At 42.3% G+C, this 121665-nt stretch overlaps 1 protein-coding gene and 1 long non-coding RNA gene across 2 annotated transcripts; both read right to left on the bottom strand.

Moving 5' to 3' along the window:
- Positions 1–35107: 35107 nt before the first annotated feature.
- On the bottom strand, positions 35108–103609 carry LOC126101150 (RISC-loading complex subunit tarbp2-like). The gene is made up of 3 exons (XM_049911843.1): positions 103357–103609; positions 79923–80072; positions 35108–36486 (listed from the first exon to the last, which is right to left on the bottom strand). Exons 2-3 carry the CDS (start codon positions 79956–79958, stop codon positions 35371–35373), a joined length of 1152 nt encoding a protein of 383 aa, XP_049767800.1. The 5' UTR covers positions 79959–80072; positions 103357–103609; the 3' UTR covers positions 35108–35370.
- A 1742-nt stretch (positions 103610–105351) lies between these two features.
- LOC126101154 (uncharacterized) lies at positions 105352–106150 on the bottom strand. Its single transcript, XR_007522279.1, has 3 exons — positions 105996–106150; positions 105727–105837; positions 105352–105546 (listed from the first exon to the last, which is right to left on the bottom strand). It is a non-coding gene; the product is annotated as an uncharacterized LOC126101154 (long non-coding RNA).
- Positions 106151–121665: the final 15515 nt, after the last annotated feature.

Below are 121665 nucleotides of genomic sequence, written 5' to 3'. Positions count from 1 at the left end.
ATTTGCAGAGACTTGTAGCTCTTACATCATGCAAAGGCAAATGGTCAGTGGAATCAAACTGTATCTCTGTAGCTGGTCGTAATTCTCTTTTGCTTGGTATGACTCTCATGTCTGAAGCCAGTCCTTCATCATACAGACACCCCCTCTTCTTTCCAATCACTTTCTTTGGGCACAGTATCAATCCATCTGCTACCCTGATACGAAAGGAAAGAAGGTCCATTTGCTTCTTCTTTGGGATAGACATGTTGTCTGTATTTCAACCAACTTTGCACGACGGCAAAGTCAACAGCGTGAAAAATTATACGCAAAGGCCATTTTCGAGATCTGATGAAAACTTTGTAGTAGCTTATCAATTGATCAAATAGATCCACACCATCCATTGCACGATTATATCTTCTCACTATTTCAGGTATTTCTACTTTCACATATTTATGGTGCTTTTTGTCCCAATGCTCGACTTCATCCACTGAGCCTTTACCAACAAATGGTTCAAATGGCTCTGAGCACTATGGGACTTTAACATCTTAGGTCATCAGTCCCCTAGAACTTAGAACTACTTAAACTTAGCTAACCTAAGGACATCACACACATCCATGCCCGAGGCAGGATTCGAACCTGTGACCGTAGCAGTCCCGCGGTTCCGGACTGCAGCGCCTAGAACCGCATGGCCAACAAAGTTTGAACACAGTACAACTGGCCTATTGTCTAACCACTCACACATGGTAATGTCATCAGCACTAGTGATTTCTTCACAGTAACCTCTGGTTTGTTTCATATTGTTTTATCATCTGAAAAAGGCAAGTTCTTTCCAAATCTGTTTTGACGGACAGTACCTGCTGCATTGATGCCTTGCGATTTCTGAACTTGAAACAGATGATAAGATGAAAAGAAGTTGTCAAAGTATAATTTATGACCTTTACCTTTTGAGAGTGGAACAGAAAATCCTAAAACAACAGCAAGACCTAACCAAATTTTTTTACAGCATCTGGTATTTAGTTCCTTGATACAAAAGGAAATCATGCACTATTCCACTCTTTCCACACAACATGAAGACTTTGATTCCCCATGGACTTGGTTTCCCCTTGTCATCCTGCTTTGCAGAAAACTTCCCAGTGAAAGGAATAATTCCTTCGTCCACACAAACATTCTCCTCTATAGGAAGTTCACTGCTGCGTTTTCGAATAGGTGTGTAAACTGGCCTGACTTTGTAAAATTTATCTTTATTTTCAGGTGGCTTCTCCAGATTGTTCACCAAGTGTAAATTTGTTCGTAATTCTAAAAATCTGTCTCGTGACATGTTTTTCCAAAACACATTTACCTTCAGGCTTGTATCCCAATACATTCATAATCTGGGAAATTTCAAAGCGCCAGTAGATATATGAAAACTAAATAGCACCTCCAGTTCTTGAGTTGTTGTCTGCTTGAATGAGGATTTGCCTTTTTGTAATGCATAAATATTAGTATGTGCTGCCATGCTAGTGAATAAATCATCTGGTATATATCTTTTGAAGTATTGTATTGGAGAACACAAGACAGATTCTTCAAAATTTGGAGCTTTGTATGTTTCTGCCATGGTACTTAGAGGCTTGCGTTTCCATTTTATGGATTCTTAGGTGTCACCATTATGTTTTCTCACAGGTTATTTAATTCTGGGTTGTTTTCATTGCATAAAAAGTTCATTTCAGCATCCACCACGTCTCCGTCATCTTCATCTTCAGATATGGTGTTTCTACACACATCATTCACGCCCACTTTATCTGCTCCAACATGTTTCACTATTTTTGGAGCTTGCCTTTCAATAAGTGGTACACTGTCATCCTCATCTGCACTCAAACTAATGTCAGAAACGTCACCATTTTCGGTTATGCCCATAATCAAGTCCCTATCTTTCTCCACAGAAAGATATTCCTTATCCATATTTGTAAGTCAAAAGCCAAAAATATAAAATAAAATCATGTGCACTGGTCAGTTCTTCCCCTCCTTGCTGCTGGTACTGAAATTATTGAAAAAATACCACACATAACTACCATCGCTATGCAGATACATCTGAGACAAATTTTAGGTTATGTTTCCTATTTTACACCATTAAGGACCTGTTGTACACAAATGTGTACATTTAATTTACCTGATACATAACACAAATATGAACTGAATGAAATTGCTGAAAATTCCACTGAAAGGATGTGTAATGTTTCCAAAAGAAGGAAACCATACAAAACATTCATTAACAATAAAGTCAACGAGTAATGGCTTCCCACAGAGAGACAACACCAAAGAGGATATTTTACTACATAGTTCACAGACTGCTCACAAGAGAGCAGCAACTGCTGGAGCATGGCTTAAATAAGCCTACACAAATGTGCACAGTGAGTTTTGATGCACGTGACATTTCTTGTCAGAGAAATGTTAGTGAACAAACTTTATGTACACAATTGTGACCACCAGGTCTGAAAGGGTTAATAAAGGAAATAATATTTTGAACTTTTGCTTTTGTTGCGGTTTTGCCACTGCTTGTTTCACTATGGCGAGTTGCCAATTACTTGTGTCCAGTTACTTATGTCCAATTTCTTATGTCTAATTACTTGTGCCCAGTTACTTATGTCCATGTATTATTTTTACCGTTGTTCATTTTGTCCATGTCTTATTTATCCTATTATCAAATGTGTAGAGAGTTTTAGTTAGAGCCTGCCAGCACCAGTAATTTAGTATTTGTATCAACATAGTGTTTACATGCGTCACTGTGTTACTAGACTGATGGGGATAATTATTTTTGTGGGATTTCAAGTATGCTAGAATAAGTTCCCAAGTATTGCCAATTATTTACGTGCTTAGTAATACTGATGCCTTAGATAAGAAATTATTTTGGAATGGTAATTTAAGAGGTAACAATGTTTTATTTCATTTGTACTTGAAAGTTTATCTGGAGGGACATACCACGTGCCTACCTCCGTGACAAGTAACATAAACAGAGTGAATCACGCCCACAGAACGAGCAAGCTTTGGCCATATACCTAGTCTGTTGGATGAACAAGAGAACCACATTCGCAAGGGCACTTCTTACCTCACGTGACGCGGCTGGTGCCTGTGCGGCCCCTTAGCTGTCTGTGCCATTTCTTCACTTTTCAGTTATGCGGCATAGTCCATCCTACCCACTTTCATCTGTCAACTTGCAACAGAACAGCGCATCTTGGAGTTTATTACCTGGGCGTATTCCAACACGAAACTATTCAGTTCATGTGGACTAACACAGTTAGACCTTACTCTTCCATGTCGAAGAAGAATTCACAAAAACAGTGTTCCGTGCTCTATGACGACAGCTGATCAGGCACCATCAGACGTGAATCGCATCTAGCGCGCACCTAAACCGCCAGTAAGCGGAAATCTCCGTTCGAAACTTGAGCCTTCTTTGACACTGTTTTTCCATTGTATTTTCGGAAGGAATACCGATTACTGTAGTAGCACTTAACTGTATGACGTGTCTCAGGACACTGTGATATAACCAAGGATAGATGGAGTTGTAAGCAACTAGCTGGGCCCAATGAGGCCAGCACCATGGAGTTGTAGAGACGGCGAGTTTAGTCGCAAATGGTGAGAGAATGAAGACGGCGAATTTGGTCGCACAGTGAAGTTTCTTTTAAATTTTTTTTATGAGAGCTGTTGAGTTTTAGGAAGAAGTAAGTAGCTGCTATCTTGCAATCGCAGCCTTGTCGTATACACAGTTAAATAGGCGATACCGTCGTGTCAACAATGTGCTGTGCACTATACTTTCATAAAGGAAAAGTCCTTCAGAAATTACGCTCAGTTTAGTCTTTTCTAATTCAACTCCTTACGCTTTCCATTTCCACTATGAAAGTGTCTAGATTCTCGTCGAGTTTTGTTGTTCTCTGCACGAAACTGGTGCCATTTTTCTTTGTCAATCTCACTTTATGGTGTTCAGCAAATATATTTATGCACGAGAAACTACTTCTCACTATGTGAATGTTATTACACTTGGACGGTCAGCTCAAAGAGGCATTTAACTTTGTTTAGTTATTGATGTAGCATATGCAGCAATTTAATATGATATTTGTGTATTTCATTTTTATATTTTGTCCGCAGCTCGTGGTCGTGTGGTAGCGTTCTAGCTTCCCGAGCTCGGGTTCCCGGGTTCGATTCCCGGCGGGGTCAGGGATTTTCTCTGCCTCGTGATGACTGGGTGTTGTGTGATGTCCTTAGGTTAGTTAGGTTTAAGTAGTTCCAAGTTCTAGGGGACTGATGACCATAGATGTTAAGTCCCATAGTGCTCAGAGCCATTTTTTATATTTTCATGTTTATTTAACAATTATGTTTGGGCTAAAATGGATTTTATATGAACTTTGTTATGGGATAGTGACGTATTTGTCACTTATGAACCAATTTACTAATGCATAATTTAATTTTAAACAGAACCCGCTGTAACCACGCATCTTTCGTGATATCACGCGTAATCCCACTTCTGTTTTGTTGGTCATAGTTGAATAAGCCATATCAATTACGCACATCTGTGCCCTTTATTCAGTAATGCTATACCCCTTTTTGTGACATTTGCATTCATGTGCTCATTCTGCATCTTATGAATCACTACTCCAGTCCAGAAGTTCTACTGCGAGCTGCTGCGGCATTTGACAGTTGCTTCGGCTTCGCTCCTCAGCTGCCACGTGCAGCTCTGACGCCGCCCTGGCCTTTGAAGTTATCTGCCGCGCGCCTTTCTGACGTAGCCTTGCAGCCAGCTGCCGCTCTGGCGTAGCTTCCGCGCGCCGCCCTGACTAAAGGCTGCGGCCACACCAGCGTTTTTTCCACGCGCGTTTCTGCCAGAATTCACGCAACACGCGCGGCCACATGGCCGCCTCTCTCACGCGGCGTGAAGCCCAGCGAAACGCCAGTAGTGCTTTGGTGCAAGCTGTGACAACATCTACTGTGTGCAGTTTAGTATCAAATATGAGCGGAAATACATTAAACAAGAACGCGGTTCTTGCAGTATGTGCTGCGTTAGTTGTACATAGGCGTCGGAAACGACGACAGGAAAAAAAAAATACTGGATTCATCCCATATTAAGCGACAGATCAACTAAAGGGAAGTTCGTGCTTCTACACAACAAACTGAAGGTAAATCCAGACAAGTTCTTTGAATACATGTCGGTTAACTCATTTGAAATGCTTCTGAATATGATTGGAGAGAAAATTTCTAAAAGGAACACGAAAATGAGAGAATGTATCAGTGCAGAAGAAAAACTCGAGTAACCTTAAGGTACGTTTTATTTTTTTAATTCTTTCTCTGTTTAGACATTGATATTAATTAAAAATGTTTATGCCAAGGAAAAAAATCTAGATTTGAAAGACCCAACATAGTTTTTAATTACAAGTCAAAAAGTGTCACAAAAGCATCTTCTCTTTCTTCTGTGGACTGTGGCGAATAGCTTTCGTAATGATGTACAAAAGACTGATTAATTGCGCTGCCACTTGGTGAAGATGGTGAAGGTGAAGACGTCGGAATTGTGTAAGACCTTAAAAGTTGAAGGAATTTCATTTGAAAATCTAATTTGTCCTCCGTTTTAAGCTTCCTAATAACAGGAAGTTGCGACATGAGGAACATTTCATCCGCATCAGGCACGTGACGTGCAGGTTGTTCCAAATACCCTTTAAGACTTTCCCAATTTCGTCCTCGAACGTATCTTGTTTCCGCTTTTTTGGTTTTGGCCTTGAAATATTTTCTGCACTTCGAGGTTCTGATGCTAGTACGCTCTCTATTCTGTCGTCATTCTCAATGACTTTCATATTCCCAGCAGTTCTGAAAAAATAACTTTTTTTATAATTTAAAACAGTATCCTTAGATATTAAACCTACTGAAACAGCTACTATGTTCAACAAGTTACCTTTTAATCCACAGACAGTAAGGGGTAACTGTCACTTACGTCTTTTGTTGCAGCACTCCTTCAAGGTTATAACTAATGATCGACGTTTTTGCAGACTTTCACCATTAACTACACTCCTGGAAATTGAAATAAGAACACCGTGAATTCATTGTCCCAGGAAGGGGAAACTTTATTGACACATTCCTGGGGTCAGATACATCACATGATCACACTGACAGAACCACAGGCACATAGACACAGGCAACAGAGCATGCACAATGTCGGCACTAGTACAGTGTATATCCACCTTTCGCAGCAATGCAGGCTGCTATTCTCCCATGGAGATGATCGTAGAGATGCTGGATGTAGTCCTGTGGAACGGCTTGCCATGCCATTTCCACCTGACGCCTCAGTTGGACCAGCGTTCGTGCTGGACGTGCAGACCGCGTGAGACGACGCTTCATCCAGTCCCAAACATGCTCAATGGGGGACAGATCCGGAGATCTTGCTGGCCAGGGTAGTTGACTTACACCTTCTAGAGCACGTTGGGTGGCACGGGATACATGCGGACGTGCATTGTCCTGTTGGAACAGCAAGTTCCCTTGCCGGTCTAGGAATGGTAGAACGATGGGTTCGATGACGGTTTGGATGTACCGTGCACTATTCAGTGTCCCCTCGACGATCACCAGTGGTGTACGGCCAGTGTAGGAGATCGCTCCCCACACCATGATGCCGGGTGTTGACCCTGTGTGCCTCGGTCGTATGCAGTCCTGATTGTGGCGCTCACCTGCACGGCGCCAAACACGCATACGACCATCATTGGCACCAAGGCAGAAGCGACTCTCATCGCTGAAGACGACACGTCTCCATTCGTCCCTCCATTCACGCCTGTCGCGACACCACTGGAGGCGGGCTGCACGATGTTGGGGCGTGAGCGGAAGACGGCCTAACGGTGTGCGGGACCGTAGCCCAGCTTCATGGAGACGGTTGCGAATGGTCCTCGCCGATACCCCAGGAGTAACAGTGTCCCTAATTTGCTGGGAAGTGGCGGTGCGGTCCCCTACGGCACTGCGTAGGATCCTACGGTCTTGGCGTGCATCCGTGCGTCGCTGAGGTCCGGTCCCAGGTCGACGGGCACGTGCACCTTCCGCCGACCACTGGCGACAACATCGATGTACTGTGGAGACCTCACGCCCCACGTGTTGAGCAATTCGGCTGTACGTCCACCCGGCCTCCCGCATGCCCACTATACGCCCTCGCTCAAAGTCCGTCAACTGCACATACGGTTCACGTCCACGCTGTCGCGGCATGCTACCAGTGTTAAAGACTGCGATGGAGCTCCGTATGCCACGGCAAACTGGCTGACACTGACGGCGGCAGTGCACAAATGCTGCGCAGCTAGCGCCATTCGACGGCCAACACCGCGGTTCCTGGTGTGTCCGCTGTGCCGTGCGTGTGATCATTGCTTGTACAACCCTCTCGCAGTGTCCGGAGCAAGTATGGTGGGTCTGACACACCGGTGTCAATGTGTTCTTTTTTCCATTTCCAGGAGTGTATGTATAAAGACAGACAATTATTTCAATATTCTTCTTGGTTTTATATATTACAATGAAGACAACAGGACAACGGAGCACCTTACACATGGAAAAAATCACGATAAAGTAGCATAGCGCACAAAAATACGTTTGGCAGTGATAACCATTTCCTGAAACATAAATAAAGAGAAAATCCATTGGCTCTCCCCAACCATTTCTAACTGATCAAATCAAATTTTACAGGCATCTGTGGACTGGAAATTCGATGCGTTCTCTGCATTTTGAGTTTCTTGTCGGTCGATACACAATTGCTGATATTATTAGAGATACTTGCACTTCCATATGGGAGATGCTGAAAGTGGAGTATATGAAACCCCCGACTACAGAAGAGTGGAAGAATATCAGCGACCAGTATGAGAAGACAGCAGACTTTCCTCATTGTGTGGGATCCATAGATGGAAAACACGTTAGAATCGTTAAACCATGGACATCAGGCAGCGAATTTTATAACTACAAAAAGTATTTTTTCTATTGTATTGATGGCCATAGTAGACAGCAAATATTGTTTCAGATTCTTAGATGTAGTGGCCTTTGGTCATCAAGGAGACTCCAATATGTTCAAAGCAACTGAATTGGGTAAAACACTTTACCAACAAGCCTTGAATTTGCCAGAAGCTGCGCCACTTCCGAATGATCCTTGTGGACTGAAAATTCCTTGTGTGTTTGTGGCTGATGAGGCTTTTGCGATGAGTGACCATTTAATGAGACCATATCCCGCAAAAAACCTTACGAATAAACAAAAAGTATTTAACTACAGACTGTCACGAGCACGACGTTATGTGGAATGTGCTTTTGGCATTTTATGCAATAAATGGAGATATTTCCATCGTCCAATCGATGTTAACGTGGATACTATTGTTCAAGCATGTTGTGTACTTCACAATTTTGTGAGACATGATGGTTACAATTTTGAAGACACACTGACTTGCGCAATGGAAAGTATTTCGGCACATGGGACAAAAGGAACGGTCAGTGGCAAAAGTATCAGAGATCATTTTGCTGATTACTTCTGTTCCCCTCAAAGATCTGTACCATGGCAAGATCATTACGCAAACTTCTTCGGATGAAGACTAATTTTTGTATTGGCTTGTTAACATTTTATTCATGTATAAATTTCATTGTACACTGTTTATTGCGATTAATAAAATATTTACTGTCTGTAATTGCCTGGATCTGATTTTTGCTTGTTATCCATTCCATCCCATTTTTCTCCCAGAACGGCCGCTGTAACTGCTCGCCACGATTCTCTTTTTCTTTCTCTAATTTTGTATTCCGGATCCCTTGTACAGCCACGAATGTTTCTGCACTTCCATAATAGTGATTTCATTGTCCAGACGCTCCATTCTGGTACTTTATAAAATACAAGAAGACTGCTACAATGTCAACGAAGCGAGGACGCCAAAGTCCGAAAACTGAACAGCGAGCTGCCGAGCAGGGTTGCCAACCATAGAACTTTTTTCCTCGTACATAAACAACTAAAATCTTGTACTTTGGCTTTCAAACCACGTACATTTATCATGCATTTGACATGTTATAAAACCAAAAATATTTCGTGTGGCTACTTCATAATAAAATACTTACTTTTTATAATATCGCACCACACATTGTTAGACTGCATATGTTCTTTATTATGAAATACCTATTGAAATAATACCGCTCCACGCATTGTTGCATAAGTTGGCATTGCTACGATTTCAGTTCGGTAAGCGTCGGAGGAAAGGGCTGAGGTTCCGGACTCAGCCGCAGCGTGTCTCCCGCCCGTATGGCCAGCGCCCAGCGTGAAAAACACGCAGAACGAATGCACCCGAGAGCGTTCGCTCAGCGTGAACGCCGAAGTTTGCGGGCCCGCGGCGTGCGAAAACGCCTCGTGTGGCCAGCCCCATTCAACACACAGTGGTCTATAATGTCGGCGTGAACGCCGGCAGAAACGCGCGTGAAAAAAACGCTCGTGTGGCCGTAGCCTAAAGTGTAGCCTTGAAGTCATCTGTAGCGTGCTGCTTTGTCGTACCTGCTGCACTCCCACCCCCCTTATTAATGCTACCACGACGTTACCCTTTAGCCTTACCTTGTTCCAAGGAGTTCTTACTGCAGTGTTATTCCGCCGCTAATAACTTTTCACGCCACTATTGCTTACTCACATGGTATTCGCACTCCTTTACTTGTGTTTTTTATACCTGAAAGCTTATTCGTGGTTCCCTTGTCAACTGATTTGCCTGCTTTATCTAATAAATCAAATGATCACCTCTTAGCGTCAATTGATGACCTGTTAAAACATGTAAAAGGACAAATTTCTTGTGATCGCCTATTAGCACACTTAAATGAAAGGCAAACGGCCATTAAACTACATACAACCATTGTACCCAGCGCCACGATAATCCCGGTCACTATTATTCTTATTGTTGTACTGATATGGACCTAAAAAAAAAGAGAAAACAAGAACCTATCAGGCATGTGCCCTCCCTTATTTTATGAGTGCAAGTGTGATATCAACTAATGTGGAAACACTAGTGTAGCGTAGTGAAGTGTTCTCTTAGTGATAACTCCCTTTCTAAATGTGTTAGAAATGTGTGGTCCTCCCCTCACACCCCACTGCGCTGATTTCCAGGCACGGGCTTGGCCACGGCCCTAAGGAGAACACACCATGCCGCCTCACGCCACTCGCCGCTGCAGTGACTCACCAGTGATGATACGTATCTCTGAATCTCATTCAAAACGGAAAAACAAAAACTTTTTTTGCATAAATGCTACATTCAAACTACAATGAAATGTACACCCTTAGCTGCTTACAGGTGTTGACATTTATCAACGGGGACAGATGAAAATGTGTGCCCCGACCGGGACTCGAACCCGGATCTCTTGCTTACATGGCAGACACTCTATCCATCTGAGCCACCGAGGACAGAGGATAGCGCGACTGCAAGGATTTATCTCTGGCACCGCCTCCCGCGAAACCCACATTCTCAACGTATTGTCACGTACAACATTCGTCGTGCCCCCGCCCATTGTACTCATTACTCGCGGCGCGTTGCCGATTCCCGTAAGAGTTCGGGCACTGTTGTGACCATGCAGCTTGTTAGAATGAAATTACAATGAAATGAACACCCTTAGCTGCTTACAGGCGTTGACATATGTCAACGGGGACAGATAAAAATGTGTGCCCCGACCGGGACTCGAACCCGGGATCTCCTGCTTACATACCATCTTAGTATATATTCATTCAAACTATTATTATTGTACAATGCATTTCTCACTTTTAACGTCAGTGGTGAATTCTGCATATCTCTGAATATACTTAAAGACACTTGTTTAATTCCATTTCTTCACACTCAAAGACACTTGTTTCAAGTTCACGCTAATGTGATGCTTTGTAACGTTCATTTACTTTGAAATATTCATACCATGTTCTTTGCGTTTTTGTTACACTTGTTGACACTTATAATTTTGTTTTGATGTTTCTTAATATTTGTTCTTGTTTTGATAACATATAATATTGTTGACGTGTGTAAGTCCCTTTGCGATCCCTAGAAGGACTTTAGAGTCTCCACACCCTCCCAATAGGTTAAGACCCCTGCCATCTTCCGTGAGGGCCATTCTTGATCAAGTGATGTTTACTTTGCTTTGCACACTAAAATTGTTCGCATTTAAATAATAATTACATTGAGCGAATTCACATACGTTCTCTGCTCCCATGGAAGGGGGAGGAGTGTAAAGGATGAGCCAGACAGTAGGGGATTTTACTTTATTGTATGAGCTTCCAAACGTAACTTCATTTTTCCATTGCGGCCAAGCCACGGCCGGCAGTGTTAGCTGCCTGTAAATAGGATGTGATGTCTGAAGTGTGTTTGCATTCGCAACAGTCTCGTGAGGCATGCTTTATGAGGACTTTATTAAGATCTAAAGTGTCTTGGCACGTGCTCTTATATCCCATCTCTATTGGCAACTATCTAACAGGCAGCGGTATGTAGGTTGATCACCTTATTTACATGAATAGGATGCATGATGCATGTGAATATATTTCGAAACAGAAAGAGTTCTTTGCACTGAATATTACAACTGTTTGATCATTTTGTGTAAAGTGCAACCAATACTGCAGTAAAAACAGCTAAGCTGGCGGAGATAATGTGATGCTAGTCCTCCTTAAGAAGAGCTGCAGACAATGAAAAAGTTATGAATTTGTATCATATTGTAAAGGAAGATAAAAAAAAAATTGTCACTTTGAAACAGCATGGAATGTTACATGTCTAATTGGAAAGGGGATTTTACTAAAACCCTGCTGAAACCCGTTACATAACTTCAGAATCCCCTCTGCTATCTAATTCCCTACTTTCAACTATCATTTTCAGTAATTCTGCTTACCTGTCTGTATCTCCTCTGCATACCCATCATCAAGGCCTATTTGATTTTGTTTCACTTTTACATATTATTATTCAGTTTGTCAGGTGTTACAGGCCTTTCTTTGTTGTAATATTGAGATATGGGCACACAAATCTGTTCGGTTGTGGTGTGTGTGGTCTTCATTTTAATCCTGGGAAAATCACTTGATCACTGCATTATTAGTATTAATTTTGTTACCTACCTTTTCTAAGCATAACAGTGCCTTTGACTGAAGTTACCCTATAACCACTTGACAAGAAAATATCTGTTATCTTTTTCATTTCAGTAATAACTAGCAAACATTCAAACTTGTAACATATTGCACACTTGAATTTTACACCATTTTCCATCAACCAAATTTGCTCCATTCGAAAATTGCCAACTAGAGATCTGAACAGGATGTTAGTTTACCTTCAGCGATCATCATGAGACAAATTTTACAAAACAGTATGCCCTAGCGATGCTTTTTGTGTTTTTGAATATGATTGTTTCTAAGGAGATAAAAATGCCTATACCATTGATCACTTTTCATTTTTCCATCTTTAGGGGCAATTTCCACCTTCATAGACAAAGACTAAACACAAGACCACAGAAACATATCTAGTTCACATTTAATGATATTCAAAGCAAGCCTTAAAATAAAACACTGTAAGAGACTTGGAACTAGTTATTTTTTGAAATAACGATGGTGTTCTTATATGAACAGGATGACAATTGTGATTATTTAGTCTACCACTGTGTAAGAAAACTGGTCACCTTTTGATTCTGTAAAGTGAGTTTTAGATTCAAAATGGGTTCTGCAGTCATCAATGGTTTCTGAAGATAGACACACTGAACAGTGATGATTAATGAAAAGAATGACACGATATATTACCTGCATCTTCCAGTCAGTTTTGGGTCACAGGCTGAGTGCAGTTTAGTTTGATAACTGAATCAAAAAATATAATTCTCTCTTAGCATCCAATATGTTGTGGTGCAGACATTACCATGATGCTGAGGGATTTTGGGATACAGTGATCCACTTACTGCTGCAAAGGAAAGCGGTTGATGACACAGCCGACCTGCAAACTCCGCCATTAGTTACATCTACATGTGGCAAGATTCCAGTAACGATGCAGCATTGCGTGAAATGGCTTTGCAAGCCACTGCCACCAGGCAAATATCTTGATACGGGTGCTACAAAAAGCGGAATATCAGCAGCAAACGTGCTAGTGAAGAGTTCAGCGACATGAGTGCAGTGGTCCTGTGTGTCAAGTTGCACAGCCTCCACAAGCCATACTCGTTGGCGTCAGGTTCAACATAGCCCATGTAATACAGCATAGCTTTCGCCTAGTCGTCACAGGCTGTGCTAACAAGGGAAGGAACACAGCCAATCAATTTGTTGCATTTTTGACAGGCCGCTTGTTTACAAACAAAAAAGAAAGGACTGTAAGATATTTTGGCTCACTACCTCCCAGATTTTGAGAAAACCTCCCTTAAACTTCATGACACTAAACTGACTCGAAATGAACTTGATTAATAGATAATTGTAAATGAGCATTTTTCATCATCATGTATCTTGTCCAAAAACGTATTTTGCAAGAAATCGAGAAAAGAAACTTTTACAACTGTCGCTTATACACGCATGAAGGTAAAAATGTTTCAGCAAAAATGGCCCTAGCAGAGTGACCGAGACACCTTGTTCATGAGCAGAGATTCCATGTTACACACTGCAAAGGGACATCCTCCTGTAGCATTACTTTTCCTCAACAGTAGTTGTCGATACAGGTTAGTATTATCTCAGTTGCTTTCCTGAAAACTTTCATATAATTTTATACACAGTATGTTATATTTCAAGCTAACATTAATGAAAAGGAATTACTTTATAAAATATTTTAGTTTTGAAGTTATAATTGTAAGTACTAGTTCTGAATGTACAGTAAAAATTATTTTTTTTAGAAACATCTGAAATTACAAATTACTGAACACTTAAAATTTCTATTATTAATTACACAACCCTGTACTGTTTACTACCTTTATTTCCGGATTCATTTATGAAATAATAATTGAAATTAATAATGTAACAGAAACTAGTAGAAATTCATTCGTTAAGAAAAATTGTAACTCCTTTGGAATATGGTTATTTCCGCAGAGTGTTGGAATCTTAATTTGCCTCTGATGTTATCGGACATATTTTTGTATAATAGGTGTGAGCAATGTAATTTCGGCTTTGTCAATGTGAAAAATCAGAAGACTGTATGATATACTAAAATGTGAGAAAACATATTTATCTAAAAAAAAATCTGCCAACAACAATCTTCAAATTTATTTAGTTCAAACCAACCATGAGGACCTGATGTGAGATTTTCAGCTTCAATAATCAGAACCCTAGACAAGAAGAACTGGAGCCATTTCAACATGACAGGCTAAGTAATTGGAAATTTGTGGTAAGGTCTTATGGGACCATACTACTTAGGTCATCGGTCCCTAAGCCTACACACTACTTAATCTAACTTTAGCTTATTCTGTGGCCAACACACACATACCCATGCCCGAGGGAGGACTCAAACCTCCGATGGGGGGGGGGGGCACAGACCATGACAAGGTGCCTCAGACTACGCGGTTACCACATGTGGCAACTAATAGGGAATAATAACAAGGTAGGTGAATCAATTATCTCAAGCGGTTGCAATAGTGCATAGTGTAGAAGTAACGTTTTCAGTCTTTTTGTATGAAAACAGGTCCAAAAAGGACTGCTCTGAATTCTTCATGAGGAACTACAGCAACCACGGAACACTTTGTTTGTATCAAGGTGTGGCACAGAGTACATGCAGATACAAGTACCCACATATGTTACACCCGTGTTTCCTGTTTGTCACTGATTGGGAGTAGTTAACTTTTGAGAAGTGAGAATTTCTACAAGGAAAGAGTTGCTTTCCAGGGTAAGTCTGTCAAAAGTCTTGAGCATACTCGCAGTGAATTACTGTTGCATACCACGGAATACAATACTTTTTGTGAAATAATAGAGTGATTATTGGTAATAAATCCCATGTAGCATTATGTGGAAAATGGAAATGAAGTCCCATGCTTCTTTACAGAGCGTAGGGGAACGATGCGGGAGACCCGCACCGCCTTACTAGGCAAGGTCCTAATGGAGGTGGTTTGCCGTTGCCTTCCTCCGACCGTAATGGGGATGAATGATGATGATGAAGATGACACAACAACACCCAGTCATCTCGAGGCAGTAAAAATCCCTGACCCCGCCGGGAATCGAACCCGGGACCCCGCGCTGGGGAAGTGAGAACGCTACTGCGAGACCACGAGGGGCGGACGTAGCATTATGTAGTAACATCATAATTTTTTACCATAATTTGGCAGCTGCACAGTTGTAATAATGGATGATGCACTGCCTTTGACCAGCACTGAAATGTGTATTTGTGAGCCTGTCACAAAAGAAGACAAGTGGAAAGTGACTGACAATATCTTTTGGTTTCTGCAAGAATTACAAGACAGATATAACATCAGTGAATTGAGTATCTCAACGTTCCAAATTGAATGAAGTTTCTGTTGTCAAGCAATTTTTGGAGCTGCAGAACTAAATGGCTTTTGTCAATGTTGAAGAACCGTATCACAAAGCTGAAAGAGATGAAATCAAATGTATTTAAACTTGAGATACTGCAGCTGTTCATGAGAATTCAGGAATATTCAAGTTACAGTCAGGCTGTTCTTCATCAATTCTGGATGAGAATTATGAGGCGGAAACTAAACGGTTGAACTACAGAACAATACCCTTTGCAGTTAAAATAAAAGTAATAATGTTGGCCAAGGAACATCCAAATTGGAACCTGCAGACTTTGCAAAAGCAACAATGGCCCTGAAAAGAAAGAAGGATTTGACTTTGTGGGAAAGAGACAACATTAAAAAGAGAGACAAGATACAACAAATACAAGTTGATATATAAATGGACATTTGACCAATTTGTTGAATCTTGTTATCATTACGAGTCACAGTGAGGATGCTCCAACAGTGGGTTACTGGTGACTAACAAGTATTTTACATCTGAGGCACGTTTATCTTGGGCAAAGAATTTTAAATCAGAGTATAAGATTCATCAAAAAAAGGCACATCATGACATACATCTCAAACATGGAGCTAGAAACTACCGAAGATATACAGAAACTGGCAGCACTTTTCAGTATGCAGACTGCATCATTTATTACTAGTTTAATGGTGATTATGTGATCAGCAACGAACAGACACGAGAGGGTATCAGACGAACATTTGATGCATGTTGCCACATAAGGGAGAAAAATGAACCCTTGTAGCAGTCTGTGAAGTATACATAAAACCATGCATTTGTACATGGCACAGTATTCCCTTACCACATCTTGCAAATTGTTGCCTACAGTTTTCCTGTGTTTACAAGAATGTTGGTATGCATCAAAATTAATTCCTGATAATGAAATATATTTAAATGTTAACCAAGTCTGTTTTCCACCAAATCTTGCGAAGGAACATGGTAGTTACCCGGAAATTGCTTCCATTAGATATGCTTGGTGCAAGGAATATATGTGAATCAAATGTTTGTATGCCAAGTACAACTCAAAGAACTGTGAGGATATGTAACAGTGAGTGTAAGAACATTTGCAAAACAGTTAGTATGGGAATTCTAATTATTCAATACTCAAAGTGATACCAATATTATTTATCTGTTGCACTTCCTACTAATTTATTTACCTTATGAACACTCTGATACCAACCAATTCTGAAACAGAGAAAGTTAACATTTACAAAAACAAAACAAAAATGCAGTGTCCTTCTAGGAGTCAAACGTGGAATCTCCGCTCATGAGCCAGGTGTGTGTGTCACTCTGATATTGCCACTTTCGGTGAAGCACATTTACCTTCATGCATGAATAAGTGGCAGTCGTGAAAGTTTCTTTTGTTGATTTCTCACAAAATATGCGTTTTTGAACATACATGATAATGAAAAATGCTCAGTTAATTGAGTTGTTTTAGTGTTATGAATTTAAAGGGCAGTTTTCTCATAATCTGGGAGGTAGAGAGTCAAAAAATGTTACATTCCTTACTTTTCATTCATACACAAACGATGTGTCAAAAATGAACCAAATGCGTTGGCCATGTCTGAGGTTCTTCCCTCGGCCTCCCAGCAGCATGCATTCTTTTTTCCTTTTCACCACTGAAATACACCATACGTAGTACATAAGAAATAGATGCAGTTGTAGTTCCAGGGAAGGCTCCGAGGAATGAACCTATGAAACATGTCATTTGTTCTCAGTGTAACTTATCAGGTCATGTGGTATGCTGAACATGCCGATTACCAGGACATTACACCATACAATGTTAGCAAAGTGCTTGGCTGAGACGTGTCAAACATAGGATACTGGGGAAATATAGACGAGTGTAAACAGGATTCAAATAAGTTATAAACATTAAAGAGTCCTCCGGGGATCCACACTAGTAGATATGTAGGTTAATGTCAATATACTACCTGAGTCATGTGTGGGGCTTTTCTCTTCCTACCTGTTTTTATGCCACTCTCTTTTTGCTTCTATCTGTGATCTATTTCCATAGTTAGGTAAGGGTCACGATACAGCATAGGCCACTGTCCCAACAGATGCTGTTGGGTTGCAACAGTCTCTTATGGTAAGATTTTTTTTTTGTCCCTTCATCATGGAACATCTGACTCCAAAGAGTAGTGTGGTGCCCAGATGCCACAAAGATGCGAGATGTGCCATCATCACTATACCACTCTTGATATCTCAAAGCTCAGCCGGCACAACAGCAAAGAATTTACCTGTTTTTGTAAGAACCATTGTTGGGAATTATGGTGAAACATTAAGGCTGTCACAATTGAAGAATGGGTGAAATGTTATGAGACAGTGCTAGGTGTGAAATTGAGGCTGAAACAAGCTAGCACAAGTTGGAGTTGATTAAGAGCCTGTGACTACTTGTGGAATAGGAGCAAAATAAAATCGCATAAGTTGAAGCTGGTAGTACACCTGTGTCTAATCATGTATGTCAGTGATATCGCAGAGCTAATGGAGCACGATATGTTGAGCAGTTTTCTCTTAGAAGAAAGTTCAAGTTTTGAAATTTGGGTGATAATTCTCTAAGCATTATTACTGGTATGTGAATGTTGAGACTGTATCAGAGATTCTTCTTGTGAATATGTTCAAGTCCTTCTGACCAAATTCTTGTCCTTGTGCTTGTGCTTTAAGTAGCAGATTTTACTACACAATGTTAAGATGCAGTTAGTTAATAGGATGATTTATAATACAGGGAATGTGACAAATATATTCCTGATGTGTGATATTTTGTTGACTACAGGTATAGACACAAATGAGAACACTTCAGAGTTGTGATTAAGTATATCATTTTGTAATTTTAAATACATCAAGTAGGTATGTTATAGGTGTGATGGAATGCAATTCATGTTCTACGGCACTAAACGATGATATACTTGACGCTCTTGCATGAAATAAAGATGGAGGTTGGGAAAATTTATTAACCAAGTGCCATCTCCTTGGTTGTCTTCTCTGCCATGACCACCATATATGCATTGAGTTGGCTTTGCCATATCCCTCCAAAGGGAAGAGGAATACTGTGTATGGCTGATGCCCGATGATTTGGCTCATCTGCCACTCAGCATTGCCCTGTGAGTTGCCACCCAGCCAGACACCTGCCCAACATCACTGCTCCATCCTGTTGCAAGGAGGGTGCCACAATCACCTGGCACGTCCATGAAGTTGTGTGACACCAGCCGCTTCTCAGTATCTGTGCGCTGGGCGCCTTTACAGGACCGCTGCCTGCAGCCATCCAGTCAGTCTAATGTTGAGCCTGTTGCGGAGAGAGATTCAGAGTAAATGATGTGTCCACAATGCAGTGGTGCCAGACAAAGACAACACCAGTGTACCACCAATTGTGACCACAACCTTGCAGAGTAACTCATGGTGACAGACTGTGTACTTTCTCTCACACCTTTGTAGAACTGTATTTACTGCATAACAATTAGGACATCAGGACAATCTTTTGTGTTCTTCCGTAAAGAATTAGTATTTCGTTGTCCATGTTTTCTTGCTGCTTCCTTAAATAAATAAATTTTTACTGTTCAATCCTACTTGGGCATCTCCTCCTTTTGTATGTATAGCATCCACAATGGGATACTTCAACAAGCTATATCAACAAACACACATTTAAAACATGAGATTTTTACTAGTCCATCCATAAAATTTAGATAGTGAACAGCAGAGTAACTAGATACAATACAGTTTAAAATACCAGTACAGAAACCTTCAAAGTGGGCCCAGATTATTGTTGCCGGAAGATTACTTAGAAGTAACGGGTGATCAAACCATTGTGCGATTATGCTAAAATCACACACCTAATATTTTGGAAAGGCATCTTGACATCACAGAAAAGCTTAAACCACACTCACCCCATTATCTGTTAAAATAGAGGGCTATGGAGATCCAGGTCTGCCTTCAGGTCATACACTCCTGGAAATGGAAAAAAGAACACATTGACACTGGTGTGTCAGACCCACCATACTTGCTCCGGACACTGCGAGAGGGCTGTACAAGCAATGATCACACGCACGGCACAGCGGACACACCAGGAACCGCGGTGTTGGCCGTCTAATGGCGCTAGCTGCGCAGCATTTGTGCACTGCCGCCGTCAGTGTCAGCCAGTTTGCCGTGGCATACGGAGCTCCATCGCAGTCTTTAACACTGGTAGCATGCCGCGACAGTGTGGACGTGAACCATATGTGCAGTTGACGGACTTTGAGCGATGGCATATAGTGGCCATGCAGGAGGCCGGGTGGACGTACCGCCGAATTGCTCAACACGTGGAGCGTGAGGTCTCCACAGTACATCGATGTTGTTGCCAGTGGTCGGCGGAAGGTGCACGTGCCCGTCGACCTGGGACCGGACCGCAGCGATGCACGGATGCACGCCAAGACCGTAGGATCCTACGCAGTGCCGTAGGGGACCGCACCGCCACTTCCCAGCAAATTAGGGACACTGTTGCTCCTGGGGTATCGGCGAGGACCATTCGCAACCGTCTCCATGAAGCTGGGCTACGGTCCCGCATACCGTTAGACCGTCTTCCGCTCACGCCCCAACATCGTGCAGCCCGCCTCCAGTGGTGTCGCGACAGGCGTGAATGGAGGGACGAATGGAGACGTGTCGTCTTCAGCGATGAGAGTCGCTTCTGCCTTGGTGCCAATGATGGTCGTATGCGTGTTTGGCGCCGTGCAGGTGAGCGCTACAATCAGGACTGCATACGACCGAGGCACACAGGGCCAACACCCGGCATCATGGTGTGGGGAGCGATCTCCTACACTGGCCGTACACCACTGGTGATCGTCGAGGGGACACTGAATAGTGCACGGTACATCCAAACCGTCATCGAACCCATCGTTCTACCATTCCTAGACCGGCATGGGAACTTGCTGTTCCAACAGGACAATGCACGTCTGCATGTATCCCGTGCCACCCAACGTGCTCTAGAAGGTGTAAGTCAACTACCCTGGCCAGCAAGATCTCCGGATCTGTCCCCCATTGAGCATGTTTGGGACTGGATGAAGCGTCGTCTCACGCGGTCTGCACGTCCAGCACGAACGCTGGTCCAACTGAGGCGCCAGGTGGAAATGGCATGGCAAGCCGTTCCACAGGACTACATCCAGCATCTCTACGATCGTCTCCATGGGAGAATAGCAGCCTGCATTGCTGCGAAAGGTGGATATACACTGTACTAGTGCCGACATTGTGCATGCTCTGTTGCCTGTGTCTATGTGCCTGTGGTTCTGTCAGTGTGATCATGTGATGTATCTGACCCCAGGAATGTGTCAATAAAGTTTCCCCTTCCTGGGACAATGAATTCACGGTGTTCTTATTTCAATTTCCAGGAGTGTATAAAACACATTCAATTAAAATATGTCTTATCAACAGATATGTTTCACATGGTTGGCTCCTCCCGACAAAATAGAAAGCTGTGTGTCAATGGTCAGTGTGTCACTCTCAGCCTGGTGAGTGTTGCTTTTTCAGCTCGTCGTGGTTAGGAGGAGGTGAAACAGTCACACTGCACGTTTCATTGTCTGCAGCTTATTGCTCCGAATTGACAGCTGCTGGTATTGCCCACAATTTTTGGTAGATATATGAAACTGTTCTTTTGAAATTGTAGAACATAATTTTACTTTCACTGTGTGAAGAAGTCTTACTAGTTATTGAGCTTCCATAATGTCCAGTCTCTCTCTTTCACTGTGCAAGTATAGTTGGCACAAAGGAGAAGTCTGATCACACTGGACAGGGGAGAGAGGGGAAGGGTGGCGCTGTGATTGGACTAACAAGATTTACGATGTGAAAAAATAGTGCTGTTTCTTCACATCGTCATTTTTCAAAAACAGTTGCTGAAAATTATGAACAAAAATCTAAATGACAAGATTGGTCTTTACAGTGGGTGGAGAGGTGTGAGGGGAAATGCTGATGTAATTGGTGCTCACTGTTATCAACAGAAACTGCAATGTCTAACTTCACCACTAAAACTTATAGTTCAGTGGAGCTTGCAGAAATTAAGTGTTCCGGACAGATCCGATATGTGCTGAAACTGAACGATGGACCCATCGCACATCTTTTATTGTGCCACTTAAATGCAGTTACCACTGTTAGCAAAGCGGTTATCACCTAGTGTGAACATGCATAGTTTTCCTTTCAGTTCTTGCTCAAAAGGTGGGATAAGAAGGCTGCAAATTTGTTGACACACAAAATATCTAAAAATAAATCAGTACTTAAATATACAGCTCTAAACTGGCAGTATATTTACAATGTGCAGCCGATACTTTTATAGGCCAGTATGTTGATATATCAATGCTTTGTTTCGATATATCGAGGGCCGGTAATGATATTCTCTTAAATACTGATATATCGTAATCCCAATATTTTTAAAAATATCAACAGTCCTAGTATCAGCTTGTAGAGGGGCTGAACAGCAAGCAGGAGATGGAAGAGAGCAAACCGCCTTGGCAACTACATCAGCAAATTGATTTCTCCAGATACCTATGTGCCCACTGTCATCCTCACAGGTTACATTTGACCAAAAGGAAGTAGTGAACTTTGGAAACCTGAGCAGATGAGGAATTTCTTTCTACAGTGATGTCTTATCTGTTCAAGTGCCCTCAGGATAGCAAACAGTGATGATAAACTGGAAACTGCTCTTTGACATCCATATCCTAAGGACAAAGTTAGGGAACATGACAGAGCAGCCAATAAAATGCACCTTGTAATCTTACACTCCCACACATCACTATTAAAATTCTGTGTCTATAAAAGTTTCGAAAGCTTCAAGAGGCATAATATATACAAAAGAAAAAGTTTTACTTATTTTCATTCCCTTGTTGTTGTTGGCTCCAAGTCTAGCATTTAGGGTACATTCTTGAGGCTGTAATTTTTATAATGTGACAGGTTCTTGTTGAACTGAATAACTGATGAAGGTTTGCCTGTTGTTATGAATATTTATTTATTTTATCCCATTCTTTCATATCACACTGACTTTACAATTCCACTTCAGAACATGACTCCACACTGTTGTTGACAAGATTAGAAATTCATCCACTTCCATCAGAGACATGCCCACTACTACTACATTCTGCAGCACTCTCAATATTCCAAAAAGTTTACAAACATTCTCGACAAAAGAAGGATTTCTGCTAAAAGATATGTTGTAAATAAATCCAGAAATAAATTTAGTAATTAGTTAGATTGTGCAATTAATAATATGAATTTTAAGTATGCCAGATATTTCGTAATACCAAATATTTTTAAAAGAAGAGTAATTTTAACTATTAGTGCATACTGATTGTAACAAATTAATTTCTTTTTACATATTTTAGCCCAAAACATAACACAGTGTATACAAAAATCATATGAAGTTCATTCAGTTAAACAGCTGAGATAATGTTCACCTATACAGAAATCAATAGTACACATGGTATCGGTTATTTCTAAAAAAAACTCCAACCCTGGCTTTGGACCATACTGTCCTCCACCTGCAGTAATTTGAGGCTATCTCTTGCTCAGATCCCAAATAGCCTTGTTGCCAGTGAATGGTTATGGAACAGACATGCCAGTGGCAGCCAGGCAATGGAAATGGATGCTGGCAATTTTGGAACATACAGAGCCCTGTATGCAGAGCATACCATGAGGAGAACACAGAATAGACAGTGGAGGCTCACCAACCTCTGCACACAGGCTGGAAACAGGACTTCTTCGATAAGTCGCGGAGATGCTGAGTCGCAGATAAGGACAACAAAAAGACTGTCAGAAAATAAGCTTTTTGCCAACATGCCCTTTGTCAAATATAGATCCCCCTCCCCCCAACACACACACACACACACACACACACACACACACACACACACAAAAGACCACAGTCTGTGGTAGCTGAAGCCACACTACTTCAGCTGCCAGAGACTGTGTGTGTGTGTGTGTGTGTGTGTGTGTGTGTGTGTGTGTGTGTGTGTGTGAGAGAGAGAGAGAGAGAGAGAGAGAGAGAGAGAGAGAGAGAGAGAGAGAGATTTCTGACATAGCATCTCCACTATAATATGGTGAGTGGCAACTATCCTTTTCATAATATTGCTACTTTATAAAATTGGAGGAGAGGAGACATGGCCTTTCTGCTCCCCAAAACCTATGACTGATGCATTTAAGAATGTTTAAAATTTTGAGGCCTCTTAATTTCAGTTCCTTAGGATTCGGCAGCCACGTTAGCCTCATCAAAAGTGAGAACAGTACACCCCAATTTAAAAACAGATAATTTTAAAAGAGAGCGAGAGCAGTTTAAATCAACACAAACAGAACCCTTGGTGGTTGCCCATTCCTGCAACCAACCAATTGTAAAATAAAATTGCTGAATAGCCATTGCAAGAATGGAGAATATACAGAAGGTGGAGATGTCATCCATGGTTAACGAACACTGTACAAGACTCCACGCCATGGACATAACACTGTTTATCCCAAATGGTGAATGCCATTAAACTTTTAACACTCCCTTGAGGGATACCATTTTTCTGCTTAAAACCACTAGACAGGGCATTCTCGACCCTGTATCTGAAATACTTTTCGGTGAGGAAGGACTGTATGACAGTGGGGAGATGTCTAGAAAAACCCTAGCTGAAAAGCTTGGAAAGCAGCAACATGGGACAACCTTTGACAAAAACTGTGATTCTGACTATATTAAAGTACCTAATACAACCTTGCTATATTCACATGAAGTAGTACAAATACAGGAGCATGCATTGTAACACTATAAATTAAGTATGTTGATGTGATTAGAATACCTGAAATACAATCATGATGAAATGTAATAAAAATGTAACAAAACACAGCAACTATCCATAAATAGGTGCAACAAATGTTAAAACTTATACTTATAAAATTTGTGAATAGAAACTTGATTGTAATTATTGTTCAGCTAAGTGTAATGAGGGAAGCTTTATGTTCGTATCAAAATCAAAAGAGTATTTAAAAAGTTATTAAGATTTCTAAATCAAACATTGTTGGAAGGTAGTTCATTTAATATGGTGGGGATAACTTTAATATTTTTGCATTCTGGAAAGATTGTAACAAACTGTAAACTGAAAAGTGAGAAGTTTACTGTTTACAAGATACGGGGGGTCCAATTTGTGGCGTGTCAGAAAAGTTAAGGGAAGAATAACTCACTCCAGATTTTGTTGACTTGCCTGTGCTAGGAATTAAGATTAGAAAAACAACAGGAAGATATAGTAAAGTTGCAAACAAGCAAATATTACTGCCATATAGAATTAATAATGTACCTTTCATCCAGTGATGCTTTGTGATACCTGATCTGAATGAGGAAATTTTTTGCGCACGAATCGGATAGTGAAAGCCACAGCAGGATTTGGTTGGACAATTAACGAATTAAGTTTTACTGGGCAAGGAAGTGGTATTTATTCTCAAATTGATACTGTAAATGGAAGCAGCAGTCATCAAAGCAGGGACGTAAATGATGGAGAGAGAATGAAGAAGAGAAAAATAGTTTAAATGAGAGGTTTGCCTGGCCGTGGTAAAAATTAGCCATAGCAAAATTTCCTGCTCCAAAGTCAAAGAAAGAGTTAAAATAATTTTTTTGGGTAGCTGGTTTTTACAGAAAATAAATAAGAAATCAGACTTTGAATGCACTGTGTTTGAATAATCTCTTAAGGAAAAATGTAATATGGGAATGGAGTAGGGAATACCAGCAAGCTTTTGATGAAATAAAAACATAGTTATGCTATAGCAAAAGTTTACACAGACCAGATTTGACATTACCGTACTGCCTCATGACTGATAGTAGTGAGAGAGGAGTGGCAGCTCACTCATTTCCAGAGAAAGTAGTGAAAGGGAAGCTAGACCATCATTCTGTAGCATTTGCAAGCAGAACATTACAGAAACATGAGAATTACACTATAAAACAAAATAAAAGTTGCTAGCTCTACACTGGGCTTAACTAAGTTTAGAAAACTATTTACTGTGACATAAAACTACATTATATTCAGATTCCAAGACTTTAAGCTATCTGCAGTAGTGCAGGTCATATCACAGTAGACTTACAAGGTGGACACTTTTTTTGGAACAATTTGATTATTAAATAAAATACATAAAATGAAAGGAAAATGTAATTCCAGATGCACTGTCTGGATTATCAATTGGGTGTGAATGAGTAGAGAGTAGGAATCAAGAAGAAAGTGATTTTAGAAGGGCAGTAAGTCTGAAAGGGAAGTTAGGAAGATTTGTAATGAGATAAGAAGAAACCAAAACCACGATGAAAACTGGAAACTTGTAAAGAGTGTTACAGGAAATAAAGGTAATGAAAAATGGTAAAAATGCTATAAAGTTTACTAGCTGTACCCGGCGAACTTCGTTCCACCTCTGAAAATCTTTACGTGTTGTAGCTGACCCGTCAAACGTTGTTTTGCCATATAAATTCTCTCTGGTCCATAAGAATAATGTATACATGTAACAATAGCCATTGTTGGCGGGAGCTTGTGACACAAACAATAATAATGGCCGAAAATTGTGTAGGGAGTGAGAAAAGGCTTAGGGGAAAGTCCGGCAGTATTGGCCACTATTAGTTCTAGCGTTTCTACGGTAGATCATGCAGATTTAACAATTGCAGCTGATATACTGCTCATCCATGAGCATACAAACATAGCAGCAATTTCATGTTGAAATGTGTTCACCAGCTTTATGAATATGGCCAAGCGCACACGCATCAATTTTTATCGTACTTAAAAATATTGTACGATTAAATTCTTTTAGAGGAACAAAGGCGAGCATAGGAACTTCTTTTTTCCACTAAAAGAATTTGATCGTACGGTATATTTCCGTACGATAAAAATCGATGCGTGTGTGCTAGGCCTAAATGTCGGTTTGGCGCATGACTAGTGCTACCTAGTTAAACTCTCGGTCTAGTTACGTCGATTCAAAGAGGGATATTCGAGTCGTTGCTTTAGGTACATTTTCTTCTATTACCTATCTACTGAATAGTGAAAGACTATAACTGGTAGACACATGGCAGGGATAACAGACCAAGCGATAATTGATCAGTTATTGACCGGGGTTGAAGGTTATTAAATTACTGAAATTGCTATTAAAAATAGGGGTTGGTGGTAGCAGGGTGAAAATTTAGGGTTGTGTGTATTTTTTAATGCCACATCATAAAAAAATAAAAATAAAAAGTTCTTTCCAAAAAATAAGAAATTTTTTTTGGGGTGGACCACCCTGATCACTTAGGGGTATGAAAAATAGATTACAACCGATTCTCAGACCTACCGAATATACATGTAAAATTTCATCAGAATCGATCGAGCCGTTTCAGAGGAGTATGGCAACTAACACTGTGACACGAGAATTTTATATATAAGGAGGATAAGGTCATTTTATTTAGGGGAAATAGTCCAGACAGTGACAGGTGGAAGTTGTGTTGGCGAGAACTATATATAGGTAGTCTTAGTAAGTACCCGTATGTGCATGAAAGTTATGGTCTTTGTGGAACTTTGTAGTAAATCCAAAAAGATTAAAGAAAATTTGTATTTTTATAACTTAACTGGAGACATCGGAAGACTTTTAGCCCTTGTGACAAATGTCAGTGTAAAAGTTAGCTACCAAACTAGTAGAGGAGACATGCAAAACACTACTGCAAATCAGAAGAGGGACTGGTAGGAATTTATTTATTTATTTGGGCAATTACCAAAGTGAAAGAGGGGTACACTTACATCTTTGATAGGGTGGAACTATTTTCAAAATTCATAAAATTACACCCTATAAAGAAAGCAACCACTGAAAGCTTAATAGAAACTACTATAAAAGGTGATTTCTAAAACGTAGGAATCTGAAAAGTTTTAAAGAGGAAGAAAATATAAAGCACATAATATCAGTATATTACCTGTCAAGATACACCACTGATTAGCCATAACATTATGACCACTGGCAGTCATCGTAAGGAAGATACGGACCACAAATGTGGAATTCCACTGACGTAATCAGTTTTGACAAAGGGCACACTGTTGTGACACTGCAGCTGAAACAAGGATTTCTGAAATGGCAAAGTTGGCTGCGTGTTTTCATACTACTGTTGTGAACACCTGCAGAAAGTGGTTGAACGATGGTGGAATAACATGTAGGCAATATGGCACTGGATGTCCATGTCTCATCACAAAACGAAGAGGTTGGAGGATCCACCACTGCATAATCCAATAGGCAGCAATCTGTGGCAGATATGATGACAGAGTACAATGCTGGTCCAGGCACAAGTGTTTTGGAGCACACCATTCAAAGGCCATAGTAAAACATGGGGCTCCACATCATATGATCTACGTGTGTTCATATGTTGACCCAACGACACTGTCAGTTCCGATTGCAGTGGGCTCAGCCTCACTAAGTTTTCACTCTGGATCAAAAGGAAAGTGTTGCCTGTTGAATGAACACCATTTCTTGTCACACCAGGTTGATGGCTTGGTCCTTACATGTCGTCATGCTGGCGAATGGCTGCTTCAAACCTGCACCGCACCATAGATGCAGGCTGGTGAGAGCAGAATTATGCTGTGGGGTACATTGAGTTGGGCTTCGATGTGACCTATGGTAATACTTGAAGACCCCTTGACAGCAGTGAACATTATTGTGGACCACCTGCATCTCTTCACGGCTAAAGTTTTCTCTGATGGTGATGACATCATCTAGCAGGATAACACTCACCAACACAACGCTAGAATTGTGCTACCAGTGGTTTGAATAGCATGATAATCAACTCGCACTGATGTCTTAGCCAGTAAATGGCCCTGATCATTATCCATTGGAATGCGTAACAGGCACCAACTGCATGCCCGCAAACCACCGTCCTCTAATTTGAGGGAATCTAGTGACCTGTGAGTTGACATCTGGTGCCACATACTTCTAGAAACCTTGTAGAAAACTTGTAGAATCCATGCTAAGCAGAATTGCGGCTTTACTGTGTTTGGAAAGTGGACCAACACACTATTAAACCAGTGGTCATAATGTTTTGGCTCATCGGTGTATGAAGGAAATTTGTACACTATTTAGGATCTATTGCAGTAAAGAGCACACAAGTTGGTTTGAACAAATAAGTACTTTTGAGGATATACTAAATAGTTTACAACCTTCAACCACTAGTTTTTCACAACATGGGATAGTGTACAACAAGAAACTTTGTAATTTACTAAATGAAACGATAGAAATCCCTGAATGCAAAAGTCTGCTGCATATGAAAGAGAGGAGATAATCAAGAAGAATGTAGATGAACAGTGTCATATTAGGAAGAAATGACATGATAGCAGGGTAAAAGTAACACAGTTTATGGTAGGGGATCTGTTTCTTGTGAAAACAAATGAAAATTCAAGGTCAATTAGTGAAGAAATTAAGAAAATTTTGACCTTTATATTAGACCATTAATCCAAGCCTAGAAAGTTATTTGGATTAAGAAATATTGTACAGCTGAAGCCATACCCACATGTAACTAAAACCGGTAATTTACTTGTCATTACAAAAAAGTAGTAACATAATGTAATGAGTGTAAGAAATTTTGTATGTCCTTGTAAAAATTACTGTAGACTCTCAGGTGGTTGCATTTTTTTTATGCATAAAGTATACGGCATACATTAGGTCCCTAGACACCTGATTTTTTTCTTCAAAATTTTCAGTCTCCAGAGTCACATTATTCTTTATTCTGTCCTATAAAACATGAATGATAACACACACCTAAAATAAAAACCAAGCTATGAAAGTATAGTTGCTGAGATCAGAACATTTCAGGCCATTTAGAGTCAGATGCTTACATTTCAAACTACATACATGGAGCCATTCTAGTCAATCTTAGATTATCTAGAGCTGCTTATGATGTTGAATTTGTGCACTATGAAAAGTTCTGTTGAACACATATATAGATTATCATTTGTATTGAAATACTTGTGCACAAGAAAAGATGTCAAGAATTAATGAGACTCTCATTCACATATTACTTTATTACTTGTAAACACATCTAGTAAGAAATGCTCAGTATTGATTGATAACATTTTGACACATATGATCATACACCTACACAAGTTATTCATGAACTGAATAATGAGATTGCTATGCTCATATGAAATCATGACAGTCATTACAGTTATTACTAATGCTACAAACATTATACAGTTTGGAACTACTATACCAATGATACAATGTGAAAATACATTGCTATCTTATTGGATTAGAATTTGTATGAGGATGTATTTGTGCTAAATGGAGAGGAATTGTAAAATTACGCTCTACACATGATGATGATGATGATGTTTGGTTTGTGGGGCGCTCAACAGCGTGGTTATCAGCGCCCGTACAATTACCCAATCTTTGCTCAGTCCAATTGCGCCACTTTCCTGGATGATGATGAAATGATGAGGACAACACAAACACCCAGTCATCTCGAGGCAGGTGAAAATCCCTGACCCCGCCGGGAATCGAACCCGGGACCCCGTGCTCGGGAAGCGTGAACGCTACCGCGAGACCACGAGCGGCGGACACGCTCTACACAGTAAGAACAAACATATATATGACTTTTCTTTATATACATAATGGTACATAAACTTCGACAATTTCTGAAGGGGCTAACCTCATTATATCTGTCCTTCCTGATTGTTCCTACATTATGAAAAATGCACCACATTGTAGAGCATCTCAAAGAACTTATTTATTCATCATCAATACACCTCTACATGTGAACCATTTGTAGCATGAAGAATATTGAGTCTATATTCAATTTCTTGCAAAGTTCTTTGTAATATTTCCTCTATTATTGTTGCAATTGCATTAGTGATAAAATATCACAATGTACGAATATAATCTACTTTGGTAACATACACGCGGTCCTTCCCGAATCCTCACGTGAAGAAATCAAGCGGTGTATTGTTGGGTGAACATGGTGGCTAGGCAATAGGTCCTCTGCATCCAATTCATCGATTGGGAAATTTTGTATCCAGGAACTTGCAAACAGTCGTTGACCAATGTGGCGGAGCTCCATTTTGTTGAAAGATGATGTTGGGTTACAAGCCTTGTATCTGAGGCTACACAAACTGATCCAATATGTCCAGACACACTGACGCATTCACTGTTTGTTCCGCAAAGAAGAATGGTCCAACAATTCTGTTGTGCATTATCTCGCAGCAGACGTTTAGTTTAGGGCTATCACAAACATGTTCAATGACAACGTGTGGATTTTGTGAACCCCAAATCTGAACATTATGCCTATTAACCCTTCCTGATAGATGAAATGTCGCCTCATCTGAGAATAAACATCTTTCCAGGAAGCTGGCGTTCATATCAATACTCTGCAGGATATCTGCAGCAAATTGTTGTCGGCTTGGTTTGTCGTTTGGTGTCAGATGTTACAGAATTTACACTTTCTAAGCACACATACGAGGATGCTGGTGAACTACACGATGCAATGTTGATCGTGGTACATCAAGTTGTCTAGATGCTTGACAAATTGACCTACATGGATTTCTGAGAAACATTTGTCTGATGTCCTCCCCTGTCTCTTCTGAAACTCCGTAATGTGCACCACCAGAATGTTTCAGAACACTCCCTGTTGCCACAAACTTCCTATACCATTCCTTAATTGTTTTCACATCATGTGGATCACATTCATACACATGACAATAATTTCTTTGCACAGTAATTGGCGATTTTTTCTGCAAACCACACTACTGCTTGCAAGCGCTGCTGTGGAGTCACCGTTTTCACTTCATGTGACGATGCTGCACTCTGATAATGATACTTGGCACTTCTGACATAGGAATATAAATTTTTTTGAAATGCTCTACAATGTGGTGCATTTTTCATTGTCGCTGTGGTTTCTCTCTCCTGGGTCCTTGAAATCAGGGAGGTTTGAGTGGTACACCCTGCAATATCATAAGGCTAACAAATACTCATTTTACTAATTGTCAAACTTACTATATGAAATGAAAAATATCCACTTTAAAATAAAATACATTGATCTGCAAATGAAAATTAACACACTCATATGTATGAAGATTCTCTGGAAGTTTTTCCCTCTTTAGCTCTCCCCCACCCTTGCTAATTCCAATGTGAACAAATGAAAGAAATATGAAACACTCTAAACTTAGATACAACTTTTATTACACTTGAGGAGAAATACCATTATAATTATTGATCTATACTTTATGACAGCAGCACTTAGATAAGTTCACTATGAGATGAAGATCATATGACAAGACCATACTTCAATAAGCTATAAAACTTACAAACATTGAAAGTTATACACTGTTACTTATCTAATATGAAGTACCACCTTTGAAGAATATTTGAAGAACTAAACTTTTTACACTCAAATCTTTTCTGATGACAAAATAGTTATTATAATTTCAAATGTATGATTTTCCTGATGATGGCTTGTAAGTGGGAGGTATTAACATCTCATCTACAAAAAATGGTTCAAATGGCTCTGAGCACTATGGGACTTAACATCTGAGGTCATCAGTCCCTTAAAACTTAGAACTACTTAAACCTAACTAATCTAAGGACATCACACACATCCAGGCAGGATTCGAACCTGCAACCGGAGCGGTCGCGCGGTTCCAGACTGAAGTGCCTAGAACTGCTCGGTCACATCGGCCGGCATCTCATCTACAAACTAATTACATATCAAGATAGAACTTTAAACAGTGCATTGCTCATTTGTAACCTTATGAGCTTTCTGAAGTAGTGTTCTGTCTGGACTATAGCTGGTAGAGACCGTGTTTTTTCAGAGCAGAACAAAACATTTGAAGTGTGTCGAGAAGTGAGATGCATTCTGACAACTTGTTGAATAAGAGGTCCCATTGTGCTAATGATACTATGGAAAAGAGAAAGGATATGCAGGAAACAAATTTGTAAAATGAAGTAACCTTTAATAATTTATATAATCTGCTTAGTTGATAGTAGTTACCAAGACATCAAAATTATTGTATAACATACCCCTCATCTGATAGATGCATACTACTGCTAACTCTCATATGAAGAGTGTGTGTGTGTGTGTGTGTTTGGGGGGGGGGGGGGGCATTATTTATGCGAAGCAGTACAAATACACGAGCATGCATTTTAACATTATAAATCCAATATATTGATATGATTAAAAGACCTAGAATGTAACTATGACAAAATATAATAAAAATGCAACAAAATATAGCCAGTATTTGAAAATATGTGCAACAAATGTAAACAAATGTTAAAACCAGTACTTAACAAAATTTCATACACAGAAACTTGATTTTAATTTTTGTTCAGTTAAGTGCAATGATGTAGGATTCATGTTAATATCAAAATAAAACGTGTTTAAAATGTTATTAAGATTTCTAAAGCAAACATTATTGTGGAAAGGTATTTCACGTAATTCGCTGACTAGAATTGTAATATTTCAGCATGTTAATTATTTTGGAAAGTTTGTAACAAATTGTGAATCTAAATTATGTAACTTATATTAGTAAACCAATACTTTTTAATTATAAACTTCAACGCTACTGTTGAAAACAATGAATGCTTTCATATTTCAAGTGTTACAACATACAAGGACCAGTGTCAACAGCCATGATATGGCTAGTATTGCCTCAGATCTTGTAAGGTCAGTGATTTGGCATATTTGTGATGTGAATAAACAAGTTCTTAAGTACATTTCCATTTTGGCCCCATATTTACTAGATTTGATTAAACTGATTCGTCGATCCTGATGTTAGGAAGAGCCCAAACTTACTTTCATGTAGAGACACACTTCAATTATGAACTTCAAGAAACATTAAGTTTGGTATCGAGTGCTAGAAGCCACAAAAGATGACTGTATTTTACGCTGCACAAAATATTATATTGTATCACAGACTCTTTCCAAATTGAAGAATATACACACAAGGTTTGCTTATGTAAGAAAGCTCACTGAATTGCTGCTTTTAGCAGGCTCAGGTTACGAGTGTGTAGTGATACCTCCTCAATCCACACTGGGGCCAATTTAGAAGGTAGCTGGAAGTTCAGAGGCATTGTCTTCTTTGTGGCTTCTCCGTAGTCAGTGTTAAAGCATTGGTTGTATCTGGTGTTATAGCTACCTGGGGTGCTGTATCCTTACTCTGTTTGCCTTGGCAGGTATAGGTGTTGGTGATATGTACTGTTTAGCTGGGCATCACTTGTGTCGAAATTTCTACCCTGATGATAGGTTTTTTCATTAAGAGAGTGTAGGAAGGGGCAAAAATGGGCAGCTTTATTGGCTTATATTCTTTATCGAATATTGGGCAATCTCAACTCCAGACTACATGGCTCCCAGAGCAGTTGATGCATATTGCTGGAGATTGGCAGTAAGTGCCATATTCGCATGTTGCCTTCCCATATTTCCTGGAAGTCGCTTAGCATCTGACGCTATGTTGTTAGGCCAAATTGCTAGAATTTTTATCACCTCACAGTGTTAGGTATGTAAAGTTCAACCTCCAAGTCTGCAGAACCCTGCCATGATGCACTCGGGTAGTCATGGCAAACTGAAGGTCATTATGAAACTGGCGGTCTCCTCTATCTCCCTATTATTACTACACATTCTTTGTACCAACATTGACTGCTCCCCGTGACACCCAAACTTGTTTCAATTCTGAGATATCCATGTTCATAATATCTCAGCATGTGATCACACTCTCGCTGGAGTTAGAGCTGTGAATTTTAAAAACTATACCATATTCACTCAGTTGCTTAGAGTTCCTTAAAAGCTCCAACTGCTTTGATTTGTTAGTTTCAACCAGCAAGCCCTTCCAAGCCTTTAATACAGAAAGGGGTCACATTTTCACAAATCCCTTCCTTCCTCACTAGAAACAGATTCGGATTTATGACTTCTTGAGTCCTGTTACTAAATACAATCAGATCATCAGGAGGATTAACCTCACTCAGTCTTTTGGAAGAGAAAGTGTGTGAACACTCCCAGGCAGTACACCTATTGTGCTGGGAGTGATTTTGTGTAATTTTTATGCTGTGGCATTCCTACAAGCAGCGAGGGATATGAAGGTCCATCCAGACAGAGCCCTGCTTGCCAGTCTTTTACAACTGAGTTGAGGCAGGTTCCCTAGAGGTTGCCTGCTAATGACTACTGTGTCTCAACTGCCACTCATCTTATCACCACATAGCACATCTTGAGATTATTTTAAAAAACCACATAGGTTTGTATCATACTCTTGATACGAGTGGTTAAGCCACAATTCCCAATCCTCCTGACAATGTTCCACCACTGCACTGCACGATGGTAGTTAAAGCATGCCCAGGGCATATAGTTAAAGAGGACTGGCGGCACTCACCAGTCCCCATTTCAGGAAACCCGATATTGCCAAACTGGTAACGCGTATCCAGTAAATCAATAATGAGCTCCCCGAAGTGCCCGCATGCTACAGATGTGGCAAGTATTAGCAGGGGGCCTAGGTCAGAGAGAGGGAAATTGTAGCATACTTACCTAAGTTTCAAAACCTTATCCACATGAGCTGGTTAACACTGCTGCAGATTATATGAGAATTTCATGGAGTGTTTCCGTAAGTGTTACCCAACACTTTTAGATTTACTTTTCTAGTTACTGCTTGAAATTCAAATTTTACAAGATCTGGTATTCCTTTTCTTAAAGGAAATTACTAGAAAATCATGTCACTGGTAAATATGAACAGTACACTAAAGCATAATAAAATTACAAAAAATAATAGTACACAAAGCCTGTACAAAAACAGCACTTTATTTGAATAACAATTCCAAAAATACATACACTCTCACAATATAATACACTTGCACTGTGCAACCAGGTACTCTGGCATGTTCAAAGCAAGTTTGTCTTGAAACTGACAAAAAAAACTTCAAACAGCATAATTTTTTGTGCAATTTATAGACCAGCATTTACTATCAATCACAGACAAACTGATTCCCAGGTAGAAAAGTTAGTATCACAGAATCTAATACACATTGTTTATTTTATAATGCACTTCTTACTTTTGATATACTATCTTTAGGTATTCAAATGCACACCGAGCTGCAGAAGATTTTGCCTTATTTTCAGATTTAGCGGATCCATAGCACACTATAGGGGGATCCTTATAGAGGTGGACCACACACTGGGCTAAATCGTTGCTTGTACGATGCGGTAAAATTTCATATTTAACTTCAAAGTTCATTTTTGATGCGATTGACTGCACAAGAAATACATATTGTTTGTTACCTGTCGGTTTCAGAGAAAATTCTGGAAGTGGATAGCGTGAGCCTCTGTCAGACTCCTGCTGAAGCTGGTCTCTCTGGCAGTGCTCAAACCCTTCAAGATTCAAATTACTTCCCTGAAGATATGGTGCTTTATATTTATTGTGTGTCCCATCCTGCAAACCTTTCTGATCCTCCTCTTTAACAACATTATATTGAAATGAATGTGCAAAACCATAATCATTTTCAGAGAGGGAATCATCATCTAGATGTAAATTTTTAAGCATTTTGATAGCTGCCTCTTCCCTTGCTTCATTCTGTGAATTACCATGCCCTGTTTCAACATAATCCAAAAATTCACAAACTGCAACAAAACCTTTTCCAGTTACTTTTCTTGATACCAGAGAATATGATGGGGGCGGAAACTTATTGTGCTTGGACACTTCTTCCAGTTTGTTTACAGGACTGTCTGTCAGAGAGTGTGCACTTGGCTTTTTATTTTTCAGAAAGTATGTGGAAGTTGAAGCAAGTGATCCTGCTTGTCTGTGACTGTTTGCAGTCATTGAAATGGAAGAATTATAAGGATCACTAAATGAAGGAAAAATCTCATCTGCAGCGTCATATGTAGAAACGGACATATTATCTGGGTCTGTAAGATAGCAACAAGTTCTGGACAGGATATCCATCACATTTTTTGTCGCTTGAGTCTGCTGACAAGCCACATTTTCTTCGCCCTCAACTTCATCATCATGATGTTCATATTTGAAATGAGTATTTACTGGTGTATTTGAGCCACCAGTGCTGTCCTTGTAATGCCTCCAAGGCTCCATTGTAAGGCCAAAAGGATCTTTAATATCAGTATTCTGACACTGCAGATCTACTGCATGTTTATTATTCCTCCAACTTCTGCCCTGTAACAAAACATTTTATTTGTAGTACATAGTTCAGTTACTCTACTGTCTGATTTAAAATAATTTAAGTATAGTGGAACTTTTGTGCAACTGTTCATGAAATAAATACTTAAAATAAATGCAACAATCATCATCAGAGATGATAACTGACAGAATGTCTTTTTAAATGTGTTAGATTTACCCTCAATTTTAACAAGTATCTGTAAGATTTACATCTTTGTGTTCGAAAAAACTGATTTGTGTTTTCTTTTTTTAATATAAATAAATATAAATGTGTTGTATTGCTTTATTATTATTACGAGGGCAGTTCAATAATTAATGCAACACATTTTTTTTCTCAGCCAATTTTGGTTGAAAAAACCGGAAATTTCTTGTGGAATATTTTCAAACATTCCCGCTTCGTCTCGTATAGTTTCATTGACTTCCGACAGGTGGCAGCGCTGTACGGAGCTGTTAAAATGGCGTCTGTAACGGATGTGCGTTGCAAACAACGGGCAGTGATCGAGTTTCTCTTGGCGGAAAACCAGGGCATCTCAGATATTCATAGGCGCTTGCAGAATGTCTACGGTGATCTGGCAGTGGACAAAAGCACGGTGAGTCGTTGGGCAAAGCGTGTGTCATCATCGCCGCAAGGTCAAGCAAGACTGTCTGATCTCCCGCGTGCGGGCCGGCCGTGCACAGCTGTGACTCCTGCAATGGCGGAGCGTGCGAACACACTCATTCGAGATGATCGACGCAACTCTGAAGTGTATTGTGCTACTCTTCAGAAATTGAAGAAACGACTTCAGCGTGTTCGTAGGCACAAAAATCTGAACGAACTTCTCCTTCTTCATGACAACGCAAGACCTCACACAAGTCTTCGCACCCGAGAGGAGCTCACAAAACTTCACTGGACTGTTCTTCCTCATGCACCCTACAGCCCCGATCTCGCACCGTCGGATTTCCATATGTTTGGCCTAATGAAGGACGCAATCCATGGGAGGCACTACGCGGATGATGAAGAAGTTATTGATGCAGTACGACGTTGGCTCCGACATCGACCAGTGGAATGGTACCGTGCAGGCATACAGGCCCTCATTTCAAGGTGGCGTAAGGCCGTAGCATTGAATGGAGATTACGTTGAAAAATAGTGTTGTGTAGCTAAAAGATTGGGGAATAACCTGGTGTATTTCAATGCTGAATAAAACAACCCGTTTCAGAAAAAAAATGTGTTGCATTACTTATTGAACTGCCCTCGTATTATTATTATTATTATTATTATTATTATTATTATTTTTTGTTTATTATTAAAAAATGAGTGTCATAAAAAGAGAGGAGTAGGTAACAGCCTTAATTATTTGCTTGTGTTTACTTGGCACCCTATCAGATTATACCTCCTTCAAAAGCAACAAGTGCTGAAGCTAAAACAGTTTCATTATTGTTCTACATTTTTCTTTCTTTCAGTTTTCATTCTGATATCATGCAAGACAGCTAGTACCATTCCGAAATTAAGTGATCCTTTATGCTGTAAACAAAAAAGCCTTCTTTTTTACTGACAGTAAAATATTTCAGTGCAAAATATGAGAGTAGTTAGTGAACCAGAAAATATAACCAAATACAAAAATGCACTTTTGAAAGCCATTGGGAACAAGATTTCTTTGTTTCCAATGGCAGCTGCAACATTGAGTCGAAAAATCACAATTTGCGTTTGACTTGTGATTAAGCAATGAAAATCATTGAACATGAATTTAAAAAATAAAAGGATCTGAATTTTAACTGACTAGTCACCTGAACCTACAGGTTGTTTTATTGTCAATGTCACTGGTGGACCATTAGAGCCTTCAGAAAGTGAATCACAAAGCACTGCTGCTTACAACAGTGTCTGGAGGAAAAAAAAAATCTGTGGTGCTACTGTTGCACAGTTATTTGCAAATTCATTACAGTTTCTGTGGCTTGAAGAAATTCAAAACAACAATAGATTACTTTTCATCTTAGACACTGCACCACATGCGAAAAAGGCTGTGAGAACTTCAACAGTACTATATCCAAACACTGTTTCACATGGCCTCCGAGTTTTTTATAGGGCTTCAAAAGAGAGAAGACTTGTTTCCGGATATCAACAATATTAAGAATCTCATTGTGGAAGCCTCATTAAGTATTCAGGCATTTAAAGACAGTGCAACAAATATACCTCTGCCCCCGTCAGCCTGTTATAACTAGATGGGGGACATGGATTTCAGCAGTAGTGTACCATATTTCAAATTACCTGAGCATAACTAAGGCAGTCGTCACTCTGGAGGATGAAGCATCTTCAACTGTAGCAGTAAAGAAATATCTTTAATCTCTGGAAGTGAGAAATTACTTTACTTCCATGTGGCAGAGTTTTTTTTCTGTCATAAGTGGTCTGCCAGCTTCAAGAAACAAGACATCCTCCAATGATGTCAGTGAAAATTGTAGATTATGCAGTGTAAATATTAGAGACTGTGCCAGGGAAATGGCTTCCTTTAGTTAGAGAAAAGTGTAGAACTGTTTTCAAAAAATCCTTATCTTGATAACTAAGAACATTTCAAAAATTCAACGTGGTAACAAGCCTATTGCAGTAGAAATAGACGTTACAACAGTTCAGTGTTTCAGATTTGCTTCAATTATGTTGAGAGGTAAATTTCTCAGATGAAAAATTATTTGGTGGGAGACTCAACATTACTCCAGAAAATCTGAAAAATTATTTGGCTGTCAAGTACAACCAGTAAGCCGATGAGGCACTGTAATTTTTATTTTTCTGTCAAGTACAATTAGCATTTTGTTTGAAACTTCAACATTGCTTTAAAAATTTAATACAACTTCATGTCAACATAAATACGTTGATTGTATAATTGATTGAATAATGTTATCAAGTATATAAAAGGGCATAATGTAAGCGTTTTCTATATTATCACCTATTTTAGCTATTTGTAGAGACTTTTGGCCTGCCTGTTTCAATGATTATAATGCTTGAACTTCCACTCTCTGGCCACTATGCTTCCACTTCTTTGAAAAAAGAGAGACTATTTCATTTATTATTTAAATATATAAATAATTCATGAAAGAAATTTAGCAGTAAAATAAACAACTGAACCAAAAAAGTCATTGACAGGCATGCACACAAGACTGATGACTAAGCTTTTGAACAGATGGATGTGGACGTGGGACACAGAGCTTGCAGCAACTGAGGCCAGCAGAATTACAAGAAGAAAGATTGTTGCACAGACCATCCACATCTGTGAAATTCAAAGAAGCTGGTGTTGAGGGTGTTGGATCCAGATGGCATGGGCTAAGAAGCATCCACCCAGCACATCTTATTCTCCCAGCAGATGCAGGGCCACCTGTTAAAGCAGTCTTTTATACACCTGCTCTGCTGCAATTTCTGCGCAGTCTTTTTTATGTGGGCATGATCACCAACTAGCTGTCCACCCTAATGAATGGCCACTGCCAAACTGTGGCCAAGAACAGAATTGTCCCACCAGTGCCATAACGCACTGTTGAGTACAACACCCTTTTTTTCAAAGGCTTCACAACTGGTACTTTATTCTGGATTCTACATAATATATCACCAAACTTAACATGTGTGTACGGCAAACATTTCATTCAAGTATACATGAAACATATTTGTACATTGTGGAGCCTTCAAAAAAATTGTAATCTTTTCATCTGAAAAAAATTGTTTCTTCATTAGAAATGAATTTCTCTCTTTTGAGGCACTAGACACAAAATTACATGTAAGTACAGAATTATTCTGCAAAAAGTACATAATAAAACAGCTATGGGGAACCTGTGTAATTTTTTTTTCTTTTCTTTTCTTTACTGTATGTAAAAATGCTTAGTTACAAGTATGTTTAAACCATAGATTTTTGATGGATGGATAACAATCTTTGTAACAGGAGCTTGGAGAGAATATTAGCCACCTCATGTAGAAAATGTGCTTTGATGTGCTTCACAATTTCCATTGCTTTTAGTGAAATATACTAACACAAAAGTGTTATCTTTGGTATACTAGCGTGGACCGTATCATGAGACCATTGTCTCAGATGAATTGCTATGGAAACCTAGATCCTACAGGTAATTATATTAAAACTCTTGTATGTCCATGATATATTGTGTATTTTCATGTGCTACAGCATCAGTTGTAATCTACATTTGGTCTTTAAACAATTTTAACATTAATATAGTCATTCAACAAAAATTGTTTCCCTTAAATTTCAATGTGTATCTACATGAATAAATTAAATTTGAGACTGTTTGGCAGTTATGATTGTCATGGATAACAATTTTGTAGGAAATCAGTGTTCGAGAGTTAATGGTACTGTACCATATATTGTGATCGTCATATGGTTTTTGGGGATTGGCAGATGGAAAAAGTCAGTAAGGCAGCACACGAGTAGGATAAGGGGTTGACAAGTGGGTTCCCTGGGGGTAGGCGAGGTGTTGGTGGTTAGTGGCACCCCAAGGCAGGAATAAGATGTCAATAAATTTGTTTGATGCGCTGTCTTGAGTGCTCTTCCTGGTGTTTGAGGGCAAGGGTTTAGGATAATAATACAAAAATAGTGATACTCCTAAACCTACAAGAAACTTTTCTTTTGCACTATAATTATAACTACTTACCATATTATCAATACACGATGGATAAGTTAGTGTTACTCCTGTAAGTCACACTTAGACCATTTGTGGCTATCACATTCTTTAATAGCAAAGCAAATTTATCATAAGCCCTTACATCTGTGTTGAAATCAGCACATATAAACATTACCTTATACAGTCTTTCTGTTTTTCATTTATGTAAAAATGTTTCAAATTTAGCTAGGAATGCAGAGCTAATATGGTACCCTAGGATGTGTTTTATGATGGTTACTAACATGTTATATTCTAAATTCAACGCACCAACTTTCACATGTACATTCTTCATTTGAATGCCTAAAATTCTGCCTGACATCACTGTTTATTTTGGAATACAGGATGAAAAGTTGGTAACCTGTAAGTTTACTGAGAAGGTAAATATTTTCCATTTTAAGCCAATGTTCATTTAGTCATATTAACTTTACTGATTTTTTTCATACTTTCTAATAGAACTTGCTTACGACAAAGTCTGCTGATTACTTCCTCAGACAGACCTCTGTTGTTGAAATGCGTAATGAAATTACTACTGAGAAATTTATCAGGTACAGCATTTTTTAAACTAGTTTGATCACACGGTAAAGGAACTTTGAACCATATATTGAATCTTGTTTTGGATCGGTAATATTCAACAAAATCTGGTTGGAACTTGTTTCTTTCACTAGTTTCCCCTGTTTATACTTGGTAACAGTCTCTTCCCAGCAGAGTGATTTAAGTGTTGTCCACACATTGTGAAACTAGCTTCCCCATAATTGTTGACACAAAGTCGTCTTATAGTCTTATTTAAAATAGTTGGCACTTGACATTTAATGTCCAAAGTTGCAGCATCGGCACCTCAAGTACTGTTTACAGGCAGCCACAACAGCACATTGCTGTCAACAGCCTTAGAAAATCTCTGTGAAGCCTGTATCTCCCACAAAAAAATCAAGTAAAAGATCTCAAATACATGTAATATAGATACCTATTGCATCTCTCTCTCTCTCTCTCTCTCTCTCTCTCTCTCTCTCTCTCTCTCTCTCTCTCTCAGCATGGCAGAAATTTGTTCTTAATTTAAATTAGTGCAAGGACTACTTCAAATTTTTTTTTAACAGACTGAATTTTTCCTTTCATAAACAGCCTCAAACTTATCACATCATATCTCACAAACTACTGACTATTCAGCAATAATTTTTTTCCTTCTTACCAAAATATCTGTCTCCGCAATGAATATTTTAAATTTTCATACAGTGTTTTGTTTCTGAAAATGGTGATTTTATGCAATTGTGTCAATATTTAATTTGTAAAAGCTAAGTTGAATGTCTTATGCTAAGGAAAGTTGCTACGCATCATGGAGCGAAGATTGCTCTCAGTAGTATCTCTAAACCTATCAAGAATCTTTTCTTCATTTTAATTAGGGGTGAGTGACAAAGCAAGATTGGATCTTTTTACTTCCTCTTTTGTTTTGCCATCTGCCTCCTTAAATTTATTTTAGTTTCATTTTTGCCTAATTACCAACATAAATGAGTATAATCTGCATTTCCATAAAAGAGAAAGGTTGGCCCTCAGTCTTTAAGGAAAATATCACCATGTCTTAATTTTGTGTTTAGTTTTAAGTATGTAATTAATTTCATAATTTATTTTGACTATTCCAGTTAATACCTTTATTGTAGGGTGAAATTAGAAATTGTTTCGTGACTTAGATTCTATTGTTGACTTATAAACAAATATAAACATTTGGAAGAAGAACTACTAGGGTTCAAGTATTTATTTGTCTCTGTTCGAAAACATTAGCAAAGCCAGTGCTTAATTAATTCCAAAATAATTACCAGGTTTGTAAAAAGTATTGTTTGTATAACTATATCTCTTAATTTCATTATTTAAACAAATACTTCGGCCTAGCCTTTGTGGTAGAAGAAACTATTAAACAGGGGGAATTTTTCGATGTATTCAGTTAATTGAACGAGTTATGTTTTAATTGTCCGCAGCTCGTGGTCTTGCGGTAGCGTTCTCACTTCCCGCGCACAGGGTCCCGGGTTCGATTCCCGGCGGAGTCAGGAATTTTCTCTGCCTCAAGATGACTTGGTGTCATTATCATCACTGTCGTTCATCCCCATTACGGTCGGAGGAAGGCAATGGCAAACCGCCTCTGCTAGGACCTTGCCTAGTACAGCAGTGTGGGTCTCCCGCATTGTCCCCTACGCTCTATCAAGGAGTATGGGACTCCATGATCATCATGTTTTAATTGTAATTTCTGTTACTTAAACATCGAACAATGCATAGTTTCAGTGCCTCTTATTGTGAGGATATATGAAAGATGGATTTTTTGTCCCTACTGTGTCAGTCCATGGACGATTTTCAGAGGGGAATTATGTACTGTTTGAAGTGACAACAGTGCATCACCTTAACAGTAGAATAACACAAATAGGCTGTGTGTTAAAACGACAGTGTCTGTTTAGATTATTTGAGAAAGATTCACACATACCGTATTATTCTGCAAGAACTGTGAACTGTGTCGTTAAGTTTTTACTGCTCATAGATGTTCAATGACAAACTATTATAGCAGTATGCTGATGTTTGCCTGCAACCTATTAATAAGGCTTATCAACATTCACCAATAGTGAACTGGCCATATAACTGTAATATTGGGGGCCGTGAACAGTGAAAGTAAAGAACTGTGAAAGCAACTGTGCAACTGTTGGCTACATCATTTACAGTAGTCAGTGTTGAACTTCCAACCCCCATTTTTCAGGCAGTATAACAATGCAGTATGTCAACACAAAGGACTATTAATGAAGAAATAAAGCAGGCGAACATCACAGGCGTTACACTGGGTATAGAAATAGGAGAAAATTTTGTATCCGGAAAAGTTTCCTTCTTATCACATGTCTTGAAAACTATTACACACATGAAATAATATCTTGATGTCTACACAAAATGAAATACACTGAAGAGCCAAAGAAACTGGTACACTTGCATAAAATCTAGCAGGGCCCCCGCAAGCATGCAGAAGTGCCACAACACGATGTGGCGTGGACTCAACTAATGTCTGAAGTAGTGCCGGAGGGAAGTGACACCATGAGTCCTGTAGGGCTGTCCATAAATCCGTAAGAGTATGAGGGGGTGGAGATCTCTTCTGAATGGCATGTTGCTAGGCATCCCAGATAAGCTCAATGAAGTTCATGTCTGGGGAGTTTGGTGGCCAGTGAAAGTGTTTAAATGCAGAAGAGTGTTCCTGGAGCCACTCTGTAGCAATTCTGAACCTGTTGGGTGTCACATTGTCCTGCTGGAATTGCCCAAGTCTGTCAGAGTGCACAATGGGCATGAACTGGTGCAGAAATAAGACAGGATGCTTACGTACATGGTACCTGTCAGTCGTATCTACATATATCAGGGGTCCCATATCAATCCAAATGCACACACCCCTCGTCATTACAGAGCCTCCACCAGCTCGAACAGTCCCCTGCTGGTGTGCAGGGTCCATGGATTCACGAGGTTGTCTCTATACCTGTACAGTCCATCTGCTCAATACGTTTGAAACGAGTCTTGTCTGAACAGGCAACATGTTTCCAGTCATCTACAGTCCAATGATGGTGTTGAGGGCCCAAGTGAGGCGTAAAGCTTTGTGTCGTGCAGTCGTCAAGAGTACACAAATGTGCCTCTTGTTTCAAAAGCCCGTATCGATGATGTTTCATTGAATGGTTTACAAGCCATCACTTTTTGAGGCCCCAGCATTGAAATCTGCAGCTACTTGCGGAAGGGTTGCACTTCTATCATGTTGAATGATTCTCCTCAATCATTGTTGGTCCTGTTCTTGCAGGATATTTTGCTGGACGCAGCGATGTCAGAGTGTTAATGTTTTACCGATTTCCTGACATTCACGGTACACTCTTGAGATGTTCATATGGGAAAGTCCCCTTTTCATTGCTACCTTGGAGGTGCCGTGGCCCATCGCTCATGCACCAACTCCCTTAAATCTTGATAACACGCCATTGTAGCAGCAGTAACCAATCTAACAACTGAGCCAGACACTTGTTGTCGTACATAGGCATTGGCGACCACAGCGCCGTATTCACCTGTTTACATATCTCTGTATTTGAATAAGCATGCCCACGCCAGTTTCTTTGGTGCTTCAGTGTATAATTAAAATGCAATCTAACTTACCATAAGGAAATGATGGGAGTTCATTGAACTGAATAAAGATCGAAATAAATTCATTAACTCAAGATTTGACGGAAGTAAGAGGTTCATTGAAGTACCTCATACACTAATCTGACAATGTGAAGACACCATGTAATTCAGAATCAGGATCCGTGGAACTATTTGTGTCGATGATTGTAATGACAGACATTATCTTGTCTGGATTTTCCATTGTTACGTATTATCAAGTCTTTAACATATTGTTGTAACAACCTTTATTATAACATACTTCCTGTGTCACTCATTCCACCTGATTCACTGCCTTTTGTCAGCTTTCTTGTGTCCCCCCTACAAAAGGAGTTCTGCTTCAGTAAATGAATTTTGTTTATTTATTTTCTGTAGCAATATGATGTTTAACCTGAGTCCAAATCAGTTCTATTTTAATCAAATGGCAATGGTAGGGAGGCAATCTGAGCACTTTATGCTTACATTTTGTTGCTATTTCACCCATAATGTCAACAGGGTTCTATGACTTTTACTGTGACAAGTTCTAACAATTCTGCCCTTGTAAATTGCTATCAAGCAGTATCTTATGTTTCCCTAGCCAGCAAACAATGTCTTTTCTTCATTGTCTTTGTGGGCATCTAGTCTTCAACAACAGAATGATGTGGAGCATTATCTACATTAATTATGGGAGGATTTAGGTTTTGAAGCACATAATCTTCAAACCTTTTCACATAAGTATTATATTTCGTCTCTTCGTGGTAGTTGCATGTCTTGTTTGAACATAATACCAGCAGACAATAAGTAATGAAACCTTTTGAATTTTCAGCATGTGCTAAAATTATTCTTTTTCCTCTATCAATCAGAGCTACCATACAACTGTTGATGGTATCGTCTGTCCTGTCTTTTTTAACTGTGTCCTGCATTCCAGACAATATCACCAAAACTTATTACTACAACTTCCCTAAGAAAGCAGCATCACCAGGCTGCACTATCTTTGTGTTCCAGTAATAACTTGCAGCCAGAAATAGACTTATAACAGAAGCCCAACTTTGTCATGACTCGTATCAAGGACAATTTATATCCTGAAATGGATGCTGCTAGAAAGGTAGCATGTAGGTGTTTGAGTGTCAGATACTCCATCCTTGAACATCACATGTATATTTGACAATGCATCGCATCTTCCTGGAAAGAGTATTTTGGTGACCCTCTTCTTGAGGTACCTCTTCTTCCCACGTGTCACAAATTTAGATGACTCACCTGATTCTTCATTCGTGCATTTCTCCTTGCCGACTTATCGCTGATCATTCACTGTTTTATAGGGCAGCTGCAGTTCACTCCACCACTTCATCTAACAGAACAAGAGGTGCTCCTTTAACACCCCCCCCCCTCTCAAAGTATTGCCTCAAACAATACATGAATTCACACAACTGACTGCCTATAATAATGTCATGTCCAGTACTTTTTAAAAGCCTCTTAGGAGTATGCAGCCTCCATTTGCCCCCTCTTTTGACTACTTTCATTAAACATCGTAAGGCAGCAAAATCACCAAACCTCTCACTAAAATGGCTCAATGACGACTGGCTGGCACCATGTTTTAGGCAGCAAAGTGCAGTGGAAGTTGCAATGCAGTAGCTGACAGGGCTACACACTGATTGGTGTAGAGGTGGCGGGTGTTGTGCAGCCTGCTACCTGTCAAGTTACAACCAGTTTAAATAAAACAATAAGTTTGTAAACTCCAAACAGAAGTGTATTAACTTTGATTTGTTAGTCTAATTCACTATTCACACAGGACTGACCTCCAAATCAACACAGTCACTTTCAGCAGAATTGGCAAATTCTTTTTCTATACTATTGATCACATTTCCAAACTGCATCCCAGGCTTAACAACAATGGACACACTTGTCTCCTTTTTAGCAGATTTTGACATAAAGCTATCTCCGAATATTTTCGCTTTGTATATTTTGAGTTAGTTTTGAGAATTCATTTTTACATGTTATTTTTAACACGGTAGTGCTATCTTCTTCAATGTCAAACACAAACTTCTTACTGTTTACATTTTGGGTATGTACTAGCACTGATCTTCCATCTACAAAGAGCGTTCAAAAAGTTTTGCACAGTCGTCTCTAAGTTTTTTATTTTTTGTAGGAGGAGAATGAAACTTTTTATGAACATACTTGGAATATTTAGCTATAAGTCGATGTATAAAAGTATTTTCTTTTATTTACAGGTCAACGATAATGGACCGTGAAGTAGATGTCACATTGCAACAATGGTCAGTGTTGGAGTTCCTCTTCAAGACCGGCGATGACTCTGCCACATTGATTCACAGGAAGTTGCTCCCTGTTTACGGGAAGGACACAGTGGATCGCAGCAGTATCTAGCGGTGGTTGCAGATGTTTAAAGAAGGTGATTTCTCTCTACTGGACAAAGTAATTTTCATTGACTTTTTAGAAGCTGGTTCCACAATTCACTGGGACCGTTACTGTTTGTCATAGGACACGTCGGTGCCATCAAGACCCACAGACCACAGCTTCAGGATCAGCTCATCAGACTACACCATGACAATGTCAAACCCCATACAGCCCTTATGACGCAGGAGAAAATGGGAAAATTGGTTGGAAAATAGTTCCTCATCCTCCCTCCAGTCCGGACTTGGCTCCAGCTGATTTTTACCTCTTTGGTCATCTGAAGTCCCACCTGTGTGGTAAAACATTTCATAGTGAGCAAGACCTTATTTCCTGTGTCGAGCGATGGTGTAAAAGTAAATCCCCAAAATTTTACCAAAGCGCATTTACATCATGAAAAGATGTGTCACAGCTGATGGAGGCAACATTGAATAGGCTCAAGGTGTAGCTAAATGTTCCAAGTATGATCACAAAAAATTTCATTCTCCTCCTGCAAAAAAATAAAAATCAGAGACAACTGTGCAAAACTTTTTGAACGCCCTTTGTACTATACTTACACTTTTTTCTAAATTGATGTTTCCTATTTTTCCAGTTATTACATATGAGCTAAATATTATGAAACACTTACCCATCCACTTTTGAAGTATTTCTTTCTCCTAGAAGTTTTACAACATTTACACTGGATTCCTTTGACTTTTTTGTAATATAATTTACCATTATTACTAATCTGATCCATGCCATCACTTAGATTGACTGTGTCTTTACAGACATAACAAATGCAATTGAGACTACATCAACCAATACATAGCATAACCCAAAAGCCACATTCCAAGGGAGTGGTTCTTACGGAAACAGTGTGTTGGCTTGCACACTCAAGTCAAGCGAGGGCAGCATAGTTTAACATTTCTTCAAAATTTGGTCATTTCTCTTGAAACTAATTTATTCAGTGCACAGCAAGAGAAGCATTGCCTCCAAGCAAACATATCACCCATAATGTTTCTTGACACCAAGGACAAATTCTGTAAAAAGCTTCAACAGTATTTCATTCTTTTTTTATATAAATCAATGAATTTTTTGTGTTCCTGTTTTTGAGTTTCATTAGCCTTTGAACTTCCCTCTAAACGTGGGAATACTTCTCTTTAACTTATATTGGGTGTAGCTCTAAAAATATTAACAAGGAGAGGTCCCCAGCTACGCGATCGACTTTTTGAAATTATCCCAGTTATCGCACACTGCAGCCATTCATCATGGTGGGCCCTCATCTGCGAATAATTGAGCAAAAAAATTCACAATTTTGTGTGACTCAATAGCATTAAAAAAGTTGCTTTAGAAAGTATGGTATAATGAATAGAACAACAGCGTCACATGCAGGAGGTTGTGTGTTGGAATCTTGTCAGGTGCACTGACTTTTAAATTTTTAAAACTTTATCGAAATTACTCTGAGAATTATTTTTATTCAATTAATTAGTTTCAAGGCGTTTTTTTTTATTTCTATTTCTTTGTCATCATCATTTTAATCATTGTATGAACTCTTTCATTGTTTCATTTTTTCTTCACATTTTTTCCAACTGGAATTTTTGTTAATATGAATTTAATTATATTTATCTGTTAAAATATTCAATTATTTGAAAATTCTGATCAGTTAAAAAACAAAAGATGAAATAATCTATTTATATCCGTGCAGTGGTGTGAAAAAATTATTTTTATTGCCAGATGTGCAATTTTTTCCATGGTAATCATCATACAATTATTTAAAATATAACAAATACCTACTGCACTATGGGCAAAAATAATTCAGATAAAAATGTAAATGAAAGACTGCTTTATAAGTAAAACGAAACTCAAGTAAAATGAGAAATAGATATAATGAATACAATAATGTGGATGAAGATCAGGGTGATAAAAGAAATTAAATTAATACATAAAATTAATGAAAAACACATGAATAAGATTTCAAGCAGATAAAGAATTATAGGGAGAAAAATGAGAGCAAATGAAGTTAATATTATTATTAAAAATTATCTGACAAGGAATGGCATTAAAAATTACTTTTTAGTTAGGGTGTCCATTTCATTTTCATTGGAAAAGGGGACATTTAAAATAAATTAGAGAAAAACCTGGCACAATGAAGAAAAAAAAAATGGGACATAAATATTGTATTGAATAAATTTAATACACATACAAGTTTACCTTTACAACGTGCACTCAGAGATGTACTTTATCAAGAAGTGCATTTTCGTTTGAAATTTTATCACAAAAGTCAGTACACGATACACCATTAAAGTGTGCTTTTTAATGAGCTAGGCCCTCACTGTTTCAACTTTCATTCTTTTTTTTCTTCTGACCACAAAGACTTCACTAACGAAAACACACGTTCCACAGCAGCATTTGACCCAGTAATTTCCAGACAAAACTCCACCAAATCAATCATGTTTTTCATGTTAATGTTTTTACTTTTGAAATAAGCAAATATTTTACACCACGTTGCACTAACACTTTCTTTATCTCCTCCTTCACTTTTTATGATGTTCTGTGCACATGAAAATTCATCGAACAGTTTGTCTTCATCAACAGGAATATTTGGTACAATACTTTTAACAACAGTCCTGAATACCCTTCCACTGTAGCTGCTCCTTTTCAGTATTAACCCAGTCAAACGCTTTAAAAGGTGTGTGAAATGGTAAACATCATTCTTTAATATACTCAATGCAAGAGTCAGAGAAGATGTCAGCATAAATATGAAATTGTTCTACAGTAATTTCACCCTCTTCTTCCAGTTTTCTTAGAGTCTAGTGTACAAGGATGTGAGAAATCTTTCAGATTTTCTACATTGTAATTTGCCCAATAATTTGTTTATTTCTTGATAAACTTCCACTATTGTGATTTCTTATTTCTCAATACATTTAATTGTTGTGGAGAAAGGCTGGCTCACAAGAAAATAGCAAATTTTGATCTGCACAACGTACATTCTACAGTTTCTCCACTACCAGTGATAAAAAGGAAACTCGCTTTTTATATTGCTGTTAAAATTACACTTTCATTTTGGCATAATGGAACAGTGATTGCACAGTGCAAAACATTAACAGTGTGGTGACGAAAGCCAGACAGCAAGAATCAGTGGTGTAGAGTATCTTTGGACCGAAAGGATGGATTAAGTGGGTCGATTTAGAAGAGAGGAATCTTTGTTGTTATTTGTAACCTATAGTGCGTTTAAAATTACTTGCAATTTTTGACAGTTCGGTACATCTTTGGGGTATGCTGAAATTCATCACATGCTTCCTAGCGTAAATAATTGTGCAGTTAATAGCAAGTCAAACAACCAGTAGCGTAAAATACTCTACCCAAGTGGAATTATAAAGAAACGGGACATTTGAGCATACCCAAAAAAACTTTCGGGACAGCGGGACATTTTGGTAAAAAACAGGACTATCCCGGGGAAAACGGGACGAATGGACACCCTAATTTAAGTCAATTAATTGAATAAAAATTCTGATAAAAGTAATTTTGTTCAAGATTTGAAAATTAAAAAATACTTCCACTACTGACAAGATTCGAGCCCACAACCTCCTTCATGTCAAGCTGTTATCCTATCCATCACACCACACAACCATACTAAGTTTTTTTTTTTGTGGTTTTAGGGCGCACAACTTCAATGGTCATTAGCGCCCAGACTATGTTAGGAATGCACCGCGAGGCACAAGTTTAAAACAGCAACTAAAAGGGAAAACACGATAAAAGACAAACTGACAGGCATAGGATTAAATAAACACAGCATAATCAAAGGTCCTTAGAGAGGTTGGTCAAGTTGATAAAACGAAGAACGCGAGCAGCTGCTCGTGAGTCATCCGCTAAAATGGCATCTAGACTACATGGCAGGCCAAGATCAAGACGCAGTGTGTTAAAATCTGGACAGGACGTTAAAATGTGGCGGACCGTCAGCAATTGCCCACATGGGCAGAACGGCGCCGGCGCAGCCGTCAGCAGATGGCGATGGCTGAACCGGCAGTGTCCAATTCGTAACCGGGCCAAAACTACCTCCTCCCGCCGAGAAGGGCGTGAAGAGGTCATCCAAGACGTGGGGAGAGGTTTCAAGGCCCGAAGCTTGTTGTCCGTAAGTGCAGCCCAATTGGCATGCCACAGCGATAAATTGCGCCGACAAATGACCCTGCTACAATCTGATGAAGGGACACAACAAGAAGCTGTCCGAGGCTGGAGGACCACAGCTTTGGCAGCGGCATCTGCAGCTTTGTTCCCAGGGATACCGACATGGCCAGGAACCCACATAAAGCTAACCGGAGAACCGTCGCCCACCAGCTCCTGAAGAGAGCGTTGGATCCGGTGCACGACAGGGTGAACCGGACGACAGGGTGAACCGGATACGGATCACTGAGGCTCTGGATGGCGCTCCGGGAATCGGAGCAGATGACATAAGCAGAATGTCGGTGGCGGCAGATGTAAAGAACAGCCTGGTAGAGGGCAAAGAGCTCAGCTGTGAAGACCGAACAATGGCCATGGAGCCGGTATTTGAAACTTTGTGCCCCGACAATAAAAGAACACCTGCCTCCGTCATTGGTCTTAGAGCCATCTGTATAAAAGAAAGTCATGTTGATGAACTTCGAACGAAGTTCGACAAAACGGGAGTGGTATACCGAACCGGGGGTAACCTCCTTTGGGAGTGAGCTGAGGTCAAGGTGAACGCGAACCTGAGCCTGGAGCCAAGGTGGCGTGTGGCTCTCGCCCACTCTAAAGGTTGCAGGGAGTGAAAAATTAAGGTGTTGAAGGAGGCGACGAAAGCGAACTCCAGGGGGTAGCAGGGCAGAGACATACAACCCGTATTGACGGTCGAGAGTCGTCACAAAAGGAACGATAAGATGGGTGGTTGGGCATTGACAGTAGCCGACAGGCATACCGACAAAGCAGTATATCGCGCCGGTAGGTGAGTGGCAATTCACCAGCGTCAGCATGAAGACTCTCGAAGGGACTAGTATAAAACGCTCCGTTCGCAAGACGTAAACCCCGATGTTGTATGGAGGTGAGGCGGCGTAAGATGGATGGCCGTGCAGAGGAGTATACGAAGCTCCCACAATCCAGCTTGGAGCGGCCGATCGACCGATATAGGCGAAGTAGGACAGTTCGATCCGCTCCCCCACGACATACCACTGAGAACACGGAGGGCATTTAGAGAACGGGTACAACGGGCAGCCAAATATGACACATGTGGAGACCAGCTAAGTTTCCTGTCAAATGTAAGACCTAAAAATTTTGTTGTCTCCACGAATGGGAGAGCAACGGGACCGAGTCGTAAGGACGGTGGGAGAAACTCTTTGTAGCGCCAGAAGTTAATCGAGACCGTCTTCTCGGCAGAAAAACAGAAGCCATTGGCGACACTCCAGGAGTAAAGACGGTCAAGAGAATGCTGAAGACAGCGCTCCAGGAAACATGTACGCTGCGCGCTGCAATAGATGGTAAAATCGTCCACGAAAAGGGAGCCTGATAAATCAGCTGGGAGGCAATCCATTATTGGATTGATCGCTATGGCGAAGAGAGCGACGCTCAATACTGAGCCCTGTGGCACCCCATTCTCCTGGCGAAAGGTGTCTGACAGGACAGAACCCACACGTACCCTGAACTGTCGATCCATTAAAAAGGAACGAATAAAAAGAGGGAGGTGACCGCGAAGGCCCCATGTATGCATGGTGCGGAGAATGCCCGCCCTCCAACAGGTGTCTTAAGCCTTCTCCAAATCAAAGAACACAGCAGCGGTCGGGCGCTTCCGCAAGAAGTTATTCATAATGAAGGTCGACAAGGTTCCAGATGGTCAACAGCAGAGCGGCACCTACGAAATCCACATTGTACATTGGTAAGAAGGCATCGATCGAGCAGCCAAACTAAACGAGAGTTAACCATTTGCTCCATCACCTTACAGAGACAGCTGGTAAGCGAGATGGGTCGATAACTGGAAGGCAAGTGCTTGTCCTTCCCCGGCTTAGGAATCGGTACAACAATAGACTCGCACCAGCATGCGGGAACATGTCCCTCAATCCAGATGCGGTTATAAGTACGAAGAAGAAAACCTTTACCCGCAGCAGAAAGGTTCTTCAGCATCTGAATATGAATAGAATCAGGCCCTGGAGCGGAGAACCGTGACCGGGCAAGTGCATTTTCGAGTTCCCGCATGGTGAATGGGGCTTTTAACTTTCACGATTCGAGGAGCGGAAGTTAGGTGGTCTAGCCTCCTCTGCCTGTTTTCGGGGGAGGAAGGCAGGATGGTAATGAGCGGAGCTCGAAACCTCTGCGAAAAAGCGGCCGAAGGCATTGGAGACATCCTCAGAGGCCACAAGGACGTCATTCGCGACCGTCAAGCCAGAAACTGGTGAGTGAACCTTAGTGCCAAATAGCCGGCGCAGGCTACCCCAGACAACAGAAGAAGGAGTAAAACTGTTGAAGGTGCTTGTGAAAGCAGTCCAGCTGGCTTTCTTGCTTTCTTTAATAATACGACGACACTGCGCACGTAATTGTTTATAACTGATACAATTCGCCACTGTAGGTGGCGTTTAAATGTGCGTAAAGCACGTCGGCGAGCACGTAAAGCGTCTCTACATGCTGCGGTCCACCAGGGGACCAGTACGTGACGTGGAGAAGAAGTAGTGTGAGTGATGGAATATTCAGCAGCAGTGAGAATTACTTCCGTGAGGTGTGCGACTTGACTATCGCAGCTTGTGAAGGTTTGATCCTGAAAGGTCGCCCTGGAAGAGAAGAGCCCCCAGTCTGCATTGGAGATGTTCCAACTAGTTGAGCACGAAGAGGGGTATGATGCAGGAGATGGATAACACATGGGAAGTGGTCGCTCGAATATGTATCAGAAAGTGCATACCACTCAAACCGGCGTGCAAGTTGGGTAGTACATATAGAGAGGTCTAAATGGGAATAGGTGTGAGATGTGTCCGAAAGAAAAGTAGGGGCGCCAGTATTGAGGCAGACAAGATTGAGCTGGTTGAAAAGGTCTGCTAACAGGGAGCCCCTCGGGCAGGATGCTGGAGAGCCCCAAAGGGGATGGTGGGCATTGAAGTCTCCAGTTAACAAAAATGGTGCAGGGAGCTGAGCTATAATTTGCATCATGTCTCCCCTGGTAACGGCAGACGACGATGGAGTGTAAACGGTACAAATGGAAAATGTGAAAGTGGGGAGAGTAATTCGGATGGCAACTGCCTGCAGGCCGGTGTGCAACGTGATGGGATCGTAGTAAATATCATCCCGGACCAGCAACATAACCCCTCCATGAGCTGGAATACCTACCACAGGGGGTAGGTCAAAACGCACAGAGGTGTAGTGTGCCAAAGCAATTTGATTGCATGGGCGTAGCTTCGTTTCTTGAAGGGCTACGACGAGCGGACGGTGCAAGCGGAGCAGCAACTTCAAGTCCTCTCGGTTGGAGCGAATGCTGCGAATATTCCAGTGAATAAGTGCCATCGTGAGAAGAAAAGGAAGATGAAAGAAGGGGTCACCTCGAAGGCCGCTAAGGGTATGGCTTCGAGCGAGCACTGCCGCCGCTATCAGTAGCGGACAGTCATGGTCCATTGGTTCTATAGGTTCATCGGCCATCTTGTTAAGATAGCCGGGAGGGGGAGCTTCCTCTGCAGGTGAACGGCCAGATGTTCGGCTACCAGCGGTGCGGCCAGGCGAAACTGATGACGGTCTGGGGCGGCAACCGCTGGGTGGCGCAGGAGAAGAAATGCACCGTGGCGGAGAAGGAGAACTGTGCTTCCTATGAGCCTTCTTGGAAGGTCGTTTAGTGGAAGTACTGGTCGATGGCTGGGAGTTCGAGGTACGTAGGAAGTCTGCACGGGACGGTTCCTTCTTGAAGGCCCGTGCATCTGACTTCTACGTCTTCGTCTTGGCAGAAGCTGATGAAGGTCTGAGGGGTGACGGGAGGAAGAGGAGACGTCGACCGCACGATCTAAGCACTGGCCGAACGGACGACCGTGGTGCTAAAGGTCAGATCGCACGTCTGTGTCGCCGCCTCCCTGGTAGTCCGAGGAGAGGCGAGGACAGTACTGTATTTCCCCGCTGGGAGCAGCGTGGGCTTCCTACTAGCAAATAGCTTGCGAGCAGCCGAGGTGGACACTTTCTCTTTGACCCGAATTTCTTGGATACAGCGTTCTTCCTTGTAGATGGGACAGTCGTGGGAGGATGCGGCAGGGTCACCCTGACAGTTCACACAACGAGGAGTCGGAGGTGGACAGTCACCCTCATGGGCATCCCTGCCACAAGTGACACATTTAGCCGCATTGGAACAAGACTGGCGAGTGTGATTAAAACGCTGACACTGGTAGCAGCGCGTAGGTGTCGGGACATAGGGGCGAACAGAAATAACCTCGTAGCCCACTTTGATGCGCGACGACAGCTGAACACTATCAAAGGTAAAGAAAAGTGTCCGGGTCGGTACAAGGTCATTGTTGACCTTTTTCATGACCCTATGGACAGCCGTCACGCCCTGCTCAGCGAGGAAAGACTGAATCTCCTTGTCAGTCAATCCATCGAGTGATCTAGTATATACCACACCACGAGACGAATTCAGAGTGCGGTGAGCCTCCACCCGGACAGGGAACGTGTACAGGAGTGTGGCCCGAAGCAGTTTTTGTGCCTGAAAGGTGCTCTCAGTTTCTAGTAACAAGGTACCATTACGCAACCTGGTACACGACTTGACATATCCGGCTATGGCATCTACCCCTTCTGGATAACGAAGGGGTTGACAGAGGAAAAATCCTTTCCGTCCTCAGATCGAGAAACTACGAGGAACTGTGGGGCAGGTGGTAGTACTTTTGTCACTGGTGGCTGGTCAAGTTTCCGTTTGTGGGCAGAAGTCGAGAGAGAAGAAGAAGAGAAATCCATTGCGGAGGAATCCCACACGATTGCCAGCGTCTCCGATGGCGCGCTCCTTCCTTGTGGGGACCCTCTCAGAGGGTACTCCCGCCTCAGGTGAATGTTTACACCTCAGGTCACACCTCCCGAGAAACAGACGGAGGGACCAATCGGCATGGTCAGAAGGTATCAGCTCAGGCAATCACCCCTCCCTGGGCCTGGCCTTTACCAGGAGGTACATGCATGCCTTACTTGTCTACCCAGGGCGGGGAATTACACGTTACCCCGTCACCGGCTACGCGTGCGAACGCGTGGGTCGGCCTTCAGGCGCGCACAGGGAGGAAGGAAGAAGAGGAAAAAGAAGAGAGAGAGCGAGAGAGAGGACAGACTGTCTCAAACGCCGAGGCGGAGACCAGAGAAGGCAAGGGGAAGAAGGCAAGGGGAAGAAGGCAAGGGGAAGAAGGCAAGGGGAAGAAGGCAAGGGGAAGAAGGCAAGGGGAAGAAGGCAAGGGGAAGAAGGCAAGGGGAAGAAGGCAAGAAAGAAAGTGAGATGGAGAAGAACAAAGAAAGGAACCAACCAAAGGAAGGAAGAAACGAGAAGAAGTGAAAAACCAAAATGACCGCAAATATAGGTCGTGGAACCGTCCATCTCCAAACGCAGGCGCTAACTACCCCCTTGAGGGGGAGGGACTCCTTTTAGTCGCCTCTTATGACAGGCAGGAATACCTCGGGCCTATTCTAACCCCCGGACCCACAGGGGGGAACCATACTAAGTGATGCAACTTTTTTAAGAGTATTGAGTGACACACACAATTCGGATTTTTTTTCATCAATTATTCACATATGAGGACCCATCAGGATGAATGGCTGCAGTGTGCGATACCTGGGATCTTAACCTACCTTACTGTATAGATAAGTTTCAAGAAGTCTATCATGACATGCTTACAAATATATAAAATCTAGACAAATCTGAAGATTATTTAGTGATACCCAATTATTATGTCATCAGCTATTCCAAATCTTATTCATCTGTTTTTCTTTGCCAAGAATATGCTTTCATTTTTATGAGTCACTCACATTCCTCCCCAGGGCCACTGGCTTGTCAAAGGCACCTTCTGTGAAGGGCAGGGGGGCTTGTTTTTCTGAGGAAGCTGGGGGCTATGCTGGCAGTAGGTAGCAACTGGCAGAGTCATTGAAGCCAGATTGGCTCCAGCAGTGGAGCCAGACAATATGTCCCATACCACAGAGTAGGAGGATGCTCTATCTGTCATCAACTGCCCCTCCCCCTAGAGGAGCTAGCCCAGAGATTTTGTTGACAGACTTCAACCTCTATATATGATGTAGCAAAATAAAATAAACTTGCTTTTGAAACACCCTGCATATGTACATTAGTGGTTGGTTGGTTTGGGGGGGATTAAAGGGACCAGACTGCGACGGTCATCGGTCCCTTTTTCCAAAAAAAAAAGTAAAACCACCCAAAGAGAATAAAAAACGAACAACAGGAAAGACGTCAGACGACACAGGACAAGAAATACTCCTACAGAGATCAGACGAAACAAATTAAAATCACACAGAGTGTGACAGTGGTTGGCCGACCATAGAGATAAAAAGGAAAAGCCAACCACCGAGAACACATTAAAAACTCAGCGTAAAATCGTAGGCCAATGGCCAGAATCAACACAAAAGAACAGAACAAACACTCAGAGTATATAATAAAAACCCCCTGCCCGAATAAAACGGAAAACTAAGTCAGCAATACCAGGGTCATCACATAAGAGGGCAGGGAGCGTATCAGGCAGCGCAATTGTCTGCCTGACCTCAGCTAAAAGGGGGCAGGCCAACAAAATGTGGGCCACTGTCAAAGCCGCCCCGCAGCGACATACAGGAGGGTCCTCCCGGCGCAGTAAATAACTGTGTGTCAGGTGGGAGTGGCCAATGCGGAGCCGACAAAGAACGACAGAGTCCCTGCGGTTGGCTCGCAGGGATGACCGCCACACAGTCGTCGTCTCCTTGATGGCACGGAGTTTATTGGGCATGATCCGATTGCGCCATTCAGCGTCCCAAAGCGCAAAAACTTTTCGGCGGAGGACTGCCCGCAAATCAGTCTCTGGGAGGCCAACGTCCAGAGACCGTTTACTCGTGGCCTCTTTCGCCAGGCGGTCAACATGTTCATTGCCCGGGATGCCGACATGACCGGGGGTCTACACAAAGACCACAGAGCGGCCGCAACGCGCAAGAGTATGCAGGGACTCATGGATAGCCATCACCAGACGAGAACGAGGAAAACACTGGTCGAGAGCTCGTAAACCGCTCAGGGAATCGCTACAGATAATGAAGGACTCACCTGAGCAGGAGCGGATATACTCTAGGGCACGAAAGATGGCGACTAGCTCAGCAGTGTAAACGCTGCAGCCAGCCACCAAGGACCGTTGTTCGGAATGGTCCCCTAGAGTTAGCGCATACCCGACACGACCAGCAACCATCGAACCGTCGGTGTAAACAATTCCAGAGCCCTGATACGTGGCCAGGATGGAATAAAAGCGGCGGCGGAAGGCCTCTGGAGGGACCGAGTCCTTCGAGCCCTGTGCCAAGTCGAGCCGAAGGCAAGGGCGAGGAACACACCACGGGGGTGTACGCAGAGGCGCCCGGAAAGGAGGTGGAGCTGGGAAAAACCCAAGCCCGCAGAGAAGCTCCTTGATGCGTACGGCGATCGGACAACCCGACCGGGGCCGACGGTCTGGCAGATGGACGACTGACTGCAGGAACAGGACACGATAATTTGGATGCCCGGGCAAGCTAAAAACATGGGCAGCATAAGCGGCCAGCAAACGTTGGCGTCGGAACCGCAGTGGAGGTACACCTGCCTCCACTAGGACGCTGTCCACAGGGCTGGTGCGGAAAGCACCAGTGGCAAGGCGTATCCCGCTGTGGAGAATTGGGTCCAGCACCCGCAACGCAGATGGGGATGCTGAGCCATAAGCTAGGCACCCATAATCCAGGCGAGACTGGATTAACGCCTGGTAGAGCCGCAACAGGGTAGAGCGGTCGGCGCCCCAGCGGGTGTGGCTCAAACAACGCAGGGCGTTGAGATGCCGCCAACACGCTTGTTTAAGCTGCCGGATATGAGGCAGCCAAGTCAACCGGGCATCAAAAAGGACACCCAAAAACCTGTGGGTCTCCACCACAGCAAGAAGTTCGTCGGCAAGATAAAGCCGCGGCTCAGGATGGACCGTTCGGCGCCGGCAGAAATGCATAACGCGGGTCTTGGCAGCCGAAAACTGAAAACCACGCGCTACAGCCCAAGACTGCGCCTTGCGGATTGCGCCCTGTAGCTGACGTTCAGCTGCTGCAATGCTAATAGAACTATAGTAAAGACAGAAGTCGTCAGCATACAGGGAAGCGGAGACAGAATTTCCTACGGCCGCAGCGAGACCGTTTATTGCAATTAAAAACAGGCAGACACTGAGGACAGAGCCCTGGGGTACCCCGTTCTCCTGGACGAGGGAGGAACTATACGAGGCCGCGACTTGCACGCGGAAGGTACGATACGACAGAAAATTTCTGATAAAGATCGGCAGAGGGCCCCGAAGACCCCATCCATGAAGCGTAGAAAGAATGTGATGACGCCATGTCGTATCGTACGCCTTCCGCATGTCGAAAAAGACAGCGACCAGGTGCTGACGGCGGGCAAAGGCTGTACGGATGGCCGACTCAAGGCTCACCAGATTGTCGGTGGCGGAGCGGCCTTTACGGAACCTACCCTGAGACGGAGCCAGAAGGCCCCGAGACTCCAGCACCCAATTTAAGCGCCGGCTCACCATCCGTTCAAGCAACTTGCAAAGAACGTTGGTGAGACTAATGGGACGGAAGCTGTCCACCTCCAGAGGGTTCTTTCCAGGTTTCAAAATGGGGATGACAATACTTTGCCGCCATTGCGACGGAAACTCACCCTCGACCCAGAGACGGTTGTAAAGGTCGAGGAGGCGTCGCTTGCAGTCCACTGAAAGGTGTTTCAGCATCTGACAGTGGATGCGATCTGGCCCGGGAGCGGTATCAGGGCAAGCGGCAAGGGCACTCTGAAATTCCCACTCACTGAATGGAGCGTTGTAGGGTTCAGAAGCATTGGTGCGAAAAGAAAGGCTCCGACGTTCCATCCGCTCTTTAATGGAGCGGAAGGCCTGGGGGTAATTCGCAGAAGCGGAACTCATAGCAAAATGCTCTGCTAAGCGGTTTGCAATGACGTCGGAGTCAGTACAAACTGCTCCATTCAGTGAGAGCGCAGGGACGCTGGCAGGGGTCCGATAGCCGAAGACCCGTCGAATCTTGGCCCAGACCTGCGATGGAGTGACATGGAGTCCAATGGTGGACACATACCGCTCCCAGCACTCCTTCTTGCCTTGGTGGATAAGGAGGCGGGCCCGCGCACGCAGCCGTTTGAAGGCGATAAGGTGGTCCATGGAGGGATGTCGCTTGTGACGCTGGAGCGCCCGCCGGCGATCTTTAATCGCTTCAGCGATCTCAGGCGACCACCAAGGCACAGCCCTCCGCCGAGGGGACCCAGAAGAACGGGGAATGGCAGACTCGGCGGCAGTGACGATGCCGGCGGTGACCGATGTAACCACCGCATCAATGGCATCAGTTGAGAGAGGCTCAATAGCGGCAGTGGAGGAGAACAAGTCCCAGTCAGCCGTATTCATAGCCCATCTGCTAGGGCGCCCAGAAGAGTGACGCTGTGGTAGTGACAGAAAAATCGGAAAGTGGTCACTACCACACAGGTCGTCATGCACACTCCAGTGGACAGATGGTAAGAGGCTAGGGCTACAGATTGAAAGGTCAATGGCGGAGTAGGTGCCATGCGCCACACTGAAGTGTGTGGAGGCACCATCATTCAAAATCGAGAGATCGAGCTGCGACAATAAATGCTCAACGGTGGCGCCTCGACCTGTTGCCACTGACCCACCCCACAAAGGGTTATGGGCGTTAAAGTCGCCCAGTAATAAGAAAGGTGGCGGCAATTGGGCTATCAGCGCAGCCAGGACATGCTGCGCGAAATCACCCTCCGGTGGAAGGTAAAGACTGCAGACGGTAAGAGCCTGCGGCGTCCACACCCTAACAGCGACAGCCTCTAAAGCTGTTTGTAGAGGGACAGACTCGCTGTGAAGAGAGTTAAGGACATAGATGCAGACGCCACCAGACACCCTTTCATAAGCTGCTCGGTTCTTATAATAACCCCGATAGCCACGGAGGGCGGGGGTGCGCATTGCTGGAAACCAAGTTTCACCAAGTTTCCTGCAGAGCAATGCAGAGGAAAGGGTGAAGGCTGATAAGTTGGCGGAGCTCGGCTAGATGGTGGAAGAAACCGCTGCAGTTCCACTGGAGGATGGTTTTGTCCATGGCTGAGAAAGGCGTGCCGGGCCTGGGACGGCAGATTACGCCGCTGAGTCACCTGCTGCCTCCGATTGAGCACCCGTGCTAGTGCTATTGCTATTCACGGCGTCTGAGGGACCGGCGAGATCGAGGTCCTCAGCGGACGACAGAATCTCCACCTCGTCCTCAGACGCAAAGCTAGAAGGTAGCGATGGGGTGGCTACCACCGTGCGTTCCTTGGGCTTAGAGCTGCTCTTCTTTGATTTCTCACGCTGCTCCTTGGGTTTAACTGGCTGGGAGGGCTTCACCGATTCAGTCTCCGGGACTGAGGAGGATCGGGAAGCCCTTCGACCTGCAGATTGTGGGCACTTACGCCACTGTCTATCGTCAGCCTTCCCGCCGGTGGAAACCTGGGAAGGGAGGGACCCAAGGGACCCCTTGCGAGCGTGAGAAGCCGAAGAAGTTGGACACTTCTCCGGCTTAGAAGCGGGGACCGACGTCCCCGATGGGGGGGGATGGTGTTGCTCCTGAGGTAGGTGGCGCAGGAGCAATCCGGTGGGTAGAGCCCCCCATTGCCCCCCACTGGCAAGGGGGCAGGAGGAGTTGTACCACTCGTCGATCCGGCCGGAAGGCACGAAACTGATGGGGCTAGCACAGGTGTTGTAGCAGCGGCGTAGGAAGTTGTCATTCGCACAGGATGTAATCAGTCATATTTCCGTTTGGCCTCAGTATAAGTCAGTCGGTCCAGAGTCTTATATTCCATGATTTTGCGCTCTTTCTGGAATATTCTGCAGTCTGGCGAGCAAGGTGAATGGTGCTCCCCGCAGTTGACGCAGATGGGAGGCGGGGCACATGGAGTATCGGGATGAGATGGGCGTCCGCAATCTCGACATGTGAGGCTGGAAGTGCAGCGGGAAGACATATGGCCGAACTTCCAGCACTTGAAGCACCGCATCGGGGGAGGGATATAGGGCTTGACGTCACATCGGTAGACCATCACCTTGACCTTTTCCGGTAACGTATCACCCTCGAAGGCCAAGATGAAGGCACCGGTAGCAACCTGATTGTCCCTCGGACCCCGATGAACGCGCCGGACGAAATGAACACCTCTAAGTTCTAAGTCGGCGCGCAGCTCGTCATCAGACTGCAAAAGGAGGTCCCTATGGAAAATAACACCCTGGACCATATTTAAACTCTTATGTGGAGTAATAGTAACGTTAACATCCCCCAACTTGTCACAAGCAAGTAACCTGCGTGACTGGGCGGAGGATGCCGTTTGTATCAGTACTGAGCCAGAGCGCATTTTAGACAAGCCCTCCACCTCCCCAAACTTGTCCTCTAAATGCTCGACGAAGAACTGAGGCTTTGTGGAGAGAAAAAGACTCCCCATCAGCTCTCGTGCAAACTAAGAATCGGGGCGAATAACTGTTACCTCCATCCTGGGACTTACGCTCTTCCCACGGCGTGGCCAGGGAGGGGAACGTTTTCGGATCGTACTTCTGAGCATTAAATTGAGCCCGAGAACGCTTAGAGACTGCTGGCGGCTGGCCGCCAGCGAGAGATGATGTACCACGCTTCATTGCGGGTCATCCGCCCTGATGCCACCTACTCCGACCAAGGGCCCTCCCCACGGGCGCCACCCAGCCACAGCAAAGGCCACCTGGCAGGATGGCCGTTGCCGGGAGTCCTGATACCCCAGGAGGATAGGCATCTACTCCTTGGCATACGTGGGGAGTTAACGGCGCAGGCATCAGTAGAGCGATCCCTGTGTTGTCAGGGGGCTACAACCAAGAGGGTACATGGCGGCCCCACCACAACGGACTGGCTACCGTGCTGGATCTTAGGTGCAAAACTGTCCAAGGTCGTTGTCGCAGTTAAAAGAAACACTGCAGAGGGCAGCGTGGTAATCGCACCCAGGGACGTATCCCCGCCCTAAAGATCGAAAACGAGCGGGACACCATTGCAACGACGTGAAAGCCGGCTAAAGGTCTAATTGCACGACGGATACAGTGCACCATGTAAGGCGCCCTTCCCCAATTGGCTCGCTCTTCGGAATAATTTAGAAAGATGGAGGTCAAACCCGAGAGGGGACCATCACATAAGGCCAAAACATGTGAGACTCCTTTTAGTCGCCTCTTACGACAGGCAGGAATACCGCGGGCCTATTCTAACCCCCGAACCCGCAGGGTATGTACATTAGTGCAGCGTCTGTACAGTACAGATACTGCTGATGATTAATAGCTATAATAAATCACGAAATGTATTTGCGAACTGTGAATACAGTACCACAACAGGCTATACAATTTACTGGAAACATTGAAAACTTGTGCTGGACTGGGGCTTGAACATGGATTTTCTGCTTGGCATGAGCCTTAACCACTACAGTTATCCGAGCATGCCTCCAGGATCGAGCCAAATTTCCTTACATCCCAGTGTCTGCCTCCCACAGTGCTAGTATCATTATGTGATTCATGTACAAGGCAGATTTATTTATTTTTTGTCAGACCAAATGCAGGGTTGGACCTTTTATTACCAGTGTTGAGTGATACCGATTTTTGTTTTTATTATTATTTTGTATTTAATACTGCAAATAAGTGCTCATACAATGTGCACCTTTGTTTAAGTATTTGCATTGACTGAGAATCAAACCCTGGTGACTTTGCTGGCGAGCATTCTACTACAGAGCCACGTGCCCATCGCAAAATCATTCTAGCTTCAGCGAATTAGACGCACTTCAAAAACTTTAAAGTAAATTTTCTCAAGAAAAAGCTTGATATTTCAAGTTCTGGACTTTATGTACGATAAGTATTACAAATTATAAAAATCCCACTGCTATGTTCTCTCCTTGAGAGGCAAAAAACAAATGGTCTCTATAGCAAACTGGTAACAACGCAATAAATGTTTTTTTCACAAGCAGCTAGAATCAAATTTTATTATCCTGAATTACTCCACTGATAGCAACGGCTAAATTTCTCAACAACGCAGCCACAAATACAACAAATTTTCGCTATTAATTATTTTTGGTTCACTGAAGTCGTAATAAAATTCATACCTTGCAAAAACTGCCAGTACACCGATACATGCAGACTGTTTCAGTGTTTTTTGTCATTCACATTGCCACACAACCATGAATTATTTTGGTTCATATAAAAAAAAAAAACCTCGCACACATATGTTGATCAAAATATTGATACCAATTCTGCAGCCTCAGTATAGAAATGTGGAAACTTCATACAATTCATGGACAGTTATAATATAAAATAACTTATTTTAAATGGAGATTATGTTGCAGGCTGATCAGTTCCATCTGCAAACCAATAGTGGATCTTTCAAACAATGGGGCATGAGTCTCAAAGACAGCACAAAAACAGATGAGAGATAGGCAGTGCCCCGAAAGTGTTTAGAAAACACTTTCTGTAATTCTTTCAACACTGTAATGAAATCTTCAAAATTCACATTTTCTTCAACACCAGAGAACTTAGGGAAATGGGCAGTGTTCCTTGTCAGATGTTGTCGCTTCCACAATGTTATTTTCTTTTTAAATGCTTTCAATTTTCCCATCAAATAATAAATAAGTTGCATCTCAATTTCAATTTCTTACCGAGGTCATTCAAGATTGCAGTTATGTCACTAAAAATGTGAGGTTTGCAATCTAAATGAGATCTTATGATTGCCATTCCTGCTTTCAATTCAACAATAGCGGGTCTTAAATTGAAAAATAATTTTAGGCACTTTCTTTGACTTAACCAATGACGTAATGCACAGCAATATATTTAACGTTCCATACTCTTCCTTCAATGCCACCAAAAATTGGTGAAACGGCAATGTAATAACCAATGCAGCTTCAGAAAATTTCCTGTTCCTACCACCTTTTTCATCATTTGCACAATGTCTGCAAATTTAGCACAATGTGCTTATTGATGCACACACAAATTACTCTCGTACAAATTGTCTGTTGATCGTTCATTGCCAACTAAGTCTTTAAATTCTCCTTGGATGGTGTTGTAAAGCCATTCTATAACAAATATGTGGCGCCCGGCAATTATGTGATTGCATAAGACATTGAGAAGTCCCATACTATTCTTCAGAAAGAAACTTTGATTCCCATTTATTTTCATAGATCGCTAAACTGCCTCTTTTTGAGTTATGTCCCACTGCGACAGCCACTGGACCTCTGAATAGCATTTATACAATGACAAAATAGCTATGGATAAACAGTGCTGCCAACTATGGCCAGAGTTATATTAATTGACTGAAAAATGTCTCGACAAATTCCCAAGAAATAGTATCATATAAAACTGCTACAATGTCTCAACATATTGAGCAGTCCTGAGGAGGACTGAGGAAAGTCAAAATGGACCTAGCAAAGCTGATACACACCGAGCGCAGAGACATATGCCGTGGCCAACCCTAATGAGAGTCATGATGAGGCCCGTTGTAACCTAGATGTGAAACATGGACTTAATGAGTACCGATGAGTAGCAGCTCAGGGTATTTGAACATAGGGTTCTACATCTTCACAGACATTCCGTTAACCCACCATATTGTGCATGGTAGAGGGTATCTTGTACAACTACTAGCAATTTCCTTTCCTGTTCCACTTGCAAACAGAGTGAGGGAAAAACCAATGTCTACACGCTTCCATACAAGTCCTAATTTCTCTCTTATCTTCTTGGTACTTAAATGACATGTACATTGGTGGCAGCAAAATCGTTCTGCAGTCGGCTTCAAATGTCAGTTCACTCAATTTTCTCAATAGCATTTCTTGAAAATAATGTCATCTTGCCTCCAGGGATTCCATTTTTGAGTTGACAAAGCATTCCCTAATACTCATTTGTTGCTTGTTGACCAAACCTAATGGTAACAAATCTGACAGCATGCCCAAATATTAAAGCAGTACTCCCTATCAAGCCACTTGCATATTTGTGAACTTAATTCATAAGCTTGGACCTTCATTAAGTCTTCAGCTGGGCACTCTGCCAAATGCTTTCCAGAAATCTAAGAATACGGAATCTCCCTGTTGCCCTTTACCAGTGGCTTGCAGGATATCGTATGAGAAAAGGAAAAGCTGAGTTTCGCATGAGCGATGTTTTATAACTCAATGCTAATTTGTGGACAGAAGTGCCTCTGTCTCGAAGTAATTAATTATATTCAAACTCAGAATACGTTCAAGAATTCCGCAGTAAACAGACGTTAATGACATTGGTCTGTAAATTTGCAGATCTGTTCTTTTACCCTTCTTATATACAAGAGTCACCTGCACTTTTTTCCAGTCACTTGGGACCTTGCCATCGGATACAGAGTCTAATAAATGCAAGCTATGTAACGGACCAATGCTGTATAGTACACTCTGTAGAACAGAACTGGGATTCCATCAGGACCTGATGACATTTGTTCAACTCTCAGTTGCTTTTGTATATCAGGGATGCCTATTAGTATGTCCTTCACACAAGACTAAGCAGGTCAAAAGCCAATTTGTTTGTACAATCCCCCTATGCAAATGGTTTCTAAAACACAAAATTTAAAACTTCAGTTTTCCTTTTGCTGTCTTCTGTTGCCCTACCAGACTAGTCAATGAGTTAATGGATACAAATTTTTGACCCACTTACTGAATTTCCTTATGCCTGAATTTTCTCAGGTTCTCAGCAAGACCATTTTGCTAAGGTATAAGATTGTGGAAGTTCATGTATGCTTCACGCACTGATCCTATTTATAGGACAACAAAATTTCTACCACTTTCACATTTTGTCATTTATGCATTCATTTTAGAATCTGGGGTGCAAGTGTCTATGCTTCCTAAGCATTTTCTGAATTTTTTAGGTCTTCTCTGACCAGCACATACTTCTCCACAGCACTAATTACAATAAATTTAAACAGTGCTCATAATTCCTCTGCATCAATCATATTGGAATTAAATGATATTCATTCATTGTCTAAGTGGAATGCTAGCAACTGCTTATCTGCTCTTTCTAGCAAAAGTACTCTCCTAGCATTCTTGACGGATTTATTAACTTTAGTAACCACCATCACTATGATGAAATGATAACTAATCCCTTCTTCTATACTGACACTGTATCAGGTCAGGCTTGATTGAACCTAGTAGTCTTAAATATTTGCACTGTGTGGCCTGTTTAACTTTATGTGCTAGACAGGTTTTGGAAAACTGCGTTCAAAACTGCTTCCCCAGACTGACTGACTGCACCACTTGCACTGAGACTGTAGACTTCTGTCTAATCAGCAGGTTAAAATTGCCTACAACTAATACTGCATTCTCTGGGTGTTTCCACACTATCAAGCATAGACTTTCTGTGGATGATTTTTAAAACTGTCACAACAGAATCTGGTGGCTGGTAAAAACATTCAATCGTTAACTTGAACCTAGGCCTATTACTTGCATCCAGATGACTTCACTTGCACTAAATTTTGATCTAAATAGAGATGATATTTTTTACACGAAATGTATTCACAGTTGTGAATATGGACAACCATCGGCTGTATAATGGAATGAATATGAAAATTTGTGTCAGATTGGGTCTCAAATCTGGATTACATACTGTAAGCAAGGTGTCATCTTAACCACTTTTGCTATCCATGCATGACTTATAGCCACACCCTAACTTCCATACATCGACAGTCGTGCATCACAACCTCACTCTTACACTTCCTGCAATTCCCACACGGGGAGGGACGGGGGAGGTAGGTGTGTGTGTGTGTGTGTGTGTGTGTGTGTGTGTGGTGGGGGAGGGACATTTCAATTTAACATTGCTGCCTCATATTGATGGCTAAATATGACACTGCAGTGCCTGTGTTGTTAAGAGGTATGATGCTACTGCACTTCTTAACACACGCATACATACATGTATGTTCAAAGGAACACTGCACTGTATTTCTTTTAACAACACAGGCGCTGCAACATTGTACGTAATATTTTTGTCGATTGCATTGAACAGATCCATCCTATGGCATTTATTCTGTTTTTCCAATATGAGTTCCATGCCCTGCTAAATATTTTCGAGCTTTCTACTTTGGGTTTCTGCCAGCTCTCATTTCCAAGAATAATTTGAGCACAACAACTTTCCTCGAGGACAGTAAATTCAATAAGTTTTATTATGAATGCTACAGAAGTTTACCACTGAAATTCTAGCAATTTAAATGTCTGTACTCTGTACAATATCTAATTTCGCTCTGTGTATCGACTGACGAGCATTCATCAGACAACCTCAAACTATTGCCTAGCCCAGGCCTAGAAAAACATAAATCACGAGCCATTCCCCTCCAGCAAGTGCTTCCCCCTCCAACTCAACTTGTGCGGTGATGTCACAGCCCCAACACAGCCATGCCGGATGACTGTCAGTCATCATGTATTGTAAGCTCTATGATATCAACACTCTAAACGCAAATGCCAAAAGACATGCACGAACTTTATTTAGTTATTTGTCTCTAACAACTCTTATACTTACATTAATGAGATATGAAGTGTGTTCAATAAGAAACTCAACTTTTGCTGGACCTGCTTTATTGCTTATTGCACAACATTTTAAGCACTGCCCCTTTAAAACAGCTCCTCTACTGACAATACGTCATTCCCACTATTTCTTCTGGTTCTGAAATTCCTCCTGGGATACATTTTGTGGGATGGCGCACAAGTTTATTGTCGCATTGCCCAGCGTCTCCTCTATGGCTTGGAAATGACATCCTTTCAATGTGTTTTTCAGTTTGGGAAACAGAAGAAAGTCTGCTAGTCTAGGTACAAAGAAGATGGTGGATGGGGGACAATGGGAATGTGGTGTTTTGCTAGATAGCTGCAGACAAGGAGCGACACATGAGCTGGCGCATTGTCATGATGTGACATCCAACTCTGGTTTTCCCACAATTCAGGCCGCCTCCTGCGCACTGCAGTCCTCATACGCACTAGGATTCCCTGGTAGACTTCCTTGTTTACCATCTGACCAACTGACAAATGCATGATGGATAATGCCTTTGTAGTCAAAGAACACAACCAACATAACCTTGATCTTTGTCCGATTCATGTGCTTTTTTTGGACAAGGTGACACTTTTCCCACCCACTGCAACTACTGCATCTTCGTTCGGCATCATAGCCACTGTCATTAACAGCAGCAAGCAGTTCCTTGCAGATTTCTGATCTTCAGTCAGCAAATGCGGCACAAATTTTGCACTGACTTGATGCATCTCAAGTGTCTCACTCAAAATTAGACGGCATGATCCTACTCTGATGTACATCTCATCAGCAACTTCCCGAACAGTTAAATAACAATTTTCACAACTCACAGCATGAACGCTATCCGCATGGCCATCATCTGTTGAGGAAGGATGTCCAGATTTTGAATTGACAGAGACCAACATTCCACACTGTTGAAAACATTTAAACCACTCATAGCACTGTGTGTGACTCATACAGTTCTCCCTGTACACTTGGCTAAGCATCTGAAATATCTCTCTCTCTCTCTCTCTCTCTCTCTCTCACACACACACACACACACACACACACACACACACACACACACAGTTCTCCAAGCTCCTTCACTGCACTAATCCAACGAGCTGGCTGTACACGGGCTTACTTCAGCAGCTGTGGTTCACTTTCTAATTCTACGAGTGACACGAGGAAAATGGCAGTTTGTTGTCTAAACCTATACCAATACACATTGTACAGGTAGTTCAAAAGATCTATGTTAATACAAGAATCCAAATAATTGGGAATAATGAAGAAACTACAAAGGTTATTAACTTAGGAGTTCGACAAGGTTGCAGCCCCTCTCCACTGCTTTTTAATATATATATTGACAACATTATTCGGCAATGGAGAGTGAAACTGAAGATTATATATATATATTTAAAAAGAAAGATGATGAGACTTACCAAACAAAAGCGCTGGCAGGTCGATAGACACACAAACAAACACAAACATACACACAAAATCTAGCTTTCGCAACCAATGGTTGCCTCGTCAGGAAAGAGGGAAGGAGAGGGAAAGACAAAAGGATTTGGGTTTTAAGGGAGAGGGTAAGGAGTCATTCCAATCCCGGGAGCGGAAAGACTTACCTTAGGGGGAAAAAAGGACAGGTATGCACACGCACACACACACATATCCATCCTCATATACACAGACACAAGCAGACATTTGTAAAGGCAAAGAGTTTGGGCAGAGATGTCAGTCGGGGCGGATGTACAAAGGCAAAGATGATGTTGAAAGACAGGTGAGGTACGAGCGGCGGCAAATTGAGATTAGAAATTAGCGGAGATTGAGGCCTGGCGGATAGCGAGAAGAGAGGATATGCTGAAGGGCAAGTTCCCATCTCCGGAGTTCTGACAGGTTGGTGTTAGTGGGAAGTATCCAGATAACCCGGACGGTGTAACACTGTGCCAAGATGTGCTGGCCGTGCACCAAGGCATGTTTAGCCACAGGGTGATCCTCATTACCAACAAACACTGTCTGCCTGTGTCCATTCATGCGAATGGACAGTTTGTTGCTGGTCATTCCCACATAGAACGCTTCACAGTGTAGGCAGGTCAGTTGGTAAATCACGTGGGTGCTTTCACACGTGGCTCTGCCTTTGATCGTGTACACCTTCCGGGTTACAGGACTGGAATAGGTGGTGGTGGGAGGGTGCATGGGACAGGTTTTACACCGGGGGCGGTTACATGGGTAGGAGCCAGAGGGTAGGGAAGGTGGTCTGGGGATTTCATAGGGATGAACTAAGAGGTTGCGAAGGTTAGGTGGACGGTGGAAAGACACTCTTGGTGGAGTGGGGAGGATTTCATGAAGGATGGATCTCATTTCAGGGCAGGATTTGAGGAAGTCGTATCCCTGCTGGAGAGCCACATTCAGAATCTGATCCAGTCCCGGAAAGTATCCTGTCACAAGTGGGGCACTTTTGGGGTTCTTCTGTGGAAGGTTCTGGGTTTGAGGAGATGAGGAAGTGGCTCTGGTTATTTGCTTCTGTACCAGGTCGGGAGGGTAGTTACGGGATGCAAAAGCTGTTTTCAGGTTGTTGGTGTAATGGTTCAAGGATTCCGGACTGGAGCAGATTCGTTTGCCACGAAGACCTAGGCTGTAGGGAAGGGACCGTTTGATGTGGAATGGGTGGCAGCTGTCATAATGGAGGTACTGTTGCTTGTTGGTGGGTTTGATGTGGACGGACGTGTGAAGCTGGCCATTGGACAGGTGGAGGTCAACGTCAAGGAAAGTGGCATGGGATTTGGAGTAGGACCAGGTGAATCTGATGGAACCAAAGGAGTTGAGGTTGGAGAGGAAATTCTGGAGTTCTTCTTCACTGTGAGTCCAGATCATGAAAATGTCATCAATAAATCTGTACCAAACTTCGGGTTGGCAGGCGTGGGTAACCAAGAAGGCTTCCTCTAAGCGACCCATGAATAGGTTGGCATATGAGGGGGCCATCCTGGTACCCATGGCTGTTCCCTTTAATTGTTGGTATGTCTGGCCTTCAAAAGTGAAGAAGTTGTGGGTCAGGATGAAGCTGGCTAAGGTAATGAGGAAAGAGGTTTTAGGTAGGGCGGCAGGTGATCGGCGTGAAAGGAAGTGCTCCATCGCAGTGAGGCCCTGGACATGCGGAATATTTGTGTATAAGGAAGTGGCATCAATGGTTACAAGGATGGTTTCCGGGGGTAACAGACCGGGTAGGGATTCCAGGCGTTCGAGAAAGTGGTTGGTGTCTTTGATGAAGGATGGGAGACTGCATGTAATGGGTTGAAGGTGTTGATCTACGTAGGCAGAGATGCGTTCGGTGGGGGCTTGGTAACCAGCTACAATGGGACGGCCGGGATGATTGGGTTTGTGAATTTTGGGAAGAAGGTAGAAGGTAGGGGTGCGGGGTGTTGGTGGGGTCAGGAGGTTGATGGAGTCGGGTGAAAGGTTTTGTAGGGGGCCTAAGGTTCTGAGGATTCCTTGAAGCTCCGCCTGGACATCAGGAATGGGATTGCCTTGGCAAACTTTGTAAGTAGTGTTGTCTGAAAGCTGACGCAGTCCCTCAGTCACATACTCCCGACGATCAAGTACCACAGTTGTGGAACCCTTGTCAGCCGGAAGAATGACGATGGATCGGTCAGCCTTCAGATCACGGATAGCCTGGGCTTCAGCAGTGGTGATGTTGGGAGTAGGATTAAGGTTTTTTAAGAAGGATTGAGAGGCAAGGCTGGAAGTCAGAAATTCCTGGAAGGTTAGGAGAGGGTGATTTTGAGGAAGAGGAGGTGGGTCCCGCTGTGACGGAGGACGGAACTGTTCCAGGCAAATATTCCGCATGTCCAGGGCCTCGCTGCGATGGAGCACTTCCTTTCACGCCGATCACCTGCCGCCCTACCTAAAACCTCTTTCCTCATTACCTTAGCCAGCTTCATCCTGACCCACAACTTCTTCACTTTTGAAGGCCAGACATACCAACAATTAAAGGGAACAGCCATGGGTACCAGGATGGCCCCCTCATATGCCAACCTATTCATGGGTCGCTTAGAGGAAGCCTTCTTGGTTACCCAGGCCTGCCAACCCGAAGTTTGGTACAGATTTATTGATGACATTTTCATGATCTGGACTCACAGTGAAGAAGAACTCCAGAATTTCCTCTCCAACCTCAACTCCTTTGGTTCCATCAGATTCACCTGGTCCTACTCCAAATCCCATGCCACTTTCCTTGACGTTGACCTCCACCTGTCCAATGGCCAGCTTCACACGTCCGTCCACATCAAACCCACCAACAAGCAACAGTACCTCCATTATGACAGCTGCCACCCATTCCACATCAAACGGTCCCTTCCCTACAGCCTAGGTCTTCGTGGCAAACGAATCTGCTCCAGTCCGGAATCCTTGAACCATTACACCAACAACCTGAAAACAGCTTTTGCATCCCGTAACTACCCTCCCGACCTGGTACAGAAGCAAATAACCAGAGCCACTTCCTCATCTCCTCAAACCCAGAACCTTCCACAGAAGAACCCCAAAAGTGCCCCACTTGTGACAGGATACTTTCCGGGACTGGATCAGATTCTGAATGTGGCTCTCCAGCAGGGATACGACTTCCTCAAATCCTGCCCTGAAATGAGATCCATCCTTCATGAAATCCTCCCCACTCCACCAAGAGTGTCTTTCCACCGTCCACCTAACCTTCGCAACCTCTTAGTTCATCCCTATGAAATCCCCAGACCACCTTCCCTACCCTCTGGCTCCTACCCCTGTAACCGCCCCCGGTGTAAAACCTGTCCCATGCACCCTCCCACCACCACCTATTCCAGTCCTGTAACCCGGAAGGTGTACACGATCAAAGGCAGAGCCACGTGTGAAAGCACCCACGTGATTTACCAACTGACCTGCCTACACTGTGAAGCGTTCTATGTGGGAATGACCAGCAACAAACTGTCCATTCGCATGAATGGACACAGGCAGACAGTGTTTGTTGGTAATGAGGATCACCCTGTGGCTAAACATGCCTTGGTGCACGGCCAGCACATCTTGGCACAGTGTTACACCGTCCGGGTTATCTGGATACTTCCCACTAACACCAACCTGTCAGAACTCCGGAGATGGGAACTTGCCCTTCAGCATATCCTCTCTTCTCGCTATCCGCCAGGCCGCAATCTCCGCTAATTTCTAATCTCAATTTGCCGCCGCTCGTACCTCACCTGTCTTTCAACATCATCTTTGCCTTTGTACATCCGCCCCGACTGACATCTCTGCCCAAACTCTTTGCCTTTACAAATGTCTGCTTGTGTCTGTGTATATGAGGATGGATATGTGTGTGTGTGCGAGTGTATACCTGTCCTTTTTTCCCCCTAAGGTAAGTCTTTCCGCTCCCGGGATTGGAATGACTCCTTACCCTCTCCCTTAAAACCCAAATCCTTTTGTCTTTCCCTCTCCTTCCCTCTTTCCTGACGAGGCAACCATTGGTTGCGAAAGCTAGATTTTGTGTGTATGTTTGTGTGTCTATCGACCTGCCAGCGCTTTTGTTTGGTAAGTCTCATCATCTTTCTTTTTAAATATATTTTTCCCACGTGGAACGTTTCCCTCTATTATATATATATATATATATATATATATATATATATATATATATATATATATATATATATATATATATATATATATATATATATATATATAACTTCAATCAAAAAGATTACATCATAACTAATAACCTTTGTTGTTTCTTCATTATCCTCAATTATTTGGATTCTTGTATTAGCATAAATATTTTGAACTACCAGTACAATGTGTATTGGTATAGGTTTAGACAACAAACTGCCATTTTGCTAAGAACAAAAATAATTATAGACAACAACATTATAGAGCAAGTAGATAGAGTCAAATTTCTAGAAACCATGCTGTTGTACAGTGGAGATATAGATTAAAAAAAGACATAATTGAGAAATTTAACTTCTTAAATGGCACTATCAGAAGTGCCCTCCAATGTAAAGTAAGAACAGAAATATACATAAAATTTTATAAAGTTATGTCAATACCAACATTACTATAAGGAAGTGAATCTTGAGTAATGAAAAAGAAAGATAAAATAAGATTACAAGCCAATGAAATGAAATTCCTCAGGTACATAGCAGGATACACCAAGCTAGACTACAAAAGAAATACAGATATCAGGAAAGAATTAAATATTTTCGATATTAACGGTGGATATCCCATCTGTTACAAATGGACAAATCGAGATTACCATTACATTTTTGGCAATATACTCCACTAGGTAAAAGAGGCATTAGAAGACCTGCAGAATGATGGAAGGACTAGGTGTAGCTGCAACAGGCAGAGGGAAAGCCTAATGCATGATGGAAGAAGTTGTCTAAACCTGCTGATAGGTGTGCTCAGTAGCTGCAGTGTGCACTCTGATGGTTGGATGCTATTTCAGAAGTTTGTTTTCTTGAATATACCAATGAAACCATTTTTTCCTACTGACCACAGCTTGTGCACCTTCAGTGAGAAATGCAGAGAATTTTTCAAAACCACCAGTTGTGTCCACACATTTTTAACTGCATTAAAGTAACTGAAACTGTTGCTTTGAGCACCGGAACTAAAGTGAGTGACTCTTCAAGTGCAGAAAAGTCATCCCTTATTATGTGAAAAAAATTAGCAGTTGACTACGACCTGTTCGTTCAGTATTCTCATCCGCACAAAAAAACCAACAGTTGCAATTAAATTGTTGTTCCAATGTTACATTATGTACCATATAATGAATTCACAGTGTTACGTGGCAAAGTAGCTGTTTTAAGATGAACAGCAGCATCATCAAAAACAAATGCTTTTGCTGCTATTTCTATTGTAGATTATCCTTTGCTGATGGATTTCTAAGTTTTAGCTAATTGTAAGTGTACAACATGGGATGCTGTGAAACACTTTTCTGTAAGATATGATGGTTCAGGCAAACACTTACTACTTTCTTTTTAAGTTATCGACAAAATGGCATCATTCCCCACGAGAGTAATGCCTGTGTATTACCTCATGGAGCAAAGATAAATGTCAAGAAAGATTATTACTTTTGTTTTGACTTAAGCACTTCTTACATTTTAAACAGTGAGGTGTATCATCATAATTGTTTAGAAAAATTACTTAATCTCCCACTTCTCATGAAAAATGGACTTTTCAGTATTCTTTCTTTTCAACACTCTTAAGAACCATTAACAGAAAAATAGCCACAGAAATAACGCGAATCAAAACTAGAATGATCGCTACAGTAATAAATATGAAGATAACTTGAACGATAAGGCAATATTAAGGAGAGCTCCGCTTGCACTCCACAAGAGAGGCCAATAGTCCTCAATACTTCTGCCAGTTGTCTGTACTAACTGAAGATGACCTCAGAACTGAAGGGACAGACTTCACTGGTGCCATATAACTGCTCGGACCCTGCTGAAGAAGCAGCCACCTGTCTACTGTAAGGATACTGTGATCAATATCCTTCCCAGTGAACTACTGAGCAGCAGTTGCTATCTGATGATCCTTAGCTCACAGAATTTTCTGCAGTCCCCTGCCTTTTCTGGCAAACTGAGCATCATGTTGCAATGAAACTGGGAGTTAGTAGCAAGCATGCAAGATACAAGATACTAGTGGGGCAGACTCGGTCAATTGACCATGTAATGAAAGAGTTGTGAGATACAAATATGAAAAGTTGAAGTATAAAGTGCAGGGAGAAATATTTCAATACTTCTGCCAGTTGTCTGTATGAACTGAGAATACGAATGCTGAATTGTCCATAGCTTGTTTGAAGTGGATGAACTTCAGAATTTGTCAGTATCAAAAGGAATGTGTGTTCTACAATTGGGCATGTTGCTGGAACATGAATAAATTAAGTTACAGGACATCATCTTTTGTTTCAAAACAACCTGGCCAGGTCTTACGGCTAACTTCACTGTAAATAATTACAGTTCGCCAAGTACCATTAGGCTACAGTTTGGTTTTTCTGTACGAATGTGGATGAAGCAAGTCTCTCAGCATCTACCAACCATTAGGGTCACAGTCAGGTCTCCTAAAATTATAGGACGAGAGCTGATAAGTGGCATAACACTTTTTTTTGGATTTGAGAATAATGGAATGGAACTTACAGTATGACAAGAACTCTGAGTGTTAGTGAGTGCAGGAAGGGTAAGCTAAAGTGCAGTATTTAAAGAATGCAAGGCACTAATAATACAAATGAGTTTTTCATTTATTTCTCTGTCTCTCTTATAGCGGACACTTTTATTAAAATGTTTATCACGTCTTAATTTACTGTTGCATTTAATGTCTTGTTTAGTAATAGGATTTTGGTGAGAAACATTCTAACATCAACTGATCTCTTATTACGGTGGTTTCTCGTCACTGATTGACTGATTTAAAGCCAATGTTTATGCTACAACTTTTCAGCATTTTGTTTACAATGTACTGTCTCTTGAATCTAATTCGTTTGATATTTTTGTGTTTCATAATTATACCTTGACATTGTGGTACGAATAATAATAAATAGGCTTGGATATCAATAACCTTCATCAATACAAGTCAAAGTTTCTGTAATCTTTCAGTATGTGAATAAGTTAGAGAGTTAACCTGTTGAAAGTTGCAGCAGAGCCACGAAAGTTTGGTCGAGCTTTCATGTTTAGTGTCCTCTTTTTATCTAAATGAGGTATTTGTAATTGGGGGATTTCCAAGTTGCTATTTTGCCAAAATCTCCATTTTGTAAAATACTTAAGGGTGGTGAGGTACTGAAACTGCTATTGACATTCCTGCTAGTTAACTACCTTGTAATGGGCACCAGCTGGTGACCTTTAGCTTCTATAGTTTTCTGTAGTCTCCAGATTTTTCCAAAGGACAGGGCATTGTCATGTTGTAATGATGATGTAAGTTAGTAATGAGTGCACAAGGTGGTAGTGGGGCACAGTCAGTCAAGTGAACATGTAATGAAAGATTTGTGAGCCAGAAATATGCAAAGTTGTCCGACAGGAATGTTTGACCTTCAAGGCCTTTATTACGGGATCAAAGGCATGATAATCACAGACGTTGGTGACAGTAAAACTGTTCTGCAATCTGTGGCAAATGGCAGTTCTCTAAACTTTCTCAATAGCATTTTGCAAAAAGAACTACTTCATTCAGGGATTTCCAGCACGAAACTGGGCACACCATCCCACAACAGTGATTTTTGACAGACATGCTGCCTCTTACACATTCTGCATTCCCTGGTGGATGTCTACCAGTGTTTGTCCTTTGGCAGCCAAGGAAAGAATAATAGCACACTGGTCCTGTTTGGATGTATTTGGTAACAACACTGTACAGTTCACATTTTCGCATTTACTGCACCCTCGTCATAAAGACATGAATACAACACTGATCCCTTGCCTACATGTTTGTTGTTATGTACCTGCATAGAAGTCATGCTACATTACTTCTGCTACTCACCATATAGCGGATATGCCGTGTCACAGATAGGCACAACAAGAAGACTGTCAAACAAAGCTTTCGACATTGGCAGCCAGAGACTGTAGTCGTGTGTGTGTGTGTGTGTGTGTGTGTGTGTGTGTGTGTGTGTGTGGGGGGGGGGGGGGGGCGGCACGCGCGAAACTGTCCTCTTCATTACGTTGTAATTATTCCATCCTGGATTTTCCATTCCTTGACCTTGCACATGTACTGTGTAGTAACACCCTCAAAAGGAAACTTAATGATTGCCCCTTACAGATATGATACTGTTGGTTGTGTTGTTGGAAGTTGAATAAATCAACTTAAAGGATGTCATCTTTTATTCCCGAAGAACCTGACCAGGTCTTCTTGTTAATTTTCTTGTAAATAATTACATTTAAGCCAAGTATAGATAGGCTACAATTTAATTTTTCTGAGCAACCCTGGCTGACACTCAGCCCCATAGTGCAACTGCCATTCATTAGGATCACAGTCAGATCTCTCTAAAATTACAGAACGAGAGCTTAACACCATTCACAGGGAAATGGGTGAAGCTGCTAAACGCATTACAACCAGCATTCTGCACAAGACCTATGAGGCAGTTCAGGATAACAACAGTTTCTGGAGATCTAAAATAAATAACTAGGTTGAAATTCCTCACTCAAGGAGCTAACGCTGTAAGATAAAGAACAGGTAGGAGAACAGCCTGCTTGGTCATGTACTTAGGATCAATACTGGAAGAATACCTAAAAAGATTTTTTAAAGGAGGTCTACTGGAAGAAGACAGAAAGGAAAGCCATGAAAGCAGTGGACTGACAATATGTAAGAAGATATAAAATCTCTCAGAATCAGAGGACGGTGGAGAACTGTGCTGGATGGGGGCAGACTGGAAGAAACTTGTTGAAGAGGCTAAGACCCATGCAGAGTTGTAATGCCACGAGAAGAAAAAAGAAAACACATACTTATATTTTACCTTAAAATCCTTAACAGAAACATAACAATGACAAAAAAAACAATGTAAATTTCATTACTATAAGTTTTATCATAAAAGTAGCTTCTCTTCTTCTTTACAAATACCACACTTAGAGTGTGGCTGTAGCACATTAAAAGTGAAACCTTTTGCTTCTTATTGAAGGCTGAAATTCATCAACTCACCCTGCCTATGGATGAAACACCATATCCGGAGGCCATGTTTTTACCAATAATGACAGCAAATCTTTGAAAAGGCTGTTCTTGTTGGATACCTCTTCAGGTTCTTGCAAAGATTTTCAACTGCTACATAGCTTCTAACTCTTCCAGCAACAGCTGAAAATTGGAAGAAAATGTAAAAAACTATACTAAATTTTTGTAATACAATATCACATAGCAAAACAAAAATGACAGATTAGCTACTAGTGTTTTAAAAAATTTGTTTATTTTGAGCCGACTTTCCAGTAAGTGCTAATAATAGGGTATTGAATGTATCTATTCTTTCAACTATACACCAACACTGACGTTATTTCATTATTAAGATGTTTGTTTTCTTCTTCTGCTTCTTCCCGTCCTCAGACTGTACCTATTACTGCTCTTAGATACTTGCAACCATAGCCAGCTTCTTGGAAAATGTACAATGCTCTCTTACTGGCACAAGGATGAATTGAAATCAACGAACTTTCGTTTTCGTTATGTTGGTATTTGCTGTGCAGTAAAATGTCAACCAGCACAATTGTTTTGCTTTACAGATTTTTAAGATAGTCATGTTTTACAAAATTAATTTTTGACAGTTTATTTCACCAGAAATTTATCTATAGTTAGACAACACACTGGGCCACTTTCAAAGAAAATGCTTATATCTACTATTCTTTGTTTACTGCAAATAATACAAATGGCTTACATGAAAAGATAAACTGATTACATTTTTTAGGAATATATTTTACAGCAGAAAATTACAATTATGATATAATTTGCCTTCCAGGGGTTGCTTTTGAATAAAAAAGTTCTGTCTCTTATAGCAGAGCTACTGGGATTTTGAGAAAAACTGGACCATTTCTGCATTATACTATTTCATTAGCAGGATATATATTAAATTGACACCATAACCAAATATTCACAAAACCCCAGCATTTTCTTAGTAACCAAGATACCATCCTACCATAAAAATTTTGAAACTCTTGTTCTTCCCTCCAAACTACCAGAATATTTTAAAAACTCTTTCACATCATTATTCAGTTTCTCTAGAGCGGCAAATGATGGATGATCCAATTTTATCTGATTCCCTTGAGACTATACAAACTCTGTAGTCTCTTCTGCTGCAACTGTTTTCAACAACAGGCAAGTTTTCTGAAATGTCACAGTAAGTTGCAGTCTTGTGGAAAACTAAGCTGAAGAGGAGTGTTTCTGGAGAGGGTTCATTATATACATTTCTAAGGTTCTCTCTCATGATCTATGTCTTACCACCACATAAGTTTCTACTTGTCCATTTGTAATCTGGTTTTATCAATATAAAATTTATTGCATGTTTGAAATATAGACAGAATAAAATTTTCATTAAAATAATATCTGTACATTACTTCTTAATGGGCTGCAATTTTCTCTCTGTTCAAAAACCCCTAATATATATCTTCTCAATCTGAAGCTGTAGTTAACAGTTACATAGTTTTAGAAATATTAGTTTAATACATTTAGGGCTACAGCTTTATTGCCATACCTGTACCTAGTATATAATACGTATCATAGTGAGACAATACATCTTAACATCATTGAATGTAAGTTAAAATATTTAGTTTTATGACAATATTGATAAATCTAGACACTTTTAGTTTTATGAAATTTCAGTTATTTCACATATCTATTAGCTCAGTATAATTTAATCAAGTTATCATTTATTTTGATTGTGTAGGAGCTATGAACTAACATAACTTCTGTTTCTGTGGCATTAAACAATTGCATTTATCACAAAATCTTGACCAGTTAACATTCAGGATCAAATAAATTGCTCTTACAAATCAAGTTAATATAATAATTATATTTCAAAAACCCTCCCCCATGAACAATGGACCTTGCCATTGGTGGGGAGGCTTGCGTGCCTCAGCGATACAGATAGCCGTACCGTAGGTGCAACCACAACCGAGGGGTATCTGTTGAGAGGCCAGACAAACGTGTGGTTCCTGAAGAGGGGCAGCAGCCTTTTCAGTAGTTGCAAGGGCAACAGTCTGGATGATTGACTGATCTGGCCTTGTAACAATAACCAAAACGGCCTTGCTGTGCTGGTACTGCGAACGGCTGAAAGCAAGGGGAAACTACGGCCGTAATTTTTCCCGAGGGCATGCAGCTTTACTGTATGGTTAAATAATGATGGCGTCCTCTTGGGTAAAATATTCCAGAGGTAAAATAGTCCCCCATTCGGATCTCCGGGCGGGGACTACTCAAGAGGATGTCGTTATCAGGAGAAAGAAAACTGGCGTTCTACGGATCGGAATGTGGAATGTCATATCCCTTAATCGGCAGGTAGGTTAGAAAATTTAAAAAGGGAAATGGATAGGTTGAAGTTAGATATAGTGGGAATTAGTGAAGGCAAACGCCACAGTGGTGCAGCAAGTTGAGTAAACTCAATGCTGATGGCGCTGCCGAACCATAAACAAGACTCCCATAGTCAAGGCAGGATTGAACAAGGGCTCTGTAGAGCTGCAGCAGCGTAGAGCGATCTGCACACCAGTTGATGTTGCTCAGGCAGTGGAGGGCATTGAGGTGCTGCCAAGACTTCCACTTAAGCTGATGAAGGTGAGGAAGCTAAGTCAACCGGGCTTCAAAAACCAGTCCTAAGAATCGGTATGTCGCCACTACAGTGAATGGATCGTCATTGAGGTAAAGTTCTGGTTCCGGATGAACAATACGATGCAGACAGAAGTTCATAACACATGGCCGAAAACTGGAAACTGTGGGCTAGAGCCCATGATTGAGCCTTGTGGATGGCTCCCTGTAGGCGTCACTCAGCAACACCAGTACTGGTGGAGCAGTACAAAATGCAGAAGTTGTCTGCATACAGAGAAGGTAAGACAAATGGCCCTACAGCTGCTGCTATACCATTAAAGGCCACCAAAAATAGAGATACACTCAATACTGAGCCCTGCTGGACCCCATTCTCCTGGATATGGGGGGAACTATGGGAAGCACCAAATTGGACACGGAAAGTACTACGTGTCAAGAAATTTTGGATAAAAATTGGGAGATGGTCCCAGAGACCTCACACGTATAATGTGGTATGGGTATGACGTCGCCAGGTAGTGTCTTACGCTTTTCGTAAACTAGATTATCAATGGCAGAGCGACCCTGGCGGAAGCCTCCCTTACGTGGAGGCAGTATGCCACGTGACTCCAGGACCAAACCCGACCACCAACACCATATGTTCCAGCAGCTTACAAAGAACATTGGTGAGGCTGATGAACCGTTAGCTATCCACATCAAGCTGGTTTTTACCGGGTTTGAGCACCAGAATGATGCTCATTGTGATGGAAAGATCCCATCACACCAGATCCGGTTGAAGATTACGAGATGTCACTTATAGTCAGATGAGAGATGTTTAATCATCTGACTGTGGATCCAATCCAGCCCAGGAAATGTGTCGGGTCAAAGTGCTAGGGCACTGAAAAGTTCCCACTCTGTAAATGGGGTGTTATCGGATTCACTGTGGTGTGCAGTGAATGAGTGACCTTGCCCTTCCATCCACCGTTTGAGAGTGCAAAAGGCTGGAGGGTAGTTCTCTGTTGCAGAGGCTCAAACATAGTGCTCAGCAAAGTGCTGGCAACCGCGATTGTGTCAGTAGACATTTAACACTGGGAACACCTGTTTGGGTCTGGTACCCGGAAACACGTTTGATCCTTGCCCAGACTTGGGAAGGTGATGTATGGCACCCAATGGTCGAGACATATCTTTCCCAACACTCCTCCTTCCGCTGTTTGATAAGTTGTCGAATGCAGGCATGGAGCGGATTAACGGCTATGAGGTGCTCCAGAGAAGGGTGCTACATATGCTGTGGTAGAGCTCACTGACGCTCTTTAATGGCTTCATTAACTTCCGGCGACCAGCGACTTCCGGCGACCACCAAGAGACTGCCTTTTGGCAGGGGCACAATAAAGAGCGAGGGATCATGTTTTCTGCCACAGAATGGATTGTTGTAGTCAGCTGCTCAACCATCACATCGATGTTCATGTGTGGGGGAGATTTAATGACGATAGTAGAGGTGAAAGTTTCTCAGTGCACCTTGTTTAAAGCCCATCTGGGCAGCGTCCGTGGGCCTGACGCTGGGGGGAGGGACAGGAAGGTGGGTTGGTTGGTTGGTCGTTTGAGGTTTAAGGGACCAAACAGTAAGGTCATCAGTCCCTCGTTTCAAATAGGCTCCATTCCGCTAATGGGACATCTCAGTAAAGTCAGAAAAATAAAACGGAAAAAGGTAAAAACGTAAAAGGGCAGCATGTTGTCATTGGTAAAAACAAAATGAGGGAAGTCGGCAAGAGAACGAACCCAACACTATGCTGAAGCAGCATAGGCGAGACCACCTGTGACGTAAAAGGTACAACTGCTAGAATGTACAAAGTACGTATGGGAATAGAAAGACTAACCAAGCCTTAAAAAAAGGGTAAAAACAGAGTAAAAGGGGAAGAAAAGAGGATTTCGGTCAGGGAGGGAAATCGGGAATCTCCGAACACTGCTTACAGTGGGAGACACCCAAACACTCACCGCCCTGCCCCAACACCAGAGAGAGATTAAAAACCTTAAAACTGAGAATAAAAACCACTTTCCCGGAGGAAACCGAGAACCAGAGAGACCATCCGGGAATCGTCAGCCAACATCAGAGGTAAAGTGCGGGGGAGTCTGTACTTAGCACGCAGAGCCAAAAGAAGGGGGCATTCAACCAAAATGTGGGCTACTGACTGGAAGGCTCCACAACAACACAGTTGGGGTGGCTCATCACGCAAAAGAAAACCATGGGTCAGCCTGGTATGGCCAATGCGGAGACGACACAGTGTGGTCGAGTCCTTTCGGGAGAGGCGAAAGGAAGAACTCCACGGGCCTGGTGTCACCTTAATTGCACGAAGTTTATTAGACAGGGGAGTAGCCTCCCAAGAATTGGCCCATGACTGTGCGAAGCGGGATTTGATGTGAAGCCGTAAATCCGCTGCAGGAGGGGTTACAGAAAACGGGGGGGGGGGGGGGGGGGGGGGGGTAAGTAACTGCTCCCCCAGCCAAACGATCAGCGAGCTCATTATCCAGGATACCCACATGTCCAGGGACCCAAAGGAAGTCAATGGAACAAGCAGCACGGTGAATATCAGCGAGATGGTCATGGATGGCAGAGACCAAGGGATGGTGCGAAAAACACCGGTCAATAGCAAGAAGGCCACCCATCGAGTCCGTACATAACAAAACGCGGTTGTGTGGGGACTGTTTAATAAAGGTAAGGGCCTGGGAAATTGCCATCAATTCCGCAGTAAACACCCCACATGTAGGTGGCAGCAGATGATTGTCCGTAATGACAGAGGACGTGAAGGCATACCCCACATGATCAGCAGATTTAGAGCCATCAGTGTAAAAAACAACAGCATCCCGAAACTCCCATAAAATTTGGCGGAAAAAGGAACGGAACACCACCGGGGGGATGGAATCTTTCGGACCTCGGCGGAGATCCATCTGAATTCGAGGCCGAGGAACTAACCAAGGAGGGGAAGAGGGGAGGGAGCGAGGAAGACAGGACGAAGAAGGAAGCTGAAAATCACGGCAAAGAGACGCAAGGCGCAGCCCAACCGGTAAACCGGCCTGAGGGCAGGAGTCGGGTGGGCGACGTCCATGGTCTGGGAACAGGATAGAATAGGAAGGATGAGTGGGAGAGGAACGGATAGTGAGTGCATAAGACACCAGAAGCTGGGACCGCCGAACAGAAAGGGGGGGGGGGGGGGGGGAGATCCCAGCTTCAACCAGGAGACTATCAACAGGGCTAGTAGGGAAGGCACCGGTGGCCAAACGGATACCATGATGGTGGAGCCAAACGGATACCACGATGGTGGACTGGATCCAGCACGTGCAGTGTGGAAGGAGCAGCTGAACCATAAACTGGACAACCATACTCCAAGCGAGACAGAACTAGAGCACGATAAAGACGGAGGAGGAGGGAACGGTCCGCACCCCAAGAGGAGTGGGCAAGGAAGCGAAGGACATTGAGTTTACGGAAACATCCTACCTTCAGGAGTCTGACATGGGGCAGCCAAGTGAGCTTGTTGTTGAAAAGAAGACCCAAGAAACGAAACTGTGGGACCACAGGTAATCTTTGTGCAGCGAGATAGAGCTCTGGATCAGGGTGGATCGTAGTACGGCGACAGAAGTGGACAACTCGCGATTTTAAAGGAGAGAATTGAAACCTGTGTGAGAGCGTTCTTTTTTTTTTTGTGGTTTTAGGGCGCACAACTTCAATGGTCATTAGCGCCCAGACTACATTAGGAATGCACCGCGAGGCACAAGTTTAAAACAGCAACTAAAAGGGAAAACACGATAAAAGACAAACTGACAGGCATATGATTAAATAAACACAGCATAATCAAAGGTCCTTAGAGAGGTTGGTCAAGTTGATAAAACGAAGAACGCGAGCAGCTGCTCGTGAGTCATCCGCTAAAATGGCATCTAGACTACATGGCAGGCCAAGATCAAGACGCAGTGTGTTAAAATCTGGACAGGACGTTAAAATGTGGTGGACCATCAGCAATTGCCCACATGGGCAGAACGGCGCTGGCGCAGCCGTCAGCAGATGGCGATGGCTGAACCGGCAGTGTCCAATTCGTAACCGGGCCAAAACGACCTCCTCCTGCCGAGAAGGGCGGGAGGAGGACGTCCAAGCCACGGGAAGAGGTTTCAAGGCCCGAAGCTTGTTGTCCGTAAGTGCAGCCCAATTGGCATGCCACAGCGATAAAATGCGCCGACAAATGACCTTGCTACAATCTGACGAAGGGACACAACAAGAAGCTGTCCGAGGCTGGAGGACCGCAGCCTTGGCCGCGGCATCTGCAGCTTCGTTCCCAGGGATACCGACATGGCCAGGAACCCACATAAAGCTAACCGGAGAACCGACGTCCACCAGCTGCTGAAGAGATGGTTGGATCCAGTGCACGAAAGGGTGAACCGGATACGGATCACTGAGGCTCTGGATGGCGCTCCGGGAATCGGAGAAGATGACATAAGCAGAATGTCGGTGGCGGCAGATGTAAAGAACAGCCTGGTAGAGGGCAAAGAGCTCAGCTGTGAAGACCGAACAATGGCCATGGAGCCGGTGTTTGAAACTTTGTGCCCCGACAATAAAAGAACACCCGACCCCGTCATTGGTCTTAGAGCCATCTGTATAAATGAAGGTCATATTAATAAACTTCGAACGAAGTTCGACAAAACGGGAGTGGTATACCGAACCGGGGGTAACCTCCTTTGGGAGCGAGCTGAGGTCAAGGTGAACGCGAACCTGAGCCTGGAGCCAAAGTGGCGTGTGGCTCTCGCCCACTCGAAAGGTTGCAGGAAGTGAAAAATTAAGGTGTTGAAGGAGGCGACGGAAGGCGAACTCCAGGGGGTAGCAGGGCAGAGACATACAACCCGTATTGACGGTCGAGAGAGTCGTCAAAAAAGGAACGATAAGACGGGTGGTCGGGCATTGACAGTAGCCGACAGGCATACCGACAAAGCAGTATATCGCGCCGGTAGGTGAGTGGCAATTCACCAGCGTCAGCATGAAGACTCTCGACGGGACTAGTATAAAACGCTCCGATCGCAAGACGTAAACCCCGATGTTGTATGGAGTTGAGGCGGCGTAAGATGGATGGCCGTGCAGAGGAGTATACGGAGCTCCCATAATCCAGCTGGAGCAGACGATCGACCGATATAGGCGAAGTAGGACAGTTCGATCCGCTCCCCACGACATACCACTGAGAACACGGAGGGCATTTAGAGAACGGGTACAACGGGCAGCCAAATATGACATGTGGAGACCAGCTAAGTTTCCTGTCAAATGTAAGACCTAAAAATTTTGTTGTCTCCACGAATGGGAGAGCAACGGAACCGAGTTGTAAGGACGGTGGGAGAAACTCTTTGTAGCACCAGAAGTTAATACAGACAGTCTTCTCGGCAGAAAAACAGAAGCCATTGGCGACACTCCAGGAGTAAAGACTGTCAAGAGAACGCTGAAGACAGCGCTCCAGGAAACATGTACGCTGCGCGCTGCAATAGATGGTAAAATCGTCCACGAAAAGGGAGCCTGATACATCAGCTGGGAGGCAATCCATTATTGGATTGATCGCTTTGGCGAAGAGAGCGACACTCAAAACTGAGCCCTGTGGCACCCCATTCTCCTGGCGAAAGGTGTCTGACAGGACAGAACCCACACGTACCCTGAACTGTCGATCCATTAAAAAGGAACGAATAAAAAGAGGGAGGCGACCGCGAAGGCCCCATGTATGAATGGTGCGGAGAATGCCCGCCCTCCAACAGGTGTCGTAAGCCTTCTCCAAATCAAAGAACACAGCCGCGGTCGGGCACTTCTGCAAGAAGTTATTCATAATGAAGGTCAACAAGGTAACCAGATGGTCAACAGCAGAGCGGCGCCTACGAAATCCACATTGTACATTGGTAAGAAGGCATCGATCGAGCAGCCAAACCAAACGAGAGTTAACCATTCGCTCCATCACCTTACAGAGACAGTTGGTAAGCGAGATGGGTCGATAACTGGAAGGCAAGTGCTTGTCCTTCCCTGGCTTAGGAATCGGGACAATAATAGACTTGCGCCAGTATGCGGGAACATGTCCCTCAATCCAGATGCGATTATAAGCACGAAGAAGGAAACCTTTACCCACAGGAGAAAGGTTCTTCAGCATCTGAATATGAATAGAATCAGGCCCTGGAGCAGAGGACCGTGACCGGACAAGTGCGTTTTCGAGTTCCCGCCTGGTGAATGGGGCATTATAACTTTCACGATTCGAGGAGCTGAAGTTAGGTGGCCTAGCCTCCTCTGCCTGTTTTCGGGGGAGGAAGGCAGGGTGGTAATGAGCGGAGCTCGAAACCTCTGCGAAAAAGTGGTCGAAGGCATTGGAGACATCCTCAGGGGCCACAAGCACGTCATTCGCGACCGTCAAGCCAGAAACTGGTGAGTGGACCTTAGTGCCAGATAGCCAGCGCAGGCTACCCCAGACAACAGAAGGAGTAAAACTGTTGAAGGTGCTTGTGAAAGCAGCCCAGCTGGCTTTCTTTAATAATGCGACGACACTGTGCACATAATCATTTATAACTGATACAATTCGCCACTGTAGGGTGGTGTTTAAAGGTGCGTAAAGCACGTTGACGAGCACGTAAAGCGTCTCTACATGCTGCGGTCCACCAGGGGACCGGTACGCGACGTGGAGAAGAAGGCGGGTGAGGGATGGAATATTCAGCAGCAGTGAGAATGACTTCCGTGAGGTGTGCGACCTGACGATCGCAGCTTGTGAAGGTTTGATGCTGAAACGTCGCCCTGGAAGAGAAGAGCCCCCAGTCTGCTTTGGAGATGTTCCAACTAGATGAGCAAGGAGAGGGGGTATGCTGCAGGAGATGGATAACACACGGGAAGTGGTCGCTCGAATATGTATCAGAAAGTGCATACCACTCAAACCGGCGTGCAAGTTGGGTAGTACATACAGAGAGGTCTAAATGGGAATAGGTGTGAGATGTGTCCGAAAGAAAAGTAGGGGCGCCAGTATTGAGGCAGACAAGATTGAGCTGGTTGAAAAGGTCTGCTAACAGGGAGCCCCTCAGGCAGGATGCTGGAGAGCCCCAAAGGGGATGGTGTGCATTGAAGTCTCCAGTTAACAAAAATGGTGCAGGTAGCTGAGCTATAAAATGCATTATGTCTGCCCTGGTAACGGCAGACGACGATGGAGTGTAAACGGTACAAATGGAAAATGTGAAAGTGGGGAGAGTAATTCGGACAGCAACTGCCTGCAGGCCGGTGTGCAATGTGATGGGATCGTAGTAAATATCATCCCGGACCAGCAACATAACCCCTCCATGAGCCGGAATACCTACCACAGGGGGTAGGTCAAAACGCACAGAGGTGTAGTGTGCCAAAGCAATTTGATCGCATGGGCGTAGCTTCGTTTCCTGGAGGGCTACGACGAGCGGACGGTGCAAGCGGAGCGGCAACTTCAAGTCCTCTCGGTTGGAGCGAATGCTGAGAATATTCCAGTGAATAAGGGCCATCGTAAGAAGAAAAGGAAGATGAAAGAAGGGGTCACCTCGAAGGCCGCTCAGGGCCTGGCTTCGAGCGAGCACTGCCGCCGCTATCAGTAGGCGGACAGTCATCGTCCATTGGTTCTATAGGTTCCTCAGCCACCTTGGTAAGATGGCCGGGAGGGGGAGCTTCCTCCGCTGGTGAACGGCCAGATGTTCGGCTACCAGCGGTGCGGCCAGACGAAACGGATGACGGCCTAGGGCGGAAACCGCTGGGTGGCGCAGGAGAAGAAATGCGCCGTGGCAGAGAAGGAGAACTGTGCTTCCTATGAGCCTTCTTGGAAGGTCGTTTGGTGGAATTACTGGTCGACGGCTGGGAGGTCGAGGTACATAGGAAGTCTGCACGGGACGGTTCCTTCTTGAAGGCCTGTGCATCTGACTTCTGGGTCTTCGTCTTAGCAGAAGCTGATGAAGGGGCTTGTGTCTGTGGGGTGATGGGAGGAAGAGGAGACGTCGACCGCGCGATCTTAGCACTGGCCGAACGGACGACCATGGTGCTGAAGGTCAGATCGCATGTCTGGGTTGCCACCTCCCTGGTAGTCCGAGGAGAGGAGAGGACAGTACTGAATTTACCCGCTGGGAGCAGCGTGGGCTTCCTACTAGCAAATAGCTTGCGAGCAGCCGAGGTGGACACTTTCTCTTTGACCCGAATTTCTTGGATACATCGTTCTTCCTTATAGATGGGACAGTCGCGGGAGGACGCTGCATGGTCACCCTGACAGTTCACACAACGAGGAGACGGAGGTGGACAGTCACCCTCATGGGCATCCCTGCCACAAGTGACACATATAGCCGCATTGGAACAAGACTGGCGAGTGTGATTAAAACACTGACACTGTTAGCAGCGCGTAGGTGTTGGGACATAGGGGCGAACAGAAATAACCTCATAGCTCGCTTTGATGTGCGATGGCAGCTGATCAAAGGTCAAGAAAAGTGTCCGGGTCGGTACAAGGTCATTGTTGACCTTTTTCATGACCCTATGGACAGCCGTCACGCCCTGCTCAGCGAGGAAATACTGAATCTCCTTGTCAGTCAATCCGTCGAGTGATCTAGTATATACCACACCACGAGACGAATTCAGAGTTCGGTGAGCCTCCACCCGGACAGGGAACGTGTACAGGAGTGTGGCTCGAAGCAGTTTCTGTGCCTGAAAGGCGCTCTCAGTTTCTAGTAGCAAGGTACCATTACGCAACCTTGTACAAGACTTAACAGTACTGGCTATGGCATCTACACCCTTCTGGATAACGAAGGGGTTGACAGAGGAAAAATCCTTTCTGTCCTCAGATCGAGAAACGACGAGGAACTGTGGGGCAGGCGGTAGTACCTTTTTGACTGGTGGCTGGTCATGTTTCCGTTTGTGGGCAAAAGTCGAGAGAGAAGAAGAGAAATCCATTGCAGAGGAATCCCTCATGATTGCCAGCGTCTCCGATGGCACGCTCCTTCCTTGTGGGGACCCTCTCAGAGGGCACTCCCGCCTTAGGTGAATGTTTACACCTCAGGTCACACCTCCCGAGAAACAGACGGAGGGACCAATCGGCATGGTCAGAAGGTATCAGCTCAAGCAATCACCCCTCCCTGGGCCTGGCCTTTACCAGGCGGTACGTGCATGCCTTACTTGTCTACCCAGGGCGGGGAATTACGCGTTACCCCGTCACCGGCTACGCGTGCGAACGCGTGGGTCGGCCTTCAGGCATGCACAGGGAGGAAGGAAGAAGAGGAAAAGGAAGAGAGAGAGGACAGACTGTCTCAAACGCCGAGGTGGAGACAAGAGCAGGCAAGGGAAAGAAGGCAAGGGAAAGAAGGCAAGGGAAAGAAGGCAAGGGAAAGAAGGCAAGGGAAAGAAGGCAAGGGAAAGAAGGCAAGGGAAAGAAGGCAAGGGAAAGAAGGCAAGGGAAAGAAGGCAAGGGAAAGAGTAAGGAAGACAGTGAGACGGAGAAGAACAAAGAAAGGAACCAACCAAAGGAAGAAAGAAACGAGAAGTGAAAAACCAAAAAGACCACAATTATAGGTCGTGGAACCGTCCGTCTCCGGACGCAGGCGCTAACTACCCCCTTCAGGGGGATGGACTCCTTTTAGTCGCCTCTTACAACAGGCAGGAATACCGCAGGCCTATTCTAACCCCCGAACCCGCAGGGGGACCAGATACGGTTAAACACCCGAAGAAGATGTTGCCGTTGTGGAGCACTGAGATGTTGAAGCAGTTGGTTATGAATGGAATCTGGGCCAGGGTCCGTATCATGAGACGAAGATAGAGCAGAAAGAAATTCCCATTAATTAAAAGGTTCGTTGTAAGATTCTGACTCACAAGGGGTGAAACATAAGGTGGAAGCTTCAGCCCGCTGTTTTTGATGAAGGAAAGCAGCTGGATAGGAGGATGACGCTGATGCCACTGCAAAATGGGTCACTAGATGTTCTGCAAGAACTAATGGGTCCGTACAAATGCCATCTGGGAGGTGAAGGCCTGCAAGGGTGGACTGCCGATGGCAACCTTAGAGAGAGCGAAGTGTAGCCCATACCCGTGACAGAGGGACAGTAGAACCAAGGGAAGAAACGAATCGTTCCCAACACATCCGCTTGCTCTGTTTGATTAAATAACGGGCTTTAGCGCGAAGGCGTTTAAAGGTAGTAAGGCTGGCTACGGATGGGTGCCTCTTAAAGTGTTGCAAAGCTCGACGGCGATCACGGATGGCAATGGCAATGGCAATAGCCGTACTCCACCATGGGACTTGCCGGCGACGAAAGGGGCCAGATGAACGCGGGACAGCAAGGCTAGCAGCGCGAACAATCGCGTCAGACATGTCACGTAGGATGTCATCAATACAAGCCGACAGAGAGGGAGAAAACGCGACCTGTGCAGTGTATAGAGGCCAATCGGCGCGTTGGAAAGACCAACGAGGCAACTTTTCCATCGGGGAGCGGGAAGGGAGCGTGAGAATCAACGGGAAATGGTCACTATCACAAAGCTCGTCAGGTCGTCGTGTGGCGACCAGTGTAATGAAGGGAGGAGAGAGGGAGAAGAAAGAGAAAGATCAATGGCAGAAAAGGTACCATGACCGGCACTGAAATGAGTAGGGGAGCCATCATTAAGAAGGCACAGGTCATGGTCTGCAATAAATTTGTCTATAAGAAGACCTCGTCTAGATGGAAAGGCACTGCCCCACAAAGGATGATGAGCATTAAAATCCCCAAGGAGGAGGAAGTTGCTGAAGAAGGGCAGTTAAGGCAGCAGGTGTAAGAGTCTTGTCAAGAGAGAGATAAAGACTGCAAACTGTGATTGCAGAGTCGAAGTGGACCCTAACAGCAACCGCTTCCAATGTAGTTTGAAGAGGAATCCACATGCTAGCAATGTCTGTACGGACCAATGTACGAACGCCACCAGAAGCCCGCAGGGGTCTGACCAGATTTCGACAGAAAACACGGAACCCACGGTGGGTCGGTGAGTGAGCATCAGTAAAATGAGATTCCTGGAGAACCACACAAGCTGCAGAGTAGGACGAAAGAAGGGATTTCAATTCCGGAAGGTGACGATAGTATCCATTACAATTCCATTGGAGAACCACAGAACGATGGTTTAAATGGGGGCTGAACACTTTAAATCCAGTCATACCGCCGGGTCCCCATCCGTCACCGACAAGGAGGGGGCGACATCCATGAACGACAGGTCAGAATCCAATATGACTACGAAGTCTTTCGCGACGGAGTCCTTGCATAAAAAGTTCTCAGTTTACTTGCCGCGTCAAATTTGGATAAAATCCCAAGCTTTCGATGACTACCTCCGTCATCTTCGTCAGGGGTAAAACTGACTGAGTCAGAAACATTGCCGGGAGTCAGTTTTACCCCTGACGAAGATGACGGAGGTAGTCATCGAAAGCTTGGGATTTTATCCAAATTTGACGCGGCAAGTAAACCGAGAACTTTTTATGCAAGGTCAGAATCCGGTTGTGAAGTCGGGGAAGGGACCTCCGGTGACACCAGAGGCTCTTTGTCCCGGGACTTATGTTTCTTCTTCCGTTCAGGCTGAGATCGAGGAGCGCTGTGTGGCATGAAGGAGCCAGCTGCAGCAAGATCAGGAACAGAAAGAGACCGGGCGACCTGGGGGCAGACAGACCGCGGCTCTCGCGGTCGTCGCGCGGCAGCAGACCTTTGGCCTGGAAGGTGCCGGGAAGGGGCATCCCGGGAGAGGCGCCCTTGACCGGCAGACGTCGAAGAAGGAGTGGGACACTTCTCCGGCTGGGGAGGGGGAGCAGCGCCCATAGGAGAAGGTGTGGGAGCCGCAGGGGAGGCGGGGAGGAGAGGGGTCCGGGATGGGGGTAAGGAAGGGGGAGGAAGGGGGGAAGATGTAACCAAGGCGTAACTAGGTGTCATGGACACAGGGTGGAGTCGTGCGTATTTCTTACGGGCCTCTGTGTAGGTTAAACGATCAAGGGACTTATACTCCTGTATCTTTTTTTCCTTCTTATATACTGGGCAATCTGGTGAACGTGGAGAATGACTACCATGACAATTTACACTGACAGGAGGGGGAACACAGGGACTCCCCTCATGGAGTGGACGTCCACAGTCACCACAGAGAGGAGCCTGTGAACAGCAGGAAGACATGTGTCCAAAACGCAAGCACTTAAAACACCTCATAGGAGGTGGGATGTACGGCTTCACCATAGACCATAATCTTAACTTTCTCAGGGAGGGTATCCCCTTCAAAGGCCAGGATAAAGGCACCAGTATCAATAAGATTGTCTTTAGGACCCTTCTGAACATGCCGAACAAAGTGAACACCCCACCGTACGAGATTGTCCCGAAGTTCCTCATCAGTTTGAAGGATGAGGTCCCTGTGAAAAATCACACCTTGTACCATATTTAAAGACTGGTGGGGGGTAATGGACACAAGTATTGTGCCAAGATGGGTACAGCCACGAAGGGCCGCAGATTGGGCAGCTGAAGCAGTTTTTATCAGCAACGAACCCGACCGCATCTTGCTCAGGGAGTCCACTTCGCCAAACTTGTCTTCAATGTGTTCCACAAAGAATACAGGTTTGGTATTGGTGAAAGTATCTCCATCAGTCCTGGTGCAAACTAGATAACGGGGGAAAGGTTTTGGCCCTAGCCGACGGGCCTGACCCTCTTCCCAGGGGGTAGCCATGGAAGGGAAGGCCGAAGGGGCAAGAGAAGCAGCACTTGAGGAATCAGTTCCACGCAGAGAGACGGCCAGAGTTCTGGACCCGTATGCGTTTCATTTGCATAGCGTCCGCCCTGATACCACCCACTCCGATCAGGGGCTCTCCTCACGAGCGCCACCCAGCCACAGCAAGGGCCGTCTGGCACGGCGGCCATTGCCGGGAGTTCTGATGCTCCAGGATGACGAGCAACCACTCCAAGGCATGCATGAGGTCACAGCTCAGGTATCAGAAGTGTGATCCCTGTGTGTTCAGGGGGCTCAACCAAAAGGGTACATAGCGACCCCACCACACTGGCTGGCTACCGTGCTGGCTATGCACCCTAGTATCAGACAACGACGTGAAAGAAAAGGTGGAATGTACTAGGAGGGCGCACGTCGGAGACACTAGGTAAGGTGCTCTTCCCCAAATGGCTCACACTACGGAGGAGAAATTTTGTAATGGATGTCAAACTCCAGAGGGTGACCAAGGAATGCCAAAAGGAGGAGATGACTATGCAACAAAGCCGAATTGGAAAACCAACAGAACCAGGAGGATAGCGGGGGCCAACATAAGCAAGGACACCAAGAGAGGGAGAGGAGAGGGCGAGGGGAAAGGAGGGGAAGGAAAAGGAAATGCAGCCCTGGAGAGAAAGAAGGCTGCTATAGCTCGGGGCCCCATGCTCGCCACACACGTATCCACAAAAGAGTTGTGGACCCCCTGGGGGGCTGCACAATATGGATTAAGATATACACTGCAGACAGTTATTTCCTGCATCATCCTCATTCTGACAACCACAGCTTCAAGAGTGGTTTCAAGGGGCACAGTTTCACTACAGACTGAGTTTAGGACATAAATGAAAAACTTCAACTGACACTCTATTATAGTCACTACGGTTCCTGTAATATCCCTTATAGCCACGGAGGGCATGGTCCGCATTGTACCATCGTACAATATGCGTTAGATGAGTATGTGCCAAGCAAGATCGTAATAGATGGAAAAGAGCCACCGTGGTTCAACAACCGAGTTAGAAAACTGCTGCGGAAGCAAAGGGAACTTCACAGCAAACATAAACATAGCCAAAGCCTTGCAGAAAGAAAATTGTACTGAAATGCAGGAGGATCTGCAGCGAATTGACGCATGGTGCAGGGAATGGCAACTGAATCTCAATGTAGACAAGTGTAATGTGCTGCGAATACACAGAAAGATAGATCCTTTATCATTTAGCTACAAAATAGCAGGTCAGCAACTGGAAGCAGTTAATACCATAAATTATCTGGGAGTACGCATTAGGAGTGATTTAAAATGGAATGATCATATAATGTTGATTGTCGGTAAAGCAGATGCCAGACTGAGATTCATTGGAAGAATCCTAAGGAAATGCAATCCGAAAACAAAAGAAGTAGGTTACAGTACGCTCGTTCGCCCACTGCTTGAATACTGCTCAGCAGTGTGGGATCCGTACCAGATAGGGTTGATACAAGACATAGAGAAGATCCAACGGAGAGCAGCGCGCTTCGTTACAGGATCATTTAGTAATCGCGAAAGCGTTACGGAGATGATAGATAAACTCCAGTGGAAGACTCTGCAGGAGAGACGCTCAGTAGCTCGGTACGGGCTTTTGTCAACGTTTCGAGAACGTACCTTCACCGAAGAGTCAAGCAGTATATTGCTCCCTCCTACGTATATCTCGCGAAGAGACCATGAGGATAAAATCAGAGAGATTAGAGCCCACACAGAGGCATACCGACAATCCTTCTTTCCACGAACAATACGAGACTGGAATAGAAGGGAGAACCGATAGAGGTACTGAAGGTACCCTCCGCCACACACCGTCAGGTGGCTTGCGGAGTATGGATGTAGATGTAGATGTAGAACCAGATTTCCTGGAGGGCTATGCAGAAAGCAGGTACAAAGCTTAAGAGTTGCCATAGCTCAGCCAGGTAGTGGAAAGAACCGCTGCAATTTCACTGGAGAATGATGACATCGTAGGACTGGGAAGGCATGGAACATTCAATGAGGCACTTTGCGCCTCAGGGTCACCTGCTGCCATCGACTTATTGGCTGAGCAGTCTATATCCATTGTGTCTGAGGATCCAGCGAAATCTAGGTCCTCAGCAGATGCCAGAATTTCCACCTCATCCACACATGCAGAGCTGGTAGGTAAAGGTGGTGTGGGTGCCACTGCAATTCCCTTGGTCTGGGGATCTTCTTTGTGGATTTATCTCGCTGCTCCTTGGGTTTCCTGGCTGGGAGGACTTCACTGGCTCAGTCTCCAGGGCTGAGGATGAGTGTGAAGCCCTATGACCAGCTGCTTTTGGGCTCTTCAGTCACTGGCGGGTGTAATTTTTCCACTAGCAAAAACCTGGGAAGGGAGTGACCCAAAGGACCCATCCCTATATCCCTAGCGAGATGAGCCGAAGAAGACTTATGTTTCTCCAGCGCAGAAGTGGGAACTAATTTCCCTGATGATTGGGAAGGGGGGGGGGGGGGGGGGGGGAAGGGGGTGTTTGCTCCCAAAGTAGGTGGTGCAGGAGCAACATGGAGGGAAGTGACCCCCTCCCCATCAAGGGGGCAGGTGTAGTCTTCCGGCTCTCAGAGGTGACTGGGGTTGGCGGAGCTGACGGTGCTAGAACTGTTGTAGCGGCGGCATAAGACGATGTTGTACGTACAGGATGTAGGCATTCAAATTTCCTCTTAGCCTCAGTGTAGGTCAGTGGGTCCACAGTTTTGTACTCTATTTTTCCTTTCTTTCTGGAGAATCCTGCAGTCAGGCGAGCAATGTGAATGGTGCTCGCCACATATGACAGGCGGGGCAAATGGAGTACTGGAATGCGATGGGCGTCCGCAATCTCGACATATAAGGCTGGAGGTACAGTGGAAAGACATATGGCAAACTTCCAGCATTTAAAGCACCACACTGGGGGAGGGATATAGGGTTCTACACCACAGCGATAAACCATCACCTTGACCTTCTCAGGTAATGCATCACCCTTGAAGACCAAGATGAAGGCACCGGTGGAAACCTGATTATCTGTCTGACCCCAGTGGACATGCTGAACGAATTGTGGACCTCGCTGCTCTAAACTGGCATGCAGCTCATCATGGCTTCTTCATCATGAAAGATCTCCCATTAGCTCTCGAACATACAAGGTACCGGGGCGAATAAGATCTGCTGCCATCCTTAGCCTGATGTTCCTCCCATGTTGTGGCCAGGGAGGGGAACGATTTGAGGTCATACTTCTGTACGCTGAATTGAGCCCGTGAACGCTTATAGACTGCTGGTGTTTGAACACCAGGAAGAGATGATGTACTATGCTTCATCGCATGTCATCCGCCCTGATGCCACCCATCCAACCAGAGGGCCTCCCAACAGGCGCCACCCAGCCGCAGCAAAGGCCACCTGGCAGGATTGCCACTGTCAGGAGTTCTGATGCCCCAGGGTGATGGGCATCTACTCCTTGGCATATGTGGGGAGGTAATGGCGCAGGCATCAGCAGAACGATATTATCAGTGTAGAGAACGATACTGCACAGTTGATGGAAAGATACACATCCAAGAGGGTGACCTCTCCCAACAGTGAGCAGAAGTGCAGATCCACGTCGACGAAGGATGGGATAGGTCTCAGCGCATGATGGACACGATGCACCATGCAAGGCGTCCTTCCCCAACCGGCTCGCTCTTCAGAAAAATTTGGAAGAATGGAGATCAAACCCTACAGGGGATCATCACATAAAGGCCGAAACATGTGAGACTCCTAGTCGCCTCTTATGACAGGCAGGAATACCTAGGGCCTATTCTAACCCCAGGACTCGCAGGGGGGCCAGGACGGTGAGACTAGATCTGATGGGCAGGGCCTGCACATTAGTGGGAACCGAATGGCTTCAGATGGGCAGACCCGATTCATTACTAAAATACGCAGAGATGGCCTTTGGTTTTGGTCTATCATGGAAGTCCACTTGTGTGGCCAGCTATTCACAGCAACAGAGAGCATGTTGATGAAATGCTACCATGGTGATCAATTGTGTGACAGATAACTTGTTCAAATACTCTGAGCATCAATAATAGTGAGGATAGGTACCAACTCATCATAAAGACGATTGCTGAGCTGAAGACAGGCACGTGGAAAAGACAATCTCACACTCACACCTAATTTTTCAGCCATAGCTTTTGCCAGAAAATGAGTGTGCGCGCGCGCACTCACACACACACACACACACACACACACACACACACACACACACACACACACACACACACACACACACTTACTCAGAAAACTCATGCACACATGACCACCATCCCTGCCTACTGTCTCCAAAACTCAGATCCAAATATACCACTCCGTATGCCTCCCTGCCTCTTGTAGCACTGACTGCAACTTGGGGGTGGGGTGGGGGGGGGGGGTGTTGTAGGAAGGGGAGAAGCAGTAGTAATGAGGGAGTAGGGAAGCGACACACGTATTCAGCTGCACCCAGCCAGCAATGATGCACAATACCTAAGTAAACCAACCATTTCATCTACTGAGGCAAAAACAAGGTTTTTCCAGTGTTTTTATCAAATTTCCCTGATGTGTTTGATGTTCACTGATTTCCAGAACCTGTGACAACCCTGTCTGCCCACACTTTTTCTCCCAGCATGAAAAGTTTCTCACAATCTGGCTGTCATGAAACATAGTAGCAAAAAGTTCATTAATATTAGTGCAACTACTATGGGAATTATTTGAATTGGCGCACTTCACAGACCACAATATTTCTGCCTTAATATTATCACTCCTAGGGAAAACCCTACAGAGGATCATCACATAAAGGCTTTTTTCACGAACAAGCTTTCCACGGAACACTCGGGCAAGTTTTCTAATGTTGTCACTAGTCCACTCCTTCACTATAATTGTAGCAGCTAAAACCACAGGAAAACTCTAGACTTTCTGAATGTGGCCAGTTCTTGGAATTCCAGACAACGGTCTTCAGGTCGTGCCTCCACTAACACACAGATAGGACCTGCAGGTATTTCGAATCTGTGGTCCGTCACTGAAGTCAGACTTTTTGTGACCAACTTATTATGAATATCGCAATATGTTTGTGTACAAATATTACATAGTTGAACGACTGTTTCAATATACAAACAAGGACTATCGAGAAACTAGTCATAACAGTGTACAAGATTTCCTATTTAGTAAGCAGTAATATCTGCCACCTCTCTGAACTCTATAGAAACAAGTGATTCCAATTTGAATCAATGAAGAAGTTACCAAGTTGGTGAGCAGACACCTGATGGCTACACACCTTTCTGATTATTCTGAATTGATCGGAGGAGCATTAAGGAGATGAAGTGGTTCAGTAAACAATGTGACAAACAGATAGGAGAGACACTTTTTGCAGATGCGATAGGAATATCAGTATAGTTGTAACAAATGGCTCAATTATCATGATTACATTGAAAAGTAGTCAATAAACACATGTAATACCTGCATATAAGCCATTTTTTATACATTTGTTTTTATTGCTTATCCTAGTGAAGAATAGGTAAAGAATCCTAGTATTAGCACCATCACCAATGAAAATATAAAAAATCATTTGTGCCACTTTTAACAACAAACTTTTATTAAAAAATAATCTGCTGCTTCAGAATATAAGTTTGTTTATGCACACAATAAGGGGGGGGGGGGGGGGGGGAGAGAAAAAAAACCCACACTTTTGTTTGCTTTAGGAGAGAAAGTGTAAAAGCCAGTTGTCAAAAGTTCAAAGTAACTATGAAACTTCTCATACAAATTTAATTATGTAGCGCCTGTATAAAATACTGGAAAGAGGAGGGGAGAGTAAGATTCATTCATCAAAAATCATATTTTCTTAGACCCTGATAATCTGCACTTACGAGTCAATAAAGGACATTACTTATACATAACTTAGTACATTAGTAGAAAAACAGCTATACAGAAATGGAAAACGCACTCTCTCTTGTCATCCTGTTGCTGTTTTTAACAACTGCTTCGTATTAAGAAGTCATGTAACTTTACCAATTTGAGTAAATACTATCAACTGTCTACACATTGGAAAATTCAAAATATGTGTAATATGATCAGAAATTGCACGACTGAGTATACATTTTCTGATAAATCATAAGATATGTTTTGATCTATTTTTTCAGTACCTTGGAATTTCTAACTTTCTACCTGATGTCTGCTCTTGAGCTGTTAAAGATTCTTCTTTTAGAATGCAAAACATGTTCTGAATCCTAAAGAGGGACGTAAAGCAGACATGTAAATAATCTTCACTTCAAATATTGTCAGTGAGAATTTCACAGTTCATTATATTTCCCTCCTACAGCTAAGGACTAAAAGTACTCGTATGTAAGTAAGAATCTCAATGTATCCGAAGAGGCTACTAAAAGACATTTGGTCATCAACTCCACATACTACTACTCTAACTGCACACTTTTGCTGAACAATTAACACCCTCCCCCCATCTTAAAAAACTAGATGTGTTGTGTCAAGAGATTATGCTGTAGAACCTGAGTCAGAGTTTAGGGCCAATAGCAATCAAACAGTAGTCAGTAGTTTGCAAAACAGTTTTAGGAGCAAATATACAACAAATATTTGCAAGAATAAGATTAAATATTTGAAATGTCCCACAAAAAAGACCCGGTTGCTGATAACATAAATGATTCCATTTTTAGAACAGGTCTACACACTACTTCATGAGTTTCTTTTTTCTCTTTCATTTCTACAATTTTGGACTCCAACTCCCTTTAACCTCTGGTAGGTAGATAAAGCAGATCACCCTTCACCACACACCAGTATGGTGTAATTGTAGGATCTCTCAAACCATAATAATGAAGACTATTTTAAAGCTATACTGGAGTACATCAATTATTTATACAATGCTGGCATCTAGGCAAATGAAAGACATAGGGAGGTTGGCTACTCAGAGAATATGTGTATTAACAGGGACCATTACATCATACACAAACTAACCAATACACTGTGCATATGCTGTAGTTTGGCAAATGAGATGTAACAGGAGAACTGAAATAGCAGCTGTACAGTAATTAAAGCTTCTAACCAGTCTGCACATGTGATAGTCACATGAAATACATATTTTTAAAGGGTTATAGCTCGAGTAACCAATTTTGTTTGAATTTGTAGTTAAAGACAGCCGTTGAGCACTTTAGAAGGACCAGTAGTGACTTGGTTCAAAGAACTTTTACATCTGGAAAATTACTCTGCAATTCACACTAAAGTGGCTGGTAGAGGGTGCATTGAATCACTTCACCTGTAGCTGTTTTTTCTCTTGATGTATGAGGAATCGGTACTTTAGATTAGCAAGCGATGTGTTGTGGCTGCTTCTGCATTTCATGTACAACTTGGCCAATTTCACATCCTTGAAGGGTCTCTAGCATGATGGGAATTACTTTACTCTATGAATGAAGAATGGTTACTATATGTTTGCTACCTGCCTGCAACGAAATGGCTATAAACAAGTTACTTAAACAATACATTAGTATTTCGGTAGTACAACGAGTATGGCAGAACATTTTTAGCAAATTAAAACATGGAAGGAAGCCCAGGGTTTAACTTCCTGTCGACAACGAGGTCATCTGGGACGGAGCACAAACACGGTTTCTCGGATGAGGAACGAAATCGGCCATGCCGTTTCAAAGGAATCATGCCGGCATTTTCCTGGAGTGATTTAGGGAAATCATGCATAACCTAAATCTGGGTGATTGGACGCCCATCTAAACCTCACACCACAGAGAGACCAGTGTGCTAATCACTGAGCCACCTCCAAGTTAAAAATTTCAGTCGATTGGTAATTCACTCATGCCTAGTTAAATTAACGTCAGATTCAGCTCCAATGTCAAAATTGAAATCGAGAAAAATTCGTAGACAGCTTCATATTTCTACTAGTGCGGCATCATTTTACTTTCTGGCAAGTCCAGCATTTTACCTACCACGACGAAGATTTTGTATTTCGGTGTCTTTCCTTTCGATCTACGTTGAAATCCATGCCATGGTCCAACCTACTTAATTGTTAACGTCACTTGACAAAGAAGGAACTACACAGGATAGAGGTAAGCAATTTAATTTCGGACATGAATGCTACTCAATTAGAATCAAATAGTTAACATTTCACGACTGATACATCGTAATACAGTTTAGAAAATGTACTTACTATATTGCAACGATCTCGAACTACAAGGTCAACAGATAACGGTCAGTCACTAAATATTGCAAATACAGTCAGTTACACACAGTTATCACTAAGCACTTTGTTATCACTGCGTCAGCTCTAACGTCAAAATTTAATCTATACCAAGCGTTCCATAGCAGATGGGTTTGCACTACGAGTGTACACACAAGAAATCGCGTGTCTGTTACAAGTAACTAGTGGTGGGCAGGAAATCGCGTGTTAGAAATCACAGTGATTGAGAAGTCACAGATATCACAATAACAACTTTACAAAATCTAACTGCGATTTCAGTCACAGTTAGCAGTCGCAAGTAGCATATCACATTCAACGCCGTGAGCCATCTGTTGGCCGAATTCCGTACTGCTTTCTGCGATTTCAATGACAAATCGCGGTTAGAAGCCGCAAGTAGCAACTAAAAAGCGCAGTTACAGTGCCATCTGTTGACCAAAGTTTGTACTACGCTCATCTCTGCGACACGCTATCGAGTCTCTTACCTCTCAGACAAGGTCAAGGAGAATGCACGAACCTTATTTCGGAAGTTGGACATGATACGTGACAGTACACCACAACTCACCACAGTAGGTACGGTAGAACCCTTACGCAACCACAAATATAAAGTACCGAAGGCGATAGTATTTGAGCCTCCGTAAATGATATCCCTATGTACTTCTCCATAATTTAAGGACATATCGTCCTTTAGCACTTCTCCACACTTGTTTTCAAATACACACCAAAAGCAGCGAGTTAAAGGACCCTTCTGTGTGCCCAAACTAAAGCTGAAAGAAGAATAAATAAATAAAGAGAAAATTTTTACCCCTTCCATTCCCTACAGAAGTAAAAATCAACGAAGTTGATCAGACTGCAGCACCACAACATCAAAAAAAAAAAAAAAAAAAAAAAAAAAACTATCGAGTCTAACTGCGATTTCCGTGACAAGTCGCAACTAAAAAGCGCAGTTAACATTCTTTCCCTAGTGCCATCTGTTGACCGACGTACTTACTTCGTTACGAGAGCCTTGTGCCTCACGAGATCGACGTGCTGTGTCTGACTGTGTGCATAATACTGAATATGAAGGGCTTGTTTCAATAGTGGTACAAGTCCACTTTTGTTCATTTTGAGATACAGACTCATAAATTTAAATGAGTGCTGAAAAATCTGCAGTTGAGATACCAGAAATATTCAAGCATATGGCTTCTTGCTAGAGATGAACATTTATTTATGTTCGTTTCGATCATTAATTTCAGAACCATTATAGACAAAAAAGTGGAGGTAATGGACTTGTACCACTATTGAAATAAGCCCTTCATATTATATGACGACATGCACATTCAGCATCAGTTATGGTTGGTCAAACACACTGTGACTCTGAATGTATTATATTAATAAGAAGCAACATTGCCTTTTTCTCCTGAAAATATCAAGTAACGTAACAAATGTGTTTGATTCTGCTTCCAATATGACAGTTTTGGTTAATACTCCACATGCCTACAGGACTTTGCAATGTTAACACAGCAGAACTTAGAGACCTGTATAAGTGTAGTGAAATAAAAACAGTATTATTGTCATATGAATGCCTCACTTTTGTTCCGACACAGTTCAAGACTCAGGAGAAAAGTTTTACACCTGGTGTTCTACATGGCAACTTCACACACAAGAACTTTTTGCCGACACTACTACCACCTACATAAGTAAGCTTTTCCTGTGTTACTTTCAAGTAATTCACTTAAGCTATTCCTGATTTAACTGTAAGATCTGTACTTCCCACTTTTCGTATCAACAGCCTCAAAATGCATATTGTAGACTTCGGGATATGTTACAGGTCAGTGTCACACCAAGATTGTGGAGAAAGAGGGGGGAGGGGGGGGGGGGGGCGGCATGTCACTCTCCAACAAGTGTTTACCAATAAATATGTGGCGGAAAATTACGGGTATAGGACGGCTTAACATGTGGAAAATGAGATTTTCATTATTCGCTCACTGTATTTAACATTTATTATTCCTTTAAAATTGCACAACAACTTCAATAAAACACAGTTTAATCACTCATCTGGACACTTATTTCGCAATAATGTCACTTTTAAACTGCAAATCCTGTAAGAGCTCTCTTGAATCTTCACGAGTCTCTCCCAGCAGCCTTGATGTGGATAGATACGTACAGCAACCAGAACTGTGTCTGCAAAATCACAAGAATTATTAAACAATTTTTTGCTGTCACTAATTACAAGCAATATAATTGACAGAGTAGATTGCTAATATTTGCTGTAATGAAAGCCACTCAATGGGATATATTTCACATTTGCAAGAACGATCTCACTTTAAGTAATTAAGTCCATCGAAACACTTAGAAACTAACCTCTCGTCTGACGAAAACGGTCTAAAGACGCAGTGGCAATTTCTCCAGATCTGCTGACAATGATATTTTGAGTTATCACTTTACTGAGTGACTGAAATGTAGTTCGGGTACCTGAGAACATAACAATATGTTAGAATTCATTTTCTAAACACGAACTATTACGGTACTGTACGGCTACTTACATATTAATTACACTATCAATATTTTCACAGTTGTTTCTTTAATACAAGATTAAAGCCAACGGAAGAACAAACGTAAAACATACTTACCTATGACAGGTTTGTTGAGATGCAATTTTCTGTGTGGACAGATGTAGCTTTTTCATACGGTGGTAAGTTGCAGAAATCGCAGGAGTCACAGAAATCGCAGAAGTAGCAGAAGTCACAGAAATCTCAGAAGTCACAGAAATCGCAGAAGTAGCAGAAATAGCAGTGGCGGACGGATACGCGACTTAGGTTTCTGCGACAAATCACAGTTAAGAATAACAGATACTGAAAAGTAGCATTCACAGAAATCACTGATATCGGAAAATCGCAGTTTAGCCCAACACTACAAGTAACACTGATTTAAACGTCACTCACAGATACCACAATAACAAATTTACAGAATCTGATGTGTGATCTAGACTTTCCACGCTACTCGAGTGGCGTCACCAAAGTTGCGTGGAAACACACATATTCCCATGGTGCCACTTTCATGCACTCCAGAAAAATTAAGTCATTTTAACTTGCTTCCCACACCACTAATTAAAGCCTTTCCGACTGCCATCTATGAATTTCGAAGCACCATCGCAATGTTTTTATTTTTATGTCAGTGTGTGTGTGTGTGTGTGTGTGTGTGTAAGTTACTTCACAGCAAAGCCATCCGATTAAGATCTGCTTGGTATAATACTTGAGTGTCCTACATAGCTCTAACCCTTCATTGTCCTTAAGGGGAGTTAGAACGAAAAAAATTCACATTTTCAGATTTTTATCTCATTATAAAATTTACGATTTTCCGAATAAAATGATAAAACTCAAATGGGAAGTATTTTATTTTATTTTTGAAATATAATCTACACCGTTTGAAAATATTACAATTTTTATGTGCATTACTTCAAGAGCTAATGAAATCGGTAATTTTTTATACAGAAGGCTGTGGATAGCTGTGTTATAAAGGTAAAATTACCTTTTTTTATTGGTAGCACTATCAAAAATAGTATCGTATCGTTTCATTCTATATTCTGATGGTAAAACCATAAGAGGCAAGCTGACAGACAAAATTATTGATGAACTTCAGCAGTATTATGGAATGGCCGTTAGAGACGATACTGAGGATTGGTTGAAAATGAAGCAGGCAGTATGGGCTACCTTCTTTTGCAGACTGTCAACAGATGAAAAACCAGTTCAGCGACTTTTCCCTCCTAGACCTGATTCATGGTGCAATTACCATAATGCCCAGTACTCAAACAGTATGTACAGCCATAAACATTCAATCCCAGAAGAAGTCATGGATTTCATAAAACCTATTTACAGAGACCTGGCAAATCCTGAATTACTGAAAAAGTGTCTGCATGGTCAAACTCAAAATCCCTATGAGTCTGGGGATCAGCTTATTAGCTTATCAGCTTATTATGATGACAACTTTGGTAGGGTGAAAGTACTACAGCATATGGGAATTAATCCTGGAGCAAACTGAATCAGAAACTTGAACGGATGGACAAGGTTCACATTGATAAAGCAGAGTATGCAGCATAGTTGGCCACTAAGGAATACAGAAAGACGAAAAAACTTGGGAACAGATCAAGAGGATGATGTACAGCATGGTTCAGGGTGTTTCTGAGTGACTAAAAATAAAAAATAATTAATATTATGTGATTTACAGTAGAGTGCTGCAACGCTCCATGTTTGACCGGTCACGGCTCGCCTGTTGACGGGGGGACCGAGCAGCTCGTGTCTGGTCCCATACGACTCGGCTCGGTCACCTACTCGCCCCATGTCTGATGTCCGGATTCTGGACACGCGGATAACCGAGCGTGACCGGTCACCGCTGACGTCTCACCTCGCCTCGCCACAGCTCGCTGCACTGTACTGTGCTGTACAAATCCAACGCCTCTCTCTCTCTCTCTTTTAATACAAAAGTAACGTTTCCAAGAACGGGTACGTTACACAGCTAAATTCATAGAGCACTTTCTTTTATAATATTTACTTCCGTCTTCCTAACGTCCAGGCATTTTGTTGTAAATAAAACATTGAGCACAAGAGACCAATATGTGTTCATGTAATGAAATGTAAGCGTCAAATAGTGCACCTGATTATGCGAATCAGTCCACATATCAACTGTCGCAGCACATGTTTTATTAATAACTTTCGCGATAACAGAAGGCATTATACTGTTTCGTATTGCATCAGCTTGTTCTTTGACATGTCTGCTTATAGTAGAGGGATGTGGCATGGCATCTGCCACGTTAACTTTTCCATAATGCGCACCTAGTTGTATTAATTCTTGGCCTAGTTCTTTGAAACCTTCACCGCAAACAGCATTAAAAGGTCTCATATCTTTAGCACACATTGCAACACACTTTGCTGTAATACTATTTTTTATTACTGCCGGTATTCCTGAAGGAGCTGTATCTTTGTGAGGTTTCTAGCAACTGCGTTTCTTTAAATGAGTGGTTCCCGACTGGAAACACAATGATGTGGAGCAGTTTATGCACGATACGTACCCAGTAGACGCACTGTTTTCGTCTACAACCAACAGAAATGTACGCCATACTTGGTTTTTTAGACCTTCCCGTTTCTTCAATGTGTAAACATTGGTTTCAATCTTACGTCTTACTGCACTGGCTTCCTCGCGTTGCATGATTACAGAGAGACACACACCACAAATGAGAAGCCCGTACTGGCTGCAGTCTCACACAGATAATGCCACGTGTAATGTGTTTGAAGTTACGTGCTTCGTATTCGGTCACGGCTTCTATGCTCGGTCACTAGAACTAGTGCGGGCAGCCTATCCAGTTAGGGTGTGCTCGCCCCATCTCGTATTTTGTGCTCGCTTACTCGGTCATGCAGGACTCTAATTTACAGTCTTTTGAAAGTTTAGAAGCCATTCCCGAAAATTTACTTTTTCTGTTGCATTTTTCCCTAAATCTCAGAAACCACCTCGAGTGGAGTATTCAATTTTTTCAAGGGGTAATAACATACATAACCTGAGTCTACTAAACTAAAAGAAGGACATAATGTTATGTATAGTTAAAATTATTTTAAATAACATACAAAAAATACACAAAATTTTAACCATACAATTACAAAATTTATTTCCGAAAGCATTGGCTAAAATGAAATTATTGTAATCCAGTAGACTCTGAACATACAGTTTAATGTCATGTAAAAGTTTCATGTTAATGGCTACAGTGGTTCCTGAAATACAAGGAAGCCAAGTCACTAAATTTAACATTTTCGGGATGGGGCGTTCCAACTCCCCTTAATATTTGCATTCGCTAATTTCTTAGACTGTATGATGCTAATACGTGTTCCCACACTTTCGTATATGGTACTTTAAAATTTCGTGAGTCTGCACATTGTGCCAAAACAGGAAGATGTCCTCATGCACGCTACCTAGTGAAGCGTTTCACGTGCACCCAGTGCGAAAATAAATAATTTTGTGAGTACAAAGTGACCGTATGGTTTGAGTACAAGAATGAACACATAAACACTTCCGACATTTCAGCAGTTGCAGAATACAGGTCTTTTCCAGTCTCTTAACCATAAAAATTGCGTTTGAAAAAATCCTGCCTTTCAAGCACTCGCTTCGCCGTATTGCGCTTCCGAAATCTGTAAAATGTGTGCATGCGTCATAGATATAAATAGTGTGTGTACTACGGAAAACTTCAAAATATGTGTGTACTACAAAACTGATATACCCAGAATTACATAAACAGTACCAGTATTCAAGATATGCCTGTTCTAATGGAAGTTTCTCTGGGGCTGAGGCAAAAAAGAAAATACTTCGTACTCGTTAAGTGGTCAGTGCAGATAACTATAGCAACACCACATTTTGAAACCTTGCCACTAATGTATTAAAGGAAAATCCTGGACTTACAACTAAACAAATGAGCGATAAAACTATACAAGCAGACATTCAGGACGAAATTTCCCGACAACTAATAAAAGACGAAATTTTGTGAGAAGATGCTCTAACTGCACATCTTAATGACAGCATGAGGCCTCTAAAAGAACAATTAAATGATGTGAGTACGACAAAGAGTGCGTCGATTTGTACTGATATCCAAAAAAAGTAAGCTAAATTTGCAAGAACAGAAACCAAAAGAGTGACACTGCAGAATGTTCCAAAAAATATGATACATTGGATGCATGTAAATATAGCACAAACAAGAATCGAATTTGCAAGGAACGATACCAGGCATCATTGTATGCTGAAACTGTACAAGAAACTATGTTAACTAAGGAAAATGGCAGAAACTGTGCATACATTTAAAGTGAGTTCGTGGAAGACAATATCTCTGCAACGTCCTTTGTTAAACCAGGTGCTCTGTTTGACGAAGTTTTAGAGACATTCATAACAAAATCAAACACCTGAAAAAGAATAGTATAAGGGGGTTGCTCTGTGTTGTTGCCCGGATTATGATCACACGAACATTTTGTCAGAATTTGTAAGTGGTGGGCCCTTGAGGTTCGGCAATACGCGAACACGAGAAGTAAGTTTAAACAGTTTTATTAACAAATGCGGATTATAAAACACACACGCTACACGCACCCATCATCATTGCGTCTGACATCCTAACACCAGCTAATTACGGTCGTATCGAAAGGCTCCATGGTGAGCTAAGAAAAGGGACATTTTCGCGCCCGAGGCCACGCTAATTAATACTGCCCGCTGCGGACGGCGGCCAGTCGCGTACTCTCCGTCCGGACACACGTCTACTGACCAAGCAAATTGTCAGCATTCCAGACAGGTCGGCTGGCGACCGAGTGTTAACGTACCGCACAGCTGCGTGTGACCCGTAGACCTTTACATCATTTTACCCAGAGAAAAAGAGCAACCGTAGGTGGCTCAAAACGACCTCCTGGGCGTTATGAATCTATTTCGCCATTTGTGGCATCAGAAGGCATTCCAACATGTATTTCATTTGCAGACACAGTAACGTTCAGTACAGAGAAGTCTGCCTTCAAGATGACAATTTCATACATGACAAATGCTGTTAACAAATGACAAATTAATAAAAGCAATAAAAACACAATACTGACAGTCAAGTAAGCATTAACATTACTGGAGGAATCGAAGGACTTAATTCTATGTGCTGCTTCAATGAAATTTAACTCATTATTTGAAGAGATTACATTTTCATGGATGTTCTTAATCAAATTATTGTCTTCAGAAAAACTTGATAAGGAATGCTTTCCATATGTTAATATGTATGAATCATTGTAATAAACAGATAACATTCTAGTTAATGGCAAATGTCCAGTTGCATGAAATATAGTTGGCAACACACTAGGCATATCAAATAGTTCACATCATAAATCACAATGTGTGGCATTCAAGATTAATCCACTATTGTTCAATTTTAGTGTAAAGGGTAGCTCAGGTGTATAATAGTTTTTACATGTAAATGTGACATCAAGGGTGGAGTTAAATGAGAAAGTTATACCTTCAGAACATCGTTTAAGAAATGGACAATAAAGATTCATTAAATATCTAGGGCAATCATCTCTTGGGGGATGATTCATAAACGATTCTTTCTCACAGCTGTACACTCTACTGTCTAAGAATACTGCCAATTCAAGGCAAATTAAATTACAACTACATTTACACATATGCAAATCATTTTCATTTGTAAATAATAGATTTCAGCTATCAGTCGTCCTTTGGAATTTTTATTGGTAGATCTAGATTTTGGCTAGCAACTAGCCATTCTCAATGCACTATCCTTTCTTGATCAATGCATGTAATGCCTGTTGGTCTGGCATGGAGTTCATGAGTATTCCATGAACTGTGTACAAAGCCAGACCAACAGAAATTACATGCATTGACAAAAAAAAGGATAGTGCATTGAGAATGGCTAGTTGCTAGCCGAAATCTAGATCTGCCAATAAAAATTCCAAAGGACGACTGATAGCTTAAATCTATTATTTACAAATCAAAATAACGGTCGCTGCGTGCAGCAGCCTCTGAACAGAGGGTAACCTGATGAAATCATTTTCATTTAGGGACACAAAATATCTTCGATCCTTGCTTATCAGTAGATAACCATTCAGTACATACTTTACATGAATACCTAACTGTCTACATTTCACAGGGTAAGTATAAATCTGATACATTTCAAAATTATGGTTTGATCTAGCAAAGGGAATAGGAACAATAACAATTAATTCACCTTCAATCATTAAGGAGTGTGTGGTGGTTAACTTATAGTAAGCATATAAATTGTAGGAGTTAACAGGGTAAATCATAGTATATGTTGCATCTAGCTTTCGTTCAATTGATAGTAGGACCTGTAAAAATTGTTCTGGATGTAGTAGTACGCTGCTCAGTCATTTGAACGACTTTCTAACGCTATTCTTAAGTTAAGGGCATCAATTATAGCATTTGATAAACTATCAGTAATCCTTAACAAAAGAGTGTTTAAATCTAAGTGTGCACTCACAGCGTTTAATCCTTGGAATAGTTCTTGGATATCTGCGTTCCTTTCATTGCGAAATATGTGGAAATGTGAGATAAATTGCTTTACAATCTGTTCAATGAAAACTGTGTGGTTAGTAATGGTTCTTTGCATATTCTTTAATACGATAATTTCATCAGAGAGGTTGGTGGAATCTGTACTGGACGGTTGTTCAAGAGCTAATATTTTGCCTTTAACTTCCAGTAGATATCTCGACTAGGTAAAGTACCAAATATAGTACGAAGGATTCTCCCTCCAAAATCAAACCAGGCTCGTTTATGCATAATTAAAGTTTTATGTGGCAAAAGCTTTAAAAAACAGTAAATCTCTTGTTCACAACTAGCAAATGTAGACTCTACCTGCATTTTGGCTGTGATCCAGTTATTATACCAAGATGTACCCATTTCCAAAATTGTATCATTACCCTTAACAGAACGAATTAGATCAATTTGCTTCTTTACAGAACTGAACTGTTGCTGGATTTCGCTCAGATTGTACTTGAGGACAACTTTTGTATTACTTGCTGAAACTACCATGTGGTTCAAACAGAACACCTGTACTCTGTGGTACTATTACTACAGTATTAATAGAATACGTTATCATAGCAAGCATTAGAATAAAAATGAACATGGTTAATTAGTTCTAAATACTAGAGTTAACAATGAACATAAAATAAATGAGTTTCTTGGGGTAACCTGTGGAATAAAAGGTTTAGTTTCACTTGTGCACTCGTGCAATAGCTTCAATACTAATTTTCACAACACATTCACATAAGCACATGGCTGAAATAAACACATGCACTGCACCCTCACACACTACGAACATTTACGCAAATTGTGGGGGTGTCTGGAACAGAATCGTTCTGAACGTGACGATGCCTCGGCCTCGAAGTTTGAACTGCGTCCTCGCGATTCTCGCTTCCTGGGTTTGAGAACAGCAGGGATGCCTCTCAGTCGGTCCTCGTCGTACTGCAATACTACAGGAAATCTACCCAGAAATGGCTTTACACGATTGACATGAACGACAATCGAACGAAAGGGCAGTTGAAGTTCAAGAGTGACTGGCGACAACACATCCAAGATTGGATATGGTCCTTTCCAAAACTTCTTAAACTTTTTGACTTGACTCTTCTGTAACACCACGTTGCTCAGATACACAAGATTTCCAACTCGATACTGTGGCACTGCTGCTTAGCGGTCGTGTTGTCTTGCTTGCTGAAGGAAGGATTGATGATTCCGCTGTTTCACTCCCCTCCATGCTTCCTTTAGCTTGTGTGCTAGATCCTTTGCGTACTCATTGCTGATTCTGGCTGTCGATCGTACAAAGTCCAAGGGTGAATGCATTTTTCTTCTGTAGACGATCTCATTTGGACTCAGGCCTGTTGAGCTGTGCATTTTGGCATTGTAACAACTTACCAAGTGCGTTAAACAGACATCCCAATTGTTGTGTTTTGCTGCTCACATAATGGCTAACCATTTTAATAATTGTTCTGTGGATTCGCTCGACTCTTCCATTTCCTTCAGGGTGTTCTGGTGTAGTCCTTAACTGAGTTATTTGCATGAACTTACAAGTCTGTTTAAGTAATTCACTCATAAAATTCGCTCCTTGATCACTAATTATACTTAATGGAAATCCGAACTGAAGAATCAATTCTTTTACAAAAACTTTAACTATAGTTTCAGCGCTCTGATCAGGTATTGGTATCATGAGAAGGTGTCTAGAGAAATGATCTAACATTGTCAATATGTATTTGTTTCCATCTTTAGTCTTAGGCAACTGTCCTATGACATCTAGTCCTACTCGTTCAAACAGCTCGCTTGCTTCTGGCAGTTCTTGCAATGACGCTCTTCCGTCTGTTACAGGAATCACATTGTGAAACAAACTCGAAAACGTCAGCTTTGCAATTCGTCCACCAAAACATGTGAGCTATTTTAATGTTTGTTGCTTTTTTACTGCAATGTCCCGATAATAAAGAATCATGTTGCTCTATCATGATTTGCTCTTTCATGCTTTCTGGAATAACTAGGCGGTTTCCTTTAAAGTGATTTTGTACAATAATCCATCTATTTCGACAAAACATTAATCATTTTTCCATTATTTGCATTGTGGATCTTCTTCTTGAGCTAACTTTAACTCTTCTTCTCGACTTATTGTAACACAAACATTGACTTTTCGACACATTGCATCAGCATTTACATGTTGCTTACCAGGTCAGTGAATAACCTTAAATTGGTACTCACTCAGTCTTAATGCCCATCTTGTTAATCTGGAACTTGTATCCTTTAAGCTCAATAACCATTTAAGTGCGGCATGATCTGTAATAACTGTAAATTCTCTTCCTGTTAAGAAACATCTGTCATGTGTTATACCAAAAACCAAAGCACAAAGCTCCTTCTCAGTAGTAGTATAATTACATTCTGCTTTGTTTAATTGTCTGGAAGCAAATGTGATTGGATGTTCATGACCATCAACTTCTTGAGACAAGATTGCACCTATTTCAAAATTGGATGCATCTTTTGAAAGAATAAAAGGTTTACTGAAATCCGGATAGACTAATACTGGGGCTGTGGTTAGAGCAGTTTTAAGCTCTTTCATTGCCTCTTTGAATTCTGTTGACCAATTAAATGTGAGTCCTTTCTTCAGTAGCTGTGTCATTGAATGTGCTATATTTGCATAACCATCTATGAATCGTCTGCAGAAATTTGACAATCCCAAGAATGATTGTAGTTCTTTTAAATTATTTACATCTTCAATTAATTTTGGATCAGGTCGACCACCTACACTGGTTATAACATGACCAAGGCAGTTAACTTTACTTTGTGCAAAATGACATTTATCTATTGATAAAGACAGGTTTGCACTTCTCACACGCTCAAAAACAGCTTGTAGTCTCTCAGTATGCTGCTTCAGGTTTTCTCCAAAAATTGTTACATCATCAAGGTAAACAAGTGCTTGTGTTGGGGTGAGCCTTCGTAAAACTGAATCCATCAGGCGTTGAAATGTAGCTGGAGCATTATGAAGTCCGAACAGCATATGAAGATACTTGTATATTCCTGTTGCTGTTACAAATGAAGTTTTTGCTTGATCATCTGGACGCACTGTTAACTGGTGATAACCACTTGTTAAATCATATACTGAAAACATTCGACATCTACCCAAGTAATCCAAGGTTTTCACTAAATTCGGTAAGGGTTAAATGTCGGGTGTGGTCACAGCATTCAAAGATCAGTAATCAACACAAAAACGGAACTGTGGTTCTCCAGAAATTGATTTCTTCTTTACAATTACAACAGGCGAACACCACAGTGGATGTGAAGGATCTCTTGGTTTTATAATTCCAGCTTCTAATTGTTCTTTAACCATGTCTTCTACCAACTCTCTTTGACTAAATGGTATTCGGTAAGGTTTCTGTGTGATTGGGACAGCATTCCCTGTATGAATACGATGCTAAACTAAATGAGTGACAGGTAAATTTTCCCGTTCTCGGAATAAATCTGCATACTCCAGCAAAACAGGCGCTAAAATCTTCTGTTCATCAATTGTCAAATGTTCTATCTTTTCCCAAATCTTGCACTTCAGTTCATTATTAACTTCGTCTCCTCGTTGCAATTTTGCGGTACTGTTACAAAAATCTGTGTTTGTTACCTCATCTGGAATGTGTATGACGTCATTTTTCTTATGCTCGACACTTCAGCAACTTTCGTTCCTCGTGGCAAAACAATATCCTCATTGCTCATATTCGTTATTGGAACCGTGACTTTTGCGATATTCTGGCTCACCATTGTAGCGACACCTACACTTCTAGCAACATAACAATGAATTGTATCCAGTAACTCACTTTTATCGGATCGCTCAGTTAATAACAAAGTTAAAAAAACTACAAACCCGCCTCGATTGCGAAAAAAGCACCTAGTGTTAAGTGTTAACCCAGGTTTCGGCGTAGATAACTACACCTTCTTCAGAACGACAATAAAACCCACAAATGCGTAAGAAGACCTTTGTCAATGATTAAAAGAACACCATAGCTATACATTTATAAACGAAAAAGAAAAGGAAAACACAAACAGTACATATGTACAAAGTCAAAACCACTATTTAATTTAATGGTGTACGCTCCACCTCACACCAGCCTATGTTCGATGGGCCATGACCCGCCATAAAGTGCAGCTACAAATGGTCGCTCACTTACAAGCCTGACCCACTACCTATGCACATGTGCAAGACAAGGGAAGTTACTTGAATGCGCATACACATACAAGTACGAGAAAGTTTATACATGGGTCGGGGCTAAATAGCCCATATATTCCCAACCGTGGATCAATGTATATCAAGAAATGGAATGGATAGAATAAGTGACGAACTAAATAGTACATGAAACCTAAAAATAACCGCACACGGTTGCTTATGCTAGGAAAGAAACTTATACATGAAGCTACCTATGACAACAGGAGGAACTCCTATTAACTATACCTAAAGCCAGTAGTTGGCCTGGGGGGAGGGGGCTGAGGGGACGTAATCTAAAGACGTCGTGGTAATAAAGATATAGGGATGAAACGTGAGGTGTTCAACGGGCTAAAATCGTACCTTCCAAAGAGAAGAGGGACATGATAAATTATAATGAATGTGATGTGGTCACGTGTCAATCTGCAACTACCAAAGATTTTTTAACAGCTAAACCATCAAAAGAAAAATAAGATTAAAATCTCTCACCAAAACATTCAACAACTAGGCAACAAAAAATTAAGGTTAGGAGTTTCCTGAGTGAGGTGCTATCAGATGTATTGTGTTTGGTATCACTGGGATTTTCAAGGCCTGTTCAGCCGGAGTTTAGTTTAATGTAGTATTATGCCTTAGCAAGTGTGGGCTAAATGAAACAAAATTTTGCAGTCTGATAATATGAAACTATGACGCAATTAATTACTTCTGCAGATCAAAATCTTAAGGTGGAAGTGTTATTACGTGCAACAAGAAAATCGATAATCTGCAAGATACTGTATACTGTAAATGTATAAAGCTACCAGCATGCATTGAAAAAGATTTTGATATTATGGGCATAATGTGTGAAGAACTAACGATTTTCTTCATATAGAGTCCTCTGAGTGGTAATATTGCAACTTTTTTGAAAAAAAAACTAAGCAGAATTATCACTTAAGTTTAAAATGAAAAATCTTGTAATATGTTGGAGACTACAACTTAGATATGGGTAAGGTATCAAAACTAAAACAAGAATTAAAAATAACGCTACTACACACATAGATGTGACCGATCAGAGTCAGACCATCATTGACAACATTACTGCTAATATTGAAAACATAGAATGTGAAGGTTGGACTGAAAAAGATGCATGCACAAAGCACAAATAAGAAGGATAATGCCCTTCTTAACACACTAATGCATCATTTCCATGTAGTCTTCACCAAAAGACCTGCCAGGCAAAGAAAGGCGATGAATTACCAAATAAGTAAATTAATAACTGAAATCAGTTCTATAGTGAAGGAATTCAGACAAACAGAGAACATGGAGACATATAAACAGTATCAGAACAATACAGTTAATCAATAAGAGAAGCAAAAGCCAAATCAGTAAACAGAGCCATAGCAAATTCAAATTGTAAAAGTATAACAGCATGGGACCTAATGAACACTGAAACTTGTGGTCAAAAGGGTGTAAGTAACAGAATTTGATTCAGTTACAGATGGAACAAAAACTGATGATATACTAAACAACACTTTCATAGATGCCATGGACTATCTGAAGTGGGAAAGATATCATCAGGGGCTAAATCATACTAATATATATGGGCAACCATCCTACTCAATGTTCCTGGAACCAGTAACAAAATTAGAACTCAAAAAGAAATTCAGAAATAAAAATCCAGGAAGCCTGCAGGAGATGTTTTAATATCAAAGCTTCTAATAAACCACGTGAATGAAGAACTGATTGAACCTCTTTTGGACATAGCGAACTGCCCAGTCAAGAGGGAGTATTTTCAGAAAAATTAAAAATACAGAAAGTAGTACCAATATATGAGAAATGAGACAAGGAATAACTATGATGCAAATGCGCCAGACAGACATTGGGAGCATGTTGAACTGTCGAGCTGCAAAGCAAATGTATTTCTGTGGATTCCTTGTGAAACTATGGCAGATGTATTCAACACCTGTGTTAGACATATGGGGAGAGTCTGGCAATTTGCCTTTACACAAACAACCTGTTTCTCGAAATCGTTCATGCCATAATTTAATACTCTGTGCTGTAGGAGGATCCACACCATACCTAGTCGCCCTGAACAGTTATTATTGACCTGTACTGCGCAAAACGTAGAACACAATACACTTTCTGTTGTCCCAATAACATTTCTACTAGACTGAAGTGGGTACACGCTGCTGCTACCTACTAACAGCTAGATACGAGTCGAGAGTTTGCTCTTTCCAAAAGTACATTGTTCATGCACATTTCTCAAACAACATAACAGTTATGATTTTTAAAATCGAATGATTTTTTTATACACCCTATTGATCGAAGTAGTTTCCTCTTTCTACATTATTATTTGTTAAGGACACAAATAAGACACTGAACATGACAGGTACAGCTTCAGAAATCAGTAAAGATGATGTGATTCATGACACTGTAAAATTGCGTTTTATTCGTTCTAAAAACTTCGATTTATACATTTTTGAGCTCTATGTTCCATTCATGGTCAGTTTTAAATCTATTTGTCTTGCCAGGGCCCTGAACTGCTTCATCATGAAATGTTCTAAAAATTGGCCTCTGATTATTTTTTAATTTTTTAAAGTCTCCTGACTGTTCTTGTGGAATACCTGGTACTAGCATAAGATATGTATCTATGGAAGTTACATTTCTCAAATAACCTACAATTACCTCTCTTGAACTAACGCCCAGGGCCGTTTCTACCATTAGGCTAGAGTAGGGAGCCATCTAGGGCATCAAAATTTTAGGTACGACACAGAATTCGAAAAAATTAAAATTAAGTAGAGAGTGACAGTTTCAGAGACTTTTTATTTAAAAATAGTTCAGAACTTGATCTTCAAAGTATTATTACAGTAAACAATGTTATTTCATCAGTTAAGATATTGCTTAGAGTTTGTTTTAGAAATAATGTTCTAACAGAAACTCAAACATTGTACTGTTTATACATGCATATTGCATGAACTACTGGACAACTGTTACTACTGCACATATTTTATTTTCAGAAAAAATCAAGTGTTTTTTGTTTTTGTGAAGAATGTCTGCTCTTAGTAGCATAGTTCCGCTATCTTTGTGGAATTATAACATCAAACTGGTGTCACCCCATCCTTGCTCCATCAAAACAGAGCTAATACCAATGTCGCTGTTCCATCACTATTACACACTTTGTTGGCACCAACAGCGTCGTCATGCTCTTCATCATTATAATTTCTCTTTTCTTTCTCTGTCTCTTTCCTTTCCATTACGACAACAGCACTGTCAGTTACTTCTTACTTGTCGTCTTGATTCAGCCATATTTGCACTTCTTTGTCATCTACATTTCACATCCAGAAATATGTCGAAAAGAAATATAATAACACTTCATTTTCGTTTACTCCTGATAGTTCATAATTGTTACTTTCATTGTTTTTTTATTATGTTTCTACAAGAGTGTTCCTGATTTTAGTGTTCCTGATTTTAAATGGTTCCAAGCTTGTGCTACTAGGCAGACAACATCCTTCAATATAAATGTAGCCTTTCATGGCCATTGTCACACTCAATAAAATTTTTCTTGCTTTGTGACTGCTTTGTCAACATGTAAAACTACCGACGTTTCGGTCTCTGTTGCAAGTGACCTTCTTCAGGGTGTTTTTGTTTACTGCTGAATGAGAAAAAATATTTTCTTGTATACCTTAAGATGTGGCTGCTATCTGATTCTGACAGGATGTTAAGCAGGAAGGGGAGAGATGTTAGAAGTTCTTTATTGGTGAAGGGGAGGGATGTTAAAAGTTCTTTATTGGTGTTTTAAAAACACAAAGAAAGAACTTCTAACATCCCTCCGCTTCATGCTGAACTGCCCACCAGAATCAGACAACAGCCACATCTGTAGGTATATAAGAAACAAAGTTTTCTCATTCAGCAGTAAACAAAAACACCCTGAAGAAGGTCCCTTGCAACAGTGATAGAAACGTTGGTAGTTTTACATAGTGACAAAGTGGCCACAAACCCAGGAAAAATCTATTGACTGGAACATCCTTCAAATTAATGTTTTTCAGCACAGCTTCTATTGGTTGGGACTCATTGATCACATCCACTCTCTGAGTATTTTAGGTTTTATCTGTGATAGTCTTTTAACATTTTTAATGTAGTAATCGTTTGTCATTCAGCTCAGATTAAACAGAGGTTTGGCTTGTAAGGGCTTGTATTTCTGAGGTTTTACTGTAAATGAATATGGCCATTGAAACAATGCTGGAATGCTCTTAGCTCAGGACCACGAGTAGCGCCAATATGATTCAAGAAATACCTTTCGTTTTGTGGACACCCACAATTTTGCCTAGTTATTTCTTTCCCACAGAAGTGGGTGTTGTGCCGGTTATATATTGAAAATATATTGAAAATGTCATCTTAATACATAATAAAACACTTATGTACGTAATAAACACATTATTATTGACTGGAACTTTTTCAGGAGCTTAAAAACAACTAAATTTACTTTCCTATTAAAAAAAAGACATTGAAACTGGAAATAAATATCGTCTAGTATTCCAGCTCTGTGTTTTCTTCAAAATATTAGAAAAAATTTCTATAATAGGCTTTAATGCTACAATGAAAAAATTCCTTGGTATCACCACACCAGCAAGGATTTAACAAACCTAAGCTATGCATGAGTAGTTAGGAGCTTTCTTGAAAGCACAGTGAACATGCTGGTGGCATTTTTTATAGAATTGTCAAAAGCATTTGACACAACTGGCCATACATTTCTTATTCACAAATTACTCTGAAAAGTATCAGAGGTATTTGAAATCAATCAGTAATATCTTACCCAGAAGGCAGGTCATTCTAGGGTAAATAAATATCAAATAACTCAATGTTACCACACACACCTCTAGGATAACTGTGTGTAACAATTTGAGATCACTATGTTACCTGTCATGTGTCCTCCGACAACTCTCAGGTGATTGTGTGTGGTGTATTCAAAGTCCAAATGTAATGTGACACCCCGCTGAGGGCTCTTGGCCAATTGGGTGACAAAAATTGGTGGGACAATGAGTGACAATCTCCCCCTTCTCAACCCCACTACCCATCTCTGT

Source organism: Schistocerca cancellata, chromosome 9 (assembly GCF_023864275.1).
Source record: "Schistocerca cancellata isolate TAMUIC-IGC-003103 chromosome 9, iqSchCanc2.1, whole genome shotgun sequence".
NCBI classification, from domain to species: domain Eukaryota; kingdom Metazoa; phylum Arthropoda; class Insecta; order Orthoptera; family Acrididae; genus Schistocerca; species Schistocerca cancellata.
The sequence above is the reverse complement of the archived record's forward strand: the minus strand, read 5'-3'. Positions and strand labels throughout refer to the sequence as shown.

What these genes read in the sequence shown, in the direction of transcription:
- LOC126101150 (XM_049911843.1), bottom strand. Translation starts at nt 79,958, where the DNA reads ATGGCCTCCGGATATGGTGTTTCATCCATAGGCAGG. An exon ending in GTGTTTCATCCATAGGCAGG is followed by an intron (nt 36,487 to 79,922) that starts GTGAGTTGATGA and finishes GTTTTGTTACAG; the next exon opens with GGCAGAAGTTGGAGGAATAA.